This window comes from Anguilla rostrata, chromosome 7 (genome assembly GCF_018555375.3).
Source record: "Anguilla rostrata isolate EN2019 chromosome 7, ASM1855537v3, whole genome shotgun sequence".
NCBI lineage: Eukaryota > Metazoa > Chordata > Actinopteri > Anguilliformes > Anguillidae > Anguilla > Anguilla rostrata.
In genome coordinates this window covers 41,299,637-41,430,804 of record NC_057939.1, presented here as the reverse complement: position 1 = coordinate 41,430,804, position 131,168 = coordinate 41,299,637, and the positions used below count along the sequence as shown (strand labels likewise).

General features: G+C 39.8%; 3 protein-coding genes across 3 annotated transcripts in view; 2 read left to right on the top strand and 1 right to left on the bottom strand.

Annotated features, from left to right (window-relative positions):
• Window positions 1-10,378: 10,378 nt before the first annotated feature.
• On the top strand, window positions 10,379-24,567 carry LOC135259702 (neuronal acetylcholine receptor subunit non-alpha-3-like). The gene is made up of 6 exons (XM_064344334.1): window positions 10,379-10,694; window positions 16,447-16,598; window positions 20,697-20,741; window positions 21,647-21,756; window positions 22,250-23,147; window positions 23,750-24,567. Exons 1-6 carry the CDS (start codon window positions 10,634-10,636, stop codon window positions 23,882-23,884), a joined length of 1,401 nt encoding a protein of 466 aa, XP_064200404.1. The 5' UTR covers window positions 10,379-10,633; the 3' UTR covers window positions 23,885-24,567.
• Window positions 24,568-36,569: 12,002 nt separating this feature from the next.
• LOC135259701 (neuronal acetylcholine receptor subunit alpha-7-like) lies at window positions 36,570-88,617 on the top strand. Its single transcript, XM_064344332.1, has 10 exons — window positions 36,570-36,777; window positions 58,116-58,255; window positions 71,440-71,484; window positions 73,155-73,264; window positions 80,717-80,796; window positions 81,240-81,407; window positions 83,295-83,489; window positions 84,242-84,328; window positions 86,378-86,487; window positions 87,587-88,617. Exons 1-10 carry the CDS (start codon window positions 36,708-36,710, stop codon window positions 88,130-88,132), a joined length of 1,551 nt encoding a protein of 516 aa, XP_064200402.1. The 5' UTR covers window positions 36,570-36,707; the 3' UTR covers window positions 88,133-88,617.
• A 39,535-nt stretch (window positions 88,618-128,152) lies between these two features.
• si:ch211-175m2.5 (uncharacterized protein LOC568697 homolog) overlaps window positions 128,153-131,168 on the bottom strand; it is a 5,551-nt gene continuing 2,535 nt past the window's right edge. Inside the window, exon 5 of the mRNA XM_064344331.1 lies at window positions 128,153-130,442. Coding sequence (XP_064200401.1) covers window positions 130,146-130,442 — 297 coding nt within the window. The 3' untranslated portion in view covers window positions 128,153-130,145. The remainder of the gene's footprint in view (window positions 130,443-131,168) is intronic.

Below are 131,168 nucleotides of genomic sequence, written 5' to 3'. Positions count from 1 at the left end.
CATAGCAAGAGAAGCTAGCACTTCCTAATTAAAAGCCTGTGCTATAGGGTTTCAAAGGCCCTACCAAAAAATAAAAACAAAAAACAATTCTGACCAATGGTGCAATGAAATAAATATTAGGACGAATTAACCAAGGAACACACTGTCATCACACAAAATATGTCTTCAAAGAAATAAGAAAAATAGTATGAAATAATGTCATGGCCTGCTTGTATTCAAAATTATTGTGGGATTAACAGAGTTGCCTTACACTGTCCCTACTGGGTTCAAAATCATTGATTTTCAGAGTATAATCAACTATGTTCAGATGAATAATTAAAAATTATATATTTAGTTGTGTGATCATTTGATATGCTGTTGCACTGAACCATTGATAAGTGAGGTTTGCCTGTTACAAAGTGGAAAAAAAAGAAAAAAAAACATTTTGTTTTCAGGCTGCTGAGCGTCTTCGTGAGGTCTGAGGTTGAGTGACGTATACTGAGATTCCTGACATGCAGTAATGTTTTTTGTTTTTTTTTGTGATTAATGTAATTAATTTTTTCAGAGCACTCCTACTACTAAACCAGCTTGGTCTTGAACAAGGCCTCCTTGCAAGTTTCTGTGAGCTCTTGTGTCACAGTCTTCCTTTCTCACTTGAAAGATGTAAATTACTGCCATTTATGTAAATAAGGGATTAATACCTCATGAATAAATATACAGCAACACAAACTTGCATGAATATGGAAATATGCAGAACGATACATGTAATTTCTCAGTGGAACATGAAGCTCCATCTTTAATTTGGTTCAAATGTACCTAAACTGTGAGGCTAAAAGTTATTTTTATAATGTTTTTTTTTTTTCACTGATGTAGACTGAATCCCTGTCAGCCCTTCCTGTGTCTGTAGGAGTTCCATCCCCATTTCAGAAGACAGCTCAGAGAGAGAGAGAGAGAGAATGCTGTGGTGGGACTCTATTATTATATTAACACTGAGATGTCTCCTGTGTCCAAAACTTAAAACAGAGTAGGCATGCAGAATCAAACCAAATCTTTATGCCCCAATGATTCTTGCCAAATGCCAGGCTGTGCCCTGCTGCAAGGTACACTATCTGATTTATCTCAAAGAACACTTTGGCCATGGCTGTTTTTACCCACAAAGTACATACGTGAGGAATTCAATAAATATATAAAATAGCAATAAAATCCAGGCAAAAGTTCTTTATACATTACTTTAACATTACATTTATTTGACAGATGCTTTTATCCATAGCAATGTATAGTAAGTGCATACCGAAGGTCATTGGAACAACTACAAAACACAGGTCTGATGAGGTACAATACTCATTATGTAACAGTTATTCATAGCCATGAACACATTAAGTCCAGTTCACACATGAACACGTCAAGTCCAGTTCACACAGTAAGCATAGGCTAGGTCAGAAAGTCATGGTTCATGGTCCCGTCAAGGGAAAAAATGATTGCAGCCAAGACTGCAAGGCATTACCTAGGAACACGTAAAATATCACATCAACAAAATTCCAGAAAAACACAATGTGTCACAACCACACATGTAAGAGATTCAATCAGTTCAATCACGTAGAAAGTCGTGCAAAGTGTCTCAATGGCGAAAAAAATGCAAGAATGTTTCGTTCGTGGTTTAATGACACAAAGTTGTATGGAGGCACCACATGAATAGCAGCGCTGCATTATTTAAAGCCACGGTGAATTTTTAAATGCGTTTCCCCCCTCCCTCGGACGCTAAGCTGATCGCACCTCTCGTGCCCCGCGAAGGCAGTGTTTTCTGTAACGTGTGTGCTTTCTTCGTTGAAGGTTATTCAAATTTTAAGCTTCCTCTGCGTGCACTCATGTGCGAACTGGGGACAGATTTCCGGCTGGATCCCCCCCCCCCCGGGCTCGCGCCCAATGTGAGACAGCTCCTCTGTGCTTCGACAGACCCCGCGTCTCATCTGGGAGAGACTGAGCAGGCTCCGCCGATGACATCATGTGACCGCCCAAAGGCTGAAGTCTGCTATATAAATGACATCATCCACGTCTAAAGGCAGATTCACGTCATCTTGAATTAGCACCTAGATGTAAAATGAGGTGTAAGATAGATTTTGCTATGTCTCCTAAACATATTTGAAATTTCAAAATTCGAAAGAGTGCGTTTGGTATTGTTCATGTATGTAGCACAACACAGAACTAGTTTCCACAAAGAACATATCAGTATCAAAAGAACATGCTTATGAACTCCAGTGCTCATAGACAGTACATAAACAACGGTGAAGAAGATTACTGTGAACATGTCTGCCTATGTAGTCAATATGTCCCAACATGGTCTGTCTTGTTTTTACATGATGTAAAATGATCATGACCTTAGCAAAAATAATTTTCAACAATTTGCTGACTTTTTATTTCAGCTGACTACAGCTGCTGAAACTAACCCTTTTCATGCAATGCAGTCAGAGCTATTGTTGCATGCAGATGTATCTGCAGTGTGACTATCAAACCAAGCACATGTACACAAGGTACAAATCAATGTACGAACAGCGCCTACTCCTGTTTTAATTTTGTTTATGTGCATGATCATACTGCATATAGCTGCAGTGATAAGTGTTTAGATTAACCATGAATTACAAAATGGAAGTTTACAGAGGACTAATTCTTTACTTTTGGCTGGTTTGATAGCTCTCCTTGGAAATCAGAACAGTTGTGCAAGCAATCACTGAAAAGATATTTCACTTTGGAATAGTAGAGAACTAGATGTACATCATTACATACATTTAAAGTCTTATGAAATGGGTATCATGTCATGTTATGTAGTGGAATACCCATGGGCAGGACAATTACCATATGCTTAATTTGTGCTCCAGTCAGCTGCAAGAGCAATGTGAGCTTTTTTTTCTACCAACATGTATCAACTTTGCAGATAACCTTTACCTCAAATTATCTATAAACTAGATATGTGTAAAATGGTGCATCTCGATTTTCATGTAAGGTATGATAGTTAAGCTAGGTAAAACAGACCTCCAACAAGTCATGGAAGACTGTCTTTGTGTTCATGACATTTCAGCTAATTACACACACATGAACACACACATACTCACACATACACACACACACATACATTATATTTGGCAGAAGTTTTTTTTTTTCCAAAGTGACATAGAATAAGTGCATACCTAAAGTTTTTTGGAACAACTACAGAACACAGGTCCACATACACACTGCACTTCCCGTTCGGCAAATGTCCTCATATGCCTCTACAGCCAGCCTTTGCGCCACCCAAGAAAAGAATGTGGGGGTGGGGAGCTGAGGGGGGACAGGGTGGGACGGTGAGGGTTGGGGAGGGGGGTGGATTTTGCAGACTATGATTAACGCAACATGCTCTAATTTTTTTACCTTTGGTTTGCTGCTCCTCAGATGGTCCCTCCCCCCCATACAGGTGGCACCCCAGGCATCCACCTATATCCCTTATGCCAACAACTGGCCCTGATCATCAGCTTAGCTTTCATTTCTGATGGTCACATGATGCCACCCCTGTTGTCCCCCACATCCCTCCCTCCCATGTCATCTCCCTTGCTGCACATTCCACACCCGCTGGTCGAGCCCTCCAGGGATCCCCTGACTTCCTGACTCATGCACTCATTATATTCTACACTATGTCACAGTCAACAAAAGACACTGACTAATGATGTGAGTGTTTGATTCCATCCTGCTTGACACATACAGCGTGCATGCGTAATATGTTGGCAGGAAAAGCTTGTTATTTTGCCAGAGCTGACATGTTTACAGGGGTATGCTTCAATGTCAGGCTTTGGTTACTGAATTGTAGCTGATTAATAGTAGTGTGTGACTACAGTTCCAGTTTGGGGAGTGGGGAAGGGAGTGGGGGGGGGGTTACCCAGCATGCATTAAGAGCCATTGCTCATATCGCTCGTGGCAGTTCCACTCACTTTTTAAACCCCTCCTGGTGGAACAGATGTCAGAAAGGCTGGATTTTCTGTATTCTTCAAAAGGCCAGTCACCCTGTGACTAAATTAAATAAATTACAAAACTGCAAGAAAAGAAGTAAATAAGTCAATGAGTCAAACATACATTTCAAGTTGCCTTTCCAGCAAATACTTGTGCAACAACCACTGAGATAACAATGAGAGAATGAAAATTATTCCAAAAATAAGATTTGTAGGAAGGCAGGTGTTCTGCTGGGAGTATTAGATACACAGCTTACAGTCCCAACAGGAAGGGTAAGCATCAGAAATATATAATCTGTACACATCATGCCATGAAATGAACTATCACGAAAAAATAAAATTGGTGAATGTTAAAATATAGCAGATGCATTTTTTGGTGAAGTACTGAAATTCTTGTAAGAGTTATGCTCCATACAAGGTGTCTCTTGTGGAAGACCTAACATTCAGGGGAAAAACACAAACAACTAAATACATTGATTCCCTTTGGAAACAGCTGTTGTCAAAGCATTGCATTCACGCAGATGCAATAATAGGGAGAAAAAGTAATCCGGTGAATTGCATACGGATATTGGAATGTGCCAAATATAGTAAATTACCTATTTCATAAAGATTGCATTCCCAAACACAAGCATGCACTGATGTTGGTGTGTGTAGATTTTATATATACACTAACAGACATACATACGTAGCTTTATTTTACTAGGATCCCCAAAGTGAACGCTACAGTAACACAAAGAGGAGAAAGAGACTAATACAGGAAGGGCTAAAGATAGCCAGACACAACCATCTGGCACACGTTCTATTTAAGTCATCTGAAGATAAGCAACAAGGAGCAGCACTAATGGGAGCGTTCGGTGGCAGGATCTTAATGCCGATAAGGACCTGCGGACTTGCCCAGGCCCGCTAAGCCTTTCCGCGATGCGGACCCGTTAATATTCTTGTCCTGAGCTCAGGGCCGTGTGCAGACATTTTGGGGGGCAGGGGCTCAATTGTAAAAAAAAAAGGGCACCCTCCACCTCCCACGCACCATCCCCACTATTTTCATCCTGATATTGCCACATGACACCTCATTCATAATCACACACTATGTTCACTATATTTGTAATGTTGTCTTGCTTGACAAAGGGGCTATTTTCATTAATTATCGTTAACCATAATTTGCTAGACTAGCTTGCTTGTGGGCTAGTAGCCTATAGGATAACTTAACCTAGTCTAAAGTTGGCAAATCCGATATAGACCGGTCCATTCTATTTTGAGCATCGTAAGTGTTGTTGTTTCAACTGTGATTTTGTTTTATGACACTGCAAAAGAGTACACAGTAGGAAATTCACAGTATTGTTACCTGTTATCTACGGATGCCAGTACAGCAGCGAGCATCCATAACAAGTGGGCAACTGTGTCGATCAAGACAAAATAGCAGCTCCCGGTACTGCAGCTTGAGGGGTCGCGATTTACGCATGACGCTAAAACTGCGGACCCGTGCATATAGGCTATTATAATATATATAATTCATATAATACAACTATTAATTATATATTATAATTATATTATGGTTCGTGGTATTTATAATTTGTATTTTATATTAAATACAAATTATAAATACCACCGACCAAAAGGGCACTCGTCGAGTGAGAGGGCAAAAGGGCAGGGGCTCAAGCCCCCCTTGAGGCCTATCCGTGCACCTGCCTGCCTGAGCTGAGCTGGCATGCGGTCTGGTCTCTCTCGCTCCCCCTGCCGGGTTGTGCAGGCGGGGGGCACCGAGGATGCAGACGGGATGCAGACGAGCCGAGATCGGCTGTCTCAGACCGTCTGCCTCGGAAGGCTCAGGGGTGTGTGCCAGAATGCCCTACGACAGCAAAATGTTCAGCTCTTACAGAGTGCATATGTCAACTCTTACAGAGTGCATATGGCCCTGCTCCGGACCCTTTTTAAGTCATCTGTACTCCGTTAGAGTTGAAATAACACTTGCAGTATTACTGTGTATCAGTGGTAAGAGAGGAGAGTTTAACAAGAAATAGTAACAGTACTGAAAGGTTCCAATTTGTGATATTATCAGTTTACATAAAGTATTCCCTTTTTCAGGCCAGCATACTTATTGCTATATTATTCACTAATACAGTAGCATGAACGCCATATACTCATACATCATTGATAACCCTGCAGATCTAAATCTCCGATGCAAACATCCTGCCATGATACTAGAAAAGAAGGAACAGTATCACAGCTAATATAATTTGTATATTCTTCCCATATAACTTTGAAAAGTGTTATTGCAAGTTTTTGTCAAAATGGGGGGGGGGGGCGGGGGGTGAAGAGGAAGAAGGCTGGACTCACGTGAGATTGCACAACCTGAGAGAGTTAAGCAGTTTAAAAGCAACGTTCATCTTTTAAACATTTTCACCAGACAGAGTGGGCATCAGCGCAGTGCCACAAGGCATAAACCCATAAAGGCCATCGCATATCTTGTCATTTGACCTTTGACCCCTCAGCTTACCCAATGCTCAAGGCTGGCTCCTGCTTTGGGATGGCATGTTTTACGTCGAGCTCACAGGCTAACGCTGCAGGTTATGTAACATGCTCTTAGAGGATGAGTCATTTTCTTCATTTAGGGCCTTGGCTTTTTGTGCGCCACAAATTTAATTAACTAAATAATTAATAAAGAATCTTTTGTGGCTGAGTTTTCATATAGCTTTTTTTTTTATTACATATCACCCGAGCATTGGATAAAAATGCTAAGTGATTCATGTCTGCATCGGATGATTATTTATATTGAAAATCTGGTATTCTACGCTGGTTGATTTGCATTTGAATGCTTCAGTTATAGCCAGAATATTATACGCTTTTCATTTCCGTTTTCTGTAAACTGAAGGCTGAGTCTTAGCCTGGTAGTAAGAAATTTATTCACTCTTTCAAAATCATTGCAAACGAAAATGGTTTACAGTACTCAGTGGTCAAACATTACAACCTTATTGTTTGGTTCTTGTCGCTTGTTTTCCAGTCTTCAGAGAACAGTTATATGAACATTGCTAATAACTGCTTTAACTTATTTTAATTATAATTTTAATTATTACCAGTTCCATATTCTTAGCCTTCCATCTCCCTGTGGAAATTCCAGTCAAGTTTCCGACAGACATTCAAATCACTGAAAACTCACCTCACACATCAGAGGCGGAAGATGGAGGGCATGTCAGCATTGATCATTGATCTACTCCAGAGTAATGTCTGCAGCGATACCACGCATACAGTAAGTCAGGTTTCCATTTTAAATGCTGCCTCTCCGCAGCACGTCAATCCTTTCTTCATGATGGTCAGCGAGGTTGATTGGGACAGCAGCAACGCGACGTTCATTTTCCGTCCAAATGGAATATACTTTTCACCGCTGTAGCAATTAGCCACATTCATGTAGTCACCTTTGCTGGCTGTGAATACTGCATACTGCATACTGCCATTTTACACCTATAATGACATTAATATTGACTGTTGTATATTAGAAAGAGGAGGATCTCGTGTTTTTAGAAAATAGTCGTAGATTAAAAAAGAAGTGATATATTGACCAGCGCCCCTTTTTTGGAAATCTGTTTGTCAAGTCTTTGAATTTTGAATATGCAGACACATATATGCCTTAGATGTTAATGTGTCGAACCTCTATGGTAACGACCTAATGCACTGCACGATGCTGGCCAGTAGAGAGCACAAGTGCCAATATAACGCGGGCCCACATGCGGTGCCAATACACAATGCTTTCATCAATATGGTAAGTGGCTCTTTATGTTCAGTAATGCATGAATGGACACATTTACAGCCGGTTATTTTTGTCATTCTGAAATTAATTGTGAATCCCCTTTGAAGCAGGGCAATTTAATCTGTGTGTAGAGCTGTAAAGAGGGACTTTTGCTCTGCAAAGGTGTAGAGGTGGAAAAAAAAAAAAAAAAACACATGAGCAACTGTGGGATGAAGCTCAGATGTGTCATTTTCATGCCTCAATAAAATTACTGGACAATTAGTAGTGAAGCTGAGCTCAGATGAAAAACGGACTGACTCAGTCAGGGAACTCTGTTGTCAAAAATCCAGCTGGCTTGCGGATGGACCGTCCAGACGGCTTTTGCCACACTGGATCGCCCAAAGATAATGATCCCTGTTTGAAACCAGAACTATCCGAGAGCAAAAAAACAGAGAGATGGAGAGAAACCGAGAGTTTAAAGGTGGATATTTTACATTACATTACATTACATTATAGGCATTTAGCAGACGCTCTTATCCAGAGCGACGTACAACAAGTGCATAGGTTTCATGATGTAGAGGCGCAAAAGAAACACTAGAGACAGAGAGGAGAAAGGGTACAGTGAATTTTACAGAACATTCTCTTGTGTTTTTTTTTTTCTTTTCCCTTGCCTGCAAATTATCACTGACCCTGAAATGCATTCTGAAGTGGAAAAATTATTGATCATATTTGTGAAGTTAAAACCTGCAAGTGAGAATGCACTCCATGAAAGCCTTTGACATGATTGAAGGTCAAGATTTTTAGATGTGAAGCAGCTGATGAACCTGGCTTGTAACTCACTCACTCACTCATTCACGCACTCACCAATCTATGTTTAGCAAGCTGAAGATTCTCCACTAGGGAAAGCTACTAGCATTCCAGTAGCTGAATGGTGTGTTGCATCAATGACACAGTGCCCACATTTCACTTGATCTTCACTTTTATTTTACATTATTTTATGTTTTCAGTTTCTTCACCTAAACCTGGCTCAGTTATATAATTGTTGTCAAACTTTAATTACCTTTTTATAAGCATTTTTCTATTTCATATAATTAACTTCCTAGTCCACTATATGCACTGCAACTATATGAATTGTTTCTGTTGGATTCGAGATTCAGGGTGAATAGATAGTCATCATGATACCATAGATATTATCTCAGTTCCCATTCGATTGTTACCATTGTCTATATCAATTGTTTGTCTTCTATGTCATTTTTTTAGTTACTCTAGAATGATATGCACTGTATTTAAGGAAATTCCTATCCTCATTGAAAGCACCTTCAATTTACCTTTTTGCCTATTAACATTGCACGGCAACATGATCACTTTCTTCTTGTCTACTTGAGTGGAAAACAGTGCTCTATAACAGTGCTCAGTCTCAGGGCAACAAAAGCCTGGAATAAAGTGTTGAGTCAGCTCTGGCTTTTATTCTGAGTCCATGAACCACCATCTCAGTAAAAGCCTGGTGAACAATAATACAATAACCTATGGACTATACAACCTAGGGCACTTAACAAATACTTCAAACTGCCTGTTGGTCATGCCAGGCAATTTTGTTCTTGCCAAGAATGAGAACATCATCAACATGAGCCATAACTAAGAGAAAAGTAGTGATGGGAAAAAGAGATTTGACAAAGTAATTCAATTGCAATTGTAAGGTAATTGGCCATTTATGTGTACAAATATGAATATATTTCAGTGTGTGCATACTCACTGAAGCAGATGTTGACTCTACCAAAGTTTGTTCTGTATGACTGCTCAGCTGAAGCGAGAATGAGTACTTTATATCTTGCTTGAGCAGGTATAACCAGAATTGTTTTCCATAATACTAATATATGTCACAGATATTGTGATTAGCTTTGTTCAAGTAGCATTGTGTGTTCTTCAGCTCACTGTGAGTATGTGCAGAGCCAACTCTAATAAATATTTCAGTATTTGGAAGCATTGCTTTGTAGATAAATAAACATGATGTGATGTCAGAGCTTTGCTGGTGCAGTTTTTGGCCAATAATTCCCAAATATCCTCATTAAAGCATATAATACCATGGTTCCTCATACCATCGGTGCACTTCTCATTTCCATCATAAACCTCAAATTAAACACTGCATCTGATATGTGACAACTTTTCAAAACTATTCATTCACTATTCAGATAATTTGTAAATGGCAGAAACGTCTCACCTGCAAATTGTAAATGTCGACAACAGGATGAACAGAGAGAAGAAACCGGTGCACTGGAAGATGGGATACAGTGACCTCCAGCGGCTTCATGTAGAAAATGCACGCGTGTACATAATATTTCGGTGCTATGGTTGATCACCACGTTAATAGAATCAAGTACTGTTTCGTCCTTTTCATTATAATAATTATAATAATTATTATTATTATTTTCGTTGTCGTCGTTGTTGTTGTTGGTAGAATTATCTATGTATTATTGAAAATTAAAATGCATGTATTTGTGTGTTTGTATGTACAGACGTGACTAATAATAATAATAATATTATTATTATTTTCCTAATCATTATTTTTACAAGCAGAGTTTACGTCCTCGTCCATTTGTTCTCGTATGCCCCGCGGTGTTGTTACTGTACAATGATTGGCTACGAGTGTGAATGATCCTTCTATAATACAGTCTTCCCGTCTACCGCCCCCTCGTCCTCCCTCAGATTCGGCCAGCCTCCTTCCCGTAGCGCGTATGTATGTGCGCGGTAGCGGCTGGAACACACGGAGACAGTTCAGGCACCAGGCAATCAATGCTAGGAGGTCTGCACAGGATTACAATAAATGCAGCATTTGTTACATCACTTCGTGGTTTATTTAGTTTCAACAATATATCGCACATTATGTGCATTTCGTCTGTAATGTGCGTAAAGACTGTATTTTCTTAGTATGTAAAAACACGTCTAGAAAAACTTATGTGCCATGAAGTTGACGGTCGTCGTGCTGCATGCAGCGTTCTCGATCGCTGTCGCCACCATTGCAGGTAAGCGTACACTAGGCCGTTGTGTAATCTGTACCCATTGGATCTGTACCCAATTAGTTTAAATCTGTTTAATCAGCAAACTCAGCCAGGAAAACATAGTTTTGCATTTGTAATGGTGAATGGAAAAGTGTAGGCAAGCATAATATCCGTGGTTCAAACTGTCTAAAAAAGTTGTTTACGCACGATATAATAATTTGCTTTGACTACGTTTTAAGCATTTTTATCTTTGATAAAATCGCGTGGGTTGACAAGAGTACTAAAAGTTTATTAACTTTGGTATTTATCAAAGATTTACCAATACACAAGATATGTTTCAAGGTAAAATAATTAGTTTTACCTGCTTAGATCAGGGATGCTGAAAATGTTAATCATTGAAAACTATAGGTAGGCCTATGAGGATTAAGATATTACAGACATTAATCTTTGGACGTATTGGTCCACGGTGCTTAGTATAATAGGTCTGATCCGATCTTCATTGAAAAACAGATTGTTTATCACGGTGGGACTTTCCAGTGAAAAAGAATTGGTTGGAGAAGGAAATGCATAACTTTGAATGATGATGCATGCACCTCTCTATAGAATTTAGAGGTATATATCATTCCTGCCTGTCTTTTGTAATTGCTGCATGAAAACCATGAACAGAATCACCATTGACTGATACACAGTAAAATATCCAGTGTTAATTCAGCTCTTCCAGTGTTGATTCAATTCTACCAGATAACAATTGGTGCTAGACATTTTTCTGTGCACATAATAGTACCAAAAACAACATGGATATGCTTTAAAGAACTAATCACACCCATGTGCAAATTCTACTAATCAGTTCAGCTGTATAAAAATGATAACAAAAACATTTAAAAATTCAGAAGCAGCACAAAGGACCAAGAGCCTTTATTATAAAGCAGGATTAATGAGTAAAACCCAGAACCCTCCCGAAGATGGTACATGGACTCAAGTAAAAAGAGCTGTTCTGGGTTTTACTCTGTGCTAACTCAGTAATCCTGCTTCATAATAAAGGCCCCTGGCCATTTAGCCGCAGTGCTTGTTTGTTAATTGTGGATGTGCACAAAACTAAATAAAGCATTTTAAATGCTTCTGCTCATCATTGATTTGCACAAATCATGAAACTTCAGCAGTTTGCAGGTGTCTAGTTTTTACCTGGACTTAATTTCCCAGTGTCTCCCACCTTGCCACTGTGAGGCTTGTTTATCTAAATTGGCTGTGTATAGAAAATGTCCTTGAGCAGAGAGAAACGACCCTGGGGTTGTCACATGACACTTCATCTCTCCCTCTGTCTTCCTGGTCACCCATTGTTATCAATAACACAGAAGCTCCTGTTAAGATTTGTTTGCCTGCTGAGAATGATCCGTCGGAGTCAAAGCACAGCGGCTGACAACACGAATGAGCATACCGACCACCCCTGTTCTGTTTCCTCTGTCTCCTGGTCTAGAAACATGGAACGATTCCAGGTATTCTAACAAGGCAAGAGGTGTTGAAGAGCTGTCGTCATCCACAAGGGCCATCCTCGAAACGATGGATGTGTAAATGTTAATGTGTCAGGGAGTTTAATGTAGAAAGTCTAGAAAATCATTTGAGACATTATGTTGATGATATGACTTAATTGCATTATGTTGATGAGGTAAATAAAATATCAGGAAGTGTTGTATTCTTCACCCTTTTACCAACAGGTAGTGATTATGTGTAAGCAAATTTAGGCAGACAATAATATAAAATTCTACAGTATTCATTCACTTACACACACACACACACACACACTCACATGCATGGGCACACACACACGCGCACACACACACACACACACGCACACAATGGAATATCTGTTTTGTCTTCTTTTCGGTGTGGTGAGCAGAAGCAGTGCAATTTATTAATGAATCCCCATAACACCTGCCTGATTGGAAACATTTGCTTTAATTTCAGTCTGCAGGCAAATGCCAGTCTCAGTCAATTTACATTTATATTTTATTCTATTCATTTATAATTTTATATCTATTAGAAATATTCCCTACTGGAGTATTTATAGGATATGCAATGGCCTTTTCATGTCAGTGCATTCATTGGATACAGGGTGTTACTACATCACTATTATTGGATATTGGCTTGAAGCTGCATAATAAGCATTGTACTCCATATTAGTTATTTCTTTGCTATAGCTCTTTAGGGGTGAAAGAAAACATGTCAGCGTTCTTGGGTCTTATCATGATGCTCCCATTCAAGGTGCCATTGTTATTGTGAAACTCGCGTATTCTTCGTCAGTCAAAGGTTTGCAAGCTTCATCGTCTCCCCTCATTGCTCCTCCTTAGGTATGAGGTATGAGGTCCTTTATCCCCTCCCTGGAGACATTTTGCCAGCAGAAATGTTTGGACCTTGAAAAAAAGGACACTTGCTGCATTATGTGCCTCTATGTTTTCTAACATAGTATAGTTGGGGAGTAATTGTTGTGGGACAGTTGCATAAGGCTGAGGGAGTTCAGGTGCCTTAATAAGTACTGAAGGGCAGTTGGTTGAGGGAGTGTAGAAGGCTAGTTGGTTGAAGGCATGTTAAAAGGCAGTTAGCTGATGGATTGTTAAAGGGCACTTGACTGAAGGACTGTTGAAAAGCACTTAGCTGAGGGAGTATTGAAGGGTATGAGGCACTGATTTCACAGTATTTAAAATAGTTTTGAGTTAGCAGGCTAGCTTCATCATACCCAACAGCCTGACTCATTGTATGTACTTCCAGTCATGAGTATGTGAATTTGAGTGGTAACTGACAGACCTTCAGGTGCCAACCTCATTCGCAGTTATGCTGATCCTGCTCACGGGCACTTGGACACGATCCTACCATGACTCTTCGTCATAGTTACTGAGTTATTGCCTATCACACTGCTCTGCGACCTTACATGACTCCAACAACCTCAAGTGCCCTTGGTTGTGCAGGTTATCTTGAACACTCACCTGCGACTTCTGAATGAATGAACACCTCATAGAGGGTGCTTGGCTGAGAGAGAGCTGAAGGGCAGTTGCCTGAAGACTTGTTAAAGGAAACTTGGCTGAGGGAGAGTTGAAGGGCACTTAGTTTAGGGATTGGTTAATGGCAGTTGCCTGAAGGTGTGTTGAAGGGAAGTTGCCTGTGGAGTTGTTGAAGGGCACTTGGCTGCGGGAGAGTTGAAGGACACTTGGCATAGGGATTGTTTAATGGCAGTTGCCTGAAGGAGTGTTGAAGAGCAGCTGCCTGAAGTAGTTTTGAAAGGAAGTTGCCTAAAGGAGTGTGGAAAGGTAGTTTGGCCTTGAAGTGAAGATGGCTGAAGTCATGTTGAAGTACAATTAGTTGACAGTGTCTCTCAGGGTAGTTGGCAAGAGTGTGTTGAGAGACAGCTGGTGCTATGCGCCGATGGGCGAGAAGTCTCTAAGCCGATTTTGTGAGCAGTGGTGGACGGGTTCCAGCGCTGGGCCTTAGACACCCAGCTGGAAAGGAGATGTTCACACTCCCACAACCACAGACACATTTTGCTCCCTGCCAGCCTCCCTGCATTGCTCGCTTGATTCAGAGTGCTACATATCTGCATTTTTACAGGCACATAGAGCTCTGTCTTATTAGTCTGGTGTTCATCTTTAACCGTAAAAATCACACTCAACGTGTTTCTTTCTATCCAGTGATCAGCAAGCTAAAACATTTGTAACAGTCCTGAAAAAAGAAGCTCTTGTTTGAATTTGTTAGACATTTTAAGACTCAGTCAGTCTGAGTGAGGCACATTAGATCACTTTCAACATAACGCGGTTTGCACTTTTTTCTGGCTCCCAGTATTTAAATAGCTTAAGTATTAGACCCATTTGGTTAAGTGCCTTTTGTATTTGCTGGGGTGTAATGTTTATAAAGGGTCAGTGTCTCAGCTTGATTACTTTTCTGTCTCCTCAAATATGCATATATTCCAATGTATTGGACTATTGTCAACAGGAAGTGTCTGCATCATTTTGACAAATGTATTTATTTTAATTTTAATTTTAATTTAACCATTATTTAACCAGGAAAACCCCATTGAGATTGAAATCTCTTTCGCAAGGGTGACCTGACATGAAACACAAAGTTACCCAACAAGACTTACACCTAATTTAACCTTAAGTTAAGTTAATTTACCTCAACTTCCTGCTTTCAAAGCCGGGTAAGGCTGGTGCCTTTTCTGTGGAGTGGCTGTATTTGAAGAACTCAGATGTGCGGTGTGAGGCAGTTTTACCAACTGGTGCTTCCTTTATCTGAAAAACGGCCCCAGGGATCAGAGAGAGAACCCATGTCCCACTGACTCATTCTTTACATTACTGGCATTGAGCAGACGCTCTTATCCAGAGTGACTTACACATTTTTTTTTAACCTTTTTACATAATATTTATACAGCTGGATATGAACTGAAGCGATTCAGATGACGTACCTTGCTCAAGGGTACAATGGCAGGGAATTGAACCTGCAACCTTTGAGTTACAAGCCCATTTCCCTAACCGTTATACCACACAGCCACCTCATTCTCTGGAACGAGCATATCCTTTCCCCCCCCCGCCGTGCTAACCGGTACTCAAGAATCTCCCTCTCCATTTACATAACCACAGGTTATGTGCCGGGCTAAATTTAGAACAGGCTTTCTCAGTCCTTGCTTAGCAGTAAGTGCAGCAGGGTGTGTGATGCCGAGAACAGTTTCAAAAGAAAAGCAAACGCAGGTTATTTGTTTATTATATTTTTCAGCAAGCACCTGGCAGTTTCAGAGCTAAACCTAGGAAAGTGTTGTGGAATTGACATAATATGTTTGCTAGTTGTCACTGTTCTGTAATGTCCCTTTGAAACAGAGTTTGTAGTTCACTTTCCAGTAGTTCCTTCCTCCAGGAAACCAGAAATTAATTTCACATTAAAATGTTAAAATTAGCTGTGAGTTCATTATTCTTACGTGGAAAGAAATTACAGAAATCTTATAACAGTATTATCTGGGAGAACACTACAGATAATTGTTTCAGAGAAAACCCTGAGTAAGCTTTTAATGAGCCCATTCTTTTTTCAAAGCCCCTGACTTTCTTGTGTAAATTTTCTGTGAATGACTGGCCTTTTCTAAGTTCTTATTTGAACGGGTTCTGCCATGTATTGATCAGAGCCCTGGGATGCTCAAGGGTGCATGGCTAATTCTCTGCCTCTGTGCTCCATCAAAGCAAACCACCCACATCCTGCACACCGTGGCTAATAAGACCATGCTAATCTGATTTCGACCTTACAGCCCTTTCTGAAGATATCCTTGGAGCACATTACTGTATTCGTATGAGGCACTCTGTGGGTACAATGCAATATTGCTCTTTGGCTGATCTGAACAGCATGCATATTATTTTATGTAAATGGAACATCCATTTTAATATGTGTATGGTTCATGATGTATTATATGTAAAAAAATATATTTTTTTAAAATTGTTTTTTACTAGGCTATGATGGTAGGTAATGGAGGTATTCTTCAGCTCATTTGATTGATGAAGTTACATTTTTATCTTTTTTTAAATCTTTGTAAGGCACACATTTGTTTTTCTTAAATATCAGATTTCTGTACATCTAACTTTTGACATATACTAATGGTCTAAATATGTGCAAGTCCAAATCAGCTTTTCATAGTTCTTAATCCAGAATACTGTTGTAGTGTTATTATCTCAGTCCTCATAATTGATCTAAATATGATAAGTCTAAAAATATGTATGTTTTTATATAGTATTTTTTTAAACTGCCCTCCCAGGTCCTGATGAGTTTGTCTCCATTGCGAAGATGGAGGACGCCCTCCTGACGAATCTGTTCAAGGGGTATCAGAAGTGGGTCCGACCCATTCAGCGCGCCAACGACACCATCACCGTGCGCTTCGGGCTGAAGATATCCCAGCTGGTGGACGTGGTGAGGGCGCGACCGAGCGCATGCGCCGCCTCACTGCCTGAGGAAAACAGAGTGGAACACTCAGTGCCTTCTCTGCATGTGATGATGTAGTGCCTTAGGCAGTTACTGTGACGGACGTCTATATCATGAAATATAATTCACCCCAGTGATTCAAAGAAATGTTTTATACTTTAAAGATAAGTTTAAATAAGATGCTTCAGTACCTTATGACTAAATAGCAAACTGAACAGAAGTAAGAGCGTATGAATATGAAGTACTGTAGCGTTCAGATTTTTTACAGAGTTGTTAATACATGAATGTTGAGACACCTCAATGGACTTTAAAGGACTGTCCAGTGAAGTACAACACATTTACATTACAATTGCAATGGCCACTTTCCACACAATGAACTGTACAAGGGGGGTAAACCTGTCCCACAAATCTTTTGCTATTCAGTTGTTTAGTTTGAATACAAGACTGTGAGGTAACATTTATTTGGTTTAACTTAGGTTATAGGGAAAGGTTCCTAACCGTGAAAAATATATATTTAAGATTTATATTTAAGGCACAGTACAGAAAATCTCAACAAGAGTGTTCACGCACAGGCACACACACACTGCATACTGCAACCCTTTTTACAGATAGATTCTTTTCTTATTTAAATTCCCTCATTTCATTCTATAAATACATTTGCAGCCCTGTCTCATCCCTCAATTGTTTCCTTAGCAGTGTTTTTCCAGCCTGACTGGCTAGCACTGGGGACACAGTGACAGAGCCTGTCTCACAATGGCTTACTGCTGGCAGTAATTTGAAGAGGCTGAAATATGAGATGGTAGCTTAATGTCATTCTCCTCAATCAGAGCCTGGTGTGAGCGAATCAAAGAGGCCAAAAGGCTTGGTGGGGAAAATGAAGACGCATAAGTCTCTTCCTTATTAGATTAGCCACAGCATGTTTTCTTCCCGTTCCTAAATATTATATTGGTACAAAAATACACGTGCGTGTGTGTTTGTGCCTGTGCGTGTGTGTGTGCGCGCGTGTGTGTGTGGATGTGCGTATATTCTATTCCTGTGTGATGTCACACAGTTCTGAGGTGGTCATTGGGTCACTTGGTGAACAGAAAAGATGATCTTGATAATAAAGGGGTGGCTGCCTGCCTTTTATTAGCTCCATTCAGATAGGCATTTCGCAAAATTAGAAGAAGGCAGGCAGAAAATGTGTCAGTTTTGCAATATTAAAAAAAAAAAAATGCTATTTTATTTTTTATTTTTTTGTGAAAGGTACAAGTATTTATTTCACTTGACATGGAAATGTCCACATGTCCTGTGCAATAATTAGTTTGCAAGATGAATGAGCAAAGGACTCAGAGCTGAAGTGGAATTAAATTAAACTGCCTGTGTGAGCTTTCCTTAATTTTACTAAAGTTGTCTTACATTTGTGAGACAGTGTAGCAAATTGCAACTCAAAGCAGTGATTTAAAGCTGGGACATCCAGACATTTCCATATAAAATATAATGGATACAAGGATACAAGCCTTTACATTTAAAAAAAAATGTCAACTTGACACTTTTCTGTTTGGACCAAATGGACCTATATCACACTTGGGCATTACATTGGGTGGGTATAACTGAGGTTTACATCCCTCTGAGCGGTCTCTGTTTTGCTGTGCTGACAATAGGCGTCAGACGACCTCTGCTCTATGTAAAATGAGATCAGTGTTATGCTAGCGAGGGGAAATTCGATCTGTGGCATGGCGGAACAGGAGAGGTACAGCTTTCGGAACAGGGACGGTGATTTGAAGGGGATTGTGCGAACGGTTTACCGAGAATCAATTCTGAGCTGTCCATGGTGCTGAACTGCAATAGAGAGATAAGGGAACTGAAAATGGTTGACAAATTTGAAACTCGCTGCTCATTTAACTTGCTGGGATAACAACAGTTTATCTGTTTGCTTTGGGATGTGACTTTAATTTATCTGAGACTGAAACAAATAACAGAAAACATAGCATATTTTCCTAGGAGCAAGATTACCAATAAAAAAAAAAAAAAAATAATATTAATATTTTTTTTAACAAAAACTGTAGACATGTTTGCAAAAATAATAAAAGAACAGGCTAACTGTTAGTCTGAAAATTTACATAATTTCTAAACTAACAGATGGATCTTTGTCAAAACTGAGGAAATAAACTCATTGACACACAGATGGGGCGACTGAAATTTCAGCACATTTGACCCATGCATGTTTCATGCTCGAATGTAGCACACACTCAACCTTCTGTTAATCTGTATGTTAAATAAGTATGCCCCTGCTTTGCTGGAGTGGATTTGCACTGATACATTCTGTCATCCATGCATTGTAGTCCTCTTCCTCTTGGGATGTGAGCCCAAGATCAGCCACAGCATTGGGAAATATTAACAAAACTGCATATTCAAATGGTCACGCTCAAATCCCCGGGTGCCCTTGGGCTTGAAACATGGTCTGTTCCTTTGAAGTCACCTCTGAGATTTGAGGGGAATTTGAGGCTTCGCTGGAAATACTCTGGACTAATGGGACCTTTATGTCAAAGCACTTTACTCTTTACCACACATCTTACTGGGAAGTCAAGGTGTGAAAAGTCATGCTGATTTTACTTTTCACGAGCAGCACTTTATACCTAACAGGTGCTATAATGGCATGGCTAGAAGAAGAGAGTTGGTTGTTTGAATTCCTTGGGAATCGGTGATGTCATGCTCTTGAGCAAGATAACTGCCCTGGAATGTAAACCCAGCTGCTGTCTGCTGGATATGGTATACTTGTTAGCATTTTTGTTGTATTTAGACTCCTACAATATTAAACAACCTCTTTGAATTATTAAATGGACAAAATATGTTTTATTAGTGGTTACTGAGTGTATTTAAAAAAAAAAACGCATCCATGTTTTAACAATAGCTCTTTTGTAAGCTGTAAGTTGTCTAATTTATCTCAGTAAGAAACATGCTTTGTTAAAGAATAAAAACTTGGACAATTATTGCATAATCAGAATTGCCAGTTTCATGACAGAATATTGCATTTTCCATTGAGATAATTTGGTATTCAGTGAAGAGCCTATGCTGCCCTCTTTTGGCCTCATTGCATAATTTCATTTGCTGTGCAGTTACTGAATAGGTTTTTTTTTTCTCCCAATTTGGAATTCCTAAATCATATCTACCAGCAGTCATATTCACCAACCATGGTTCCGGCTTGAAACATTTGTGAACTTATAATGTTAAGCCTTTGCTTGTCGCTACTCTGCAGTTCAGCTGAGCTTGCACAGACATGGGAAGACAAAGGAAGGCACTGTGTACAGCTTCTTTCCTTCTTTATTAAAACACGGAGGCAATACTATTCTCCTTTAAGAATGTTTGGATGGGATTAGAGACCCATGAAAGGTTTGAAGGTGACTAATTTGTCATTGGATAGTTTGTTAAAATTGACCTCTTGTCTGTAATTTGGGACTCAGGTGCAGATTCAAGTGCAGAGAAGTTAATTCAAGATGCAAAAAAAATAGTGAAGTGTTGATTTAATGAACAAAATACAGCACAGAAACAAAAATAACTGCAAAAGAACAAGAACAAAAGAACAAAAACTACAGGACAGGAAACCAATTACCTAGCAACTCTAAAGCCTATAGACATAAACACAAGGCAGAAGACTCCAAGACTAAGCAGTTTTTAAACGAATAGGGGTGGCTTAAATACACATTGGCAAACAAGGTGCAGGTGAAAACAATAATTGCACGATTGGTTCAAGCCCAAAGACAAAAATCAGTCATTTGCCACCCTCTGGTGGTGAAAAGGAACCATGATGTTTGTCCTTAGTACATTGGTGGACATATTCATATTTAAGCACAAAGTCATGCTATCCTGACCAACTAATATCTCCTAATAATTACAGGCCTTACTTTGAAAAACAAACAAACAAATGAATAAATATCTGTTTCAATTATTAGACTTACCAGCACAAAATTTTTAAATATCCTCCACCTGTAAACAGAAATGAGATGGTGTGGTGTTCTGTTTCACTCTCTCTTGCGTGTTTTTTTTTGCTGACAGTTGCATTGGCACAGCCGGCTGTAATCATGGCAATCTTATCTTTGCCCTCAGGATGAGAAGAACCAGCTGATGACAACCAATGTGTGGCTCTGGCAGGTATGGGTTCTGTTCATGTTACTGGTGCAAACTCTGTAACTCTTAGGGGAAGCATTATAGCATTATGGCTAAGGGTCTGTGCTTACAACTCCAAGGCTGTAGGTTTGATTCTTTGGTAGAACACTGCCATTGCATTTGCAATCTGAAGTGTTTTTAGGAAATATTCAGCTTTATACATGGGTTGTATGTTAAGAATGCAAGCTGTGTAAATCCCTCTAGAATAGAGTGTCTGCTAAATGCCTTAAATGTAAATTTCATGCCTGACTACAACAGGCAGAACTCAGTGAATATTTATTTCTCGAGTTGGTTATTAATTAATATTGTGTAATGAGTTGAGCAACTATTACTCTCTGACAGCAGCAGGCATGAGTTCAGCAACTATTACTGTCTGACTACATATGGTAGTGTCCAGTTGCTACATTCTGCATTTTTTGGAAATGTGTTCATTGAAAAACAAGCTGTACCTATGCTGTACCTTTATTTCTGAGAGTGTACGGTATTGAGTAACATCTAATGCTGTCATCATGGTTGATTAGTTACTGTTGCCAACATTGTTATTTTCATTAGTTATACATGTCTCTGTATTGTTTTTAAGATTTTAAATCTTGTTAGAGGGAAAGTAGTGTTGTTCTCTGAGAAATATCAGCAGCTGTTCCCCATGGCAATTATGTAATAAAATGAAACAAATTGCTTCCATGTGCTGTTTAATATAAGGAATCATGTGAAGACAACTGAGACATTATAAGATTCAACAAGACCGGATGTTCAATTTAAAATACTTGCATGGTACACAAGTGTAATCTTACACATTGTATATACTACAGGCTCACTAATGGTAGAGTTTAACTTTAACAAATGGGGATGGCACTAAAATTGACTTGGTTTAATTTGTGCATTGCTGATAGGAGTGGATCGATTATAAACTTCGCTGGAAACCAGAGCAATACGGTGGGATCACCTCCATCCGAGTTCCGTCTGAAAACATCTGGCTGCCAGATATCGTCTTATATGAGAAGTAATGTCAATTTGCTTTTGACTGAAATATCTGCTCGCCTGCCTCTTTGCGATTGCACTTTCCTACTTATATGACTTTGTCCAATTTAGCTTGCATGTCTTTCCACCAGTCTGTGTTTCTCCTGCCACTGATACTGAGGTGCTAGATATGATTTTTCTAATCTTAATTAAATTAACTTCATTGCATTCAGTCTTTCTCACATATTTACATGCAGACAAATTTAAATAAATAATGGATTTGTAAAAATGGTGTCTCTGAAGGTGTGAACTCAGGTGTGATTGTGTAATGAATGAAACAGAATACATGCAATAAAAAATTATTGATTGAATCATCAAAATGAACTGAGATACCGATCTGTAGGAAGCATGCAGTACTAGGGAATCAGTAGGATTGTGGATCTCTGGTAACAGGCTTCCCTGTCGCTACTGTAGTGGCATCACCTTGTCAGTCTGACCATTAAATTTATCTCTGCCCTTGTGTCTCTACATCATAGTGCGGATGGACGCTTCGAGGGCTCTATCATGACTAAGGCCATAGTCAAGTCCAACGGCACCATCACGTGGACCCCGCCGGCCAGCTACAAGTCCGCCTGCACCATGGACGTGACCTTCTTCCCCTTCGACCGGCAGAACTGCTCCATGAAGTTCGGGTCCTGGACCTACGACGGCAACATGGTGGACCTGGTCCTGGTGGACGACCACGTGGACCGCAAGGACTTCTTCGACAACGGCGAGTGGGAGATCCTGAACGCCACGGGCGCCAGGGGCAACCGCCGGGACGGGCTCTACTCCTACCCCTTCGTCACCTACTCCTTCATCCTCAAGCGGCTGCCCCTCTTCTACACCCTCTTCCTCATCATCCCCTGCCTGGGGCTATCCTTCCTGACCGTGCTGGTCTTCTACCTCCCCTCCGACGAGGGCGAGAAGCTGTCCCTCTCCACCTCCGTCCTGGTGTCCCTCACCGTCTTCCTGCTGGTCATCGAGGAGATCATCCCCTCCTCGTCCAAGGTCATCCCGCTCATCGGCGAGTACCTGCTCTTCATCATGATCTTCGTCACGCTCTCCATCATCGTCACCGTCTTCGTCATCAACGTGCACCACCGCTCCTCGGCCACCTACCACCCCATGTCGCCCTGGGTCAAGAGCCTGTTCCTGCAGCGGCTGCCGCGGCTGCTCTGCATGCGCGGTCACGCCGACCGCTACCGCTGCCCCGAGGTGGAGTCGAGCAGCCCCGAGCCGAAGCCCCGGAGCCAGACCCCGCAGCAGCAGCAGCAGAAGGCCCCGGGGGCCAAGGAGGATGAGAGCCTGGCCTGGACGGCCATGCTGGAGAAGGCCACCGACTCGGTCCGCTACATTTCCAGCCATATCAAGAAAGAGCACTTCATCCGGGAGGTGAGAGAGACGATCCACAGCGGTGCAAAACCTTGATCGACCGCCAGCTAAATGCTTATTACATAGCCACCCATGCATTTCAATATAGTGATTGCAATTCAGTTTAGTAATACAGTATAGCAATGCAGTTTCAATCAGTGACTTAGTATATGTTTTTGTAAAATGATTGTGCTCAATATTTTGTCTATTCATTTTTTATACTTCAAATTTTGTATGCAGAATTTTGAGGGATATAGTGTTGATTGAAGACAGGTGCACAACTCCGATCCTGGAGGGCCGGTCTGCGTGCTGGTTTTTGTTCCACTAGTTACCTTTCAGTTTTCTGACAGCTCAGTAAACTATGCTGGTTCGCTCCTGTACTTGAGCACAGTAAAATATTTTGGATACATTTGCAGTCTGTGGCTGTAGGTAGTGCCTGTACAATGTCAGATGAAGATATGCTTGAGCTGATTAAACAATTGTGAGCAGAAGTTGGCACAAAGTCCTAAAATGGATCAGCCTGTGTTAAGCATCCCTGCGGTAATCGATCAAACTGCTTTAGGGAAGCTGGGAGATGTAAACATATTTTAAATCTTTTTTTCTGTCATGTTTGCACACTGCAGGTGGTGCAGGACTGGAAGTTTGTGGCCCAGGTGCTGGACCGTATCTTCCTGTGGGCCTTTCTCACTGCGTCCGTGTTGGGCACCATCCTCATCTTCACCCCTGCCTTGCAGATGTATCTGAGCACCCCTCCCTGAGGCGTGCGGCCCCCCCACCCCACCCGCCTTTGCCGACCCAAACTCTCCAGGAACCCTGCCCGCACGTCGTCATTACGTGCGATGCCAGCGTAGACGTAGAGAGATAAGCTCCTGATTAGTTGTCTTTGTCAAGCTCAGACATCAGGGGGATGATGCATTACACTATTGCAGATTCTAGATGGAAATGAAGATGTACTTTTTCCAATTTCTTTGTCCGGGAGTGAAGTATAGTTACGTTGGTCACAGCAGAGATGGGTGGTGCCTGTTCACATATGAAGGACTACAGTCTTTTAGATTTTTGAGAAGCTTGGTGAAACATAACTTGATTCGATGGTCAATTTATAATGACTTAAAGCTTATTATTTTTCAAGAGAACAATCTGATCTTGCTGTAAGTAAAAGAGGTTTCACTCACCCGCCATTCAACTGAGTCAAACCTGGAGTGCCTGGCAAAGTGGGACATTCTCTAGATATGGAAGCCCATATTTGACAGCAAAGCAAAGCCTATAGGATTGGAAGGGGTCCTTCATTTAAAAGAACACTACAGAAATATGACTGGGCGGATCACAGTGCAAGTTTTGTAACATTGTTCTGTTACACAGTAGAACAACATTATTCTCACAAAGCATATTTTCAGTTTGAACTCATATCTGCATGTCACAATAAAACATAATTAATCAGTGAGTGTCTTTACCATTTTCCATCTTAAAAAATAAAGGAGTTTGAAGGGTGAATTTGGCTGTGGTCTGGAAGTCACCATCCATGTTTTTTTAGAGCAGTGGTAACCAACCCTGTTACTGGAGATCTGTCATCCTGTAGGTTTTCATTTGAACCCTAATTTGGCACACCTGGCTAATCAGCAGCTCAGTGAGATCTCTAGCTGTAGAACGAGATGTACTTTGTTAGGGTTAGAATGAAAACCTACAGGACTGTAGATCTCACAGAACACTGTTTCAGAGTAACATCAATCTCATTATTTGATCAAAAGAAGATTCCAGCTCCCATATAATCAGAGACTGAATTAAGAAATTCAAATTGCAAGTAACCAGAAGGAAGTTTTAGCTTTGGCTTTTTTAACACTAGGTGGCACCATATCCTGGAATAATTACATGGTTATAGCTACAGACATTCGTGTCTCTTCAGTATTTCTGGCAGAATTTAATTTCTTATTTTAGTTTCATTTTTTCTTAGTTTATGCAAGAGCTTTTATACACTGCTTTCATATACATATGTATACACCCACATGCGTGTATGTGTGCAAAGTCTAGTACTTATATGCATATTATGCATATTTACACTTAAAATCATATACAAACATACCACGATGTATGCGTGTGCACGCAAAGAACAACTGTTGGTCGAACGTGCATTTTCATAATCCAATTTTATTAATCTTTTCTCAATATCCATCTTTAATAATTAGATGACACAATTTTTTTTTAATGACATGCAAGCAGTATGACTGATGTACTCCGTAACACTCCTGTGGGATTTTGGCTGGAAAATATACAAACATTGGCAGACACATTCACTCCAAGCTTTGTGACAAACCGCTTCAATAATTGAGGGTCTGACTTGTTTATTTGGGTAATCGCCTTGAAGCTGACTATCCCATGAATGCTAATGACCAAACATCTGTCCCTGTATGCAATTTAAAAAAGAAATTCTCTACTTATGAGGGAAATGTGGGCATTTAAGGATAAAGGCCTGGACAACTCTGGGAAGGGTGGATTTCTGAATAAAAAAACACAATAAAGCAGACAATACAGAAGAGCACAGGTCACTGACTAGCAAATGTATAATTCCAATTGAAAAGTAAAATATAAAATCTAAATACGATGGGATTTCAACTGAATTAATGTCTAAACTTAGGGTTGTAACTAGGCAGCTGTTTAATAGGTGACTTAGTTGATGCGCCAGTCTTAACGACTACTTGTATTTTTATTTATTTTTATTTTTCCATAGATTGCGTTGTTGCCGTTCTCGTTGTTAGTGTTAATCAGTTTAACCACCAGGGTCCAGGTTGAACTATGCGGTTGTTCCCTGTACTTGGACCGGTACTTCTCTCTAGGGGTTTCGTCATACTTGTTCCTGGTTATGGTTATACACTTTGTTGTACGTCGCTCTGGATAAGAGCGTCTGCCAAATGCCTGTAATGTAATGTAATGTAATAATATATGGTCATCCTGTTATGGCTTTGTTATGACAGTACGAATGTGGATTGGACCCACAGCCTGGTATCGAAATCCAGTTGGTGCCCGTTGCTAGTTTTAGCAGAAAACAATGCAGGGCAGTGTGTCATATGCTGTAACATTTACTGGGGATGTATGGATTGTCCCCGAACAAGCTTCAGTAATGAGACTCTCATACTTGCATGATTTCATACATGATATTCTGTGAGCGCTGCAAGTATAAAAGTGAGCATGTGCACAGACATTATTGTTTATCTAATCACAATGTTTGCATCATGTGACACTATACTCCATTTCTGAAATGACACTGGCAGATTAAAAACTCGGGCTGAGTTTCAGTATTTGAACATTTCTGAGCAGGCCTTCTGGAAACAAGACCCGGTCAAAACCTAGGATATGGCTGGACCTGCCGACCAATGGTGTAACTCCATAACTCGGCCGACCAATGGTGTAACTTCATCGCTCAGTCACTCAGGTACTCAGTCACAGATATTCGCGTTTGTAGGGCTGGCCCCGCTGTTGCGGGCCAGCCAAAAAGTGAGAAGCCACTGATTAACAGTTCCTCTCTTGTCAACTTAAGTACCTCTCTTGTAAGTAGAATGCCACAATTAATTTGATGAACATAGACATAATACTGAGTGATATGTTAAGCCATTTTCAAGCTCTGCACTGAGTGAATGTGCATGTATTTTCTCAACTGATCTTCCTTTGGACTAAATAAACAAATAAAAATGACAAATATTTTACACCAAAATATTGGACATGCCACAGTAAAATGCCCTGTATAAATTCAACTCTAAATGAGTACTGTACATATGAGTCCAACAGTGATCATACGTGCTCTGAAAGAGTTGATTTAACACAGAACATTTTACTGTGTATAAATAATGTCATGGAGAAAGCTGAAAAAAGAGTCGAACAAGAATCATTTCTGAAAATCAAATCTACCATTCACCTGTGTTTTAAAAGTTCTAATCGTTGCGTAAATAGGTAGAATTTTGTTAAATACTGGGACTGTTCCGTACAACAGGTGTAAAAAAAAAAATCTAATTCCTGGTTACACACAACAGGATTTTTCAAATCCTAACTGATATTTAAAATGTGGGAGACACCACACATAAGAGATTTCACAGATTTTTTTTTTGACTTTCAGCTGTCAGAATGCAAGCACTAGAACATTTGGCCAAAAAGGATACAGGATACTGTGGGTATAGATAATTGGTTCAGGCAAGCCTCAAATCGGGAACACCCTTAGCGATTGTTGGGATAGGCGAATTTGGCCCAGAATTGGCCTGCTTACCTTGTATTGTGCACCAGGCATAAGACTCACCATAAAGTTGGAGTCCCAAAAATTTTTTTTTGGCCCATTTGTCATTGGTCTTACAGATGGAAGTCATACAGGTGGGGTAACCACTTACTCCAGTTAAGGCTCATAGCAGAAATCAAAACCCGAGAAACAGAACAAGAATGGTTTTTTGTATTTCAACTGGGACCATAAGCTCCATGACCAAATCTTATCATTGTTTTGCCCATGAAAATGGCATAGGCTGCAGTTTGACACGCAACAATCCTACATTTGTTACACTTTGATCGTGCTACAGCTTTCAGGCCAAGGCCTCAACCCTGTCTTTCCATGGTCATCTCCATTAAACGGCTGCCTGCCACAGTTTGCGTTCCCATCAGTGATGTCTCTGTTGTTAAAACCATGGAGTGCTTAAATAAACTACATCAGCGCTGAGAGACTCTGCAGTGACTGGTAAGTGCCTTCTGATTTAGCACTGCGTCTCTAGTTATTTCCATAAAGTGGATGAATGAAGCTTGTTGGCATTGTCTCCATAGGTACCATTTAGCAGCAATCTGGGGTAAGAGCTTGTGAATGGCATCAGACGGGTCTTTTAAATGTGAATCCCTATCATTTATCAATCACGCGGAAGTGCGTTTATTGCCTTCAGATTACCCTGCCTACAAGCACAGGAAGTGCCCTTACCATGATGGATTCATCTATTGACCGCGGGTCTGCATCGTTTGCCACACACTTAAGAGACAGCTGAATGTGACAGCAACTGCACAATTCTGCCCTGTTGTCATGGTGACCTTTTCAATGTAAATCAGAGCTTGGTATCAGCCTTGACCTTTCAAAGGTTTCCATCACATATGCACATACCGTAACACAAGTACAAGGTTCTGTTGTGTAGTCGTTTTTTGTGAAAAACCTCAGAACAATGTGACAGCCTTTTGTTTTTATCCAGACAAACAGAATTCCATCCATCCATCCATTATCTATGCCCGCTTATTACTGGTCAGGATCATGGGGGTGCTGGAGCCCATCATGCACTGGGTGAAAGAGAAACAGAATTATTTTATGAAAACCATGACATTATGTAATTGCATGGAAAATTAAAGCTAAAATTCTAAAATATAACTACCAATTGTTTTACTGCAGCATAACACCCTTAAGATCAAAAAGGACAACTAAGCTTAAATATAGGCTGAAAGCAGAGATGAGGGTAAAAATAGCAGTATGAATTATTAAGAGGGTGGCAAACCCTTAATAAATTGATTGCATTTTATCTCTGCAGCTGCATACACCCTGAGGTGCTTAAGGGTCAGAGGAATAAACGGTGAAATAAACAATTGCGGAAAGTTTGGAAGAATTTGACTATCACACTAGTTTCTATTGCTCTTGTTTTCAAACTTCCAAATCCAAACAGTAGCTGTGTGTGCGTGTGCAAGTATGATTTTCTGTGTTTGTGCATGTGTGTATGTGTGTGCGTGTGTGTGTGTGTGTGTGCTATTGTTCTATAGTTGTAATTAGTAGTTACACTTTTAATTTTATTTAGCTAATTTGGCAAAACCAATTAATCTTGTCCTGCTAATAACGTGCAATAAAATTAATTGAAACTCACTTGAGAGAGCATTTTAAAGGACAGAATAAGAGAAGGGGAAGGCTGGGGTAAAGAAGAGAGAGCTGGTAGAGAAATTTAGAGAATGAAAGGTTTGGGCCCTCATTTATGAGCTGAAACACCATAGGGGTTGATGTGTAAGAGCTGGAGAACCTCTGTCTTCTGATGCAAATGCAGAGAATATTCAGTCTTAAAATTAATAAGGCACATTCTACAATAACTTTAATCCACGTGTAATCACTTTTGAAGATTATTTCAAAATGATGCTTTGGGGTGTAGATCTTTTAGTACATAAGAGTAATTGTATATGGGCAAAATAAAGACAATTTTCAGAAAAGGGCCAAGTGTAATCTGGCCAAGTATGAGACACAGTGATTATATTAGTCTAACAACACATGCATGTGTAATAGTGAGACACACAGGTCCTCACTATAGCTATATAATAGTTAGAACCACACAGGGCCTCATAATAACTGACTGTGAAAGACACCCAGTTGTTTGTACGTGTGTCCAACAGTAAGAAATGCACAGGGCTTCACTGTATCTGTCCAGCAACGAGAAATGTGTTAGGAGTACTTCTGAGCTATAGAAAAAAGGATATTGACGAAAATTTACGCTCTAGAGAAGATTCCCCCAGCACTGTGTTCCTTTTTCACATTGAATACTCATTGAGTTTACCTAAGCACCTGGGAGTTGAATTAGAAACTCAAACTACGGTGTTTGTTTATTCATATATTAGGCAATGGTCAGATACAAGTAGAAATAAACCAATTATACATGACTTCTTTGGGCTTCTGCCTAGAAGTGTGATTAGCTTGTAGCAATTAGATTTAAATTGGTCATTTGTGTTCCAATACACGTTTGACTCTGCTTATAATAGCAAAAATGTACAGTTGGATTGAATGAAACCTTATGAAAAAATACAGCAATGTTAGGCTGTGCAGCAAATGCATTTTATTTTAGCCTTTGCTACATTCATTTGGATTAATCAACATGAAGTATGTCACATTTATAAGCGTACCAGTGTTTATTTAGTAATTGTTGACAGAAGATATTCTGACAATGAATCAGAAGGTAAATTTGTATATTAAAGGAAAAAGCCAATTTAATTGCTTTCTGCTAAGTCTTTTTGATAACTTGGACCACTTCACTTCATCTCAGAGGAAAGCAATTTAAAACAAATCATATTAATTAACGGAAAGGCTGCTGATGTACATTTAATTGTAAGAGAATTAAACTGAGCAAATCTTGAATTTGTAATGGGACTGACTACTGAGTACTGAGGGATGCACTACGAATTAAGATTAAGGGGTTAGCAAGCTAATGTAAGCTTTAACCCAGGGTTTTGTGTAAGACAAAACCGACTCTTCTAATCGGGTTATATCAGGTTATATAACTTATGCTGCATTTCTAACCTGGTCTGCTGGCAAGGTATCTTCAGGCTCTTTGATTAAAACATATAAAAGCACCAATCAACTCCTTGGTAAGAGGCATCTCCGTTCCTGTAGGACTCAGTAGAGCTTGGGGGTGTTTTCTTAGGGTGGAGATTATTCAGAGACTGAATTAATCCACTGGCTTTCTCAGAGGATAAACTATACTAAAGATGGGAATGTGCACAAAGCTTGGTTGGCAAAGCACATGTTCATTTAACAAGTTGACAACCACGTTTGTGATAACGGTTAAGCCAGATTGTGGTTGTTAGGTTTAGTCAAGCCAGCTAATGCAAAAAAAAAAACCCTGGTGGATTTCAGTCTAACCAATGTGGTGCTTTGCCCAAGACAATAGAAAAGTGATAACAGACAACCTTGCTTGGATTCAACACTTATCTCACCAATCACTCTCTCTCTCTCTAACTCACTCACTCACTGTGTGTGTGTGTGTGTGTGTTTGCATGCAAAAAAATAAAAACACCAACATTGAACGAAAGCCTGGCCTAAATGTTCAGCAGACAGTAGCATCCAAAGACACTTACAAATCGATACATTGATTGAGTCCAGGTAAACAGCTAGCTTTTAGTGAAGAGATCTAGCAGGCTTTGTAAATCATTGCATAGCACCAAAGCAGTGCTGCATCTGGGAGACTAACCAGTATGCTTTGAGGTTCAAGCACCACTCCTGTTCTGCTCCACTCTTCTCCCTTCCCAGAATTACCCATAGGTACTACGCTGGCCATGGTAATGAAAATGGATTCAGTACATTATATTGCAAGCTAGAAACTAATTAAAAAGCTGCTATGTGTCAAATTGGGTTTACTGTACAACTCCTTCATTCTTACACAATGTGATGGCCATGTAAAAGTTTTTTATTTGTTTATTTGAAGACCATAAAAGATGCATGTATGTGCATTTCCCTGTATAGCACAGTACAAATGGAATAAAATACTTATAACGTGATGACTATGCTCTGCTATTGTGCCTCAAAAATGATAAATTCAGAGAGCGAGAGAGAGAGCGAGAGGGACAGAGAGGGAGAGTGAGTGAGAGATAGATTTAACACAAATTCTGGTGCAAGTGAGCAGTACTTTGTCAGTTAAAAGTCCTAAGTGCTTGGCAAATGTACACCTTCCAATATCTCTGTGGTTCAATTCAACAGTTACAATACAAACACCTTTATGGGAACTTCATGTCTCCAAAGAACTACCATATTTTGAATTTAAGGGTGTGAAATCATTTTGTGCTATTTGTTCCATTTCTAGCTGCTTGTTTGGGTTGCTTTCCTCGGTACCTTTTCAGTACATCAGTACATTCTGTTCGCATAGGGGAAATGACATTCTATTAAAGGCATCTTTTCACTTTTGGAGAGAACTTAATATTCTGAGCGCCTGTTTCCAGTCAATATTGCAGAAGTCTGTCTTATCTTTGAATGTCTTTCTGGCTGTGAGAGAAAACAGCTACATTATCCAGGCAGCGACCATTGATTCAAGTAAATCTATTTTGAAATTGTTTGTAGGCTGAAATACCAACACAATATACTCGAGTGCTTTTTTTGCAGTGAATGATGTTTTTTTTTCTTCTTTCTTTTAGCTGGAGGGTCGTGAACTAACAGAAAATAATGACTCATGGCTCTGAATCTGCCTTATATAGAATTAAAATAATGACTTGCTTGTGATCTTCTGGAAATGTGACACGAGGTCAATTTTTCCACTTATATTTATATATTAAATGTTGGTATTAAGTGGTCAGATGATCGATTCTAAAACTACTCTGACAAATGATCTTCATAAGAAAAGCACATGACACTGGACCACATGTCACCTTCATGATTGATATAAATACATCTTAATTTTATCTGTTTTTTTTTTTCACTTTTTGAAAAATAGCATTAAGGAGTTTCATATTCACTCAGAAGGTAAGACAAATGAGGAATATTATTTTTGGAAGGTCACTTAAAAATGACACCAAAGCTGTAATGCTATCAGACCTGGGTCAAATACGTATTTGTTTTGGATTCAAATACTTTTCTATGCTTTACCGATCTTGTCTGGTGTATTGGAACCAATGAAATACTCTCAAAAAGCGCAAACCTCACCTTCTGTTCGTATTGGCAGGTTCAATTACACCAGGAAAGATCAACAGAGCACAGAAAAGTATTTTGATCCAAAACAAATACGTATTTGATCCAGGTCTGAATGCCATCACAACTACAACATGCCACCATATAAGAAAGAAATCCTGAACAATTTCCTGCTATAGTACAAAATTTTACTCTTTAGAATTCCAAATGTTCCTTCTATTGTGGCTTCGATACAAATAGGATGGTGTCGCTTTGCACGAAAAAATACAAGCGCAGCAGAACAACATCCAACAACTCTGTCCAAAATACAATTGGAGAGAAACTATTGGATGGTAGCTATTATGCAGGGAAATGGGTTTCCCATTTGATCATTTTCCATGCTTGTGACAGGCGAGTAAATACCAAAGCATATTGCTGTACCCTTAGAAGGTCAAATGACAAAACAAATTGAAGCTTGTGAAATATAAGCATGGGGAAACGGACAAACAAATGCGTGTTTGCAGGAAGTTGGCGAAGCCTCGGTTTCGTCAATATCGTTTAGCCTTTAGCATCGCCTTGGATCTGAACGGTCCTTTCAAACTGTCATTGCTGCAGGGATTTCTTCACCCCCGGGAATCAGACGGCTCCTGGAAAGGTGTCAGCAGCCATCACCTGTGCTTCCGTCTTCTACTGAGTCGGGGGGCGAAGGCCGGACGGCTGTCAGCGGCTCTTCAGAACCCGCTTTCAGTGTCGGGCCAGCTCTTGGAAGGCTTTAAGCGCTTCACAATCATCCCTCTCAGCGCTAAATGGATAAACGTTTCCGACTGTTTGCTCGCAGCTTAAATCATCCTTCTGCATTTCCGTCCATAAAATGGTTGAACTTCTTCAATGCATTTTCAGGGAATGGCCAATAAATCTGTCACGTGATTAAACAAGCTAAAAGCATATTCGGGCCACTGGCAAGAGACACCTGACTTAATGTGACATTGAAACTGGTGAGTAACATGGCTTTTCTTTCTGTGAAATCCATGGTGGCTTTATTGCCCTTGACAAACACAAGAATCACATCTGTGGCTAGAGTGCCCCTTTCAACTGTCAGAAGCAACTTTGCGGGTTGCAGAGCAAGATCTACCATCACCAATGTGGTCTGCTCAAACATTTCATACACGGCTGGATACATCCAAGTCCCTTTTCTTAACTAGAGCACAACTTTAATATTCTGCAGATATCCACTAGTGAGGAAGGGGCAATTAATCAATAATGAAGTATGAAAAATGTACATGACTGGCCAAAACAGTTCATGTAAGGAAGACTGCCCCAAGCCAGATGACTGGATCAACCAAGAACATATTGATACTATTGAAAAAAGGATTAGATATATTGTGCATAAACTGTACCTGTAACTGTCTTTCCTGTTGTTTATGTTCAGTATGTGTCCCCATAATCAGCTCTGAAACAACCTTCAAATTCAGCATCATTGCTTTTTAGCTGAACAGTTTGTGAACAACCTTCTAATCCACTCACACTCATTTAGTTGCATGTCATTAACATTGACTGATTCTGGCTGTTAATCAAGTGAAGACTGCGCTTGACCCTTGATTAACTTTATCGTTCAATTAACAGTCTGCAGTTTGAGTTGAAATCCTAGCTTTTTCTTTATAATGCCTCTGTGGGAGTACACAAATACTAGCTGCCATGGCGACCAAAAGGGAAATCAATTTTGACAATAAGAGCTCAGCACCACTCATATCGGTAAGGTTAAAACCGCTAGGCAGCAACCAAATGAAGCACAGGGCACTCTCCTTGAAAAGGTTCTCAGCAAAGTGGGAGAGAGGACAATATTGATCTCTTCCAGAGGGTGGGGTTATCTCTCCTGAGTGTTGCTTTTGATTTGGTACAAATCTTTATTAAGATTTATGCACTTGCCAATTCTTTTTTTAGTGGATATTCAATGCAAACCAAAAGTATGTTAAGAGGTGCATTCGGTGAGACATGGACATATTCAAATAGCATTGCCCTTTCCAAAAAAAAAAAAAAAAGTAAAAATATTTTATGGTCGGAAAAAAGTAACTGAATGTTCAATTGAAAAAAGGTTATATTGATGTTTTACAATTCTATCGTCAGAACAAATTCAATGGATCATGGGTAGTTATATTTAGACATACAGTGCAGGAAAAAAAGAATACATGGGACTTGATTGAGGTTTTTCAATTTATCAACAAGACTAGCAAAGTAAACCTCAAAAGAATTTAAAGGTTGAGTTCTGTCTGGTGAAAAGTGGGGCAGAGGTGGATTATTATTTTTTAAGGGCAGGAAGTATGTAAATGCTTGTAAGAGCTTTCAATGACATTTAATATATCCAGAGACCTTCGGGTTGAGAAAGTCCTGGTCTGAGGAGTACTACTGAAATGCATCTTTAATGGACTGAAACTTTCATGTTGTTGTTTGCCTATATTTTACTGTCAATTTTTTTCTCTCTCTCCTTCATCTTCATTTTGTGTCTTCTACTTGCACAATCAGAATATCTTGACTATTCTTTTCAAGTGTGTACATGTTTTGTTAGCAAAATTGTGGAGTATGTCATGTGTCTAGCATACTATAATTTCCAAATGAAAGTTTCATAAATGAAAACTTAAATACAAGTTGCTTTTTAAATGAATAATATGGAAATTATGATAAAATAATGAATAGCCTGCTTTCCAGTGTACACATACCAGGACAGACATACTGTATGATAATCATGAATCTAGACCATTGATGTCCAATCTTCTCAGAATAGGGCTAGCGAGGCTTCAGGTTTTTGTGGGTTCCACCCAGTGACCCAGCCCAAAAACACCTGATTCTACCTATCAAATTCTAGATAAACCATGACCATGATTAATCAATTAGTTGAATCGGGTGTCGTAGTTTTGGGTTAAAACAAAATTCTGCACCAACACCGGCTCTTTTTGGATAAGATTGGACACCCCTGATCTAGACAGTGCAGTGTGCTGCTGTATTTCGCTACATGATACGGATCCATTCTGAAAGTATTTTTGGAAAAAGATAAAAAGGATTATCTGTAAGAATTCTACAGACTGGAGCAAAAGTTGCTTCATATACAGAACAAACAAACTGGATAAAACAGTAGAGCTTCTGGCTATATTGCTGTGGTTTAATGTAAGCCTAGATAGAAATCCATCAACTCTGGCTCATCCTTATATAGTGATTTTTAACTTTTATCTAACTTAATTTTTTTAGAACCAAAATTTAGTTCTAACAGTATCCACATGTAGTGATCATCTCTTATGGCAAAATATGCTGTTATCTTGTTTGTCTTTAATTAAAAAAGGCAAAGAATAAGCGTACAGTTGACTACTTTCCATCAATTCTTCATCTTTTAATGGATGATTTAAAAGTTTTATTAACTTTGTCTTGTTTTATATGACAGGCTATTTTTTAGTATTAATGATGTAGCCGTAGTAAGTAATAGTAGGCTACAAGATGTGCATTTTGAAAAAGTTTTCATCGACTTGCCCACCTATAATATCTATGTTCTAAGTGTATTTATGTGTGTGTTTGTGTGCGCGTATGTACGTGTGTGCGTCATGAGTCCATGAGTCGCAACTGTCTTAAAAATAATAAATAATTAAATAAATAAATAAACCTTGTTGCATTAAAACATAATTTCCGGTATTTTTTGGAAAATATTAACTCAGGAATGCAAGGAAATGAGGTCCACGGACAGTCTGAGAAGCAAAACAGATATGAAATAAATTGAGGCAGCCTACACTTGCAGGGGGTTAAATGTTTGCCATCCTTTCTCGCAATTCATGGTTCTTTACATCCACCTGTAAGTCCCTCCAAAAGAATGCGTTCGAAGAGGACGCCAAGTAGCCTAATGAGATGAAAAGACAGCAGCCATGTTTAACAATCAAATAAAAAAAATAAAATAAAAAAAAATAAATAAATGAGGAATTGTGATTTAAATTATTATGATAAATTGTAATTCATATACAAAAAAATTGTGTTTAGCTTCAAATAGACGCCCACATTAGTTACCCATTACAATGATTTGAAGGTGTGCAGAGCCTAATAGGCTATTCGCCAGTAGGCTAGTGTTGCGAGCGAGTGGTGACAACTGATCTCACACTTTCTCCATCTGCTTCTCTCTCTCTTAGCAAATCGATCGTGTGCTTTCTCTTCAGACGTTGAATTAGCAAGCTCACATCGGGACCAGGCGGATTCTTCCTTGGAAAATGCAGGGTCGGAAGTTTTTGATATGTCTTTACTTTGGGATGTATTTATGGACATCTTTCCTCTTCAAAGGTGAGGTTCTTGGTACGATTTCACTTTCTGCTGCAGGAAACCTGCTTGTGTCGGTAACAGAGATTCGTTTAAACCAGCAAATCTCCATGGATAACAAGTTATACTAGCTTGGTTCTTATACTTCGGCTACTTTCGTATTTCAAATTATGTTAAGAAGTTATCCTCCGAGCATGACAGTATTTTTTAAAAATACGTAAACTCATAAACACCTACATTCGTAGTAAAGAGGACAACAATAACGTGTTATTGTTATTTAGCTTTATTGAAAAAAAAAAATGTAAATGATGGGGTAATTGTTACACAAAGAATGAGGTATGAAACAATTGTATATGCTATACATGCATATTACGAGGTATAGCCCATATTCACACCAAAAACTATTTATTTATTTATTTATTTATTTATTTATTTATTTATTTATTTTTTACGTGCGATGTGTTTTTGCAGCACGAACGACTTTACATTGGAAAGTAAAATGCTGGTCGAATTCGTTTTCTTTCGAATTTTAACGTTCTGATAGCTGTAGGCTACTTTTGTTTTACAATATAATAAATTCATGGGGACGAAGTAAGATATACCAACGAAACAGTTTTTCAGAAATAGATCAACCTTTCCACATAAAGTGGAATTAGACTTTGCCTGCAAAGTAAAATATGATACATAAAGTACCAATTTTCTCCAGTTTGTACCTTAATTTGAGGAGTAAAAGCTAATTTATCTATTTGTATCAAGTCGATATGTTATGTTCATATAAATATTTATAAATATATTATATTTCTCATTTTATATCTGCATATCAATCCTCTAGAAATGTAGTTCTTCAACACATATTTTGCATTCTTAGGTAATGTCCTCACGCACAGGTAGCAGACCGCAGTAATCCTATGGGAAGAATGTAGTCTACATTTTATGTGGATTTTCGATTTACTCAATGCAGTGCCGAGTGGTACACAAGGGGGCAGTAGGCGATAAGACCGTCATCTTCATTAGCTCTTCATCTGTCTTAAACTCTTCACTACATTAATTTGTTCATAGTATCTTAATAGTATATGTTACGGACAGCTTGGGACAATTAAATGCAAGTGCTGTGTAGATCGATTTTGCCTCGTGAACACATCCACCAAATCAAAACTGGTCAATAGTTTAGACCAGGGGTGCACAACTCCGGTCCTGGATGGCTGGTCCACATTCTGGTTTTTGTTCCAACCAGTCACCTCAGTTTTAGTTCTCTGACAGTTCTATAAACTACACTGGTTCACTCATGTACTTGAGCACAGTGAAATCCGTAGGACACACTTGCAGTCTTCGGCTGTAGCTGGTGCTGGTACAAATCTCAGATCAAGATATGACTGGGCTAATTAAATAATTAAGAGCTGAAGTTGGCACAAAATCCTGAAACGGATCAGCCCTTGTTGTGCACCCCTGGTTTAGACACACAATGCATTTTATGTGATGACTGTGTGGTTCCGTTTGGCATGAAACATTTTTGATTCCTGTATCATGGAAAGCTTCAGCAAAAGTTGCAATTGCCACTGTGTCCTTTCTACAAAGTGCATTTTACCACATTCTTCCTGAGACAGGACTGTTATGTTGAGGTTTCTCAGTGAGAATGAGAGCATTTACTCAGGTTTATCCATCAAACATAGCACTTAGGGAGGAAACAAATCTAGTCTACGTTATATGCACAAAATATATGACAAAGTATTATGTGATAAAAAAGTGACAAAATATTAGCTCTGCGTGCAAAAGCAGGACTAAGTGAACTTTATCATTTCTGCAAAGGTTGACATTATTGTCAGTGGCATATTGTGTTCACACTCCTCTCTCCTTCCCCGCAGCAACCAGTGTTTGTCATTTGTCTCAAGTTTCTGAGTTCTGACGCCAGTATGACTGCCAGTGTTGTCTAAGCGACGAATGAGGATAGAACTCCATTGTACCTTTCACAAGAAAGCTACAGAAAACCCCCCCTTTGTGCGTGAAGATAATTAAGCTCTCATCATGACTCCAGGGTGTGATGCCATAGTCAATAGTGAACTCTCTTATTAAATTATTGCTGATAATCAGACATTGTTTGGCTTATATTACGATGTTAATGAACAAAGAAAGCAGCAAGGACAGCTTCCAGCTCTGTCATAGTTATTCAGATGCACAGTCAGCTTTTTACACAAAGTGATCCTTGCACAGAGCATGATATTGAATAGTATAATAAATACTGATATATTAACATTGCCCTTTTGTGCAGGATAAAAATGGTTGGAGGTCTATAGTCAGGGGTGGAGCTAGCTTGTCATACATATGGGTATGAGGCATGATGAGAGGGCCTAAGTTAGCTTCTATGTTTGGGTATTCATGGGGCCCCCATGGCTGCACGTATGGGTACCACACCCACGACTCCCCCTAATTCTACTTCTGTCTGTAATCAACATAGCAAAACCTACAAACAGCAGTTGCTTCCTGGGATGCTGTCTTGTCTCATGCTCAGGACCATTTATATCGGTGTACCCCAATGGTCTGTGCTTGACCCCCTCTTCTTTTCTCTTTATGTATGTGCAATTTCTTTGGTCTGTCATCCCCCGCCCCCCACCATGGTCTCCTCCTCTGCCCAGCTAAGACTGAGGTGCTGTTCAGTCTCTCCTCACCACTACTAGACCTCTCTTTTAATCTAGATGCTAAACTAAAACTCACTCTGAGCTCTTCTACTGTATGAAGCTAACTCTCCTTCTCTTTCCATGTAGTGGCAGTGAGTCATGCATGTAGATTCCTTTTATACATCATCCAGAGTATCTGCCCCTTCCTCAGCACCTCCTCTACACAGGTCCTAGTCTAAGCCCTTGTACATTCATGACTGGACTATTGCAGTCTCCTACGTGGTGGTATTCCTGCTGGCATCACAAAATCCCTGCAGTTAATACATAATAGAGCCACACAACTGGTCTACAATGCTCCAGTAGTTGCTCATGTTACACCCATTCTCATCTCTGTTCCCTGGCTACCTGTTGCAGCTCAGATCCAGTTTAAAACATTGGTGCTAGCCTACAGTGAATGGGACAGCTCCACCATACCTCCAATCAATCATATAACCCTACACTCAGGCTGGATATCTTTATTCTGCAACCACAAGGTGACTGGCTCTTACATGTACAATCACTTCTAAGGGTTTAGATTACTGCCTGAAGTCCGTGACCGATAGCCATGAGCAGATGCTAGGTAACATCCTTAGTGATGCTCTACCAAGCCTGTCATTTCCTGTTTGTTTTGGAGGATTTTGCCTTCAGTCTTATCTTCAGCAAGAGAAACACTCCTATCCCCACCTAATAGCATGTGTTATTATGGATCTAGGCTGTATGTATTTACAATATGTGCATTGGATCTTGGTTAACTTAAGCCCCTTTTCCACTGTAGGCCCGAACGGTTCTGAGCACGGAGAGGAACGATTTCAATGGTGTTTCCACCTGGAAACGGTTTGGCGCATAACGCTTACAAACGTTGCCCAGCACGATATTCTCGGCACGGTTAGACAACCATGCTCAGTGCAGCAGAACTGTTCGGGTGAGCGGGCTTAACGACGTAGGTATTCACTGATTGGTTTCACATTACTTCAGTTTTGTGACTCCGCATCCGGTCTCTTCACGTCCTCTTCCAAAAGCTAGGTTGGTAGAGAAGCTAATATAATTAAAAATGGACTATTAAAAAATATTAATATTACTTTGCGCTTGGAGTTCATCCTTAACCCCTTAAATTGCACCAGCCCGTGTTTGTTAATGTGCACTGTCCCTGTAAAAAATAAACTGAATAAAGTAAAGTAAATTTGGGCCAGAGTGTGTCTATTTGCATTCATTCTGGGTTTTTGTTTTGGTGAAATTTTCAATCAATCTGGTCCCCCGATGCACCATTTGAAAGTGTTAAAATTCACGGTTCTATATCTACAAACTATTTTATGATGCCAATGTTTTAACAACAACGGTTCCTTATTTTGTAACATGTGGGGTACCAAAACAAGCTTGGGGGTCCTCACCTTCTTTGGATTTTGGAAATCCACAGAAATGTGGATTCATCAGTATCAGTAAAAACATACAAGCCTATCATGCCCAAACTCAAATGCAGTTATCTTCAATTTCCTTTAGATGTACGTAAACTGCCTATTCATGTCTGAAGTGTTCTGAATAAAAGCTGATTTAAGTTCATGACCCTCTGGCCACATCAATCTTGATGCTTCTTCTGGGTTGTCTTCATATATAGATCATATAAAAAATTAAACAACTTAATTTTTTGGTGGTTGCAGTTAGTCATAATGCTGTCTTTTAACTGTGATGAACTCCAAGTACAAATGATTGCAATCCATTGGCACTCAGCACACAAGCTTTCTACTGATTATGCAATATGTGATGTAAGATGGGTTCAACCCATGCTGTCACAACTAAAAGGCAATAGGCATGATTTATCCAAGCAAAAGATTAAGGTTTCCAATTAGAGAAACTAATCAAGCTCTTGTCTCAGTTCTGAGTTTGACATCACCTTAGATCAGCATCAGCCACGTGTTTTTTGAATGATCATCTAATCATAAATGCAAAATATGAACTTGATGTGAGGACAGCAACAATGCTGATAAACATAAATGGTACTTTAGTGCCCGAGTAATTCACATAGCCAACATTTTGCATATCACAGGGAAGCATTCAGGAAGAAGCTTGCTCAAGGGTAACACAGCATGTCTCTTTGATGATTCAAGTATAGCTCACTAACTACCTGTGAAACAACTACACAGAATTTTAATCCCTCAGTATCATAATGCTCCATCATGTTTTGCATATAATTTCCTTGCTGACTCCGAAATTCCAGCGTCTGTTCTATGCATTCATGATATATCAGTTCAAATAATGTCCATAATGGCAGTGGAGCCTTGCTGTGGGGCATTTTTCATCCATGGCAGCTGATTTTGGATGCCTCATCATTTCTGTTGAGTGCAAGACACCATGAGCATCCTGACTTATAAGCACTGATTCATTTGAGCTCCTTTGTCTTCTCTTCAATGTAACTGTAAAGAAATCCCAGAGAGAGAGAGAGAGAGAGCCCTACATGTTATTAACATTGCCTTATAAGCATTAACACATGCTCATTTCCCCAACAAAAATAACTTTTTTCTGAACAACATTGTTTATGAATTTGAAATCCCAGATGAATAAAAAAATACTGCCTACTTACATGACCCATAGTTCAGTTCAGAGACCACCAGGTCAAGTCAAAAATGATGGATGTGCATTTCCCTGTATGAAGGTCATGATGCCAGAGGTACTTGGCCTGACTTACTAATGGATCTAGAAGTGAGGTGTGTTCACTAGCAACTGTCAATAAACAAGATTAAATTAACTGATTGAAGAAATGCAATTAAATTTTCAGGCCTTCATAAACCATTATTACACGCAAACTTTCAGCAATATACCCGTAAAAAATAGGCCATGACATAATTCAGTTGGAGATAAGTAAATGGCTACTGGCTACAAATTAAGAAAAAAAAAAAAATTCAACAGTAACACAAAACGCATGTGTTGGCTATATTACATTATGAATATAATGTTGCCTTTCATGACACTCATGTCAAACCATACTTTATTAACTGCCAAACAGTGTTCATAATTTGTTCAAATATATGCAATATTCAGAAAGCTACTTGCTAAACTATGCAGTTGTGCAGTAACTGAATAAGACACTTGACATACATCATCTGTGTTTAGTGTTTCAAACAATGGAAACAATGTTCAAAAATACAGGAAACTGAATGATTGCGGATGAATTATAAACATTTTTTGAGACATTTATATGGTTAACTGTGGGGAAAAAAATACTCTACTGTGAATGCATGTACCTATCAGTGCATGGATTATGACAGTGCTAGTGTTCATGGCAGGGATGTATTCTACTTTATTAAGGGACATCAAGTCATTGCAAATGAATTGAATTTTAAGTACTGTAAGGAGGTGCTCTCAAACAGGCTGTGAAAGCAGTAATGCATTTCTTATGGGAACACCTGTGCTGAATGACTGCTGTTTCTGCTTGAAATGAACCGTTTCACATTTACATTACGTTTCCTGGAAATTTTGTGCTTAGTGTACCACATTTTTAGAGGTGAGTGAGAATGAATGACCTAGATCCAGTGCCAACTCGTGTGGTAGGCAATGATATGCACTGCGCGTGGGGCCCCGCCTCCTGCGAATGGGCCCCACTTCCTGGGAAAGGGCCCCACCTTAGCGTATAAGCCCTGTTCAAAATACAAAATAGACAAAAAATCTATGCGTACCCACCCAGATCCAAATATTTTTTAAAGATCACCTTAGGTCACCTTACGTTTTCTTACAAAATTTTTCACTTCAGCTGTATTATGTTGACCAGAGTATTTCTGGAAATGTTATATAAAGCCCTTCGTATCAGGAAAAGATGAGACACCTCAAAATAATGGTCTTTGAAAGGCTGTAGGGCCTTGTATAGGAGATTCTGACTTGTATGCATTGCATCAGTGTGATAGGGACTTGTTGGGAAACCTACAGTACAGCTAATGGCAGCACTGTGTCATAGAGTCGGACCATTGCATTCTGAGCATCTGTCTTGGTTAATTCAATTTAATAAATCATCCATTTTACTGTCCCATGCAGATATTCTGTAGCCCAGGCGAGCGGTGAGCACTGCTGGGTGAGGGCTGCTAGAGAAAAGTCTAATGAATAATAAGACAGTGTGCATTTTTCACACAGAGAACAACAATCTTTGCAAGGTTTCGAAAAGAGAGGGAAAAGTGCAGTTATTCCCCAAGTATGCCGTTACAGCTCCAATTACAAGGCTGCGGAAAATACTATATACTGACGAAATCATACTATGCAGACATTTTCATTTCACAGACATATCATTTTAATTGAAATGACAGCACAGATTTGTGGATATGATTGCTGTTAATATTCTTCCATGCAGTTCAGGAATATATTAGCAAGTACAGGAATAGCATCTAAACTAATTCCAAGTTTTAAGGAAAAGTGGCTGTAAATATAAATAATCCCAAAGTACTGTTTTCACAAAAGGGTGAACATTGTGTTCTCTTACTATGAAATTTGAGAAAATTGCCAAAGTAAGGCTTCTGTCACAACCTGATTCTGAGGGGTTGATACAAACCACGTGGCTTATTTATTTATTTGTTTGTTTGTTTGTTGGAGAACACCAGTCTGTCTTGGATCAGGTTTCTGTTTCCGGCGATAATCAATTCGCAAAGTGCGTTTAAACGGAAAAAATAATAAAAAGCCAACATTTCAATCAACTGTGCACTTCCTATTATTTATATTAGATGTCATTGAACATTCTTCTTTGAATTATATTTTTAAGGATATTGGAATGACATCATAAGCGGTAACTTTAAACATTGCCATTGCGTGTATTTTAATACAAGTGGTGTTTTCTCAAAGTCATTATTGAAGTGGAGGTAACACTTCCTTTTTACAGTACTTACTAGGTATTTACATAATAAAATGTGGTAAAAATAGCAGATAATTATGTAATTGACACTAGTAAAAAATAGATTAATAAAAAAATATATAAAACTGAAATACTTAGAAACACCCCTTCTATTAGCTACCAATTCAAATAACTACCTTGTTACTTTTGATAACTTCAAAGGTTTAGGTTGGTTATAGCCTAGTTTGTGCACTTCCTAAGAATATAGATAATACTTTCTTGGAATCACCTCTATTAGAAATTAAGTACTGTCTAATTTCCTTGAAAGTGCTACCAAAGTGGATACAGGGCCATTCTCTGAAAAAACCTGGCAGGTGTTTACCATTAATTCATTTAATGTGATATATTGTGCTTGGCAGCACATCTGACAAAACATGTTTTCCCCTTAGACAACTGCCTTAGATGGCTGTTAATGCCAACAGCCGGTATGCCAGGCATTAATCACTTATTGTTTTTGGTGCGTTGCCGGCATTTGGCTTTCCATGGCTAACTCGTAAAGGGCAATCTGTCACAGCTACCTAACATAGGGCCTGGGGAAAGAATGAATATAGATACAGAGAGACATCACTCCTTGTTTCTACACGTGCAGGCATGGGTGTGTGTGTGTGTGTGTGCAGTTGCATGGATGTCTGCTCATGAGTGCATGTCTGTGAATTGAAGTCTGGGCAATATGTTTGATCAAAACTTTACAAACACAATTACCCGATTTCAGCAAAAAAGACAAAAAGAAAATATTTTACGTATTTATTCATAATCAGTCGATGATTTAGGCTTATGTCAGGAAAGAAACTGATTATCATCCACTGGTTTGCTGTCAGGTTTATAATTTTAGCAAAACACATTCTTAACAGCTTATATTCAACTCAGAGATGGCATCAAGGCTCATAAAAGCGGTAAAATGTTTTTGATCTGTATGAGAGTATCACCAAAATGTACCTCATTTGATGTAAAATTTCAGATAATCCCATTCCTGTGTGTACTTTCTGATTTTATATTTTTTAAAATTATTTATCTGTTATTTTACCAGGCAAACCCCACTGAGATTAACTTTTTTTCCCAAAGGTGCCCTGAAATAGACAAACACTTGAAAAAACAAAACAAAAAAAACAGCTTCACAATAGCAATACGCGTAAACAGATGATAGGCCGGGGTTAAGCTGAGGACAGAATGCAGTTTAACAGTGTGGCAGTGGAGCTGTGGTGTCTCACCAGACAGCCTTGTGAGAACCAAAGCAGCACACAATCTGTGAGAGTCAGGGAGAGACCCTGAGGATTTGCCTCTCATGTCTGAAGGACAGTGGGCCCGGGCTAACGTCCAATTTTTCTGACACCGATGCGGGTTCCACGAGCTTGCCCGCCGCGCTCCCTTAATGCTCTCCGTTTTGGACGAGGGCTTTAGAAGGACAAGTCGTTTGTTTGTTTAAAAGTGCTTCTCGGTTCCCTTTTCGCATGGAAACACAAGTGAAAGCTGGTGGCCGCCAGGAGGGAAACGAAGCGAATTGAGCTGCCTGCCGCTTGTCCTGTGATTCACCCGTGTGAGAAACCTGCCCCCGAGGCATTTCAAAATGGCCGACATCACAGCTCCGAGTCGTGTTCTGTCATCATTTCTGACACCTTGAAAAGTGTTTCTCTCCTCCTTTTGCTCTCACATTCCACGTCACGTATCTCACCCCCCCTCCCACCACCCCAAAACTCTCTCGGCAGCAACTGACATATATTTATGGCTTTGATGGAAAAGTTCCTTAGAACTTTTAGAAGGCATAGAATTCCTTTTTCTTTTTCTTGCTTTAAATTCCCTCCCCTGAATATAATGCATTAAAAAAAAAATTGTATCCTACCTTTTCAGTTCTGAAGCTCACCATATGACAAATATCCAATCATCAGTTCATCAGTATACAAGCACAAGTTACGGTCAATGCCCATCTTTACTTAAAGGTACCAAATGATCTTCACCCAATGTTAAAACATTTCTTGCAGGGAGGGGTATCTTTTAAGATGGCAATGCAGTTGTAAGGTGGTTTACAGAAATGTACCCCTGATCAGACTCCAAAGGAGAACAGGCCATGTTTATAGTACTGGCAGGGAGTGATTATCTAGTTATATATATTTTTCACATTACAAGAGGGAGATGAATAATTGTTCATGAAACCAATATTTGGAAAAAATGTTAAAACAGAACATTTCTGCATCAATGCTGCTGTGCAAGTATTCAGTTGCATAAACTCAATGCGAAGCACGCTGTAGCATGCAGTTACAGTTTAACAGTATTCAATGGGACACATATTTAATCTTTCTTTTTAGATTGTGTAGCATGCTTTTAATATGTTTCTTTTTCCTTTTAAGTTTGCCATCGAAACGTTTCTGCAGTATCGTGTTCCCGCAAAGCAACTGTCTGTTAGCCTTTGAGCTATCTCGCTACTGTATACTTGTTGCTGAACCATCTCTATGGAAAACTGTGCATCGCTTTAGCATTATGGAGCCTAGTTGTTATATGCAAAACAAAGTAACTGCGACATCATGAATGCTCTTAATATAAAGTGCTTTCAGTATGCCCCACATTCGCATTAGCCGCCTTATCGGAGCAGGACCTTGTGTGCCAAGCTTATGTTTTTCCCCATGTGAACATATATCCCCAAGCACCGCCTCATCAGCTTTCATTGCACCATCTGTGTGTCGGTACATTGCGTAACGATGCTGTGTCACACCTTTCCTATGCGTTGCCGATGGCATGTAACAGTGCCGATAATGGGCGATATCCGTATTTTGGTGGTGCGGATGCAACAAGGTAAGAGTGAAGCAATTGGGTGTGATGGGTGGGAACGGTGGTCAAACATTCTGAAGCCTCACTCGACTCTTAATACGGGCTGTGCTCTTGCATACCACGACGCCTGATGTTGTTAAGGATTTAGGACTTTTATGTCGAAGGGTCGCAAACCACATGGTTGCCAAGGACCCGGAGGTTTTCCCATTAATGGATTTCCAAGATTAATCCTAATCCAGCCGCTTTAAACAGCTGCTTGGTGTGCATTGAAATGGCCACTGCCCTTTGCACTTCCTGTTTGTTTTTTGCTGCAAATGTTGTTGTCATGGAGATTTACACGTTTACTCTGTAGTGGAATGTTTTATGAGTTTACATCTGCCTGGGGCTGCACACAACCACAGTAAAGTAAATTAAAATGCCAGTGTAATGGTAATTCAATTTATGTATAAGAGGCGGAGGCAGTTAGTTTGGTGACGTTCCAATCGGATTGTGGGGTGGTTGAAGGGTGGTGGCAGGGTTAATGGGAGGCTGCCACTGGATTTACATGTATAGCCCTGGATTGGCTGCGGTGAATGGAATTAACGCCTTTTTAATGAGAGTAGACAGATCCTAGGTTGTGAGAGCATGCTAGGTTGTGCTTCACTCAGACTGGGTAACAGACGGAGAAGGAATGACAGCTCAGAAGGTGCCATGGCAGGGGTCAATCTCCTGCCCATGTTGGGTAGGACATGCATACCAATAATAATAATAATAATAATAATAATAATAATAATTCATTACATTCATATAGCGCCTTTCTCACACTCAGAAACCATTAGAGTGATGAGGGGAAAACTTACCTCTTCCAGCACCAATGTGTAGCACCCACCGGGGTGATGCACGGCAGCTATTTTAAGTCTCTCACACTAGGAAATGCATCACACATCTTGCCTGAATGAAATCAAGTCCTAATGCATTGGCCTTATTATTTGAATGGTTGTATTTGTAAAAAAAAAAATTAATAAAATAATAATGATGATGATAACAATGATACACTGTGTATATCACAGTAAATAATTTGTCACAAATTTTGAGACCAACACTAAAGGTAAACACCTGAGCCTTACCTGGGGCCTCACACATACAGTAGACATGTGACAGCCAGACAGCAGCCATGTCATGCTGGTGGCCAACACAGTACAAACTGTGAACGCAGCATGTTTCAATGCCTCTTTTATTCATGCCTAGCTAAGCTATTGCGTGGCTGTCACAGCAATAGCTGAACATCACAGGCTACTGGCAGCCATACAGCTCTGTCCATGTCCCGGACATGTCTTCAGCATTGGCGAGGTAATCATGGGGCAGATGTCAGATGAGTCAGTCTCAGAAGCTTAATCAGTCTTAGCAGTCGAATCGGTCTCCCGCATAGAACAACGAAGGAGAAAACACAGATGTCAGAGTGTCAAAAAGTTGCATAACAGCATGGCGAACACAGGGAAACCTTAGCCTGTCAGCACTGAATGAGACACCCTTCAGAGTCTGAGGTTCAAATGCATAGTCAGCTACTGAGATTTCAGAAATGACTTGCCTTTGCAGAACCAGTTCCTGGAAGGGACTTCTTTCTTGTTCTCATTAAAACTTTATTAATCCTGTTCTGCGGTTTTTTGTTCTTGAACTGTGAGCATCTTTGTGATTTATTTTTGCCGCAGTCCTTTTGATTTATTTATTTATTTATTTATTTATTTATTTATTTATTTATTTATTTATTTATTTATTTATTGTTGCAGTAACAGGAGCTGGAGAAAAAAAGGTTCGGAACCTTAATGGTACTGTGCTTTTGGCTGTATTGACATCAGCCTTATGTGTCTGTCTCACAGGGGTTAATCAAAAATGAACACAAATTCAAATAATGCAGAATGTTGCGAACTGATGTTTGTCTTTCTAAAACATCCCTAAGCAATGACTTAGAACTTTTCCATTTGCCTCAACTACCATAGTGGTGATATTTCTAAATTACAGCATCAGTGTTTCTTGTCATCTTCATTCTTCACTTGGGAGGCACAACAAGATTGTGGTCATTTGCAAGGACACAGAAGGCGACTTTCTGCATGGATTTGCATTCATTATGAGTCCTCTTTTGGTCTACAGATTGTGATTTGGTGCTCTGCTCCATCAGTTAGACTACAGGATTGAACATCATGATTGACCATATGATAAAGACATATTTTTGAATACGATACCAAATTCACATTATAATTGAATGTGTTCGATACATGCAAAACTAAATGCAATGGGGCTGCCAACTAGCTTATCCTGTTAAAGCCCTCTTCTGGGATCTGGATGGTGTCCATGGTTCGATATTGAATCTGGACAGTGCCAGTGACTCTCAAATTTGTATGCAAGATGAAGGACTATATCGGGGGCAAATTCAAAAGTGGCTGCCAATGTGATTGACAGTCAGACAAGCAGCTAAGAGGTTGCATAATTGGACTTTCCTGTAGTTAAGGCAAAATAACTCCTGGCAGGAGCTGTATTGTATTTATATTGATTACAGTTAAACAATTAAATGATTGAGGAATGAAGCAATAGCAGGGTTACAGCCTGAAAACATGAATAATTTCCCAGTTCTGGAGTTGATATAGGTGCGGTGTTGTTCTCATTCTCCCCCAAACTACTGTAAACGACCAGTTAGCCTGAGCCAAATGAAGAATAATGATGAATAATATCATAATGCATTCAAATTTACAAGTCTGAGATTTAATGCAGTCACTTTTGCCCAGATTTTACTTTAATGAGGTAAGATGGTCCCAAGAATGCAATAAATAAAAAGATGATTGCAGCTGCAATATGTTATTTTTTCTGGATTTTCAACAAATTGCATTCATTCAAAGTCTTTCAGGAAACTATAGTCACAGGTGGTGAGGCAGTGCAAATGTCCATAGGGAGACATATCATGCAATTTCAGTGACTGATGTATATTGAGTTGATAAACAGTTAAAATCTAAGCTGCACACTGTTTACTGACATTGGCAGTGGCTGCCAGTCTGTTCTGAAAGACAGTTTTTTCTGTCTAACGAAAGAAAAACAAGATGTTGGCATGGAGTGTCATGTTTTATACTTTTAAGTCTCTATGCCAACATATTCCTTGTCTTTCTTTTGCTAGACAAAAAAAAAAGTCCTTTGGAACAGCTTGGGAGCCATTTCCAATTTCAGTAAAGCCAAGATATGCATACATTAGAATGACAAATCCAAAGAATTTGAACACATAATAACTATGGTGATAAACTGTCATCTGTAATCTGGTTAGTGACCGTACAAACCTCCACCTGTGTCTGTTTATATTGTATTTTATAGTTACACATGTGTACAAATAAATATTCAATATTCTCAGAATTGTTGCATTTGAAATATTTGCTTAACAGTTCAGGCTAGCACTGTCGGAGTTATATGTGGGCAGGAGCTTGGCTGTTTGTCTGTGCTTTGAGATTGGTAAGAATCACCCCTTCTCCCAAACCCCTGGTCGGCGCACCAAAGGTTTTTCTATTAATACTGAGATATAAGAAGAGGGGCAGTGGATGCCATTATTAAATTCTAGCCTGTATGGCACTGCTTGAGATTGAACACTGCATTCTGGGGTCAAGGTGAATGCTCTAACCACAATACTTTGACACTGTTGCTTCGCATTTGTTCACAGATAACGTTAGGCTATTTATATCTGAAAAGGTGTTAATGATCTGATTGTAGTTAACGAGGAGACTTGAAACATCCATTGTAATTACCTCTGGAATTAATTTATTATGTGCAAGATTAATAATAGCAATTAAAGACACAATTGTTTTGAGTGCACCTACTTGCTTGATATGTATACAGTATAATAAAACAGATCTCAGTCAGGTATAGGAGTGATTCTCTTAAGATTTATATTTTATTATTTTGTCTGTAGATGTCTTGTTTCATTAATACAAATACATTTCTCTTGCATCTGTGTAGGTGTATATCTCGTTCAATAAAAATCTTAATGTTTTTTTTTTAATGTTGCAATTCATTTTCTAAAACAATGCATAAAATTCACATATTATTTCAAAACAGATTTGATGTAGGCCAAAATGAAAAGAAATGGCCACTAATGTAGCGACTCAAAATGCTCAACAGTAAGGCTGGTTTTGGGTCCATAGTTTCTGGAGGTGTTAATGATACGGCAGATAAAAGACAATGAAAATCCAATTTCAGCGCAGATTTAATGAGAGAACTTGAAATGGAAAAACTGTAAAAAACTGACCCTTTCCCTTCCATGCTGCAACACAATGAAATGAGGTACTGAATGCTGTAGTTTTGTGTTGTCTGCATTGTATGACCTAGAGTTGGCTTTTTTGTGTTGAAAGGCAAAAAACTTGTTTTGCCTTCAACAGCTAAGTGAAAAGTGCTCCCAGCAATACAGTTGGAAATACCTTTTCCCCATACATATTTAAAAGGTTACATTAAAAGGCCGCATTGCACCAGATCTTCCTTGGTTTAATGCATGTTTTTTGTGAAATACTTACTCAACCAATTTATTTTCTTCCAGATTTAAAATTTTTTTTTTTTTTTTTACTTCTGCTAACAAGACCTTAAAACAAAGCTGGCCAACATAAAACTTCTTTTTTATGTTTTGATGTTTGATAAAGCCTGACTTATCAAACATAAAAAACATTTTTTAAACCAACATTTTCAGGCATATGGATTTACATTTACATAGTAAATTGTAAATTTGTAGAGTTACCTGGTCTGTATGCTTTTTATAAGGAACTATTTAATAATTGAGTTGGGCCTGATTGTTTGCTGCTCAGTGATAAAAAATTTTGATTATTCAGCTTACGGTACCCATAAAGACCAGTATTCACAAACAGCTTTATGATGAATTAGATAAGTCCATATTTACGTCTACTCAGGAGAACTGAAGCTTATTCACAGACAGTATATGACCTCAAAAAATAATTAATAACAGAATGAACGCTGACATTCTTTTCATCATTTTTAAAGCTGAAATGAACTGAAAAAAAGATTGGCTTCTAAAGATCATAAGCCCCTTTTAACCTTTTAGAGTCCACGACTGTCTTTCTAGGTTGTAACACCTGCCATAACCCATTTCTTAGCCCTTTTAAAATTCACATGGTGTGGCAGTGGCATTTCTCTCTTTCTGAGGGGGGGGGGGGTGATCCCTGGAAAGTTGACAGCATCCTCTGGGACGTGGGCTGACAGATTTAGGCTGACTCATCCTATCTGACACAGTAAGCATCGCACAATGTCAGAGGTCGGCACCTTGACAGAACGCTCTTTTGCTGCTACGCTATGACTAACAAACAGTGAGATCGTGACACGCCCCAGTGGCATATGCTCTCAAGGTAACACTGTGACATGAGGTATGACTTATGGGCCACCTCTGTGCTAAAGGCAGTGAAATCTGCTAATGGAATTCAGAGGAATTCTGCCAATAGAACTTTCTACAAGTTCCACTATTGTTCAGGATTAGCAAATACAACGCTGTTTCAGATTTGTTCCCTTAAAGTTAAGATTTGTCCAGTGGAACACAAAACCAGGATTGAAGCGAATAAGGATTCCAAGCTAAACTGTTTATTAATAGTTGTCCCTCATAGATTATCTCTACAGATAAGTGAGCCTGTGAATTATTCAAGGACAAAAGCTTGTTCCTCAAACTTAAATCCTGGTTTGGATTTTCTTTCTGCAGAACTGGGAGTCAGCTCAATAGATTGAAATGCCTGATATCCATTCTTTGTGGACAGAAAAAGTCATAACCCGTGGGACACTCATAAAACACTCCTGACACATAAGAAAACAAATTAAAATGGGAGGTCCAAAAAAAACCTATGGCGGGTCAATGTGCTAAGGCTTCTTTTGTGTTTCCGGTAATTAAAGCCTCCTCACAACTCTGTGTATGACCGTTCGGTCAGAGGGCAGAGCTCTGTCTTTCAATCTGTTTTTCAGTTTTTTGCAGTTCAATGCTATTGTGACCATCTGTTCAATACTTGCTCATTTTGGTTTGCAGAAGAATCAATGCTGTGAAATGACAACTATAAGGACTAAATGTAATCTGTTGCCTATTTAATAAACAACCAGCACTCTTGCCATCTCAGCAGGGTTGGTAATAGTTTCAAACACAAATAATATAATCCTAGTAGTACAATAAATTCCAGTGTTCCATGTTGAAATGTCAGCCATGGCATTGATCTAGATCAGTGATCTTCATTCCTGGTCCTGGCTTTAATTGATCAATTAAGTGGCAAGTAACAACAAAAACCAGCAGAGCCTGTGTTCTGCCAAGACTAGGAATGATCACTGACCTAGATGTTTTTGACTGTAAATAGTCATATTAATATTGGCATCTGCTTTGAATTATGGTTTTATTTTATCTTGGTTTATTGACTACAACCGTGGAGATGATCAACATGTGGCCCCTTATATATCTGATGGAGAATTTTTTGGTTAATCTATGAAATGACTTGAAAGTAATTTAGGCTCTTGTTTCCTATTCTTTTGTGTGTAATATGTTTCCCACAGAATCAATTTTGTTGGAGGAGAGGGGTAAAAAAAGTAGAAAACTGGAAGCAGAATTATGACGTAAGCGTGCTCGTGGGAACAGCTGAACCTATACACACCTGTCAGACCCATCTTTAGGTGTTTATTCACAAACATGCACACATATAGTGGATCCACATAATTCACAACATTGCTCAGCCAGCAACTGGCCTGTATTCCACATCTCTGCAATGATAAATGATGGAGGCAGTACTGGGGATCATGTGTTAAGAAGCAACCGATTCTATCCGCGCACACTCAACGCGTTGCCCGTCAGTAGCAGGTATGCTACTCTAATCCATCCTTATACTCTCTGATTCCAAAGGGCCAGCCAGCTGCTACCTTAGTAAAGCTTTGTTCATGACTTTGGGAAATTGGCTGGGGGTGGATGGGATTGAAGGCACAATCTCTCAGTGTCATGGCTGCCACTCGTTTCCTTTCTCCAAAGGTGGCAATGCATCACAATTCATATCCGGAATTTCTGAATGAAATACTGCTGACAAATACTACACTCGGACAATGGGGGTGGAGCAGGAGGGGCAGGGCTATTTTACCCGTGAGCATGTATGAATGCACGCGGAAATGTAGGATATATTGGGCTCTTCTTGGCAGCACATCCAGTTAAAGCCAAAGTACTGATGTGCGTCCCATGGTCGAGAATGGAATCCATACCATTCTCATACAGACTGTATACATTGCAGATTTTATTATTCATTTTTCAGAATTTTGTCTCTTAAACCATAGGGTTGGAACAATTATAAACCAATCAGCAAGCAGCAACTGTCAGAACAAAAAAAGCAGGGCATCCAGCGAAGAGCACCAGGGTACTAACTTGACCTTTGTCATGGCAGTGATTTTCAACACATACTGTTTCTCAAATGTTTTTGGTGCAGACTTCCTGTGGGAGTATAGGTGACATAGCACATACGCAGCAGCATAGTAAAATAAATAAATATTGTTTGGGAGAAGCAATGAGGAGAAATTCATGAAACAATCATATAGCAATGGTGGGTACATTTTATATGCACATATAATGCATTGCAATTTTTTTTTTTTTTTTGCAATATCATAAATGGTAATACTTATTTGCAAGGGTGTGTACAGAAACATAATCACAGCCATATGTTTTCTTACTGAGGGGCAGTGTTTTGGTTTTGTGAATTATAAGCAATGGATGCGCACAAGTAAACGTTCCACCGCACGTCACTTTGGGTTTTACGGTCATCACAATGAAACAATGAGGCCAGACAGGGAAGCTCATTTCATGCTCATGAACGTAATCGCCCGTTCTTTTTGATGCCACCTCGCTCTGTTATATTTTGTGTGAATCGGACTTGGGCTTGTATGTGTTGCAACTAAAAATAACCCATGCTGTTTACCAGTGTAATAAAGCATAACCATTTCCGTTGACAGTGTGCGTGTGTGTGTACGTGTGTGCGTGTTTGTGTGTGTGCGTATGTGTGTACGTGTGCGTGTTTGTGTGTGTGTGTGTGTGTGTGTGTACGTGTGTGTGTACCTGTCTACAGAAAAAGAAGTAGCGGATTTTGGCAATTGCATTCATTGCATTCATTCATCCAAGTTAAGGTACTGGATTCCGAATCTAGGCCGCTCATGTGTTTTGCTGTGTATATGCTGTGTGACCATGCGTGGCGGTCGGACCATGTGTGTAAATATGTTTACTTATATAATCAGGACGCTCAGGTGAGAACGACATTCCCTTTTGGCATCAATGACCAAGAAAATCAACACGGATAAAGACTGCACAGCTGGAGTGGAATGATTAGATAGCCTAATTGAATGCCCAATCTGGGAATTTTATGAGGAAATTAGCATTGTCACAAACGCTCTCGGAATTTTTGTGTAATTTATAACAGTGCATTTAGTGAACTTGTCAGTAGTAAGCATTTAACCATTGCTAACAATGAAGGATATTTAGATTTCTGCATTCCTTGATGAATATTCCAGTAAGGTATTTTATGTTATAATGTATCATTTTTTTATTTTTATTACTGCACTTCCTTGTTGAAAAAAACAATCACGGTGCATGCTCAGCTGACAAAAACGTTACATTTTTTGGCAGAGATGTCCTGTAGAATGAAGATGGATAGTGACTGCTAGGGATAGGCTCAGACAATCTGCTGAAGGGGGGTGATTGGGGGGGAGCAATTTGTTATCTCTTCTTTTAATTTTACCAGGACATCAGGGTTAATACACATACTGTTTCCTGCAACAACATTTCCAACAGGTAATTTATCATAATGCATTGAGTATTCTTGATGACAATACACTTTTGGTACAGACCTATTTGAAATTAATCAATTGTTTGCTATTTGTAAGTTTTGTTAGGCAATCAACCAACTGCATTTTTTTGCATTTTAATAACTTCGGTCTTGCTTTTCTCTTGTCCTACATCTTCATAATATGTATGCATATTTCACTATCATATGTAAAGAATCACAGCACAGACAGTGTTTTATGATGATCTAAGTAATATGATCACATTGTGAAATTCAGACTCCAAACTCATTTCCAAAGGGATGAGTCAAGAAGACTGAGGACGGAAACTGAGGACCGAAGTTCTTTTTATTGTCATTGGCATCCTGAGTGGGGGTAACAGGTTGACTGAGGGTGTTTGTCCCTGCATGTGCATTTCAGAATGCAATCCAGTCATTCTGATTTGGATTCCCAAGTCAGACAGGTGCTCCGCATGCCTGGTGGAAATAGCCTGTATCAACAGCCTTTGCGACGTGATTGTGAAGAATAACTTTGTATTTGCCTTTGCACAGTTACCGTGACCTGTTTGTTCTGTTGCCGGTTTCATGTTTTGACAGGTTTAGTGAGTAAAATCTTCCTGAACCCATTTGTGGTGTGGGGATGGCTGGTTTAAGCAGCCACACCTGCCCTGGGTCAAGCTAATTAGACCTGGCCAATTGGATAATTGGTGAAGAATTGGATAATTGGCCAGGCTAATTGGACCCAGGAACAGGAGTGGCTGCACCTGTGCGTAGTGAGGTAATCACTGCGCACAGGTTAAATCTGCCATCCCCACCCACACCAGGGAGCTTCCGTCATGACAGGGTTAACATCTGCTCATTTGGCTTTACCATCTTGCCAAACCCTCGTGGAATAAATGTGGACTGTTTTGAACATCTTCTCCCTGTGTCTCTGTGCTGGAGGGCCCCAAGGAAAGCCACTTCGGTGGCCTGTGGCAGGCGTGTTTGCCACAGTGGCGCCCAACGTGGGGCTCCTCCGGCACAGCAAAGAGGCACAGGAGGGCCAGCCAGGAAGCACACTGGAGGAGGGGCGGCTGAGGTGTTCTCGACAGGGCTTCGGGCGGATCCTCCGGGCCAAGAATGGGGAGCGGAAGATGACCAGGGAGGGGAAGGAGGCAATCCTCAGCTGGGACGCTGAGGAGCTGCACCTGGCCGAGAAGGCAGGTCAGCGACGGGCGGTGCACGAGAGGTGGTCGCGCCGTGAGCTGGACTTGGCCGGGAAGGCGGGTCAGCCACGGGCGGCGCACGAGCGGTGGCCGTGCCGTTTTGCTTCCTTTCTCGTCCGTTTGGTTGTTTTTCGTTCTTTGTTTTGGCCTGGTTGGTTTGCCCGGAGTCCATGAGGGGATAAGCCTGCAGCCGCCTGCCAGCAGAGCCGACTGGCGGCCACCACAGCCACGAGGGTTCCTGGTCCCCAGCACCACAAGGCCAGTCCACCAGCCCACCAGCCCAGCCACCCCACCACAGCCCGTGGAACAGCCCAAGCCGGTGACGCCCCCACCAGCCAGCAGAGCAGCCCAGGACTTCCCGTGCTCCAGGAGGGAGGAGGAAGAAGGGCTGCCTTGTCGTCCGAAGGAGGGTCACCACATGTACTGGACTGTTCCGGGGCCACCCACCCTGACTTTTTTTTAATTTTTTTTTACCGTGTTTGGAGTGTGTTTGTTTTTGTTTGTTGTCTTTTGCTTTCTTGGGAGTGTGGGGGTGGGGGTGGGGGTGGGGGGGGTGTAGGCTTCGGCCAAGGTTCTCCCTGGCCTCAGTTTGGCGTTGGGGGTATGTGGTGTGGGGATGGCTGGTTTAAGCAGCCACACCTGCCCTGGGTCAAGCTAATTAGACCTGGCCAATTGGATAATTGGTGAAGAATTGGATAATTGGCCAGGCTAATTGGACCCAGGAACAGGAGTGGCTGCACCTGTGCGTAGTGAGGTAATCACTGCGCACAGGTTAAATCTGCCATCCCCACCCACACCAGGGAGCTTCCGTCATGACAGGGTTAACATCTGCTCATTTGGCTTTACCATCTTGCCAAACCCTCGTGGAATAAATGTGGACTGTTTTGAACATCTTCTCCCTGTGTCTCTGTGCTGGAGGGCCCCAAGGAAAGCCACTTCGGTGGCCTGTGGCAGGCGTGTTTGCCACACCATTCTAATAAGCCTTTGTTTATTATAAGTCGCTGAATTATTTTGTTAGTTCAAACATATTAGCTACTCTTGAAGTTAAAAACAGGGTTGACAGTGTGTTAACATTGTGCTTTACTCTCTATGGCAGGGTCGCTGCAGGGTGAGTACCAGAGGAAGCTGTATAAGGAGCTAATGGCCAACTACAACCGCCTGGAGAGGCCTGTCTCCAATGACTCCGCCCCCATCTTGGTGGAGCTGGGTATGGCACTGCTGCAGATCATTGATGTGGTGAGTCTAAGGCAGAATGGAATCTCCCTAAAACCAGGTTTCCCATAGCTTCTGAAAAGGCAGGGCGCGTGACTAACAGTTTTGACAAGTATATTGTACAGTACTATACATTCCCTTTGTTCACAAATGGTTGGCCAATATGTCCAGAACTGTCTGTTCTTTGTGTGACCCCTTGACACATGTAGCCTATGAGCTCAGAGGGAGAGAGAGAGAGAGAGATTGTGGGAGCAAGGTTAGGTCAGTGGGAGCAGATTTTGAGAGAGAGTGTAAGAGTATACAGTACTATACATTCTCTTTGTTCACAAATTGTTGGCCAAGATGTCCAGAACTGTCTGTTCTTTGTGTGACCCCTTGACACGTGTAGCTTATGAGCTCAGAGAGAGAGAGAGAGAGATAGAGAGAGATTGTGGGAGCAAGGTTAGATCAGTGGGAGCAGATTTCGAGAAAGAGTGGTTAAATCCAAAGAGACAGGTTCAGAACCACATGAAGGCAAAGCACAGCACATCCATTAACCACAATGTTTTTGTGTTAATGTGCTTTGCTGTGTTGATTACCTACTTCAAGTACGGGATTGCTATTAACGTTTACTGTTGAGTGGGTGGCATTGATTACATTATTACACATTTGATGATAAATTAATGCAATAATGTCCCACTGTATTGTTAATGACCAAGATTATGGAATTTTTGAATAACTGATTATTAAATAAATGGGGAGCTTTGTGACTACGTTGAAGACTGTAGTCATTATCCACTCATGATTCTGTAAATTAGCTATTGCCAAGCCACTGTTCACATTAATTGACTGCTCTCACATATTCAGTCAACTGATTTCCTGGCTCCCATACTGTATGTATGTGATGGCAGTGTTGTGTCTGGAGGAAAGTGAAGCAGGGGGATTTCAAATTACAGTGCAGAAATGAAGAAAGCTAAGACCATAGTACTTTGTCTGACTCCCACTGAAAGAGCAACGTTTCATTATCATGTCCATGTATAGAAAGGTGTTTCTTTGTTATTGTCCGAGCACTGAGATGAAACCCTGTTATAATAATAATAATAATAATAATAATAAAGTTATAATATTTTATATATCTGTAACAGTTTTTTCTTTGTTTTTACTGAAGGCATGGCTGTTGTCCTCATCTAGCTTGTAAGTTGTAGGAAGAGCATTTATTTATTAACCTTTATTTAACCAGGAAAACCTAATTGAGATTAAAAATATCTTTTTCAAGAGTGCCTGGCCAATAAAGGCAGCAGCACAAATAGTATGGTTGCACACAGAAAATATAAGAAAATAATTGACAATAAAAATTACAGAACATGAGGTAAATAAAAAAATAAATAAACCACTCACTCTAGATTTAAGAGCTCCTAGTGAGATAGGCTGCTGGAGATGTAACATATTCTGCAATTAATTCCAAATGAACGAAACAACATACATTTTTCCCAATTCTGTGCATGCAACAAAATATGTATAAATTTACCTATTAGTTACTCGATTGCGAAATTAAATTTAGTGTAACAGATAATCGGCAATAAGAGCAACAATATAAATCCAGCAAATTAGCTAATTATTTGCATTTGCAAACTGTACATACCCACCTTTGTCCATCATATTACAGTGATTTGTGGGAGCTGACTTGAAATTGAATATGAATTAAATACGTGATTCCTCTTCCTGAAATTTTTTTGACATACAGGTCAAGTGCACATGTCCTATAGGATTTGATATCAAATAAATAAATAAATAAATAAATGTTCAGTTTAAAGTAATTCCTTGATATTTGTAGGAGGAGACACTTCGTTGTGTATTTGGTTAATGCACAGTTTTCTTATTTAGTCAGTAACTGGGCTGTTAAACCGCAAAATGAATGAAATGCAATCTAAATGTAAATTAGCATCAGCTGGCCTAATTCTGTGTACTGTTTGTCTCATATTTATTTCCTTCTATCTGGTTCTTTCATTTCTCCCTTCAATTCTGTGTCTGCCCATCTAGTCTGTGTTCCTCTCACTCTGTTATAGTCAGATTTATGTGACATTATCTTCTGGCAGCCATTACTTTTGCGCTTCAAATCAACGCTAATATAGCACCTTTCCAGTTCTGGTTTCTTCTCCTAACCCTATTGACTCCTCCCCTGCTCTGCACTGGTATGATGTCAAACAAGCCCTGAAACACAACACATTTCCCAAATTACAGGAACCCTTTATTCTTGCTTTTTTGAAATGACAGACTTTTTTTTTTCCCCCACAGCGCGCAGGACTGCCTGCCGCTGTGGGCTATGCGTGGCAAATTGCAGTCACTCACTAACTCACTCATGGATGACCTGAGAGGGACGTTTGGTAGGACGCATGCGCAGGCGGTGCTTCGTTTAGTAGGACGCAGGTGCATCTCCCAAAATCACCACTTTGAACGGCACGAGATTTCTAAGCGCAGCTTTATCGCCTAACGTTACTTTAGCTAACCCTAACATGTTAGCATTTCGCCTACTTTAGTTAACCTAGTTAGCGCGTATCATCGATACAGATGTATGGACACACGGAGGACAACAAAAAACGTTACAGAGGTGAGGACATGCCATAGCTAGCTAGCTACATAGTTAGCCAAGTTTTACTCATGACACTTTGTACAGGTGCGCCGTGGATCTGGACGGTTTCGTGCTTGTTTGTGTGTGTGAAAAAGAATATTTTTTTGACATTTTTTTGTCCGTTACAAAAAGGCATACACAAGAGCGAGGGGTCATGCATGCATTTACTCTCTGAGCATCTGCGGATGGCTGCAAGACCGGACTGTAATGGACTGCGGCGTGGCAGTGTCTGGAGGTGCGCAAGTACATCGGCCGTTTGCGACGCCCTACGTACGCCACTGTGCACGGTGGCCCGATGGCCGCCTCGGAACTCAACGCGTTTTACTGGCTTCGCGAGCCGTCGGTTCGAGAGGCGCACAGCTGTCGCGCGGCGTCAGCGCAGAGCAGCTTAGCTTATGTCACCTCTTTTCTTCCTCTCTATACTTGGGATCGTGCTTTCCCATGATGCACTGGGAGAAATGCCCTATTTTTCCCCCACCCGATTATCGGAACAGACGGGGCCACGGGACTGTGTGTCTTCTGCTGCATACAGCGGTAACACGCCGTCCTTCCCTTCACCTCTGTGAGAAAGCCAGAAGTTCCTGAACTCCCCAACTTCCTTGACTGAGCCAGTGGCAAAACATGTTGATTCACAAGTTAGAAGGAAAGGCTATTAATGAGCTTTTGGTTTGTCTGGTTTTGCAGCTCAGTGGACCGGAAGGCAGTGTTCCTATCCAATATATGAGCAGTATTTTTTTGTTTCCATGTGATATAAAAAACTGCAATATCAGAAAGCTAGAGTACAGGGTTGCCAGGTTTCACGTATTGTTGAAACACTAAGTTTCGGGGCATGGCGTTCCACGGTCTCGTTTCAAATCTCTCATCTTATTTTCATTTTGTGACTGTGCCAGGATATGACTGGCAGCCCCAAATGATGGTGCATAACTAGACAGAGCAGCACCCTTGGTGGGATGGACATAGTTGCTGTGGTTTTCTTCTTCTCACCTAGGCTGCCTGCAACAGCTTTGCAATGACTGCACAGCACAGCTGAAGAACTGATGACTAACCTGTCATCCAGGCACAAAGGCAGTAGGAATAGCACTGTTCTTTTAAAAGAGATCTAGTCTTATAGGCATCTTCCCAGATTTCATCTTTTATGCATTATTTTCTGTAGGCTCCATGGACTCAGCAGGCTGTAGAATTACAAGGTGGTTGTTTATTGCTGATTCCAGCTTAAACCTTGCAGTGTTTTGCATACCTTTGTTCTTTACTGAATGTGCAGGATGTTTGAAGTGGAATATATGCGGGAGAATTTCACTGCACATAATTCATACTTTGATAATTCTTTTATTAGTCTAGTACTTTTTTTTTGCTTTCACATTAACATGAAATTATAGTTTGCTACTGAATAAATTGAAATGTATGCACTTCCAGGGAATTTAGCTGCACTGTAGAACCACACATTGCAGGCGACACAGCACTACAGGAGAGCCAGTCTTGATAGGAGGAGTGATGCTTCTGTCAGTCACTACAACTGGCAGCCTGTGGGCTACAATCATTGGGTGGAACTAGTGTTACAGTAACATGAGAAATCCACCCTTTTTCTTTGGCAAGATAAAGCCAATTATGTCCTGCTGTTGCAGGCTCCTGGTCCTTTTGGTGTAACCCAGGCTGTGATATTGGGATGGCAGGTATGCCATCCAGCCAAGTCATTTAGTTGCCATGAAATATGAATCAGGGGGTGATAAATTGCTTTCAATGCAAATGTATTCTTTGGAGATCTGATGCAAGACTACAATAAGCTGGTAGGAGAGCAAGCAGATAAATCAATATGAACAATCATGATGATTTATCTTGGGTTTCAACCCATGATTCTTCAAAGGCAGGTCAGTTTGCTGAACTACTGCCAGGCAAAAGCAGGTCTTAACTTTCACAATCAGGTGTAAAATTGATGGCTGCTGATAGGTAGGTAAACCCTTCAGTGCCATAGCTCTTGAGACTTGGGTTTGGGTCAGCAGAGATGGTTGACTTCAAATCTGCAAATCATGATGTCCCTTTCTTATGTTTATGAAATGGAAAAACATTGTGTTAGGATGGCTATCTGATACTGTACTTGCATTGGGGGTGTTGCTCATGTGGCAACCAGCAACAGGTATTTGCATGTCTCTTTGTCTCAAAGAAACCTAGAATGAATCCTAGAAACATCAAAGCAAGGAAACGTGGAAGAAGAGGTGGCATTCACCAGAGCATTAGACAATAACTATGAGCTGACTGCATACATACCACGACCAGCTATGATGTTGGCGAATGTACAGCAGTTAAGGAATAAAATTGATGAGTTGAAAGCAAATGCCATCCACCTATGTGAATTTAGAGATGCCAGCATCATGGCATTGACTGAAACGTGACAGACATGGATTTGGATTCCTCCCTGGATATTAATGGATTTTTGACTCCAATTCAACCTGATTGAGACTGTCAGGTAATTGGAAAATCAAAGAGGGGAGGTGTTTGCCAGCAAATAAATCACAAATGGTCCAGTAACATTGCTGTAAGAGAGCAAATTTGTTTAGCAGACAGGAAGCTGTTGCCTGTGTCTCTGAGGCCCTTTTACCTCCCGGGGGAATTTCCACAAATATTTGTTTCATTGGTTCATCCTAGAGCAAATGCCAAATTAGGTGCTGATATCTTTAGGATGATACAAAAGCTGCAGCCTATCTCACCTGACTCCCCCAACATCATAATAGGTAATTGTAACAGCTGTATTTTAAATGACCTGCTCCCAAATTTTTATCAGTATGTGTCATGTCCCATTGCCATGGCAAAATATTGGACTTATGCTATGGGTCTACACATCGGTTGTGGGACCTCATTCTAGTTAATCTTATCATAACATGGTCCATCTCCTAATGACATATAAGAATGTATGGCAGTGGGAGAATGTATTATAACAGGTCAAGGTCTGGACAGAGGACAGTTCCCAACCCTAAAAGGTTGAGTGCACAGACTGGTCAGCATTCATTAATTCAACAAAGGATATAAATGAACTTACTGATGTAGTGAGCTGCTGTATTGCTTTCTATAAATACGCTCTGATTCCTCCTAAGGAAGTAAAAGTCTTCCCAAATAAAAAGCCGTGGATCTCCAAAGGATTAAAAGAGCTGATATGTCAAAGGAAAGCTGCTTTTAATAGAGGTGACACAATCAAGAAAAGAGAGATTAAAAAAGAATTAAAGGCCGAAATCAAGAAAGCAAAAAAATAAATACAAGGATAAAACTGAGACAGAGCTTAGGAGTAACAACCTAAAAGCTCCCTGAAATGGTATGAAATTAATGACTGGGTGTCATAATAAGGGGCTAAAGGGAATCAGTATAGAGGGTTTTAACTGTAATAAACAACTGGCTGACAGTTTAAATGAGTCCTATTAGTGGTTTGAAAAACAAGATTTTACAGCATGAATAGACAAACAGACAAGCAAATCTAGTCAGGCAGTTACTATTAGTGTTGAGAGTTGTGAAGTTTAGGCAGAAAGGGCCCAGGTTCCGGCGAAATTTGTGGTATAGTGCTTACTTGTGCAGAACAACTTAGTAACATTTTCCATTTTATTTTCATGAAATCTATTGAACAACTAAAGAGTCTATTTTGTCCGTCTGTATCGTGGTGTGGGTCGGGAACCTACGCCTAGCCACTAAGAACAGGCTCAGTTTTAAAGTTGCCTCAAAAATCATTGGGGTCAGTCAGTCAGCTCTTGGCTGGTCCTGAGGAAGACCTGCGCCATATTGGACTGCCTTTACAACCCCATTCATAGGGAGTTTGAGCTATTAACCTCTAGCAATAGATATAAGGTTCACACCCAGAGAACAAAAAGATACTGTACAAAGTTTCTTTTCTTTGTACATAAATTAACAGGCTAAATTTGCACATGTGAGCCTTGGACCTAGCACTTGATTTTTTAGTATTGTTGTAGTTCTTTTAAAGCAGTGGAGGGATAACCTAAATTTCTCCTGTATTTCTATGCCTATCGTCAATGCAAAAATGAACGCAGAGCCATTGTAATAGTTCTGTATATGCAATTATATAATTTACGCCAATTATGTAAAAATGTGCATTCGCATGGCAGACTTTTCCTGCAGAGACAGTGTTACAGTATGTGTTAAACCGTTGTGTTACTACTTGGCTCACTGCAAAATACTTAATGTAGCATGGGGAAATATTATGTGCTGTTGCCCTTACATTACGACTCTTCAACTGATTGGACACATCTTTTTGGACAGTAGAGGGTACAGACCTCTCTTTCCAGGTATAGAGGATGGGTCCCATTGATCCAGATAAGGCAGAGCCCACAGACAGCTGGGAAACGGTGAACGCATCACTTCCTCCTAATCAGTTCATAGGCCGGGGCAGCTGTACCAGCTCCTGCCGTGTCTGATTTGAGAAGGGCCGGAGGGCGAGTAGAACCAACTAAAATGTGGGGCCCAGATGGAATGCCTTGGGGTAGCATTTCCATATGCATGCCACACCCTTATGACCTTTCAAGCATTATGTTTCTTGTTATGTTTCTTCAACTGCATTTCTTCTATTGTGACCATACAATGCTGGTACGACCGCCAATAACATGTCACCTCCAAAGATCAGATTGACTACATAGCGGCTGGCTGTCATAACTTTAAATGGATTCCCTCCAGGCTGATATTATACTGGGAGTCTGCTGGGAATGATCCAAAAGCCATCAGTAGAGTAGCCGGATTAGCACTGAAAGCAGCTCCAGGGAAAGATGGTGGCTCGTGGTTCTAGCGACAAGGATACGGGTTACCAGCCGGGGGAGGGGGGGGGGGGGTGAGCGTATCTCTGGCGTCCCCCCGTGAGCATTGGCCCCATCTGCGGAGACCGGCGCCCGAGGCGCGCAGAGAAGGCCAGGGTCAGGTCCATGGATCTGGGTCAGCGAGCGCCACCTGGCGCAGCACGCTCCGCCTCTTTTTGACGGGAATATCCGCGAAGCGACACTTCGGGATCGCGGGGTCGCGGGATGCGCATCGGGCGTGGCGTAATGGTCCAGCTGTTCGCAGTCCCTTAATGGGGTTGACGTGTTTGCGTGAGGCCCAGCTGGTCTACATTCCAGCTCGATTTGTGCTGCTACGTAAGCCCTTTTGAGCTTGCTGAAGTCAGTTATGTTTGGTTGCATCATCTGCCTTAAAAAATATAAAAATGACTATTTGGGTTTATTTATTATTTGTCATGGGCCGGCCATTCAGTTGTATTCAGTGAAGGAAACACTATTGAATCCTTCAATGACTAAGAGAAGTCAATTAAGTAAACACAATGGGTTGATGTGAGAGAGTTATTAAATCCTTTTGAAAAGCACTAAGTTAGTTAGATGAAGCATATAACTATTAAGAAAGTAAGTGTCTCGTCTACATTTTAATATGCTCTCCGAAAATACGATTATTTCATCTGTTTTGTGAACTTGGTCCCTTCATCTTATTTATTTTAAATCAGAGGTTGTTAATCACATTCAAAAAGCCCTCTAAAAATGTAAATAGTCCTTATAAATTCAGGAGTGAGGGCTTGCAATATACAATGGGCAGCTCTTTTGAAAAGGTAAACAGCATTGTTCATTTCCAAGGAGGATACACTCACTGTATGGCCTGCAATGAATGACCTCTATTTCTAAGTAAACAAAATTGACCATGGTGGGGGGTGGGGGCAAAAGCATTGGGAAATGCATAAATATTACAAAAACATGTAATTTGTTGGATGTCAGTTGCTGAAAAAAGCTCTCAAGGGAAATCAACCAACCTAAATATCCACTAGTCTTCTCATAAACATTTATTTTTTGTCAGAAATCCCTTCAAATTGGTCAAGTTCCATCAATTAATTTATGGTTCATCACTAATCTTTGCAGGGCAGCAGTGTAGCATAATGATTAGTGAACTGGGCTTGCAACGGTGAGGTTTATTCCCTGGAGGACACTGGCATTGTCCTCTTGAGCAAGGTACTTAGCCTGAATAGCTTCAGTAACGATCCAACTGTATAACTGTCACTCTGGAAATGAGCATCCACTAAATGCAAGAAAAAACAGTTTGAAACAATAAATTCTGAAATTAGAACATGATTAAAATAGTTGCGGCTTATGTCTAGTCGTTTGCAGAAAAGCCTTCCTTGGGTGCGACCTTTTACATTACGGGCATTTAGTAGACGCTCTTGTGTAGAATAACTTACACAACCTTTTACATAGCATTTACATTGCATCTGTTTATACAGCAGGATGTACGCTGAAGCAATGCAGGTTAAGGAGCTGGCTCAAGGGTACAGCAGGAATCAAACCTATGACTTTTAGGTTCCAAGCCTAGTTCCATTACACATTATATTACTATGAATCTGAAATTGCTGAGGCTTTGGAAATCATTAAAAAAATGTCTCAGGCTCTTGAATCTCTTTACTATTTGTTAAAAGGCAAAAGTGAGAGATCTACAGATCAATACACTTGAACATGGTACACGGTATTCTTCTTTTTTGAAAGTTTCCAATGTTTAATTAAACAACATATTTGCCTCGACAGTGATGAAACATAACTGTGGTATACATTAAAACACTAGGGAAGCTCTTCCATCACCACATAGACCTACAGATGTCAGTAATGGTGTACAGTAAATACATATGTCATGTTTGGCAGGAGGGTTTGGTCAGGCTAATTACAAATATAGTATTTGATGAATTGTCCCCAGGAGATAGAGAGACAGAGAGATAGCAGAGGGAATTTTTTTTAAAATGCAGGGAATTTTTAAAAGCATTCATATTTTGAAGGTTATGAGGGACTTTATCAGTGAAATTACTCACCTTAAAGAAAACATTTGCTTTAATATTTAACAATCCATATAGAGTATATTAACTGCAAACCCGTGTAATAGCCAAACATGATATTAATTGTTGCTGGTGACCGAACTATTCATCTTACAGGCTAAGCTCCACATTCCCCAAAGATATTAGATAGAGTTTTTTTATTCTTGAGGTTTGTAATTAAATTAACCAGAGAACTGTTATTATGGCTTCAACATTGACAAATGATTCACTTTTGGCATACCGGAAGTCACGCTGGAAATGTACAGCACTGGAATATTGGATTCTGAATCAAAGAGCATTATCAATGACTCAGATGACTCTCACTAATGAGTCTGTAGAAGACTTAATCACTGGTCCCGATACCGCAATACAGCTGTTCAAATTTGAGCAAAAGGTGCATGGAGTACACGACCATACCTGATTTAAAGGAGTACTCTGACTTTTTGGCAATACTACGACTCTTACCCAGTGTCCTATGAGAAGATTGATGCCAGTTTCACCCCTCTGCGTCAAGTACAAGCATATTAGACGATATCTACAGGCTGCATGCTAAGTGTGTTAGCTCTCTCAATGGCTGCAGATGGAAGACACTAGCTTAGCTCCGACCTGCTTTGTGCGTGGTGGACGGATGCATAGTTATTCATCAATTAAATAAAATCTGAATGTAGCTGCCTCTAAATCAACAGTTTGATGGTTTTATGGAGCTGAAACGGTTTTCAAAATGGGTTTTAATGTTAGTGTGTAGGAGGCCTTAGTCTAACATCATAGGTTGATTGAACTTGTTTTCCATTAGCATTGTCACAATAACGTATGCACATTAATTTGTAGTGATATAATCCCTTAATGGAAAAAGGGATATAGCTAAGTTGACAGTATCTGACTTCCTCCACCTTCATCATCACAAAATATGACATAGGTGATAATTCCATAAGTTTAGAAGAAAGGAAAAAAAAGTAAGTAAAAAAAGTTAAATGTTTTAGAGTATATTTATTTATTCCAATAATATTATATTTTTAATGTGAATAATAAAATAAGATAACATCTTAGATTGGTCTCGTTTATTGGATGTTTTATAATATCTGGTGCTTACCCTCACTCGTTTTTATGACTATATTATTTTCCAATGTAAGTGTTGGTATGCATTTAGCCCACTCAGTCAACTGGTGTATGATAAAATGTCATAAATTGGATATGTCACCATGGGGGACAGAACACACGTCACCCTCACGACAAGATGCCATGCAGTATCTCTCTGATTGGCTATCCCTGTCATTGGGTCTCAGGGAGGACCAGACAGTGACTCACCAACCCTTAACCACTGAAAAATTAAAACAGGCATATGCTCAGTGATTAATATGCTATCGCTAATTTCTTAATGAGCTCTCTCTGTGGATCAGTAACAGTGATGATACAATGACCTTCTGTTGGGATGTAATATTGACAGTCTCTGTCACGCAGTGCTGACTTTGTCCAGTCTCCTTGAAAGGTTAGCTAGAGTTTTTAAAATGTATTTCCAAAGTTTATTCCACAAAAGCTTTACCCTCAATTTAAAATAAGTCGCACATGAGGGAAAACAGTGTGGATATTTGTATAAAGGCTGTTATTGCATGTGTGTTTACTGTTTACCACTTTCCTTTTTAAGAGTAGTTTGGTTTGTTCTAAGTATAATCCAAAGAGAAATGATCTGTCAACATTTGGGGGTTGTAATTCAATTTTAAACACTGACATGGCCATATCCTGTGCTAAATGCTTTATTCAAGGTTAAGGGGAAATAGAATCGATTTAGATTTATGGGGTCTATCAGTGTGACTCCGTCTGCCTTCAGAACCATTCTTGAATATTGCACAGCAATCTGCTATTAACCAATGGAAATGTCTCTAATAGCTTTTCTGTTACTCACGCATATGGCTTAATGTGTTGTGATGCTTTTGGTTCTGAAAGTCAGAATGACCAGGATTTACACAAAGGGTTGTACCACCTACACGTAGATACAATCTCATCCTTCAGCCACCGTCATTTCTTCAGTCTTAGCGTCACTTAAGACTGAGCATTATGATGCGAACACAAAGAATGGATTCTGTGAAGCGGCTGAGTATATTATTCTCAAACGCTTTGGCGATAATTACCGATGTACAGAGAGAGAGGATCAACAGGAAGGCACTGGGCAGCTGGCCATAGATGGGACAGAGGAGAGGATGACTCATCCTTTGTGAAGGATAAATACCTTTGACAGAATCTCCTTATTACATCACCGCCTGACAGTAGTAAGGATTGAGGGAAAGCACCGACTGTTGGGATTCATCATGTCAACAGAATGAATCATCTCTCGTGGTTATTCTGAGCAGCCCTAAATGCCTCCCTCAGACAAGCAATCATAATACAGGCTGAATCTATGGAGAACAAGCTGCATTCATTCAGTTTCCATCAGACCTCATTTCGTGTGCTGTTTATTCTATAGGGGCCAGCACCCCTATCATTTGGCTCTGATGCGATGTGCCGGTGTTGAAATACATGAGCAAAGGAATGTATAAAGTTCTCCGAGACCTTAACAGTCTAATTTCCAAAAAGCTGATGTTTAATTATTTATTCTCTCTACAAAATAAATAAATGAATAAATAAAAGAGGGAGCATTGTGATTGTGACAGGCTGTGAATTTCAGCACTGGACAGCTCCAGATCTGGTTGTGTGTCCTGCAAGTGTCCCTCTTCTCCTTGTTTCTGTGGCTGGGGCTGTAATGTGACCCTCCTGCCTGCTCCTTGGTTTTACATTTTCTTTAAACATGGATCAGACCTGTGGTTTATAGAGTCCTCTACATGATCAGTTAGTTTCATTCAGAGAAATCATAGGCAACAATACTGATGTGGGAACATTCAGATTAGCAGTACACACAATTCTGGCTGAAATGTTTTTAAACACATTTATGAATATTTTTGCAGTCAGGACCTGTCAGCTAGGCATGCCAGTTGAATGTTTTTGTTTTTTTTTCCATCACATTTCTACCTCATTTAATATAATTTTATCTTTTTATGTTTAGTCTAGTGTTTAATCGTTGTTTAATCAACAGTCAAATTGAATGTATTGGTCTTAGGAATATATCAGTTTCCATGTTTTGTTACTAGAATAACTTGGCATACTTGTGTAAGCTAAGTTGTTGTATTGGATGTACAATCTCTGGTGCCCTTGTGCTAGTTTCTTTATATTTCCCATCTTCTGTACTGTCATCAGCAATTATTAATCAGAATACTTTTTGAAGAGGATGCCAAGCTGAATCTGAAGTTGAATCAATTGCTAATTGCCTTCAGAACTGATATGTTTGGTGCTTATTCGTTTTGAAGAATTTTATTTATTTTATTTTACCACTTTCAGTGTCTCCCTTATTTTTCAGGGAGTTGTGTATTTTCATTTCCATATAGTTGAACCTTCATCAGTATTTGTTCAGAGAAATAGAGAAGACTTTCTGGATTATTATATAGCCTTGTTCCCACTGCTGCTGAATTTACATGAATACATCAGGGTCAATTAAAATCATATTATCCATGTTAGAATGGAAATGGAAACAACATTAACAGTTTAATACCACTGAAGTTAACAGTAAGAGGTGAACAATATGCACCTGGGGACACGTTGATGCCAATCATCATAATGAGAATGTATCAAGTGCTGTGTAAATCTGTATCATATGTATGCTAATAGGCTAATCCAAATAACCTTGAGAATACTTTAGTCTGGCAGTGTTTTTCTGTCTGTTTTGTATCTTTATCATTTTTATTTTCCTCCTAGGATGAGAAGAACCAGGTCCTGATATCAAATGTTTGGCTACAATTGGTAAGTGGATGTCTGGTCCTGTTTTTCAAATCATCTGCAAGTATGATCGACCTGCTTGGTTTTACATAGGAAGTCACATATTGTATTCAGAACATCATGGTTCACACCAACTAGCTATAGATATAAATGGAATGTGCCGGCAATGATCAAAATCGAAACACGGATGCAGAATTGCTGATTTTCCCATTCCTTGTTCAAATCCTTGTTAAGTTTTCTGAAAGCCACCTTTCAATATTATCTCTTCGCACATTTGAATGTCGGTATTTGTTCCTCTGGCGACAAATAGGCTGATTGGATGTGACTTTTGAATTCCTCTCACTTGAAATCCTGCTCAATCCCAGCCAGCTCCCCTAGCTCACCGAGGTCACTGCTATCTCTCCAACGTATTGGATATGACAGCATTGTTCACGCGGGGCTTCGAGATTGGCTTTGGGGTTCACCAATCAATGACTGAATTTATCACAGTGAATGGGTCCCCTCTTTGTAGAGGAGAGAAAGTGCAGTTAAAATGTAAAAGCTCTGTTGTGAAGCTGACATGCATTCTCACAGTACATTCCACTGCTCATTTCACTGCTTGCCTCATCTATAATGTCTTTTGTGGTCAAACCCATTCCATAGCATGGGTAGGAGCATCTGTCCAAACACACATCTGTCAGTTTGAAGTACTTCAATTTGTACAACTTATGTAAGGTAATTCTCATATTAATCAATTTAATCAGGTACACTTCTTCCTGTTTTTTATTTTGTATTGTAATTTAATAGACTGGTCTCAGCAGAACCTGTAAAAAGAAATGTAATTCCATGAGGGCCACAGTGCTAATCAATTAATGCAGTAAAGTTTCCTTCAGCTACAGTATGTGTATTTTCCATTCAGATGTCCTTACATATTTTTCCTATGGTTGTCAGACTAGAATGCAGACCAAAGAAAATCAAGGCTTTGTGTCTGTGTCAGAGATAATACATGGATGCCAAAGCCTGTTCTTCTGTATTATACACTATTTGGGCACATTCAGCATCCAGCATTCTTTATAATACATTTCTAAACTTCAGTTTGTGGAACTTGATTTAAAACTTTGAAAATAAACCATATCGCACACACAGCTTCATTTTGGGTCTGCATCACAGCACCACATCATAATACAATAGCACAACTTAATACATGTTCACTACAATGTGATTATTTATCTTCTATCAATTTATCTATCTTCTATAATCTGAGAAATTATTATTTTAAATCGTATTACACAAATCACCTAATCTCTTCATGAATCCAACTCCTATTTTCATTATTTTCATTAGATATAACCAATCTCAGTAGAGTATACGATTTCATGTTTCAGAATCCAACTAAAGTCTGTGTACCTCCACTGGAGCCTGTCTTGTCGAAGGCTTTGATCTGCATTGCCCATAAAGCCACTGTGCATCTGTATAATGCTGTGAGGCCCATTGGTTGATGGGTAGAAGATAGAAGAAAGATAGAAGCTTTGAGGCTCTGACATAAAAGGCACAAAATGAATATTATCCATCATTATTAATATTATTACTTGCATTGTGTTCCTTCTATCTGGGTTCCTGTTTGTCTACAGACCATAGAGCTGTGAGAAGATGGGTGTTGTGCTGTACCACTATAATGACCCTGGCACTCTTCTTCTCTGCTTTATGTTACTTAGTACTGGACAGATGTATACCTCAGCTGGAATCCTGACAATTATCCAGGAGTACAGACCCTACGCTTTCCTTCCAATCAGGTGTGGGTGCCAGATATACTCCTGTACAACAGGTAAGCTGCTTTCTGTCTTCTTCTCCGCGATTTCATTGGAACTCTTTCTCTCCCTCTCTGCCAACCCCTCTCTCAATCCCCTCAGATGATGCTTGCAAAAGAAAATGATTGCATACTTTTAAAATTTTGTGTATTTTTTCTTTTTAATGTTGAATAATTGGAAACTACAAGTTTTAATTGCCCTGGTTTTCTGTTTCAAGAAAGGCAGGAAGTGTGTAAACATTCTGCTATGTGTTTTCTAATAAGATGTGCAGCTTGTCCATCTTGGTTCGTCATGGTGTATTACTCAGAACAGTGTCCAGTTAAGGAAATATAAACTTGCATATTACATTACATTTTAGCAAATATATTCAGACCTCCAGCAAAATAAAAAAAATATATATAAAAAATATGGAGCATGCCTCAAATTGACTCCCTTTCATCTTGGTCCTGAAAAAATTCAGAAGCCACTGGGGAGAAAAAAAGTCAACTGACTTTAGCAAAGCAAAGCGCAAAATGTCAGCATTCATTTCCTAAAATCAAACACAACCCATTCATTATTCAGGCGATTTTGCAAATATGTGAAATTCACCAGTGATAATGAGCATATTGTATTCATGCCTGGCCCACTTCCAATGCAGCTCACTCATTTGGGCATGTGCAGCCTCCACCTACCTGAAGAGTGAGCATTTTGCACTGCAGTTGTTTTTTAATTGTTCTTCCTGCGTTTTAGTCCGTCTTGTCAGGAGATTTGAGACAGTGTGTCTGCCCTATGTGACCAGGAAATCTGGGTACTTTAGAGGAAGTCTTTTCCAGGAAATTATAGATTTTTTTTTGGGTACCCATGCATGGTAACTGCAATAAGGGTCTAGTGAGGAAGGCTTTTACAGTGATGTTAAAGTCCAGTCCTGGAGGGCTGCAGTATCTGCAGGTATTTGTGGTTTCCTTTAAGTCAGCAGCCAATTAATGTCCTAAGAACAAAGTGTGTAGACTCTTTAGCCAATCAGTGACTTGAAATAATCACAACACACCAAAAACCAACAGACACCGCAGCCCTCCAGGATTATAGGTCTTCTGATGTGATAGTCTGGCATGAGTGACAGGGGGCCTGATGATTGATGGGTCCACCTCAGCTCAAATGGGAACATTTCATGGGCATGACATTTAGTCAACGTATTCCTTTGGGGGTAGAGAAACCTGTGTATGTCCACTGTCACCACAGTCACAACCAGAAAATTGGTCATTGTTAGAAAAGTGGAGAAAATGACATGGCTTTTGCTGTGTAAGGATGCTGTGTCCACTTAGGCCTGCTGAGATCCCGTGACTGATTCTTTTTTAAAAACATACCCTTTTTGACTGCTTCAGAATGATTTGTGGTGAATTCTTTCAGATGCTCAACAGGAGAATTATGGGATCACATTAAGGTACACATTTCAGCTCATCTAGTACATGTTCACACTTCCTTGTAGACCTTGTGGAAAGATTCAGAATTCCATTTTGTCAATTAACTTTAAAGTTAAATAAAAGCAGAAATAAAAGAACGCCTGTCAGATTGTCAGTCAACATTAAAGGTGGCTTAGTGATTTTGATAGGATACTGCCGATAGGCTATGATTTGTGGTTTTATTGATGGATGAGTTCCTATCTGATTACTGAGGTAAGCATAAATTAAACCTTCAGTATTAAATGCCTACTTGGCCAGGTGCTCTTGCTCTGTTTTTCCAGAGTGTTTCCTTTGCCAGGTCCTCCCAAGATAAATAGATTATGGTATGCACCGAAAATATATTGGGTCAATCGCATTGTACTCAGCTAGATTTTAAACCCCTAGATCACAGAACTGCATTACAACTGGAACAACTAAGCCTTCTTTCACAGATATGAATAGCTGATAAGCATGCAGCTAAGCATGCTCCAAATGATTTCTGTCATTTGGATCCACAGTAATTATAGATTAATGAGAAGCACTGGGAAAAAAAAAAAATAATAATCCGCCGATGTTTTGGTATGAGTGTAATTCAGCGGGTGTCCACCGGGGTGTCTGGAGGTGGAGATATATAGGCTGCCCAGGTGCAGGTACATGCAATTAACAATTAATTAAAAATCAATTCATTAATTAAAATCAATTCATTTTTAATGCCAAAGTGCAGATCTAGACAAAGATTCTATTGAATGCATAATGCAATCTCTGTAAAAAATAAATAGAATCAGTGGTTGCATACAGTTGAACTCTCTCGACTGGGGTGGAAATCGGATGTATACAACCCTGAATGGGGTGGAAAGTTGATTTTTAAAAATTAATAAAAAATAAAAACAATAGGAAAAACAAAAGCCTTATTGGCCAGAGTATTCCTTCAAAATATTCTCACAGCACTTTCTCAAAGCTTGTCCTTATTATTCAGAGAACAATTCTCCTGTCCTTTGTTTCTGAAGAGTGCGGTGTTCTAGATTGTGGATCCATGTTTTCTAAAAATAACCTATGTATTCCTTCACATCAAACTGCAGTTCCCCTCTTCCACTTTGACTGGGAGGAATGAGAGTGTGAGAACAGGTCAGGCTTGGTTGCATTTCTGGCAAAATCTTTTAAGTGTGTTATCTTGTAGCTCTTAGCAATATGAAGATGAAATACGGTGCTGTGATTTCAACTCTCAGAAAGGGTAAGCTAGAGCGGTAAAATACTATGCTTTGTGTCATAAAAATGTAGCATCCACCGTGATGTCAGAATGCTGTGTGCACAGACGCCATGTTCATTGTTTACCAAGGCTGGACCCTGAATATGTCTTGTACTTTTGAACAGTTCCATAACATCCATTAAGACATACTCTAATTCAATTATTTTCCTAAAATCTATTATTTGGAGTAAACAAAAATTTTCATAACTGAAAAGATCTTTATGGTTGGTACTTTCAAAGATAAATTATTCTTTATTTGTGACATTCCGATTACAGCCGGTCTACACGACAGTTATAATTTGCATATCTCAACAACATCAACAACAACAACCGAAAAAATCTTAGATCAAGGGTATGTGCTTAAATTTATTATTTTGTTTATTATCTTCAGGTGTGTGTGAGCTGCATTTTTCATCACCAAAGGATTTTATTGTCTGTTTTTAATCAGTGTTAGTGTATTGATGTGCATATAGATGATATGTAGCTTGGTCTTTTGTTTGTAACTTGGTTTTTTAACTAGCAGTAGTTAATCAAAGTGTTTATTTAGATTGTGATTGGTCGGTGTCGCTCGGTGTATTCAGTTGCTTTTAGAATAGCATTTAAAGCCGATAGCAGTAGCCTCAGCAGCATGAAGACCCAGTAGCTTCACTAACCACAACATTCAATACAATCCAGTGCACTTAGACAGCTTAAGGACATATGCAATTCAATCAAACCAACCTTATGTCAGTAAGCATTTGCCTTATTCGTTTAAGGACTAAAAAACCAGCAAACAGGGATGATGTGGCCTGAAAAGAGGGATGTCAGCATGGGTGGAGCCTCTCTTAAATGGACCCTGCACATATAATCATTTTCATAATCATGTCTTCATAAAAGTAAGACAAATGCCATAGAAGTTATGATCCCGTGATAGATCGGGGGCCTCCATAGTGCCAGTGTTACAGTGGAGGAAATTCATTAAAAACCAGCTGTCAAATTCTGGACTAAAACCAGGCATCTGGCAGTGCTAAGTATAATAAGGCCACTGCTAGGTTGAGTATGACAAGGCTACTCCTAGGTTGAATATAACAAGGCCACTACTAGGTTGAGTATAACAAAGCTACTGCTAGGTTGAGTGTAACAAGGCCACCCCTACGTTGAGTATAACAAAGCTACTACTAGGTTATTATAATAGGGCCGCTTGTTGTTTATAGCATTCCATGGGTTTCCTCCAAATCCAGGTCTGCTCCTCCCTCAGGAGTGCTCCACATGGTACATGCTCCATCTCCAACCCCTCCTCTACCCTTCCCTGTCCACCTGCAACAGCTTTACGGTTGCAAGGGGCCTATGGAACTGCCAGTCAGGTGTTCACGTGGCCAACTTTATCTCCTTCTATGCCTCCCAGCTTTCCCTCCACTGAAACCTACCTTCACGGAAACATGGATCAATCACAGCAGCCCCCTGTGTGCAGCTGTGAAAACGTCTGTCTAGCTGTATTTTCTTCCGTTACAATACAAGCTGTTGTTTGTTAGGTTAGCATTACATCTATCGTTTATGAATGGGCCTTTTATGGCTTCTTTGTGATATCACTTTTGTTACTGATGCTGAGGTTCTCTACTTCAAGATATCTATATTTGGCTTCCCAGAAACAGACATCATTGACAGGAAGCTTTGAGGAACTGAACAATAAGACAACCATAAACAAGCAATTGTAAGAAATGTGGGAGTCTGTGCTAGTTTCTGTGAGTTTGTGAGGGGTTTGTGGTAGTGGACGTGGGGGGTGGGGGGGGGACTCCAGTACACTCTGGTTTCAAATGAGTACATCAGGTACACTGATTGGTGTTCAAGCTGGAGATTTGGGCTGAAACAGCAAAAATACCCTCTGAGGGTAACTTTTACTCTGCATTAATCTTCAATGATGGCTTGATGGCTACAGGGCAGCTTGGATGATTAGAACAAGACCTTGGACATGCTGAAAGACTGGCAAATTTTATATTTGAAGTCTTTTTATCATGCACTTCAGGGCATAATATCAAGCACTAAGTGTATTGCTGTAATATTGTGTTAACTCCTGAAAAATTAGCCTTGCTTTGCAAAGGTCTTGACTTTTCATGTCTATTTTTATGTCTTGAATTTTTGTCCATTCTAATCCTGTGAGCATACATCAAATAAGCAGCCTCATTCTGTCTGAGGATAAGTGATTGCACTGTAAACTCGAGCATGATCTATATGACTGCAGTTTGGAGAGAGGCCCCTCTTTGCTCTCTGCAGCTGCATTCTGTTCAAATACCTCAAAGCACAAGTGGTTGTACTGTAAACCCAGACATGATCGATATGTCTCCGGATTTTGGAGAGTTCCTGTCTTCCGTTCTGCATCCATACTCCACACATATAAGGATATCAGAGCACATGAACATGAGGAAGAAGAGTAGCTCCCTTGTGCACAGAGGTTTAATAAATGGCAGAACCTTCCAGAAGAATAACTTTTACACCACCTGTGCCTTATCCTGTGAAGTAGTTACTCTTATATAAATCCACCAGTACAGGAAATATGTGCTAACATCTGGCTTTCATCTTGCATTGGTTATAATCTATTTTGCATTCAACCTGGCTCCAGGTCTTAACTACTCAGATGTGTACGAACACACACCCACCCACGCACACCTTTTCTTATGAGCTATGGTTCTTTAAACTTCAGATGAAAGAAGCATCTCTTGACTAATCTGAACACGATTTTAACTGTTGCAATGTAAATATTTCATAAAAAAGGACAGACAACATCCATGTTGTGCCGATTTGTAATCTTATTGAAAATTTAAGGCTAAACACATTTCTGTATAGGTCAAATATTTCAATATAAAACATTTTAAAAAAGATCTATAATCAACATAAAATATTTATGAATTAATTAAAGATGAGGCTAAATAATCAAACCTTTTTGTGTACTATGTACCTCCATTAGTAAAGCATGCAACTTTGATTTCACAGACGAAGCAGTGTGCCAAAACATTTGAATCTTTGGCCTTATCTTAAATTGAAAGTGTGCAGATCCTTTATAAATGCACGATAGGTAATGTGAGAAAGCCCTTGGCTTGCTCACAGCTTATCCTTCGAACATCATAAATATTCTTAAACTGTGTGCGAAATCTTACATGCCACAGGCACGTTTGCCAAGACTCTGTACTGTATTGTAATAATGTTCATCTGTTTTCATGCACACCATCTGTTAAAATCTGCCTCATTAATATCACCCATTTATATTCCTCATTTATGCGATGTGGCAGAAATTGAGAGCGATATACAATCTTGCATTTATTTCACATGCTCAAGCGTGCAGCCAAGAGGCAAAATAAGTATGAACAAAAGCTGCTGTCAGGCGTGCTTGTTGTTGTTGTTGGTTCAAGCGCCACCTTGAAACCCAACCTCATCAGTCTCGTTCAGAGCGAGGCTGACCATTAGGGCGCACTGCAATCTGGACTCTTTAATAGAGCAGTTTGGGACTGATGCTGCACTGGTAGCGACTAATGACCACATGACCCTTTTATCTTGAGAAAAAAGAAGAAATGAATTCGCTACAAAAAAGGAAACTTATTACTGTTTATACTAATACAATTGCTTGGAGAAAAAAAGGAAAGAATGGTTAAACCGGTGCCATTTGTGATGAGCATGACTGCCAACTTGAGGAGATAAAAAAACCTCCTCTCCATTCTTCTGACAAAAGCACCCTCCACCCGCAACGAATATATACTTCAGAGTCAGCCTGCAGTCCAAAAATAGACAGGAAAACTAACATTTGGCTGAGTCAATTTAAACATCCGGTGACAGCTGGAATTATTTGTACTTCTTTTTTTTTATCATATGGGAGTGTCACCCAGGTGAATTCCGAATCTGAGACAGCTGTGACAAAGCAAACAGTCTGCTCTCACTTGTGTATCTGTGGCTTGCGTGAAGAGCATCAGCATCTGTCGCACATCAGCCTTCAGAAGAGTGCCGCACTAAAAACTTACGATAAATCCACATCGCAGTGCGATGGATCTGACATGTGATCATGCAAATGTTATATTGTAAGACTCAGACTACTGCCGATGTATTTTTAGGTTACGGGAGACAGGGAAGGGGTGAAATGACTGTTCATAGAGAAAGTGATGAGTGTTCCTTGACTTCGGTCCCAGTTGTCATGACTTTTAGAGTTTAAGATGTCAGAATGATTGTCACTGTGTATTTAAAAAAAAAAAAAAAACATAACCACTCTATTCAGTGAACTGAGATGGATAAGTTAATGTTTTTATTTTTATTTTATTTATTTATTTTTTACCTTGAAACAAGTAAGGATGAAACTAACCATGAGTGATTGAAATAATGGAACATTTTTCAGTTCCTTCGGCATCATTGTAAATTTTCATGTGAGTACCCGAAGATCTCTTCCTTTTTCATTTGGAAGTGTATTGTTCTAAACCAACTGTGATAACTCAATTCACAGTCGTTAAATGGTAAATGGACTGCATTTATATAGCGGTTTTCTCCAAAGCGCTTTACAATTGATGCCTCCCATTCACTCATTCACACACACGCACCAATGGTGAAAGGCTGCCATGCAAGGTACCAATCAGCTCGCTGGGAGCTCATTATTCTGAAGCCTCAGTTTGAACCCGTTGTCCTTAGTTTGGGCCTGCCGTCATTGGTCCACGTCCATGTTTATTAGCCTGAACCCACTGCCATTAGTCTCAACTGACAGTCATTGGTCTAATGAAATCCATTGTCATTAGTCTGACCTCAGTCACAGGCATGACCCCACAATGATTTTTGTTTTCTCTTTAAACCTGCAGTGCAGATGAAAGGTTTGACGCCACATTTCACACCAATGTTCTGGTCAACGCTTCAGGGTATTGCCAGTACATTCCCCCAGGTGAGGTGATGCTGATCTGACAGAGTTAAACAATGCACTGTTTTAAACTTAATGGGCTGGGGGGGGAAAAAGGAAAAGAAAAAAACCTTTGCATGCAAGGTGTTCCTGCTCTCCTGAGTGCTAGGATTTGGAAGGTGGAGACATTTTCAAATTACAGGGCTACGCAAAGGTATCATCTGCAATTGCTGCAACACTGCAAATGCTCAGCTGCTTTTTAAAAATAAATATAAAAATATATTCACATTTTTTATTAAGAAAATAAAATGTTATTTGTGCTATATGTGCTATTCCAATTATAGCAGCAAGACATAAACATCTACATGGATATATTATGGATATTATACTGCATGTGTAAATGAGGCCAGTTGTACATCAGATATAGACACAGAGGTCAGAAAAACTATTTGTAAAATAATGTAACCCTGCCCCTATGGCTACTGCAGGGATCCTGAAGAGCACCTGCTACATCGACGTGCGCTGGTTCCCCTTCGACGTTCAGAAGTGCAACCTGAAATTCGGCTCCTGGACTTACAACGGCTGGCTACTGGACCTGCAGATGCTGTCGGTGGACATCTCCACCTACATCCCAAATGGGGAGTGGGACCTCGTGGGTAAGGCCGGCCGACCCTTCTCAGCCTTCACTCTGTCACTCTGGGAGAGAAGCCTTCCCCCACCCCCTTTGCTGATGGGTGGTGACAGGCCAGGAAAACCATTGTGTCTGTCCAGCTCTGTTGGGATATTACTGACATTTACTTTGACATGTGTAACGTATGAAGATACTTGAGAGAATTGTGATGAATTCATGATTTTTATTTGGAAATGATGTGCAATACACCCTTATTCTCTAGTAGTTGCACACACACACATGCACGCACACACACACAAACACAAACAAGCTGTTCCAGTGACCTGATTTACAGTACTCATGCTTGATATCCCTCATTTTTATGTTTTCCAGCCTGTAATGTGCTGCTTAATTATTATCTTTCCTGTCTCAATCTTAATCCTTCTGTGATTCGTCAATCAGTATCGTGGTTTAGGAAAACATAATCATGACGAAATAAGGACTCAAAATGTGTATTGTCTGGATAGATACGGACACTTTGACATCCATTTTGCACAGAAATGTTATACTTTTTCCCCATCTTCTTATTTGCTCTTGGAATTTCTCTGGTCTCCTAGTGACGAATACCGTATGGAAAAGCATGCAGTTCTCACAGGGTCATCTGAGGTGTCCTTTAAATGAAAGAACCTCCTGGCCACCTCTCCGACGTCCTCCTCTTCCGCGCGATCGATTGCGGAGGCAGGCATCGATCGCGCGTCATCCCTAACGGAGAGGTCGGCAGGCGGCGCGCGGCTCTCCTCCCCGATCCGGAATCGAGCTCATGTCACGCCCGTAACGAGGAGAGCATTACCGTCTTAATAAGGCGTCAGGGGGGGACCGAGCCGAGCAAATTGCCCGGCAGGCAGATTTAAGGCCCTTCTCCCTCTTTATCTCTCCGACTGTTTTCGGCGTACGCTCCGTCCCCTCTCGTTCTCCGAGCCGTTTGGCGGTGCCGGCCGCTATCTCCCGTTCGAGGCTAATTGGGCGCAGCCTGGTAATTGCGTAGCCGGTGCCAGCGAGCTGCGTTCCACGGCGTCTGCTGGCGTCGAGCAGGGGGGCCATGTGCAGATGGCAGACTTGGTGGTGATCTCAGCAGTCAGCGCTAAACACCAAGCCCGATGCTGGTGAGGTTAAGGCTGTGGATGCCTTGAGGTGAGCAGGAGGAGTCCAACGAGACAAATACGGGCTCAAACTCATGACTGCACAGGTCAGATGGATTATTTGCGCTATCTATATATGGTGTGATCCTATTTCCATGTGTAACCTCCGCTGTTTTCTCCCTGTTTGAATAAAAATTTTTAAAAAGTGAATGGAGGACACTCATTTCAGGAAGAAAAAAGATAAATACAGTGAAGTGGAGGTGTTGATGTCATTGTTCTTTATGTAGAAAAATTATGTGGGTTTTAATTGGATTAAATATCTAAAATAAAACAGTTCTTTTCTCCTCAGCTGAGCTAAAAACTGTCCTCAGCATTCAAAAGTACTTCACCCAGCAGGGATTCAGGATAAAACTTGATACTACCAGTTATTACATGAACCCCATCATATATGCATGTTCAAAAACCAGTGGTGTGAAATCTGGGTTCATAAAGTAAAAGTCCTGCCCAGTATTTTGTTCCAGTCAGCTGGATTTGCTAATTAGCACAATTCTTCAGCCAGGATGTACAACCAATTAGTGAAATCAGTTTGACAAAACACATGGCAGGACTATACCTTTTGACCCTTGGACTTTCTACCTCCAGAAATCACACATACAAAGTGAACATTAACAATCCTAAAAATGTAGTATTTGTTATGTAGCTGTTCCAACGACCTTCGGTATGCACTTATCGTACGTCGCTTTGGATAAAAGCGTCTGCCTAGTAAATGTAGTGAGTGTATACCTGGCTCGCAGGAGTCCCGTCGAAGAGGAACGAGCTGTATTACGAGTGCTGCAAGGAGCCGTACCCGGACGTGACCTTCACGGTGACCATGCGCAGGCGCACGCTCTACTACGGCCTCAACCTGCTCATCCCCTGCGTGCTCATCTCCGGCCTCGCCCTGCTCGTCTTCCTGCTGCCCGCGGACTCCGGGGAGAAGATCTCTCTGGGTGAGGCTCGGGCGGGGCGCTCTGTTAGGGCGTGACCAACGGAGCTTTCATATTGCTGTCTGAGATCCCGTTTCCAAAACCTGTTGAGATCGAATTTATCTTAACATGCTATACATGTTAACATAGACATATTTGGGATGACCTTCTATAAATTAATATATGATATATTATAAAAAACATATATTACAAATTGTGATATCAGCAAGAGATACTTTATTCAAACAGGCTGACATATTTCACTGTTAATGTGATAAAGTGTGTTGTCACTTGTCGCTAAATTTTGCCCATTTAGATAGATAGCAGTGACCTTTCCTGAGGTTTTCAAAGGAAAAGAAAAGTAATTTTTTCAAATGTTTTCTGATTCTGTCAAGGGAGGGATTCTCGGTTCTCGTCTTACTAGAGTAGAATAAAGGTGAAGTAGATTTCCCCAAGGATATTTCATCCTTACACCCTTTCATCTTTTGTTCCTTCAAGGAAGCAGGCATAATATTATCCTCCTGCTCCTCCCAACTGTTAATCAATGCAGACAAGGCACTGACATTAACAAGTTAACCCAATGACCTGATTCTGCCGGGTCCTGTGATCCCATTGGTGTAGCTATTGCGCTATTGAGCTGGCTGTCCACCGCGAAGTCAGGGAGATGTACACCTGCAACAATCAATGTGTGTGTGCGTGGTGGTGGTGGAAAGGGGAGATGAATGTGTATATGAACATGAAATATGTGTTCATTCATGCTCCTCTTCCTTACTCAGGAATCACTGTCCTGCTGTCCCTGACTGTTTTCATGCTGCTCGTAGCCGAGATCATGCCAGCCACCTCGGACTCCGTCCCTCTCATTGGTGAGTTTCCTACTTCCTTTCTGTCCTGGTTACAATCAGAATGATCAGATACTGATCCTTGGAAAGCATGGAAAGCATGGCCCTGCAAATCTATATTGGCCCTGAAACCACCATAATGAAAAAATTGTTATATCTGCACCTTTGTGAAGGTTGATGTTAAAACAGGAAGGAACAAACATAACTTGCTTCAAATGTATTATTTTGAGGTAAGTATGCCACAATGTATGATAACTTTTGCCTGCAATGATTGCACAACATAAGAGCTTCGTTGTTGTTCCAGAATGTGCAGAGATATCCGAAAGCATAATATAGTATAGTCCATAAAGCCAGCATGTGACAGATATGCATTATGATATCATATAGGAGGAGCGGAGTGTAGCACAGTGGGTAAGGAACTAGACTTGTAACCGAAAGGTCGCAGGTTCGATTCCCGGGTAAGGACACTGCCGTTGTACCCTTGAGCAAGGTACTTAACCTGCATTGCTTCAGTATATATCCAGCTGTATAAATGGATACAATGTAAAAATGCTATGTAAAAGTTGTGTAAGTCGCTCTGGATAAGAGCGTCTGCTAAATGCCTGTAATGTAATGTAATATAGTGGCATTTGTGTCATATTGCAAGGATAATGTAAGCCTCCACTACACAGTGGTCATAAAAAGTGCTTCCACATTGGTTCCCTATCTGAGCCAAACGCAGAAAGTTCACTTCATTTTGGTAACATTGCAGCTGGCATGCAACCATCCGACCGTGCAAACGCCCCCTTGAGCCACAGAGAGGCGTTTCCTGCACCTTGCATCAGCAGGTGCACAACCACCAGACCAGTAAAATGTCCCCTTGGGCACGAGTGTGTTGCCCAGGCTGTGGCTGGGCCATGCAGGGATATCACAGCTGAAGCCTGTCAGACTCAATCTGTCCTATAAGGGTGGAGCTTCTCCACACGGCCTCAGAGAATGCATTCTGGGATGCTGACGAGACTATGAGTGCTGACAGAGACTCAGGGCTGCCTAATGTCAAACTGACTTTTGAAAAAAGGCCAATATGATAATTTAAAGCACTGTTCCCTTTATGCATGCTTGTGCTCATGTTTCTATTTTCAATTTTTTTAATCATGGCTGATAATGTCTGCACTGTTTAATTAAATTAAATTAATTAATAAATTAGTTAAATCATTAATTAATCAGGGGTCCACAGCTAGTGTACCCCTGAGAATTATGGGTAAGGGTAGCTGCAGAGAAAACAGTGTAGTACTGATCAGACAAAGTCCAAAAAAAAAAAAAAATTCCATATATATATATATATATATATATATGGAAGCTCTTTTCTCATAAAGTCAAATGAGGTGTAAACTGAGTCTGCTTCCTTTTGAGAGTGCCGAGTCAATGTCAGCTTAATTATCTCCAGAATGGTATTCAGTGTGTTGTCAAAGCCATCATTTTAACCTTTGGCTTTGCCGCCCTTAAAAGCAATGCTATTGGCTGGAATTAATAGCGTTAGCCAGAAGGTTGACTTTCAGCCTTTCTTAAAACAGAATAAAACATGATGCTAAGCAGTGAGAGTTTAGAAGTCTGAGTGGTTGAAAAGGAGATTGACGGATCAAATATATTATCTGAAGTTTTGAGAGTGCTGGTTCTGACAACTACAAAGGCTTCAAAGAATTTCAGGACTGATTAAAGTGAGTGCAGTGTAATTGGACAGAAAGATCTATTCAAACCCATCCACATCTTAAAGTCGTTTATATCAAGGGAAGAGACACTGTAATGGCTTGTTAATAGAGGACAGTGAATGCATGTCTGTGGGCATTTGGGTGGAAATCACAGGCAGCAAGTGTGAGAGTAGGAGAATAATGTGAGGGCCTATTCTTGTGACAACGGAAGCACACACATGCCTGTGAGATGAACCCGTGTTCAGCAGTTGTCTACGATCATGAAAATGCACTTTTGTACGTCGCTTTGGATAAAAGCGTCTGCCAAATGAATGTAATGTAATGTGAGATATCTCCACTGTTCTCTTATAGAGTAGCACTCTAAAATAGCTCTTCTGTCTTTCAGCTCAGTACTTTGCCAGTACCATGATGATCGTGGGACTGTCTGTGGTGGTCACCGTTCTTGTCCTCCAGTTCCACCATCACGACCCTCACGGTGGCAAGATGCCCAAGTGGGTAAGTCAGTGAGGTTACACAGCAGCAATGTGGACCTCTGGAAAGAAGTATGGACTTATAAAGCAGAGAGCTGTTAAAATAAATTCAAATAAGACACAATGAGACTGCTGTTGTAGTCTCCGGAAATATCCTTATACTGAACTGCCTTCATGAAAAACCCGGCTGTGTAAAAGGTAGATTGCAGATATGGGCCCCCACCAAGCGAATGATCAACACTGTACGTTTCCTCATGGCCATACTTACAGAAATAAGAATACATTTACATTTCCAACATAGACTGGCTGGGTTCAGAACAGTTCTGTGGCGGAGGTGTCATTACAGACTGAGAAGAGTTGTTGATGTCATGTTGATGTGTTTTGGAAGGTACAACAGCTTAAATCCACTTCTAATAACTAGTATTGGCTTACTCAAATGTTATTTTATCATCCTTACCACAATAGGTGCAGACAATTGAAATGAGAATGCTGATTAGTAATTGAAAGTTAGTCATTGAAATTGTGAACTAGAGGGAGGGATTGGGATGACAGAATTTGTTAATAAATGTATATATATTTTGCCTGCATTCAGACGTTAATTAATTTATTTCTATTAACGTTTCTTAAATGTGAGTCTGTGTATATAAGATTCATATCATACCAATAAATTATTTCGCTAGTTTAGCTCTTTAAGTCCCATGTTGCAAAGCTGAAAGACACTCCCTATTTCCACAGTTTTCTGGGTAACACTAGCTAATCCGACATGCGTGCTTTCTGTTGTGTAAAAGCATTACATTTGCCATGTGCAATGAGACTTTAAGAGCAGCATTTCACACAGTTCACCTTCTAAAGTAGCTAACATGAAACATGCATACATCAGCACTGTTTTAAAAACTTAACAATTACAGATCCCCATAGGAGTCCTAATGCATCACCCTGCTACCTACTTAGCCTATATTACCTCAATACATGTCCTGCTATATGAATATATTACATGCAAAATGTAAGCTTGTAAACTGGGTTGCTGTTTGAGTGTGTCATCAATGGAGTCATCAATGTAACGGGCCATTATCGTAGCGTGTTCTTCTGTCTCCTCGCCCTCTTATCTTCCCGCCTTCCCACAGGTGCGAGTGGTCCTGCTGAACTGGTGCGCCTGGTTCCTGCGCATGAAGCAGCCGGGGGAGAACCGCAAGCTGATAGGCTACAATTACAGTCACGCCCACTCCAGCGGCGGCAGCGGCGGCAGCGGCAGCATGGAGATGAGCGCGGCCGGGGCGGGCCAGCCGGCGGCCAGCGCCAACGGCAACATGAACATGTACTTCAGCTACCACAGCATGGAGAACCCGTGCTGCACCCTGAGCCCCGAATCGGGCGTGGCTTGCGGGCGCTCCGCCGGGTCCCTCTCCCCGGCCGAGGACCGGGAGCGGCGCCGCGTCCTGGGCGAGGCCGCCCCGGAGATCGGGCGCATCCTGGAGGAGGTGCAGTACATCGCCCAGCGCTTCCGGGACCAGGACCACGGCGAGGCCGTCTGCGGCGAGTGGAAGTTCGCGGCGGCCGTGGTGGACCGCCTCTGCCTGGTGGCCTTCTCGCTCTTCTCCATCATCTGCACCTTCACCATCCTCATGTCGGCGCCCAACTTCATCGAGGCCGTCTCCAAGGACTTCACCTAAGCCGCCGTGTCGAAGAGAGCTTTGGACTGAAGTGCACAGGAATGTGAGAAACGCTGGTTTTGTTTTATTGTCTTTCGAGGGGATGAATATACCTGTGTATATAATCTTATACAACAGATCAAATTATACAAGCAAAACATCAAATTGTAAATATACTGCACCATCTGTGACAGGCTTCCTCTTTTTTGTGTTTTGGCAATGTTGTTTATACTACCATCTCACAAAGCTAGTTTTTTTTTTCTTATAACCTGGGGCCTGGCTGTTCAGCCTGATTATTATTTGGAAATTTTATTATTATTATTATTATTATTATTATTATTATTATTATTATTATTATCATTATTATTATGATGTTAGGAGATTTTTCACTGTGAACCCAAAATTCTGTTTTAGAGAAAGCTTTGAATATGATGACTATTTACTGTTGAAACCTACTGTAGCAGTCTTATTAAACCTAATGTGAATTAAACAAGCTTTTTCATGGATCTTCTCATTAGACTTCTCTTATTTGTGTAGTTTAAACGGTGCAAATGTGTATTCCCACTCTGTAAATATGGAGCTTTATAGCAAAACCAGTCATCAGCCCAAACTGCTTGCCTGATTCAGTTGGCAAACACACATTATCAGGCTACCCCATTTTCCAACCTAGGAGGGTGGCAGTCATGTGCCAATAGCCTCCTGATAGGCTGTTGCTGGATCAACCTAATTTGGCTCACACAGTTTCTCTGTTATAAAGAAGGACAAGGACGAGGGACACCACAAAAAATCTACATGGGGACATCGGATAGATTTGCAAATGTGATTTCTATTTCCAGGCTGAGGTGTCAAGTGGGGGGAACGAATTCTTCAGTTACGTGCTATGACTTCAGACATATACTGTGCTGCAACAATAGAGAAAGACGGTGTCACTGGAGCGATTCGACATTGGCGACATTGGGGTGTTAGCAAAGCCAGACCGCATTAGCTAGACAATCAGACGGGAGGCTTTTGAGGTGGCACAGCGCGATGGTGCGTTCAGTTTCAAAAGACGCGGCAGTCAGTGATGTGGATAATTGGAATGGTTGAGTGCCAATATCGGCTGTCGAGTACATGACTGCTCTGGAGCCACTTTGCCGAACGAAGACAGCCAGCACCTGACCTTTCAGATGAAGATATTTAAACATTATATCATTAAGCTAGACTAACGCCAGTGTTTGTCAGTAAACAATGTTTTTTGGTAAAGTGCTAAAGCCGAAGCCAGGACAGCTATGCGGCTAATGTTTATCTAGGTCTTGTTGTTTGATTTTATGATGGATGAATAAAGTATGAATGTGCACCTGAATGGAGGTGCACAGAACTGCATAGTATCCCTTGGTAAACATGACATCTTTCTGAGTGTTTCTCACTGCAATTTTTGTGCTCTGCTGCTCCAAAAAATGTTCCTAATATTGTTCCAAATAGACAATGTGGGGTTAGTAATATACAATGACATATTTTATGGGTGGAGCCAAGCTGGTGGCAGAAGAACGGTATCCTGGCAGTTTGTCTAATGCAGCGGTGGTAGCAAAAGAAAGTCTGTCGGCACCAAGACAAATCGAATTATACTAATAAGGATCCGCTAGTGAGCGTTGTTCACTACATACTCGTGTAGACCGTAAATCCGACACCAATGCAACGCAGCATTAGCCTTAGCTAATGCTGCTTTGCATTGGTGTCGGATTTACGGTCTACACAAGTTTCCCACCAGGAAAATCCACAGGAACACCTTATTGTTTTGGATGATCAAGCTGGGGAAATCGGGATTCTAGGTAGGTGCAGTATGACTAGCTTTGACCCAAAATCACTTTAAGCAGGGTTAGTTTAGGCTTAGCTAGGTTTGTGCTTGTTCATTCTGGGAATGATACGTAGGCCATTTCTCAGATAGCTGTGCATATAGCTACCCAGATAGCCGGCCAGATCAGCGCTGATTCAGGCCAAATTCCGCACTGTCGGGCCAGCTAAGAGATTCGCAAGCTATCTGGATATATACCGTGGAGACATATTCCAGTTTAATAATTTTATGCTTGCCTCATAAACTGAATGATGTTGTAAACTTTCCATTGGCGTTTTGGTTTGTTTACATACTACTCCTGCCTACGTGCTAAGGTTGCCAGCTAATATCAGTCAATGGTTTTCCCCATTATGAATGCTAATGCTAACTTTTGGAACTGTACCATTAACTGTTAGCCTGTGTGATAATTTTTTGGCTTTTTTGTGTTGAGCACTGGAGAAACATTACCTGATATGAAATGGGCATTACAGACACAGAAACTACAAATTATAGCCTACCATCAGTGCAATCTGCTCTGTTCTCCCTCAGTGTACCAGTGTACTTGTTTTCTGCCACCATAATGCATACACTACTGTCATGACATAAATATGACATATGCTCCAAAATGGTCTATATATCAAAGCCTAAAAACTTTGAAAATAGTGTTAAAATAGGGACAGCAGTTACGTGACTACACCCCTACATCCAGTCAGGTCCTTTGGAATATTATGTGGGAAAAGTCTTTCCAGTCCATGAAAGCGTATAAATTAAACTTTCCGTAAAAAAAAATAAATAAATAAAAAATAAAAAAAACTGATTTAAATCCATGTGACTGTGGCTGTAATTTGTTTTTATTAAATTCCAATTGTTTTCTTTTTTGATTTTTTAAATCCATATATTGTCTCGATTGAAAAATGTACAGCACCTCATAGCAACTGTTACACCCATGCTACAATATCCCTGATCCATATGGAAGGGAGCTCCTGTTCTGCACATTTTTTTGCTCCACAACAACAGTTGAGCTCTAGGGCTATTATGGAAAAGGCCTTACATCTTTCATGGTAGGCATGGGTAGGCAGTATCTGTGTGATCCACCAGTGTCATGAGGTAGGGAGCACTCCACCATTGATACCCTGCCTTCCTGGGTGACGCAGATTACGCATTGTGATTCCTGACCATAGGGGGTATTATCATATTTGAATAATTCTGGTACAAAATGCTGCTGAATATCTGTCAAATTAAAAGCCCTCATTTATCCAGGGTCTATTTGATGAACCATTGAGTGGGTTGAGTTTTGTCTAGGTTTCTAATTGTCTTTGCCACTAACTGATGGTTCTATCATGTGCCCACAGCTGGCACCATGACTCAGGAGAACCCCATATTTAAAGTCTTAATTATCTCCTGAAGGTGTGTGGGTAATCAGTATTAATGACAGCATTATTTGATGAATTTTCAAGAAGGCCCATCACAAGTGCGATTGCATTTAATTACCAACCATGTGAAAGGCAATCCTTTGTGAATTTTCAATAGTATCATTCAAGCATTTCATGTCATCAATGTGACTGATGTACACATATTGTGATATGAATATTAATTGTATAACAGCCCAGGCAAAAATGACTGTAACTTCCATTTATTTATCTGAGTTTTGAAGGAAATAATGGACATTTTACTGTTTTTTTGTCATCCACATTAAAATTTTGAGTTTAGATCAAACCATCACTACGACTCCATCTTTTGTACTGGTAGAATCTAATGCACAAAAGAAGGAGACAATATTTCTATTATTTAAATTACAGGTGAGATTATGACAGTCAATTTCAAATCAGTCATGCATGTCATTATACAATGCACAATACCGATTGGAAAATGATCTATGTTATGCCTTGATAAATATTGTTTTTTGGGTGGAAAAGTGCAAATGAACAATGTTCATTATTAATTAAACTGATTTATTCAGTACAATGTGCAAATGTGATTTAAAGGCATTCTGGCTTACTTAATTAATACTTTCATATAAGAAGCATAAATCTGAATCAATTTAAATATGACCTGAATACAATATGGGCAGTGTCTCTCTTTCTCTCTGAACCAGAAGAGTTATGAATTCAGACAAACTATTGTTTCTGCTTCAATAGATTTCAATCATAACATACCAGATCAAGCATGATCAGTCTCCACCTCAAGACATATATATTTTTTATTAAGCAATAAATAAAATCAAACTAATATCCATATTGTAACCATTTTATTCACCGCTATGGTGTCGTAATGTCTGTACATCACTATACATTTTTAACATACATACAGTTCTTATCACTGTCCATCAGCACCAATGTCAAAGATGGTGTGGATTTGTACTGATTCTGGGTTAGGCTGCTGTGGGGCAGGTTTAAGATGTACAGTTGTTCTCAGTGGTAGCAGTGTGTCATGGTGGTTACAGAGCCGGGCTTGGGTACACAAAGGCTTCAGGTTAATTTCCCAGGAAGTAAAACCTGAGCCAGGTATTGGAACAAAATGTACAAAATGTATAAGGGGTGTCAAACCAAATACCTGAGCTATAAATTCAGCATTAACTTCAACAAGAATGTTTTCATTGTAATAAAAAAGCCAATGCATATATATAAAGACTCTTTAAATTCTATATTTGTAAAGTCTAATTCTGAAAGTGTAACACAAATTACTGAAACAAAAAAGATGCCAAGTTGCTACTTGTTCCTTAATGTGTTTCACAAAACCAAAACGAGAACTACGCCAAAGCAGAATCGTGCTTTCCAACATTTATTCATGCCACTCTGTTGTTCTTCATCCTGGGTTTGCATATTGACAAAGAGCTTTTAACAAAGGGGGAGATCAGAGATCTGTCCAAGAAGTTTCTCAAGTTGCTCAAGTAATTATTTTCCAGTTTTTTCTTCTTTATATGGCTGTGTGTTTGACAAATTGTAGCCATTAGCTTTTTGCATATATATATATATATATATATTTTATACATAAACGTTATCAGTTGATATTTACTGAAGACAGGTTAACACTGTCAAGCTACAAATTCAGCACCCAACTGAAGCAAAGCCAAACCTTAGAGCTGAGTCAGTCAGAAGCACGGTTGACTAATTGTAAAAAAAGAGATGGGAAGAAAAGGAGAAAAAGTTTTTTCTACCAAATGAGTAATACCATGTTTCATTCTGGACTTTCCTCTCATATTTCATTATTGTACAAACCCTGCATGGGGTTAGTGATCAGTAACAGGCATTGGAGGATTGAACTAAATCCACTCACCTTTCCTTTGAAGGCAGATTTCATTGAAACGCTATAGTATGCTCTGAAGTCTTAAAATATCATGGCATCGCATATAAAACATACTGCATTCATTAGGATCTGTGTAACTGCAATGCAATATGTTGTGATGCTCATTGGTGCTGCATGAACACTTCATGAATATAGACTTTAAAAAAAAATCAAATCTGGAGACAAGCTTAGTTTAATAATTGTTGCCTGAATTTATCAGAGAAACAAACTCAATTACTCCATCTCCCTGAAGACGAGGCATGAGAGAATTGCTAATTAATATTCAAACACATCATTACAAAGCTTGTCATTTCAATTATTTGCAGCAGTCATCACATTTCAATAATAGTATATGCCATATCAAAAACTGATATACAAATTAAGTCCCTGACCAAACCTACCTCCATCGTTAGAGCTCATTAAATAGGGTTATAACCTTAAGTGATGACAGACAAGGGAATCACAGGGAATATTTATTATAGAATGCAATTGCACCAAACTCCACTGGTAAAACAATTGAAATAAGCACACAGGGGCTTTTTTAAAATTCAGGATAGACATTGGCTATCAACTGCCTACCAAGTGCAAACACAGCAAAAATAAAATATTACATTTATGTTTATGATTTTTCATCAACTTTTATTTTCATGACACACTGTCTGCAGAATATACATTTTGGTCATATTCATATAAACTAGTCACAAACAGTGAGCTATGTGGTCTAGAATGTTCTGGAGAAAGCACTGTGCCTTTCCATCAGGTTTTTTCATCCATGGGGTTTTAAAATGTAATGCTTTATTGGCAATCTAGCGGAAGTGCAGCTCACATAGAGACATTCGACAAAACATTTGCTCACATACAGAGCATGGTAAGGAAGAAAACTAAAATCAAAATTTTGCATTATTATTATCATCAATGTTTCCTTATGCCTGTGATTCTCATTGCCTACTCTGACAGCACATCCCTGCAAGCTCATTAGACAGAAATGGCTGGCAGAAGTACACCGCTGAAATTAAATACAAAATGCATGGCTCGCATAATAGCATCCACACAGATACTTCTGGAAGGTTTGTCTGCTCTATGCCTTATGTGCATGGTCTGAGAGTGTATAGGGCCTGTTCTAGGCCTTGTGGGCATGGTGTGTGTGTCATAATGTCTTGTCCTGCTGTGTATCTACTGACCAGACCTGTGGACGCCTTTGATAAAACACAGTTAAGTGATGCAAAAAAACAAACAAACAAGTACTTCTACTACATTTTATTTGCTTTCAGTGAGTGAGAGTGAGTGTAAGAGAGAGAGCAACATCTAGACTAGAATCCTTCACAGAACAGTTCATTCTTACAAGCAGTACATGCAAAGAAGGGTAAAATAGTGGAACCAGCAGAAAATTTCTTTATGAACTACAAGCATGTTAAATTATATTATTGAGTATAGCCATGATTGTTTTTATTATTGTTTTCAATTAAAAGTAAAAATTAAATTATCATCATTTTATAGGAATCGATATACAAGTAGGGACTACAATGTAATGGTTCATCTGAACTTCCCTAAATGTATAGTCTACAGAGCGAAACTGTCACCATAACCAAAACTTAAATAAAACTGTTTCACTCTCATACTAATGCCATTTGGAATCTTTGATAAACTTGTCCAGTTTTAAGACAAGTTCTTCACATTGTTTGACGTGCTTAAACTAGCCTTACTAATTCACTATCATTTCCTGTCTCCCTCCATTTGCATGATCTTAGAGAAACTTTGAAAGGATAAATTGGGGGGATATTCAACACTTCAGCTCCTTATTTACTTTTCATTTCCTGACTGTCATACTTTTGGAGCAGGCTATGTTTTCCACTGCCAGAAAGTACCTTTCTTGTTCAAGACAGCATTGTTGAAGGCATTAGATTCATGTTATTTTGTTTCCCTAAATATTTTTGGCAGGCTCTACCAGAGCAGAGACAGATTTAAAACTAAGATGCCTTTTATTAGCTCATGATGCTGAAATGAAAAAAAAAAAAAAACATAAATTACTTGGTATTTACACAGTAGATTATGCGTGCTTTGAATATGTAATATTTTGACTGAGCCAAACATTATTCTTCAAAATGGAGGACATGATATGTACTCAACATTTGAATACTAATGAATTTGTCATAAGATTTTCATCACTCCATCTGGATTTTTCTCTTCTTCCGATATGCTTATCGGATGAAAACAAAGTGAGCATATTGAATGTTTGCAAGTGAACACCCATTAGTTTTCAACCCGATAGACCTTATGAATACAAATTAAACATTGGTCTGAAAAACAAAAGACACTATTGTGAATTTCTTTAGGTATCAGTATGCTTTAGGGATTGTGAATGTTGTACTGCCAATGTACATACAGCATCCTGTTGTTTAAGTATTCTGGCCACCACAAATATAAAAACAATACAGAAATGGTTTTTGACATTTTTTAAATTTCCCAATGTAATGTAAGGAGTAGACAATGCAAAATAAAAGTTACAGTAGAAAAAGAAGAAAATGAAAATCTATTGTACTGGGAGTAAACAAAAAATGGAAAAGTAAAACGTGTGTGTGAAAACAAGTCATAATGCCTGCAAAGGGCCCTGGACGAGCGTAATCACTTGCAAATATTCAATCAATGACAATTATGTGGGGAAAGCTAATATGAAGCTATTATGAGGATAATCACATCTGTTTGAAAGTTGTCAAAATATTTGTGAAGGGAGTCAAACCAATTTTCAGTAATATCCCACCACAGCATGACGCCACACAGGGCAGTATGATAAACCTGGAACATTCATTGCCACACAGTTAGACATTTTTCGGAGTATTTTTGCTTTATACCATGTACAAAGTTAAACACATTCTGAATTTTTACTGAATATTCATTAATTTATTGCTTAAAACTGAAAGATGACCTGATAACTGTTAAAGCTGTTTCAGAGAGTTGTTTATATTATACCTCTCACAAGCAGTATACAATAACGTGTGGATTTTCTCATTTTGTGAGTCGATCCGGCCAAGAGATTCAGCAGGGCTATACAAAATCTGAAGAAAAAAAAACAACAAAAATAACTTATATCTCCTGTGTATCACAAATAATGTTTACCTGCGCATTTCCAAAGAACGTTTACCTCCACATAGTCGAAGGTGGATGGAATAAATTAAGTTGGCAAATGCCAAAATGCAAAAGTTGGCATTTAAAAAAAAAAAGTTCCTCAGCCTGTATTAGATGAAGATCTGTTATGATGCCAAATGGCAAAAAGAGATATCTTTAAAATAAATAAATAAATAAACCTGGGTAGATGTCATAGTTCGTCAAGTCTGAAAGCTGTCATTCATGGTTGCATTGTTCAGTCACACAATGATGAAAATGATAAAAAAAAAAGGTTGGAAAAATCTCAGCAGAAAAGAGTGCACATAGCGGAAGGGTCAGCTGAGCAGGATTGTACGACCTTGTCTCTCTAGGGACACCCTCACCTTCAAAGGCGGCAGTACACATTCATTTTCGTTTCAGCTTCATGGATAAAGAACAGACCTTCAGAATGGTAATGTCCATATATACACCTTCCCTTTGATAACCCAGGGTCCATAGGACATTTTCAAGGAGTGTTTCTAAAGAAGCATTGTAAATGCTAGAAACAATGGTACTACAAAACATGTTTTAACTTGTCAGTTGACACATCAGATGCTTTTGTTCATTCAAAATGACAGAAGCAGATTAGCATTTCACGTTAGTGCCAACTGATGTTTCCATTGCATTGGTCTCTCTTGTAACTTGCCATGCCTCTTGAAACTGTAAGAATCTTATCTTGTTAGCTATAAGCTGAAGCAGGCTCGCCAATGCATCTTCCCAGCAAATTAATTACAATGGCAAAAGGTTTTAGGTTATGAAAAATTGACTGTTTTTGAAATGTTAACAATTTTAAATGTTCTTTTGAGAGGATTTATTTTAATACTTTTTTTTTTTTTAAATAGAACTTTTTGTGCACAAAAAGGAAAGGGTATTGTGTATGGAAATATCACACAAAAAACAAAGTTCCGTCATTTTATTTGTGAAGAGACAAAGCACCTTTCAGAGTTTACCTTGTAGACTTGTAGAGGTCATTAATCTACTGCACAGCAATGCTTTCCCTCAACAGCCCTGGTTGGGTAAAGCACAAACCTAAGCTAATGACACAGGCCAAGTTAAAAAATTCAGATCAGGCTATTGTAAATAAATAAAACAAATAATGTGAATCATTCAGAATGAACGTATATTCAAACTCTTTCAATGCACCACCAGATCAAGCTTAGGTGGTTGGGTTTAATTTTTCAGGCAGTGTCTGATTGGGGCAAATGACTCAAGTGTGCTGAATCAGATAGCTGCTGTTTCAGACAAGAGGGGGCGGGGCCACCAGTGTGGGAAGTGTCACCCATCCTGCACGTCACCCCTTTGAAAGTCACAGACTTTATACAGTAGATAGTAGTATTGTCCCTGCCAGACTGGTTACTGAAGACTGACTGAAGACAGTTTCTTCTCCCCCACTTGATTCTGAAGCCCAGAAAAATGCCAAGTTAATGAATTATAAAATCCATTCTTTCAGCCACTCCCCTTAGGTAAACTCTTCCAGTCTGTGACAACCAGAACCGTATCTTTTTAGAACAGCACTCTTTGGACCATTAACAAGTAAATCCACAATTTATCCTTTATCTACAAGCGCTGCCACTTTCACTCATTCTATGGGAAAATGTGTGTTTTTTAACTGTCGATTTATTTAAGCTATCATATTAAATTATATTAATTATGGGCTGAGTTGTATGTGTGTGTATGGCTGGATTGTAAGTGCTATTAACATTGTCTTATCGTATGTTACGGTTGATTAAGCAATGAGACAGACTCTTAACTCTGTTGATACAGCAGTAAAGTTTTTTCATTTTCAGACTTACTAAAAGTATTTTGGCAGTGTGTCTACATCCTTCTCTTAGATGAAAGAGAATAGATAGAGGGCGCATTTGGCTTTCATCCAGTTCAAAAAATTTAGAAGCGTATAATGTTTCTTTTCTCCTAAAAGTCTCTTGCCAATCTAACCCCTTATTGAACTCCCCAGTAATGTTCTGCATGGAAGCATTTCAAGGACATCATAATGAGAATTTTTCAGGCTTCTCTACCCCAGGCCTACCTTAAAGTATCACCTAAGGATGTTTCATCATTACAAAGCATAATATGCAGACATGTTTGGCGGGTGATTTATACCAAAAAAAAAAAAAGCATTAATATGAATACCAAAAATATGTACAGGTTTTTTTCCTCTCCACGGCATTAAATTGTCAAGACCAAACAACCTCACTTTCATTCATTTCGGAAAGAAAATATTTCAAGGATGTTTGTGAAATGGCATTGCTTAGTCATTATGTTTACTTCATTCAAAAAACAATAAAATAAAATGCATCGCCTGACCTCCCTGTCAAGGACAAGATGGTTCTTCTTGTGGTTCTAGATTGTGGTGATAAAAAGGAAACATTGGCAGACAAGCACCTTAGGTAGGTGTGTGAGTATATGGAGGGCTCTTGGTGAAGTGCATTCTATATTTTTTTGCTGTTAGCAGCTGGCAGAACACTCTCAATGGAATTCTTCCAACCTCACAGGGCCTCATTTACATAATTTGCACAGATTTAACACTAAGTGTGAGCATCACAGCAAATCCCTATGTGATTATGTTACAAGTTGATCAAACAAAAGCACTTTCGTTTTTAAATCAGAAATATCCCTCAAATATAATAAACAGACATATAGAACAATTCTGTTTCCAATGTGACCAGTTGTTGGGATGTAGATCAGCTGAATTTACATGAGAGTTTATTTTTGTTGTTGTTGTTGCATCAGCTCTGGTACTATACTGGTACTATTCAGTGTACAGGGTCTGCCTGACAATCATAATTGTCACTCCTGTTACTCTGACCTGATTGGTCCAGTGTTACATCATCGGATGCCATCTTTAATACAAAGGCCACTTTTTCCACCCAATGTCAGTCAGCATCCAGTGGTCTAGTGATTTCATACTACATAACTTGACCTATACAGAGACACCCATAATTTTCTATATAATCTTGGCCCTAGGGCTGATAACAGTGTTGATAATGCCTGCCTCTCTGTGGACACATTAAAAATCATGTAACGCTTCGCAGCGTGACCTCAGTATTATGCTGAGGTGTTGCTTACTCCCCTCTGAAATGCACAGTGCAATCTTAAATAATTATCGCTCGCATGCACCAGAGCCCAGAGCAACATTAACATTGCTTATTTTACCCAGTGAGTTGGTGAATAGGAACTGACATCACAAGCCGTGTGGAGATTCTGTGGGAAATGCAATGTCTTTGAGAATTTGGCTTTAAATGACAGCTTTGGTGAGACAGGCTGAGGAGCTCCAGGCAGGGGGTGGGGGGATGGGGGTGGGCTGCTGTGGTTCAGGCAGCACAACCCAACCTGTTCCGTCCTCAAAAGCCAGCCGGCAAGGATGGATATCACTTTAGCGCCAATAATTACTCCCCACATGGAGAGCTCTAACTTCATGGAACCAATGGCCAGGATTAGATTGTGGATATGAGACCTATACTGGACCTAGCCATGCTATCACGAATGCAGTTTTATTTTTGCATTTATTTGTGTTGCTGAACACAAAACTCAGTGGAGACTACTCTGCAAGATACAAACTGCTAATTTGCTGCAAAAATAGGATGGCCAGGTTACAGTTTGCTAAGAAGCACTTAAATAAGCATTCAGAGTTCTGGAAAAAGTTATTGTGTATAAATGAGACACATATTTGCTTGTATCAGTGTGACGGTAATGCATGGAAGCCAATGGGAACTGCCCAAGATCCAAAGCAGCCACCACCCGCTCATCTGTGAAACATGGTGGCGGGGTGTGTTATGGTTTGGGCATGGCTGCCACAGACACTGGCTCGCTTGTCGTTCTTGATAATTAACTGCTGATAACAGCAGCAGAATGAATTCTGAAGTGTACAGAAGCATCTTATCTGCTCAAGTTCAACCAAATGCCTCCAAATTAATTGGATTCACTGATCTGGAGAAAATTGGAAGCTCATCAAAATACTTTTACAGTGTTAAAGCTGTATTCAATTGTTGCCAAAATAAAATGTATGACCAGATGGAGGAAAGCAAGTTCTTGGATGCGAGATTGTGGGAAGATGTTGAGGAGTGTTTCAATGGAAGTTTGGAAGTAAAACAGAGGCTTTTCCTGTGAGTTTCGTACAAACAGGATACCAGGGTGAACCAGTGAAACCCCTGTCTGGTTTCACTATTAAGTGTGCAGGAGCTCCTGCTGAAAGTTGAATTGCTGAATGAGAGTGTATCCAGTTTGGTTAGAGTAGTGCTGGGGCAAATGGCATTACTATAGCCTGGTGTTGACCTTATACAATATGTATATGGTATCCAATAAGGACACTGTCATAGATGAGGAAAGTTGTATGTTGTATCGGCCTAATTTATTATATTATTATTATTATTATTATTATTAGGAGTAGACTATCTACTCTGTAGTCTGGTAACAGTCAATCTCTTTCAGGCTCCCAGCAATCCTGCATGACCTTTCCGCTTGTTTGGTTTTTGGCATTTGCTTCAGCCAAACACTCATCAGAAAAGCTAATCCTTTAATGCTGGTTGCATCCTGCACCAGCATGAGAATCAGCTATACACTTAAAACTAATTTAAACTTACATAATAGAATAATAAACTTGGTTTTTCTTCCCAAAACTATAATTAAGTTTTATAATTACACATCATCTGTATATACACAATATTGTTTATTAAAAAATATTTTAAAAAACATAAATAAAATAGTAAACAAATCCACAGGCAATTGTTTCAAATACACCCTCCAAAAATCACAAGGCTTTATAACATGTATTTAATGCTTTGTACAATATTCATTTGCATTATGATTAGGATATGAATAAGCTTTGCCAATAAATATTTTCTCAAGCGTATTGTTACGGTCAGGGTTTATTGGATGAATGTGAAAGGGGAGAATGCCTATATGAACCAGTTATTCCAATTTCTCTCAGCTTGTATCTTCAATCAAGCCTCTCAGTTGACATGTGTACAGTGAGTCAGGAGGCAGGGGCACAGCAAACAATATGGATCAAGCAGCTTCTCAAGATGTTGGTTCTCGTGTTTATTTTCACTTTCCGTGCACATGGCCTGATTAAATGGCAAATGTTTCTAATGATTGTGATATCCGTTGGCGTCAAGGCAATGATAAACAAGGACAATTAAATATTCTTATCTCAACCACTCTGAGCTGATAGACATAATTACGCAGACCAACGCTAGCAATAAGCTAACACAGGAACAAATATCCCCAAGAACCACATAATAAATTGACTTTATAGTAATCCTATTCTACTATGTGAAACACATTTTAACCTGAAATAAAATCAAGGCATTTGAATTTAATAATAAGACCCACAACATATTTTTCTCATTGTGAACTTTGGCCCTGGCTCTGGATCCATGCCTTGTATTCGGTGTAACTGGTCTTTAGTGTTGCCCTGTTATTTCTCTGACACTCTGCTGTCTCAACATTGTCCTCATGGATTTGTCTGTCAGATCACATCTCCCCCCTCAGACCATCATGTCTTGAAGACGGGACCGTAGTATGGAACTGAGATGGATGGGGCTCAGTGATTCACACTCTTATTACCATGAGTAAACTATTACAGAAGCACAGATGACATACATTTCAAGAGCTGGGTATTATTCCAGAAGCTATCCATTATAAATACCTCACTCAATTGAATTTGTGTATAGGCTATATCTCACAAGGGATTGTCATCTTTTTGTGAAAATTGCCCCATCTGGTAGGAGTTAGTGTCACCCTCACCACGAGGCTAGTAGAGCCTTCTTTGTTCACACGTGTTAGATGATTATCACACTGTACCTCCCCAGTCATCCAGCTGACAAATCAGTTTCCTTTAAATGAGGGACAGGACTTTTTCTGCACTGTCACATGTAGAATTTTGTGTGCTTATTAGATCCAATGATACAGTATGTGGCAGCACCGTTTTATGGTTACTATTTTTGTTTGTGGGAAGCAGCCTAGACTCATAGAGTAGTTATATCACAAAATTATAAATAGAGAATACATTAATGTAGACAACTGGTTTTGCGTGAATGTATGGATAAATTTCAATTAGCACAATATTTTGAATCCATCTCTGACAGAGCTCTGTCACCAGCCACAGTTGCACTCATACCTAATGCATACTCAATGCTGAAACACTTTTCCACCTCCTTTAACCAAATAGCATGTCACATTCTGGGAGTGCACAGAATTTGCGTGCGACTAACTTTGTCCAGTGTATCTGGCACATACAGCTTAATTGGTCTGATATTTTTACTTCTGCAACGTGCAAGGAAAAATATTGCTTTTATGAGGCACACAACTGTTATGGTTCACAGAAAGATTAGGACCCAGGCAGAGGTCACATGAGAAGGCAAGTAAAATAATAAGTCTTTACTAAGACTTTCAATAAGAAAGAACAAACGAGGCAACGCAAGAGGAAAAGATTAATAAATAAAAAAATACACATGAGCTGGCAGCTAGGACTGACATGTAGAGACTTGCAGACCAAGCACCAGAATGAGGGAAACCAGTGGCTTAAATACACAGCAAAACACATGCAGACAATCACTGACAACGAGCAGACATGTGAGGAATGTGGGGAGACGGTAATCCAATTACTGCAACAATTAGCCAGCACGAGACATGAAACACAGGGAATTCACAGGGCACCGGAGAGCACTAAGACCGGGAAACAGGCGGTGACTGGGAATTGGGAACTGGAGCCGTGACACACAACCACACACTGTATGATTACCCCACAAGGATAGTGATTGTAATGCAAGCTTAAATATCCATGGATCGCATGCTTTTGCAGACATGGTTACCCTATCTAACACATGCTGCCACCTGCGACAAACTGCCACTTGTCACTGTGAATTGAGCAGAAGTAGCAGTTCAATTACTACTGTGTGTGGTGGTAAGACCAGAGGTGGGTAACCCGGCTTCAAAGAGTAAAAAGACTGACCATGCATTTGTTCCAGCACCATGCACTAAACCAGCTGATCACAATAATTAGTTCTCCCATCATGCTGAAGAGTGATGCTAATTAGAATCAGCTGGTTTAGTGCATGGTGGTGGAGCAAATACATGGTCAGTCTTTTTACTCTTTGAAGCCGGGTTACCCACCTCTGGGTAAGACCTATTAACAACACCATCAGTCTTAGTTGTACTTTATTTTTTTTTTTGGGGAGGGGGGGGCGGGGAATTCTTTCAGATGTCATAACAGTGAGTGGAACTGCTATTGGAGAAAAAATTCAATCCATTACGGGTTTCCATTTTTTTTTTAAGGAGGTCAAGGAGCAAGGCCACAGTGGCTCCTGGTTGTTTTTTTTATCATTTAATTTCTAAATGGGCATGCATTTATTGATTGCTAGTAATTGTTTCTTGGAGCTATTCATTTCCAGTGAAGAGGTCAAAATCCTAATTCAAGGTTTAGCATTCAAGGTCAAGGTCACAATTATTTTTTACACATATTAAATTTTCCACTGTTTAACCTGAGCACCTGTGAATTGATTGCAGATAAAATTTTGCAGCATTTACATGTCCCTGTCTATTAATATGCATGCCTGCTCATTATACTTTCATGGAAGGTATTTACATAATTGATGACCATTTGAGCTTTCTGCCACCTCATACCTTTAAACTTTTGTGTACAAAACATTACTGAAAATTTACACAAAATACAAATTTTCATTGCAAAATACAATGCAGAAGCATAAACCATCTTCTCCAGTAAGGAATTCATCAATTTGATATTAAAAGCCTTACCCAATGAAAGAGAGAACATGTCAAAACTTTATGCCTCAAACATCAGGCAATTTCAGCACAGTATTTATAGGAGACCTTGAATATCTCTACATAAAAAAAATAAAAATAAAAATTGAAAAAAAACATGGTTAATAAAAATGACTGCTTGTTATAAAATGTGAGCATGACATTAAGGTTGCCTTAAGCACCGACTAAGATAATTCAGGACTAAAGAAAAGGGATTAGAGAACATGAAAGTTCTTCAAAAAACAGCTAATCTTTCGGAAATTTATTCAGACTGGCCGCAATCCCAGAAATGGTGGCAATGTGACAGAGCTCTGAATGTACCTGATCCTTCAATGTCCCACTTTCTCCCCCCACACCTGAGGATTATCTCCCTGCTGTACTGCCACACACGCAGTTATGATCCATCCAATGTCTATAGAACAGGTGCTGGAAATATTTGAGAAGCTTTAAACTGTGAAAAAAAGCATTTCCTGATTATGGTTTACCTGGAAAAATAGACTTCTCTTACAATTTTATATTCTAGGTAAGTATGTTATTTAAATTGACTGTTTTCCCAGTGGAATTAACTTAATGGGATGCTATGTTTATATACACTATTTGGTTTGATAAAAGCTGAGAAAAAAGCTTGTTCTTAATTAGACACTTTTACATTCTACTGAAGGACACACTACAAGTTTGTAGGTGAAATCAGTTGGGTCTCATTTGTTGAAAGTGTGGAAACTTGAAACCATTTGTGTAATATGAATAAAGTTTACTGACAGTTAATGGCAACTAGCCAAACTTGAATTTTGCTAAAATAACTTTAACCACACAATTTTGGTAGAACTTTAACACATTTCTATCAACCTTAGAGATTGCAAAACCTTATGAAAGAGATTGATTTGACAAAACCCGCATACACAGTGGGTATGACTGAGGTTGAGAACCACTGCTATAGGGCATTGGGTTTATTTGTTTTTCAACACAGTATCTGAAAAAAAAAAAAATTAAATTATATATATATAAAACCAAACAGAAAACCATTAATATTTTAATACCAATTTATTTTGCTATAATCATGTTACTAGGCGTACAAACATTAATGCTCCTCTGGTTCTCTGGTCATGTGCTAAGCTTCATATTTATGAATATGAGTATTAATGAGTAAATACAGAGTGATGGTTTCATCTACTGGTTGGAGCCGGCTCCTGTTTGCACACCAGGCTTTTTTGGAAGTACTGCTCCCCTTTGACCTCTCACACCTCTGCCTGCTGCTTGTGACTGCTTCATACTCACATTAAACCTGACAGGTAGGAGCAGGGGGCACCCAGGGGTCAGCGCCTGGGGTCCGAGCCTGGGGTCATCCACAGAAGGGCACTGCTCAGGGCAGACGAGAGACTCATCAGCACTACAAGTGCTTTAGATCAAGTACCCTGCTTTTCACACTTCTCTTGATCATGCAATTAAACATTAGTATACTTAGGCATCTACCCTAAATCTTTACATTTAAATTCATTAATATTTTGAAAGGTAACGTGGAGACACATCTTGCGATTGTGTAAACAAAACTGCTTGGAGGCATTTTTTTCTTGGTAAGCAGGATGTCCATTGTGTGTTTATTTCATCAACGACAATAATAATAATAATAATAATAACAATAATAATAATCACACCCAGCAGCATTAGTTCATCAAAACATGTTGCCATGCACCTAACATGGGGACCAGTGTATCTACCAAATGTAACAATGTCACAACCCAGGAAGTGCACTGTCCTGCTATTTGTCAGGTCTGAGCTTCACAGGTTTCGGTTCCCTGATTGCCTACTGAGCGATGTGTGTATCCGTCACAAGTGACCCAACACTCATTACTTCATCTTATGTCATTTAGAAAGACAGTGTCCAAATGTTAGATCGAAGCTGATTCAATTCAATTCAATTCAACAACTCTTGTAACACAGCCAATCTCAACTAAGAAAATGTCTGGCAGCAATCTTCAATGAAGAGCTCTGCACCGATATCTTCCCTAATTTGAATATCTACCCTAATTAGAAGCCTGTGAAAACTTCTAACAAAGTGAATTGCTGAGAAGGTGCAGAACTTTTTCTTTTTTTTTTCTCGACAACTGGGACTGAAGCTAGTAGCTTATTGAGGAGGAGCACCGGTCATCTATGTCTGTATTCACATTTGGTATTTTTTGTTTGAAATATGCATTAGACAGGCATGGAAGCAGGATAGATGCTATGGGACTCATGAGCTGCCCAGTCATAAACAAGTCTAATTAAGTATTCACAGAAAGAGATATACTGTGTTCAGTAAAACTAGGGCAATTGCATTCTTTTCACAGTGTTATTAAGGTTACTGACAAAGGGGGAGGCTTCAACATAACAAACATGGCCGATTGTGTTTACCCTGAGGGTTGTCTCTGAAGGTCTGGCAAATTCTGTAGCACGGGTACCTGCTCAGCACTACAAGCAAAGCCAGTTAGCTCACCTATTCACGCTCCATGATTCCTCATTATTTGTGCAGGGTAAACCTGTGCTGTGTTAAATCAACATGAAGGAAAGAAACACAATGATTGAGCCCATTTCTATGATGCCACTGTGGGAAGCTCCCAGTGTGACATGAAGCCTCCTCCTTCCTGGTTAACTTTTTAATGACATTTTCATATTTTACCTGGGGTGGGTTGTATTAAATACAAAAATAAAAATATATAGAACAATATCACACAATATACAAAATAAATACATAACTGCCAGATAACTGCAAAGACAATATACTGTGATAATGTTAAAAAGGAGAGCAAATGGTCCTTGATACAGTGTATAACATCAGACCATACAGTCAATGTGTTTGCAGTGGCTTTGTGTACGGCTGCAGTGGACTTTATATATCAATAAAGTCCCCATCTCTGCCCAACCCTTCAAGACCCATTTAGCAGCAGTCAAGCCCGCAAAGAAAACATATCTTTCGGAGATATTGAGAATAGTGTAACTGCCTATTCTTAACATTCCCTCAGTCATTTGAAGTGTCTGCATGATATGTTCATCTGTGCCTTTTCTTTGGAATGTGAAAACAAGATCAATGCGCTCTACCCCAACCCACCGTAGTGTAAGTGAGTGTGTGTGACTGGTCGCTGATGGTTTTAGGCAGCCATGAATCATGGCTGATGAGGTATAATGCGATTGAAGCCGGGACGAGACTACATGCAATCCGACTAGCGACAACACATTTTAATGCAAATTAGAATAAAGCAGCGTTTTGATTGGCTAACGAGGGCGAGGCCAATTTAAAATGGAAGAGAGAAGAGGGGAGAATGGGGTGCATAATGCCTGGAGCTGTGAAAGTATGCATGCAATTACAAGACAATATGTACGTGGGGCATTAAAGCATTGCTACATTTGTTCGACATTGCATGCTCAGCTGATTTGAATGAGCGTTTCTCCCATCTGGAAAAAGGGGTAGACCTCTGGAAATGGCATATAAAATACCCGTCACATGCTGAGTGACACCCCTGGGAGGGGGAGAATTGGCAATTTGGGTTTTCACCCATGTCTTATTTGCAGATCGAGAGAGAGAGAGAGAGAGTTCATTGCACAGACAAACAAACAAGCAAAGGAAAATCTTCACCTTTCCCCCCTCATGGTTTCTGAGCACACAAAATGAACTAATAGACAACAAAGACAAAACAAACCAAGGAAACAAAGCTTTTTAGCTTTCTGCTTCATAGCAGAAACACTCTCTCGGTGAGAAGATTCTTGGTCTCAGTTTTTCACCACGGCAAGTGAATGCACCTTTACACTTGGGGCTGATTTATGAATCTAACCCAGGGTTGTGTGCCCACTTAATGAGTAGTTGTGGCTTCAGCCTCCCGCACTACCTTTATCACCTTTATCACTGGTTGAAGTGCATGATGCTGTCTGTAGATATGAAATCAGTAGTGTGAGTAGACTGGATCCAAATTCATGTGTTATGACTATGGTTGCCAGTATTTAGAATGTGTCAAAACTGGACCACATGCTCAACTGGCAGCTTAATGGTGAACGAGGTGGGGAGCTTTCAGGACTGAAGGCAGTTCGAGGGGTGGTTGACACAAACATTCATTGCACGCTAACGGTTAATTTTTCCAACCAGTTACCGAGGTCAGACATTATATTGAGACCACAAACCGGGCCTGTACAAATCATTTGAAAACTTGATATTCCAGTCGAAAATCCAACAACTGGCAACCCTAGTGAAGACTCATGTCATGGAGGAAGGGGAGGCAAGGAAGGCACGGGAGGAGGTGTGTTGACTGGGTGGCCTATTTGTGTCTCTCCCTATTTATCTTCAGTAGTAAATTGCTTTTTTACAGAGTCGATCTGGGATAACCTCCAGGTTTCTCTAAAAAACAGTCCTCTATTGTCTGGAAGTAAATTGTGTGTAATTGCATTTGGCTGTGAAAAAATTTGTGGATGACCTCATACAATGCCAACTTGGAAAGAAGGACAATCCAGTTAAAGTACTCTTGATGATTTTCCTCATATATCACAAATATGACCAACAAAGAAGAGTAGAGTAGTTCTCCCATTATTTTTTTAACTTAGCCATTGCCAACAAGTTTTATAGTAATTTATACAGCATAGTGTCCTTTCAAATGTTTAGAAACAAGGGAATCTGGGCTTTCCCTAAACTAGTCCTACTGAAGAAGAACATCTAAGAGAACAACAACAATAAAAGCAACAACAGAAGTTATTGTATTGCTGTAAGTGGCATTACATTGTCTAATATGATTCAAAAAGTGAGGCATCAATTGCTTTGCTCAATGGGGTAGATACTGGGTTCAGCTTAGATTCTGAAACAGCAGCCTAATGGTTATAGGCCCAGATACGTTCTAAAAAATGCATATGAAGAAATAAGCTTTTGAGAATGAAGGAAATGGCTCTTTGGGTCAGGAGAGCTGTTATGCAGCAATGGGTCTTGTAGGTTTATACATTTTTACCCCACACCATACTTTACATATACAGTAGGCTCACATGTATCATGTAAAATGTATGTGTGAAAATAATGTTTCTTTGGGATATAGGTTCATTGAAGTGTGCACATTTTCTTGACAGTCAGCCCATATTTACAGCACAGGTATAACTTACCCTGGGCTATTTTCCTTTATTTTGATAGACTATGAATTTTTATGTAGCATAATGCCCATGTATATGATAGATGGGATGGCAGATATCACCAGAAAATTGAGCTTCACAAGTATAATTCATTTTTTTCCCAATGGGAAAGCCTTCATAGACCAGTTCCAGCATTATCAGGATAAAAGCACTTGATGATGAGTGCCCCTTGTGATGAGTGGCTACCAAACCAAATCACATCGGAATCCCTGGACATCTTTTAACAGGAACTGAAAATGCATCCTTTCCAAATTATATACAAGTATTAATCTTGTTTCCATCAACTGAATACTTTATGCTCTCCCAACACTAGCAGTGCATACATATGTGTGTGTGTGTGTGTTTCTATCTGTGTATAAGGAAATACTGTGCATGTCCTCATGAGGTTTACATGCTGTTGTGCTTCTAGTCCCCACATGATTAGTAGAGGAGCAGGCAAACTGCATTTGTAGATGGAAAGAGTAGCTGGCCCCCATAATGTTTATCTTCATTTGCTTACAGTTCCCATGAGACAAATATCCCCACAAGGATAGAAATATTAGGAAAATTACGCAAGGTGGGGACCTTTTGCTGGTCCCCACAAGTTCAAGAGGCTGTTTTAGGGTTAGGACTTCGGGTTAGGGTTAGGGTTACAATTAGGTTAAGGTTAGGGTTAAGGTTAGGCATGTAGTGGTTTGGGTTAGGGTTAGGGTTAGAGGTTACGGAATTAATATAAGTCAATGGGAAGTCCTCACAAGTATGGCGATACAAACATGTGTGCGTGAGTGTCTATAATTGCTATTGCTATGTGATACTTAAACCCTTGACTACTGTCCCCTAAATTCAAATGCAGTCCACGTGCAGCATACAAGTCTGCATTCAGCGCACTCAGAAAACAATTGGCAGGCCCACCACACCTTAATGCTTTATTATCACGGCCAGAAGAGAAATGATAAAATGCTCAGCTTGAGCTACATTCTGTTTGAGCTGAAAATGGGAAAGCACTGCTTCCTTCCTCTTCTGCTGAAGTAATTCAACAGGAACCAAATCAGTTGCTCGGTGAGAAGGAAAGATAGATGTGGGCTTATTCATTTATTTATGCATTGTGTATTCCACACCGAGACATTGTGTCAAAAAGCAAGAGCAGGTAATGGATTTGGGAAACAAGAAATCCATCCCAGCAGGATGTCCACAAAGAAAAAGAAAAGAGTCACATTGAAAAGAAGGGCCCATTCATACAAACAAGTAAAATCAAACCTTGCCTTCCGTTACTGCATCATATGTCTTTACAGACTGTGGAAATTTGATTCAAAATCCTTTATTTCACTTCTTATGCAATGGAAAAAAAAAGTCACTGTAAAAAAGTCACACCCCATTCCCCCAGGCATCAATAAGGTTATGATGATGATGTTGCTATGGGAGCAAGGAGTCCCATTAAATGGGTTAATAATTCCACCTCATAGCTTAATCTAATGCTGGCCCCACACTAGAGGATAATTGGGAAGATTTTGGGTCCGATTCGCCCCTCCCAACAATCGCGGGGGCATTCCTGATTCGAGGCTGGTCTGAACTGATTATCTGCCCAAATGATCCTATAGTGTGAGGGGTCTACAGACATAATCTTAATGTTACCGACTGGATCGGAGTCTAAACCGATTTTGAATCATAAGTATTAAACATGTTTGATATTTACGACTTGAAATCCTGTAGTGTGAAAGGAACAGCGATGGAATATTGAGCAGAAGCCCGCAATAGCCAATGAGAGCGAGCTGACCGGGAAGCGTCACCAGTGGCGTGCACTAGCCCCGTTTGAGACAAACAATAAAACTTTATTTCTAACTCACCTCCAGCTCACGCTGCTAAATGTATAAGCCATGCTGATTCCGTCTTCTCAGCCATGACTTCATCCACAGTTTTTTTTCTCGTATTTTGTTTTTTGGTGCAAAACATAGCACACACAAGTGCAACCAGCTGACGACAGTGCAACAGTCCGTCTCCATGTTTGTTTTGCTCTGTGATCACGTGCATTTCTGTGAGATCCCAAGTCCCTGGAAATCGTTTAGTATAAATGCCAAGTGTGTGGTCCTGCGTTTTGACTGAATCGTCTGGGTGTGCATTCTTATGATTAAAATATAAAAAAAAATCAGTTAAATCTGTCATTATGTTTGTGGTCTCCCACGTTTTTAAAATTGGTTAAGATCTGAAAATCCTCTAGTGTGCACCAGGCATAACCTAAAATGTCTGCAAATGTCTGGAGGGACATTTTCGTTCAAGAAGAACAGGATGAGGATGACTCAAGCACATCTCCGCCCCCTTGGGCATTAAGATCCCCATCACTATTCTAAACTCCAATTTGTATTGTCAGGTCACCCACCTGTCTCTGTCTGATGTTTTTAAGATAATTACTTCTCAATCTGTTGGGCTTTTTGTAACACCTTACAATTACAAGACTTTGCTAAAAATATAGCTACAGTGCTAGTGCAAAGCAACCATGGCACTGGTGCGATATTAATATTTCACTGCAGATGGATGGCTATTAGTACATGCTCTGGGCCATTTGTGTTGTAGTTATACAGCTTTAATGGATGGTCTATTTAAAAGAACTCAGACACTCAGCTTTAACCTTATGAGACGGCATGTTTGTACAAAGATAGGGGAGAATACCCATCTCAAGGAATGCGAGAGAGCTTTCAGACAATGGAAAATTCCAAGATATGCTTTTTCACAAGTTAATGGAGGGACACCAAAATGTATAATACTGAAGCACACAGTTACATTGTCCTGCCAAACCAGGGCATTGTGAAGCACTTTGTGATCTTTGCTCGAGAAATGTGCTGTATAAATAAACTTAACTTTGAGTAAAACCAGGCAATGCATACACATTTCATTACAACATATTTGGCAAAACCTTCCCCTCAAACTAATGTTTAAATGCATTTCACATGAGCAGAAATACCTTATTCACTACTGGAAACTACAGCCCATTTCACAAATACAATCTAATGGGCGGGATAATTTGGCCAGAAAGAGGTTGAGGGAAATGAGGAACAGAACGGGTGCACACCAGGTGCTCCAACACTCACAGCGAACAATAACGCTGACCTCATTTCACACGGTCCTGCCCCCGTCACTCCAAAAAGCAGTGTCAGGGAAAGGCAACCCTTTAATGCTAGTAGCACACACAGCTTAACCTCTGAATAACAAGGATATGGTCAGCCAAGGCGAACCAGGTTCCATCGTTTTAGTAGCACGAACAGCAAAGGCTGTTTGTAGGTTGAGACACAAATAATGTAAAACTAGTTCATTTCTTCACTTATGCCAGTTTAATGGGTGCTGTTGCTTGTACTGGCCCATATTCCTAAAGCATCTTCTAATTGGTCTCCGTTCTCAGTTTAAAAGGCAAAACTGGTCTCAAATCAGCATTCCTATTTTAAGAGGCTTTGTGAATATGGACCTTAAAGCTCACTATCATTTTTTTTTTCTGTAAATTCAAACAAGTAACTGCCCTCCAGCCTCTCATTATCCAAATAAAATGTAGTTCAATGATCAATAAAGCAGTTGGTAAGTTGTCAATCTTGCAACCACTTTCTCTCTTGGGACTGTGCTTGCGATCCCCTTCGACCCCTGATCTTTGCACTTCTGTTTGCATTGCAAGTCCGCTAAGTGCCATTAAATAAAAAATGCAATGTAAAGTAAAGCAAAGAAAGACCTTCAATGGTTGGCTAAATGCATTTCTTAACGTGCTGATTGAATCAAGGCATTCTTCTCCTGCTCTGGTATGCAGTGCACCGAAACCTAAACTGCCACTCATAATTATTCAATCTATTTTCCCCACAAAGCTCCCGACTAAAGATAACTCTGAAAGGTATGCTGTTACTTGTTCCACGTGCCCTGGTCATATCAGTAATGACACCATCTTCCATGGTCAAATTTCAGGTTGTGGTATACTTAAAGGTCTCAGTGTTATACTGTATCATCTCCAAGACTTTATAGGATTCCAATAGGGGCCTAATAAACTCCATCGGTTTTCATTTGTATGTAATGCATATAGATACATCAGCAAGCACAATCCACTTCCCAGTGCGTTATTCCTAAAATCTGAGCCATGGTTTTGCACAACAGATTATATGAATTTAATTAAAGATTAAATGAAATATTATTATTTATTTATTTTACATGTGAGCAATAAGAGGGAAACATTCCATAACATTGTAATTGAATTATTCATTTTCAAATAAAAACCATATGTATTATTGCACTGGTAGGCATGATTTACTTTTGGTTATCATTGAAGTCACCAATTATGTTTGTTTGAAATCTGTGTCCGGTAGAAAACTTGCAGTGTCTAGCTCATATATTGAGGGCTGGATAAGGACTGGATCTGGGTCCCTTTCCACTTTTTGTCTGTCGAGTGTCTTGCCTACCCTGGTCTAGATGGCACCTTTGATGCCGTTGCTCCTATTTAACGTTTTTTTTCTGTCACTAAGCTGTAAAACAGTGACCAGGTTGGCCGCAGCGGGTCTCATAAAAACCGCAGCGATGGGCTGGCCTCGCTGCCTTGCATCAGATCGAGCCGTCCTCACATGACCGCGGTGACAAAAGGTTCCGTCCTGGTGCGATTGGACAGGCCAGGTCAGCGCATTTCACAGCTGTCCATCTCTGCTGGTGTGACTCCCGTCTGGTGGACGAGATCAGGGCGGCGGGGGGGTTTTTTTGGAACGGAGAGACGGGCAATTTGTCACGTTAAGCCCTCTGTGTTTGCGGCGGTCCGGCCAGCTGGTCATCGTCTGGCACCTTTGCCAGGTGCTGCCTTGTTAACACTGCTGCCCATCGAGAAGTGGGTTAGGTGGGGCTTGGTGCTCCCTCCCTCATTTTGGTGAAAGTGAGGCTATGTAGCAATAACATACCTTGGACTTCGACCTTCAGGAGACACTCTCTTTCAGCTTTTAAGTTTAACAGAGCTGGAGTATATTTTTAAAACAATGAATATTTTTTTACTCTATCTGTCCACAGGCCATTTACAGTGAAAGAAAGCCTGAGAACACACAGCATAGCTGAGATTTTTCTGGGGTAACATATCCTTAAGAGATAGAGCCAGTTCCCCCCTACCGTGAGCCATGTTGGGTGGGCAAAGAGTGGTTTACATCATGACAGGTAGACAGGACAATGAGAGCAAACATCAGAATCCCAGAATTCCACAGCAGGACACTGCATGTTCTGTCAATCCATGTAAATACAGGAGGGAGTAATCACTCTACACAAAGGACCTTTAAAAAGAATAGTGGAAGAGGGACTAATGAACATTACTGTGAGCCTTTATCTATTATATAGGAGTTATACTTTCCCTAATAACGATTATTTAAAAAAGCAATCCTGCTTCCTTAAGCAGAGAAGGTATTTTAGCTTTAAAAAATGCAGCAGTTGATTAATCTGTGATTGGGAAATGATATACTTTAGCAGATCCACTGGTGCTTTACTACATTGGTGCTACATTGATCAACAAGGTGTCACCTCTTTCCCTTAGGAAAGACTTAATGGCCCTGCTGTGTCATGATATCATACAGTAAGATAATATACTTTCATATATATTCATATATAGAATTGTTATTAAAAATAGAATTATGTATGAAGGATTACATAAATGAATAAATAAAATTCATAACATCGAAGTGCCATTCCTCCTTTTGGACCTCATACCCTATCAGCTCAGATATTGTTGGAAGCTGTTGTTAACACAGATTTTCTATGTACTAACGCGATAATCAACTCTATATTCTTCACAAATTCTGTAATATTTGATAATGATAATTTGATGATGAAAATGTGATCATTTGCTTGTTCATTATTCACAGTAAAAAAAGGCGTCCACAGCTTGCAGGCCATCTGACTTGAATATAGAACATTTGGAAATCTGTTTGAAATAGAGAACCTTCACTACATGCAACTCTATGCCTTTTTACTTTTGGGACAGAGGAAGCAGGAGGCTCTTGACATTTTCTGAGGATCAGTGTGCAGAAATGACATTTGGTAAAGTGCACACTGGTGGAAGATGAAGCCATATTTATCTTCATCATATTCATCAAACAGCACATTTGGTCATGCTGAGATAGGGAGAAAAGATATTCATGGACAGATACGCATCTACTTACGATTAAGCAGGAAACACTATATTCCACTTTCAGGAGTAAGTTAATATCAGTTATTCCCCTGGAGTGTTACTGTTTTTGAACTGTGGATGCAAACCGGCAACATGACAAAAATATATAAGAAAAAACAAAAAAAAAAAACATGGAAAAAGTTAGTTTCCAGATAAAAACCCTGAAGGTTAGGAATAGATGCAATCGCTACTGCCATCAAAACGCTGTCATCTTGAATATGTGGGGGGGGGGGTATGCATTCGTTCCAGCATTTTCAGTGCATATCCCTTGATGACTTTAATAAAATTAAATTGCACGGTTGTTTCTTCCTTGCTGAACTTGTCACAAAATATGGCTCATTAGCAAATGCAGTAAATGTTTATCCATCCGGTAATTTTATATAATTTACACTGATAGCACCGATGATTGGATTGCTATTGACAATTAATGAGAATGGTTAATGACCTCAAGGGATGGATAATCATCTTTTCATTTTCAGCTACAGTAGAATTTAAGAGATTTGATTGGACTGATCAGATGAAACTAAAAGTACAGTTTTACCTTATGAAGCTCCTTATTACCACTGCTGCCAGAGGCTGTAAAAGCTAATAAAGGTATTTCCATCAATTTTGATCAACATTGAATATTTTGATTAATCGAGAGCCTATGCTATTAGTCTAAGTTGTGACTTATAATGACTTCTTTTCTTAGTGCCCTTTGTACTGCATACACTGTATGTCCACTATGGTTTGCATGTGAAGTGTGATAATTCTTTTTTGGCTTTTTTAAAATAATGTTATTCTGCCGTTTGGCATCTGATCCGATCTTCATTGCACATTTCCATTCACTGCAGTACATTTATATGCAAATTAATCAATTGATTAATGTTTTTATTGTGTTTTTATCATGTTTACTTTTTGTATTAATTGCTATCTCATAGACTTTATCATTGAACACTTTATTGAATTTTGTCAATATTGAATATTGAATATTTGAATTTATTGAAGTTTTTATTGAAGAGGGTTGACACCTACTTCTTGAGGCAGAACATGAGGATTAAAAAAAATAGTTATAGTGTGTTAATGCTTTTTGAAACATAATAAAAAATAGTTGACAACTATTTAAAACAACACTGCAATAGGCCTTGTTTAAACCACAGCCAAAGAAAATGTTTTGTCTCATTAAATATGTATTCTGGACACTGAATATTTGGAAGGCACTTGTTCAAATGGATGAAGATATTAATAAAATGCACCAAAAGCCATATTACTATGAATGGAAGACATATCTTCTGCAACTGTGTCAGCATGTAAAATTGAAATGGCATTTATTAACAAAATGAATGCTCATCTGAACACATCTGGTTTGTTAGGTCTGTACTCTCTAAACATTATGTCAGCTGTCCTGTAGCTCACCTGGGACTCCAACCTTGTACTCCCAGAGGATACTATGGAGACACACAGAACAGGACAAAGGGTACTTATAAGCAAGGCAAGGCAATTTTTTTACCCTGCAATCTAGCATGTTTAATAGACCATAAATAAATTCACCATGAGCGTCCAAACCTTTAAATAACCACATTCTGGAGTCTTTAATTTGGACTTTCGACGTTTTTATGTTTCCTCCTAAAGAGGCAAAACTCGGAGAGGGAGTGGGTAGGCACACAACTTCAATAACAAAAGCACAACACGGTCACTGCCCTTATGGGTCTCGGTCAACAAACTAAAACAATAAAGTAAATCAAATTACACCTTTTGCCAGCAACTCTTAGATTTTGAGTCAGTGTCACAGTTCAAATCAAATGTGCCGGAGTTTAGAGCTCTGGAATTTGGGAAGAAGCTTCCACACATCTCAATCTCATCCTTTGTTTCTGTTCTTTGTTCAAAGTACCTACTGAAATTGTTAACAGGGCACACACTGTGTGCAATTTCTACTCTGCCAGTAAGTATAGCCCTGTGCCCCGGCCAAGGCCTCCCACAGCCTGCATTTCAGTTTATTTACCTCTGTTTTGATTGATACTGACCTTGGAATGACCCAGGTTATGATGAGTTTGTCAGAACCCTATGTGTACTGCATGAAGAGTTTTCATTCCCTGTAAAACTGAAATGAAAGAATATCACCTGTAATTTGGGCCAAGGCTCCTGTAACTTGGGTGTCACCTATTCATAAACATGGCTTTACTTTTGCAAAGGAAGCAGAATGCTTGCCAGTGCCATTTGGGATCTTTTATTTTCATTACTCCTGTTATATTGAAGCACCTTAAAAGCTTACAATAGCCACAGGACATGTCATTAATGGAAAATAACCTTTCAATGATAAAATAAATTGTAAGTGGTCTGCTTTGCTGTACACCTCTCATATTCCCAGAATGCATGGGAATCACTAGACAGTTGCTTAAAAAGTTGCTTTAGGTTCATGAAAGACATGTCTCTGGACCAGGATGAGCATAATGTGCCTTTGTTTCTGCCTGGTCACATGGCCTTGTCCTCAGTTTCTGCAGTGTACATTCTCCCATTTCAAAGATCGTCTACCTGCGGATATGCAAGCATTCCATGACACCTTCTAAAACTCCAAATTTGAGAGAATTGTAAAGCTCAGCCGTGACATTAAACTGTCACTCAGTAAGTTTCATGATCAGCAGTGTTATAAATCTGGAATCATGTCCTTTGTGTCGGTAGGCCGAGGTCTGTCTGTAGTAATGCAGAGAGACCTGGGTGGATTTCCCCACACTCCGTTGCAGACCCTGTGCTAATGTGTGTCAGTGGCTCCGCATATTTCCCGCTGCCTGATTGCAGCAGCGAGGTTCATCCACCCATCAAATCACAGTTATCAGAGCGCAGCTGGGACCGCGGGGCTCAGGCCGTCCTCTCCCCCCCATCCCCCGCCAGCATCCCGGGCCACCGTTGGGGCACAGGTGTCGATCCAGTGCCGAATCCATTGGAGTACAGTGCAGGGAACTAAATGTTTACCTTTGCACATTGCTTACGGTAGGGGAAATAGGTCAGTGGAAAAGAAGGTTGCTCTCATTAGTACACTCTGCTTGTATGCATAGGATAGGTAATGCTACAGAATAACAGGATTTAGGAAGGAAAATGATCACTTCCGGATGTACAAATCACATTGCTAATGCACCACACTGCTATAAAACTATCTCCCTTCTCAAGCAAAAAAACTTAAATTCAAACAAGCAAATATTTTCTGTTTGAGAGAAATAAATAACATTTGAAGTCTCATTACAAGAATAAAACACACATTATTTTTGTTTTTTCATTGAAAGGGACCACCCCATTGGATGTGTCAATATTCTGTCTCCAGGGCCCAGGAGTTCAAAACTTTTTATCTCAATCAGATACGATCAGATTTTGAAATCCCATATTTTGTGACCCAGGATCAGACAACTCGGATTTTGTCCAGGTATTTCAAAGCAATTCAGGATAGGATCACCCTGATCCAGATTCAGACTTTTCAAGTTTCCCAGATCCTGCTTATCAGTGCTTTTAAGCACTGGATTATTACTGAGAAATATTACGATTTTCTAACCTTCAAATTATATATAATATTCAGGGGGCTTTAAAGGTGCAATATGTGACTTTTTGGGTGTCAGTTTTTATGGCCCTACAAATGTAAACAACCTTTTCTTTTTTTAACATCTAAAATTATCTTTTAGCTCTGACAACTCTTGATACAAGGAATAGCAGTTTGAGCCATTTATTAAAAAGAATATAATGAATCATATTTTGCCAAGTATATAACAGCACTTGATTGAAATCATAATAAAAAAAACACATTTTAATCAAAAACAATAAATCTAATAGGAAAACAACAACACAGATCCTCTTCATTGAAAGGCAGCTCTAGAGCAGCATCTTCAAGGCGTGCTTTGATGGACTAGTGCCTATTATCTGTAGATAATTGTTTGATGATTCAAAATTTAATGTATGATTGATATAATATTTGTTGAGATAACTTTATGATGATAAACTTATTATTTGGTTGAATACACTGTTCTGAGAGGTAGGCTAGAGGCCACTGTAAATGTGACAGAAAAAAAATTTTGCAACCATTGAGCCTACAAACAATGTATTATTTTAATTTACAAACTCTACCATATTTTTTATCTTGAAATGTATTTTGAAATGAATTGAATACTACGTTTTGTCCTGGTAATCCACTCTAAATCCACCCTTCTACTGGGATCAAGGTAATCCTGATTTTTTGGATCAAAATTATTCCAATCCTATGTTAAAGTTTCGAAATACGCATTTTGAAGATTTGATCCAGATTAAATATAGGATTCGATTACCTGATCTGATCGGATTCCAAAGTGATCCCAGTTCCGTTTTTTGGTTTTGAACTACCCATTTGCAGGATTTAATCCAATCCAATAGCCAAAATCTGATCAGATCACTTTTGAACTCCTGGGCCCAGGACACATAGAGTAATCATTACAGAAACCATGACAGGATGCTCCTTTCATGCTACTTTAGTCTTAAAAATATTCAAAAAATAGCAGGTGAGTGCCCCCTCAGACTCACTTCCTCCTTTCATTTTATAAGCAAAACTGGGGCGAGACTGTGGCTCAGTACAGGGCTGCTGACTGGGTTTGTACATTGGCATACGAATGTTTGATTGTGATTTATATTATATATACAATATACAATATTCTTATTGCACAACTATTGTTTTCAGGTGTCCAGTTATATAATAGTGATCTGTAATCTCGCTTTAAAACAAAAAATAAGTAAAAATCGAGGAATTAATTTATTTGGATGTAATGTCCGGAGTCTAATGTTAGTAGCTCAGCGTTACAACATTATTACACATTCAATGATCTGCAATTTGCACTAGCTGCCTAGCTTCTGTCAGTGTTCCAAGAGACAGCCATGAAGTCTGTTCATCAACACTGCTAGCCAGAAAAAGTTAAATGTTTTCCCAAGCAAACATTTCCTTGCAAAAGTATTATTATTATTTTTTACTCACCCATGTCCCTTTAGGGGAACTGTAATCCCTCAGCATCTGGCTGGGGCTTTCTTTACTCGCCGTGACACTTCCTGTCCTATGACCCTGTCTTAGTCCACAATGTTATTATGATAAACAACAATAACAAAATGTTTATACAATTAATGAAAGCCAGAGCAATGATTCTGATAGACAACCATCACCACCATAATGAAACCCTCAATCCCCCGCCCCCCCCCCAACCCCCCACCAAGTAGGGAATGCAGCGTATGCTAATTCAGATCATTAATTATGATATGCAGCCATCATCATAGACAATCAATCATCTTAGCATTTTTTTTAGGACAAAGTTTGTACACAACGCCGACCTCTCAACTGACTGGAGCGCAGTGGCTAGACAAACCGTGCCTTCTCCTTCTCCCACGTCTCATTCGGAAGGCAAATGTCACCTTGGCGTCCGGAGGCCGTCTGAAGACTGGAAGGCAACGCGGAGCGGAAGCCGCGGGCAAACGAGCGCTGAAATTAGCCGCCGGGCGCTAATGAAGCACCGGGGCGAGGGGCTCCGTCGCCATCCGTCATGCTGCCCCCCTCTCACCCCGCAGCTGGGCGGCTGCCACAACACCCTAATTGAGATTTCTTACGGACTGTGTTTCTTAATAGCTCTCCGAGATTACCCGACGTCCCTCTCATTAGGGAAAAGCAAACAATTGCGTGCGGGAAAAAAAGTGGAAATGTCTACAGGCCCTATCCATGTTGCAGTAGACAAAATAGTCAACCAGCCTGAGGTGACGCCTCCACACTAATTTAGAGATAAACTGACAAGTAATTTCCAGGCTGAATAGCACTCTTTGCGGAGTCTTAGTCTGTAGTACGTGGTTAGTTGGCCTTCATTTGCTTGGTGATTTTTGTGAAGAGCATTAGATATTGCTTCAAAGAAGGAGAGAAAAGTACCAAGGTAGACAGGCAAAGTTAAGGTGTTCAAAGTCGCCGAACCCCCAGGATGTTACGAACTGTCAACAGCTCGCTGGCCAGTCTGACTACCAGCTCACAGGGATTTTAAATCCAACCATATCTAAAATCAGCAGGGGAAAACTACAACGTTAAGGTCAATTTATCATGCAATTACAATGCAAATGCATTTTATTTAAAAACGTGTTAAGGGCAACTGTTCTCGCGGCGAGCGCAGGTGTGCTAAACACTACTGACTAAATAAATCAGACTCAGCAAAACTAACCCAGCCACTGCACTGCGCAGGCAGAAGGGCTGGGAGATTGGGATTACGATGCAACCCAGCGTGTCAGGGTCAGGGCAGGGCGTTAGGCAGTGATGGCACTTATAATTATCATACCCTCGTAGTCGGAAGTGTTTTCCTGAGGGTCCCGCCCGTGGCTTTGATAATACAGTTGGGCTTTGCCTCTGGGTTTCTAGAGGGCAGTCAGAGTCACTGAACCACGCCATTTTGATTTTGGAGTACACGGTGAACTGCATGGCGTCAACATCCATTAGGCAGCATGCAGTTAAGTGGCAAGTGTAGGGGGAAAACACCTCTACTAATGGTAGAATAGTAAGGATAGATAATTAAAACGTGTCTGTTCTTACAATTTAAAGTGCTGCGTGTGTAATCGTGTGTGTTCACCTGCACACACGGTGCAGGAGAGAACAAAGACTCCTCTGATGGAGCAATGTATGAATCAGCTTTTAGCATGTGAGGCTAATGTGGCTACGAACCGCTACTGAGGCTACTTGTGTCTAGCTTATCCCAGAGCACCTGGCCATCCTAAATATACGAGACCATGTATATACAGGGTTGGATATCAGTGCAGGAGATTTTGCATGCACAGATCTCGGTTAAAGATAGGTGGATTGCAAGCTAATGTTAGTAACAGAGAATATATGTTGGCTGTGTGAAGTCTGGAGGCTGTAGCTAACAAGCGATGTGATACGATCTGAACACACATTAAAAACAATAAATAACATACTTCAGTGAAAATACGGAACAAACAAAAGTTTCCTAAGATAATGCCTGGATGGGGTTCAGTCTTACTACTGGAGCACAGATGGGTCCTTGTGGTGCTGGCTTGTTCAAGGAAACTTTGTCTGTTAGGATTGATTATTTTAATTTCTTGTCTTTTAAGGCTTTGGCAAATGCAAACATGTGGTTGATTTATAATTAAAAGTGTAAAATCTGCGGGGGTGGTTGGATGGGGATGAGCATTTACATCTGTCTGTCATTTTGTCATTTTGTCTGTGATAAGAGCACAAAAGGAATAGCACATATCAATAGAAGAAAACAAGTATAGAAGGGGTCTACGATCCTAGCACTGGGGAGCCACTGGGTCAGCTGGTTTTTATTCTCACTCTGCATTTAACCAATTAAAGAAGTTGATTACACAGTTAACTCACTTCTCCTGGTTACTCGGGTCTGAAGTGGGTGTTGATTTTAAGGTGAAAATAAAAACCAGCAGAGATTACGGCTCTCCAGAATCAAAGTTTCAGACCTCTGAGCTACAGCATGTGATGGATGTTTCAAAGAAGAGGGTGTGGGTGAGAAATGGAAAAATGAAGGATGTGAAATTGAAGTTGGGATGCCAAAGGGGAAGAAAACAAAAAACAACCAAAGTTTTTGTCAGAATTTTCTTTGAGCAACTTTTTTCCATTGACTTAATGTTTTTCACTTAGTCATAAACAAATTCAACGATGTTTTAGTTCACCCTGAAAAGCAGGTATTTTTTAAAAGAACATCAAACTGGACAGTGACCAGATAAAAACGCTTTTGGCTGAGAGACGCACATACAGGGTCCTGTCTCACTTCTACCACTAACTTTGTTCACCCAACATCTTTGTCTGTGAAGCGTGGCTATTTGCAACCTCGATGTCGCCTCCTTCTGACAGAATTCACCACACAGCTCATTAATATCAGCAACGCATATGGGTCATATAAATTTTAAAATCGTTCCATTATGTGCGCTTCTATAAATAATTACTGGCGACATAAATATTCAGCATTTTGCACTTACCTCACATAAATATTCAGGATTTGCACTTACCTGGTCTATGCAGTTATACTGTAACCGCACTTGGGTTGTCATAATTGTTTCTTCGGAACCTCAATGTAAACACAGTTATGATATGAATATAATTAAGGAGAGAAAGGCTGAGGGTGGAACTTTTTAGCCCGAAAACCAGAGTGGGGGAAATGCTGAGAATGTAAACAGCTGCCTCATCTTTTCAACGTTACCTCAGCCCTCCCCATATACAAGGGTACCGCGCGTCGGCACCGAACCACAGGATGCGTAAAAAAAAGATAAGAAAACATGTTCAGGTGAATTAATGATGAACGACTGTATTTTCACCTAACCCTCCATTCAGACACGCACATTATTGTGAAAGCACAGGCTCAGAACAAGAACTCCTGGGGTCCCAGCACTCTTGCACTCGTTGGGTAGATGGGTGTGGGTGGGGGGAGCATTAGAGAAAGGATGGGCTTTACTTGTGCATGCTAGTCAGTGTGTGCTGTTTTTTTTCCTTCTTCCTTATTTAAAGCAGGTGCACATCTCACTGCATTACATAACGAATAACTGTTATGCAGCACGTCTTGAAGTTTTTTTTTTCTGGGTTGCAATCCAGAATCTGAAATTAGAATTTATAAAACGGGGGCTCATGTGACAGGCATACCCTGAGAGGTAAAGCTCACTGTGTCATATATTTAAAAAGCAGAACTGGACTGGAGTCTGTCAAATTTCAAAAGACAAATCAGAACAGCCCATCCTCTCCCTCAGTCATGGAGGATTGTCATTCCCCAAGGGGATTCTTACATATATATCTGAGTCTGGCAACCGTTCAGTCTAACCTGAGATAGCATCCATCACTGACTCAGACGTGCAGAAGGAAGCTACATTACATACTAAATGATGGCGAGACGTGTCACAGTTTTTGGGGTGGCCAGCTCACTAGCCAAACATGAATCCCCCAGCGCAGCTGGGGTCCTGATCCCCCACCTCGGCACCTTCCATGCAGTGATCCATTCTCAGTATTCTCTGTATTCTGTGAGTTGTTATGACTGGGTCATTGCCCCATGCCCACAGGTGCTCTACTCTGCAGTGTTATTCTCTCTAAACATCCACCTCTGCAGAGGACTTGGTTTTCCATACTGGGAAAGCACAGGAAACATGTGAGCTCTGTGACAATGATCGTCATTGGTAAAATACAAGACATACAAATGACAAATAAATCAAAATATATAGAGAGACAGTGAGACAGATAGAGAGAGAGAGAGAGAGAGAGAGAGAGAGAGAGAGAGAGAGAGATAGACCTTTATATCCTTCTATTGTTTGCTACATCACAATCGTAAGTTCTTCCATTGTCACTGACAAACTCTTCCACGTTGAGGTCTTTGTCTATGAGGAATTATTGACCCAGCCTTGGCCACTTAGTCAATAATTCACCCCAGTATTCTATCATAATGGGGGGGTATCGTAAACTGGACTTATAATATAATTAAATCAGTGGAATCAACATTTACTCTAACACACTGCCTGAAAAAAAAGGAAGGAAGGAAGTTTAAAACTGACAGCAGGGATAAAAGTATAAATGATGAATCAATTGACCTGAAGTCATAAATCAAATACATATTCAGAAACATATTTCTCACCTCAGCTGAACCCTTAAATCATCCACGTTATTACACAAATGCTGGGACTGCATATGGGTTGAGGCAGAGGAATAATTTATAGAAACTCAGCCAAAGTAGTTTTAAAACTGAAAGTTAAGGAGATAAGGGCATATTAAAAGAAGGGGCTATTTGCCATTAAATTACATGAGTCATTTTCCCCGTGAGGGATCTTATCCATGGTGACTAAAACAAACAAAACTTTTACAATGTCTCATTTATATGAGACATTTCCTGAAGCACTTCAGGTTACAGTCCGGTTCCAGCAGTCTAGTCTAAATATATGACTAAAATACGTACAAAGATGGACTTATATTTTGTTTTCTGCAGTGAACTAATGATGCAATGACACACCGCAGTTTTAATGAAACAGTATGAAACAGCTGAGCAGCCAATTGGCTTATTATTTTTGGTCTCCCAAAATGGGGGGGGGGGGGGGGGCTGTGTATAAAAAGCTGGAATTCGACATGGTTCACCCAATATGTACGTAAATCCATACCTCTCTTTAACCTCATATTCATTGTTTGATTTCAAATCATATGTGCTGGTGTACAGAGCTCTAGAAATTGGGAAGAACCACACATGCCAGATCTCTCTCTCTCTCACACACACACACACACACTCACACACTTTTTGAATTTGAAGTCAGTGAGATGCAGAGTATCACAATAATTCATTTGATTCTAACCCTGTCATGTATGAATGATGTAATCCTTACAAGCAAATATAAAACATATCATTATTATTTAAACTAAATAAAAGTTTTCAAATGTTACACATATCTCCTCTCTGTTGCACGATGGCATATCCGTATCCACCTGATATAGAAGAGAATGCACTAAAAGAGGCGCATGTATTTTTTCTTATCGGTCCGATGTAAAACAGAATGCACTAAAAGATGAACATATATTGTGAACAGCTACAATTCCCAATAATTCAATTTCATAGCTCTTGATTATTTAAAGCCATATCTCTGGTGTACATTACAGTGATTTATATACCATCAAATATATTTCAGTAGCTTTAACTTCTGATCAGGGGTTGAGGGCATCACCACACTAATAGATCAGTATGTATAATGTATGATAATCATGCACAGTGAAATAGCTGCTGCAGAATGAATACGTCAGAGAATACATGAATACATCTGTGGGATTTGGAGACATGCAGCGCCAGTACACACTGTTTTTTTTTGTTTCCTCCCCAACGGGAAATAAGCAGGCATATGTCAATAGAATGTGTTCAGCTTCTGTCCACCTCTTCAAGTTGAATGTAGCCTACAAACCATTATTCAGTAGAAATTAATTACTGCAAGATGCCAGATGTTCCAATTTGGGTAGGGGTCAAATGAAAATGATACAGAGCTTGTGTATTGAGCATATTTTGATCATGTTTAAATAGCTTTTCTCTTTACGAACCATCAAGTGTAAATGGACTGCGCACAGACTGTGAGTTAGGCTTCTTTATTGGGAAAGAGCAATGCTTCCTCCTGGTGGGCACATTTGTGAACGACATTGATCCTGAAAAAAGAAAGACAGGTTGTAGTGGTGCAGCCGGATTAAAAATAATGCTGTATAATCTGTAACACTGGATATGTTAATCCCAAAAGATACTCATTAGTGAGAGATACACTCCAATTGGTGCCAGCTCTCCTGCAATACCTAGCGGCCTCTAGTAATTGCGCTTTAGGTTTCTGAATACGAATAACTCCTAAATAGCAGTAATGTAAATGTAAGGTAGTAGTTGCAGATGAGTGTATTAAAGGAGAACACAAATGTGGCAGGTGATATAATGGTATGCAAAGAGTGCAGCTGACAATTTCAAATTGGGGAGAACAAAAATTGAAGCACCTGGAATTTGAAAAAAAAAAAAAAAAAGCCTTTGGAACTAAAACAAAAGGGTATTGAGTAAATATCCAAGAGTTTTCAAACTACAGGCTATAGTCTCTATATATAGCTAATATCTAAATTAAATTATGGGGGAAATGCCCCCTTGATTAAACCTTCCCTATATCCCTACAGAACATGTCACTGACTCAGTACAACATTACCTAGGGATAAATGGGGTTCCATGTGTACTCAATATCACAATAGCATAGCAATAAATACTGTTCTAATTAGACCTGCTTAATAAACCATCCTAAGATCTCCAGAGAATGTTGCATTACACACACAAGCATACACAAAAGGGCACATGTGCCCACAAAAATACACACAAATAAATACAAATGCACATACACACAGAGGCACTCAGACATGGACAAGCATAAAATAAAGCTTGATAGAATTACCCTGTACATTTTGATAAACACACGTGAGCTTTAGACTCGTATCACTTTCTAAGTTAAATTGTTGGACAAAAATTCAGATTTTCACTGTTCCAACTCATAGAGTTTGGGAGTCAAACAGCTTGATAACTGTGTCAGTGTACCTGGGACATGAAATTGCCGTAATATTCAATTTTTAAATGAAGAAAAACTAAGGAAATGCAGCCCTCTACTGGACACATGAATACAGTTCCACGATTTTCCAGACAGAAGAGATGTCTAGTGCTTATAGGTCCTCAGCTGAAATCTGTGCAACCTTTATCCTTCAGCATAATGGACAGTGAAACTTGAATGCAAGTGGCAGAGAGCATTTACTGGGAATGTGGAAAGTGCTGTAATTGGCTAGCTCTGGGTTCTTTAAGCAACTGCATAATTAAAATGGCAAAAGTAATTCAGAGGCCACTTTTTGATCTGTGAACAAAACAAGATTAAATCAAAATTCTGAGGCAGTGTTCTAGAACGCCATTGCTTTCTAGTACTGATTGCTACAGCAGCATTGGAATGTTCGGTTAAGAACTTCCTAATCATTTAGTTGTCTTACACTTCAAAGGGTTAAACAGATGAAGCATTATGTACAGATCTCTCAGACCAAACACATTTCTTAGCCATACACTACTGAATGTATAAAACACAACAATACCAAAACTGTTTTTTTGTAAAAGACAGTGGTATGATAAGAGTCTGAAGGAATTTTAGACTGTACATAATGCATATGCATGTTGATGACAAACTGCAATACACGGATCATTGGCCATTTCAAAGTGTAATCTGGAATAAAGCAATGCTTTTGTTTAGTAGTGAATTGATCGTTTGAAAATGTAACATGTCAGACTGAATGAAATATTTTACAGAAGTTTTATTTTTTTATCACCCTGAATGTCACAATTTACATTGCATAGCAGTCTGATCTGTTCAGAAATGTGCTATTGAAAAAAAATAATAAAAGCATGACAAATACAAAAGTAACTCAACTGCTGCGGAAAAATAATTATTTATAGTTGAATTGAGGCAGAAGGAACACATGGATAGAGATGATTTCTGACTTTTCATTTTTTATGTTAAAATGAATCATTATTAGTATAAATGTTTTCCTACTAAAAATGTTCTGGCAGTAAAGTACAGACACTACTCATTCAGGAAGGTGACAACAAAACAATGAAAAACAACCGCAACCCTTTTCAAAATACATAAAAACTGCTAAACCCTATCTTCTGTTCATTTAGCACTACTGTAACCTTATAGCAGCTAACACAAATTTGCCACTCCAAACCTCTGACTGGTAATCTGCCAAGGCCTTCTCTAGGCCTTTAATTCAACCAGACAGGTTTTTCAGTAAATAAAATATATTACTAATTTGACAAACGGCTTACACCATTACACAGCACACCTTCTGTAAGCTAATGCAGCATGTATTTGTAAAAAAAGGGACATGTCCCTACTTTGTTTCAATTCAGAGCATGGGTTAAACTAAAGCCTTCATTTTCTATTCAGACAGACTACTTTTCCAATTTGGATAACCTAGCCCTTGTCCAAACCATGCAAGCATCTAGGGTATGCGTTGAAACCCCCAGGTATACACACGCATTGCAGCACACCGCGGGAGCCCCCCTACACGAAAACAAGAACACACGTCAAAGAGCTCTTGGTAAACCTCTTCCGACAATGACCACATTGACACACAAAAAAAAAAAAAAAACCTGCTTCACAGGATTCCTTTAACACAGCTGAACTCAGGAAGTGATGGATCTCATTCACAAAACATGCACACAATCAGATTTGATTGTACATTGTGTTCAATCCTACAAACATTTTGGAATTTTTTTTATCTAAATTTGTTCTTTGGCACGATCAAAATCTAAATAGGTTGGAAACACGCGTAAAGGCATATGACTCTGAACTTTTTTAAATCTTTTAAATCTTTATTATTTATGCAAAATCAATTTATTGTCATCCTCATGTCAACAACAAAACATTTATCAGTACAATTATAGGCCTAAATTTTCATTTCTTTTGGTTTAATTCGTTTTTTCAAAAAACTTTTTTATTTTTATTTCAGCCCTCTCAACCTTGTTGAGAACATACGTAATTAATTTGTACTGATAAAAGTGACTGATGATGACGAATAATCATAATATCAATTATTTTTGTATAGCGATTATACAGAAAATTGTCACAAAGCCGCTTTACAGAGTAGCAGAAAGAGGGCAAGAATATTATGATATATAAAGACACACAAGTGCACAGTCAAACCCAGCACTTAGCAATGGCGTATTCGCTGCTTTTCAATTACTTGGCTAATCGTGGCTATGGGACAGAGCATGTCCTTAGGTATCACATAGATATGTTTGCAAAAACCAATGAATGGCTGATGTTTGCACACAACCCTGAATTCAGCATACCTGTTATGGGATTGTTAGTGTAATTCCTTATGCTAATCAATATGAAGAGGCATCTGCATCCAATTTAAGATCAACTGCCATTCATCATCCTATAGACCTGGAAAATGTAAAAATTTGAAGTTGTGCACATAATCATGAATTACACGTTGGTTTTTTCAAAGGAACTTTTCTTAAGAACAAAAGTAAGAAGAATTTAAGAATTTTTTGGTCAATGACACCCAATCCCTCTATGACTTGATAATACATTTTAAGTTAATGAATGTGCAGGCTTTGTGTGTGAAACGGAAAATAAGTCAAATCAAATGTTATTTTTAACGTACTGATCATGTTGCAGAAAACACCCCTAGGTGACCTTTGAGCTCAGAGACATAGCAGCGAAGGTATTCAGGTCACGACGGGACGGGAGGGGGGTCCCCGGCTCCCAGACCGGTAAGATCAGTCACCCTCGCCCCGGCCCTCGCCCCCGGCCTTGCCCTTGTCCCGCGGCACGCGGCCCAGGCTGTAGAACTCGGTGTTGGGCCGCATGTCGGTGAGGTGCGCCAGGCGGTTGGACATGGCGAAGAAGGAGGTGATGGCGGCGATGTCCCACGCGTCCTCGCGGTCGAAGCCGTGCGCCTCCAGGGCCTGGAAGTGGCTGTCCTTGATGGTGTCGCTGCGGCATATGGCCAGGGCAAAGTCCAGCATGGCCCTCTCCCTGGCGCTAAGCTGTGCGTTCTCGTAGTTCACTATCACCTGCCAACAGGGGGAGCCACAGAGTCAGCTACTTCCTTTTCGCCTACTCCAGAGACCAGGATAGCTAATAAACTGACCTCCTGGAGGGCCACTTGTGTCCTGTTTTATTTTCTTTCTCACTCCACCCTAATCTTAAGAACTTCAGTTCACTAATAATATATCGCTTTGTTTTCAGCATGTAGAGATTATGGCATTTTTATACATAGCTGTATAAAAAGTGTACAGAAGCAATGAAGTGTGCTACAATTCTGAAGTGCACAAGTTCACCACTAGGCCTCCAAATTGATCCCTGACATACTGCTAAGGCGACATACTACATACTCCAACAAATTGGAATTTTTGAAAGCCAAAAGCTGCAAAATTCATGACTGGCCATGTCATTCTCCCGATCAGAATCCAACAGAACATATGCTGAAGAGAAAACTTCAGGCAACTAGCCCCTGAAACAAGCAGGGGCTGAAGCTGGCTGCAGTACAGGCCTAGAAGAGCATCACCAGAGAAGAAACAAACAGTATGGTGTCCTGAAATGTATAGAAACCAAAGTCCACAAAAATACCCTTAAATAAAGGTTGAGAATGTGCACTTTAACGATGTGAATTGTTTAACTACAAATCAACAATTGCGGAGTACAAGGCCAAATCAAGAAACATGTTAGCGTTGCCATGGAGACTTGAACATGTCCACGCCACTAAATGAACGATCTGTTAAATAACGGCGTGTGTGGGA

Excerpts from the sequence above, each read along its gene's own strand:
- LOC135259702 (XM_064344334.1), top strand. The coding sequence starts at position 10,634 with ATGAAGTTGACGGTCGTCGTGCTGCATGCAGCGTTCTCGATCGCTGTC. Across the intron at positions 20,742-21,646 it reads CCAATGTGTGGCTCTGGCAG|GAGTGGATCGATTATAAACT; the intron begins GTATGGGTTCTG and ends CATTGCTGATAG. Across the intron at positions 21,757-22,249 it reads GATATCGTCTTATATGAGAA|TGCGGATGGACGCTTCGAGG; the intron begins GTAATGTCAATT and ends TCTACATCATAG.
- LOC135259701 (XM_064344332.1), top strand. The coding sequence starts at position 36,708 with ATGCAGGGTCGGAAGTTTTTGATATGTCTTTACTTTGGGATGTATTTA. Across the intron at positions 84,329-86,377 it reads GGACTCCGTCCCTCTCATTG|CTCAGTACTTTGCCAGTACC; the intron begins GTGAGTTTCCTA and ends TCTGTCTTTCAG. Across the intron at positions 86,488-87,586 it reads GTGGCAAGATGCCCAAGTGG|GTGCGAGTGGTCCTGCTGAA; the intron begins GTAAGTCAGTGA and ends GCCTTCCCACAG.